The 140,268-nt window shown below is 46.6% G+C and overlaps 9 protein-coding genes across 29 annotated transcripts; 5 read left to right on the plus strand and 4 right to left on the minus strand.

The window, feature by feature from the left end:
* Window positions 1–1,590: 1,590 nt before the first annotated feature.
* NDRG2 (NDRG family member 2) lies at window positions 1,591–10,235 on the minus strand. Of its 6 annotated transcripts, none has more exons than XM_070378301.1 (17): window positions 10,152–10,235; window positions 8,454–8,520; window positions 7,657–7,737; window positions 7,274–7,315; window positions 6,783–6,888; window positions 6,404–6,524; window positions 6,160–6,222; window positions 5,229–5,289; window positions 4,949–5,035; window positions 4,712–4,768; window positions 4,443–4,546; window positions 3,932–3,976; window positions 3,593–3,644; window positions 3,160–3,207; window positions 2,869–2,904; window positions 2,664–2,715; window positions 1,593–2,421 (listed from the first exon to the last, which is right to left on the minus strand). In XM_070378301.1, exons 3-17 carry the CDS (start codon window positions 7,729–7,731, stop codon window positions 2,255–2,257), a joined length of 1,116 nt encoding a protein of 371 aa, XP_070234402.1. In that variant the 5' UTR covers window positions 7,732–7,737; window positions 8,454–8,520; window positions 10,152–10,235; the 3' UTR covers window positions 1,593–2,254. The 6 variants fall into 6 exon arrangements, with proteins under 6 accessions (XP_070234405.1, XP_005900632.2, XP_070234402.1 ...); XM_070378300.1 differs by lacking the exon at window positions 10,152–10,235 and adding an exon at window positions 9,496–9,581; XM_070378302.1 differs by lacking the exon at window positions 10,152–10,235 and adding an exon at window positions 8,656–8,680.
* Window positions 10,236–10,282: 47 nt separating this feature from the next.
* Window positions 10,283–18,216, plus strand: TPPP2 (tubulin polymerization promoting protein family member 2). Of its 3 annotated transcripts, XM_070378306.1 has the most exons (6): window positions 10,284–11,794; window positions 11,909–12,025; window positions 14,095–14,330; window positions 14,577–14,730; window positions 15,763–16,855; window positions 18,079–18,213. In XM_070378306.1, exons 2-5 carry the CDS (start codon window positions 11,990–11,992, stop codon window positions 15,949–15,951), a joined length of 615 nt encoding a protein of 204 aa, XP_070234407.1. In that variant the 5' UTR covers window positions 10,284–11,794; window positions 11,909–11,989; the 3' UTR covers window positions 15,952–16,855; window positions 18,079–18,213. The 3 variants fall into 3 exon arrangements, with proteins under 3 accessions (XP_070234408.1, XP_070234407.1, XP_070234406.1); XM_070378307.1 differs by having other exon boundaries at window positions 10,283–12,025; window positions 15,763–15,900; window positions 18,079–18,216; XM_070378305.1 differs by having other exon boundaries at window positions 10,284–12,025.
* Window positions 17,119–66,454, minus strand: RNASE13 (ribonuclease A family member 13 (inactive)). Of its 10 annotated transcripts, none has more exons than XR_011465719.1 (11): window positions 66,349–66,454; window positions 51,168–58,707; window positions 48,636–48,847; window positions 45,908–46,001; window positions 38,842–38,983; window positions 38,003–38,197; window positions 36,899–37,067; window positions 21,147–21,203; window positions 19,253–19,440; window positions 18,942–19,050; window positions 18,665–18,801 (listed from the first exon to the last, which is right to left on the minus strand). XR_011465719.1 is itself a non-coding variant. In XM_070378310.1 (3 exons), the coding sequence occupies exon 3, from the start codon at window positions 18,330–18,332 to the stop codon at window positions 17,871–17,873; it is 462 nt and encodes a 153-aa protein (XP_070234411.1). In that variant the 5' UTR covers window positions 18,333–18,340; window positions 18,616–18,759; window positions 18,942–19,002; the 3' UTR covers window positions 17,119–17,870. The 10 variants fall into 10 exon arrangements, 2 of the variants coding, with proteins under 2 accessions (XP_070234411.1, XP_005900624.1); XR_011465716.1 differs by lacking the exon at window positions 66,349–66,454 and adding an exon at window positions 65,287–66,217; XR_011465717.1 differs by lacking the exon at window positions 66,349–66,454 and adding an exon at window positions 65,287–66,217 and having other exon boundaries at window positions 51,168–58,711.
* Window positions 26,611–33,063, plus strand: LOC102282753 (ribonuclease 7). Its single transcript, XM_070378309.1, has 2 exons — window positions 26,611–29,371; window positions 29,887–33,063. The coding sequence occupies exon 2, from the start codon at window positions 29,927–29,929 to the stop codon at window positions 30,395–30,397; it is 471 nt and encodes a 156-aa protein (XP_070234410.1). The 5' UTR covers window positions 26,611–29,371; window positions 29,887–29,926; the 3' UTR covers window positions 30,398–33,063.
* Window positions 48,862–51,157, plus strand: LOC102269285 (ribonuclease 7). The gene is given in 3 exon segments (XM_070378308.1): window positions 48,862–49,898; window positions 49,901–50,134; window positions 50,137–51,157. Coding segments are annotated over 3 exon segments (546 nt in total). The 5' UTR covers window positions 48,862–49,738; the 3' UTR covers window positions 50,289–51,157.
* On the plus strand, window positions 64,544–86,857 carry ARHGEF40 (Rho guanine nucleotide exchange factor 40). Of its 4 annotated transcripts, none has more exons than XM_070378297.1 (24): window positions 64,544–64,944; window positions 67,680–67,877; window positions 68,497–69,748; window positions 69,896–70,063; window positions 70,212–70,332; window positions 70,896–70,992; window positions 71,103–71,183; window positions 71,313–71,429; window positions 75,945–76,040; window positions 76,148–76,263; window positions 76,638–76,764; window positions 78,804–78,926; window positions 79,003–79,146; window positions 79,633–80,243; window positions 80,357–80,591; window positions 80,950–81,036; window positions 81,876–82,091; window positions 82,802–82,972; window positions 83,775–83,952; window positions 84,663–84,767; window positions 84,993–85,136; window positions 85,630–85,772; window positions 86,155–86,200; window positions 86,320–86,857. In XM_070378297.1, the coding sequence occupies exons 1-23, from the start codon at window positions 64,942–64,944 to the stop codon at window positions 86,194–86,196; spliced, it is 4,575 nt and encodes a 1,524-aa protein (XP_070234398.1). In that variant the 5' UTR covers window positions 64,544–64,941; the 3' UTR covers window positions 86,197–86,200; window positions 86,320–86,857. The 4 variants fall into 4 exon arrangements, with proteins under 4 accessions (XP_070234398.1, XP_070234396.1, XP_070234397.1 ...); XM_070378294.1 differs by having other exon boundaries at window positions 64,693–64,944; window positions 85,642–85,772; XM_070378295.1 differs by lacking the exon at window positions 84,993–85,136 and having other exon boundaries at window positions 64,684–64,944.
* A 494-nt stretch (window positions 86,858–87,351) lies between these two features.
* ZNF219 (zinc finger protein 219) lies at window positions 87,352–96,168 on the minus strand. Of its 2 annotated transcripts, none has more exons than XM_070378299.1 (5): window positions 96,009–96,168; window positions 90,759–90,850; window positions 89,070–90,477; window positions 88,636–88,767; window positions 87,352–88,419 (listed from the first exon to the last, which is right to left on the minus strand). In XM_070378299.1, the coding sequence occupies exons 2-5, from the start codon at window positions 90,762–90,764 to the stop codon at window positions 87,815–87,817; spliced, it is 2,151 nt and encodes a 716-aa protein (XP_070234400.1). In that variant the 5' UTR covers window positions 90,765–90,850; window positions 96,009–96,168; the 3' UTR covers window positions 87,352–87,814. The 2 variants fall into 2 exon arrangements, with proteins under 2 accessions (XP_070234400.1, XP_070234399.1); XM_070378298.1 differs by lacking the exon at window positions 96,009–96,168 and adding an exon at window positions 95,506–95,896.
* A 1,933-nt stretch (window positions 96,169–98,101) lies between these two features.
* On the plus strand, window positions 98,102–101,476 carry TMEM253 (transmembrane protein 253). Its single transcript, XM_070378568.1, is given in 9 exon segments — window positions 98,102–98,357; window positions 98,745–98,855; window positions 98,940–98,996; window positions 99,287–99,403; window positions 99,513–99,659; window positions 100,213–100,293; window positions 100,895–100,986; window positions 101,114–101,251; window positions 101,323–101,476. Coding segments are annotated over 9 exon segments (1,077 nt in total). The 5' UTR covers window positions 98,102–98,177.
* A 35,465-nt stretch (window positions 101,477–136,941) lies between these two features.
* OR5AU1 (olfactory receptor family 5 subfamily AU member 1) lies at window positions 136,942–138,030 on the minus strand. Its single transcript, XM_070378542.1, has one exon. It carries the CDS (start codon window positions 137,875–137,877, stop codon window positions 136,942–136,944), a length of 936 nt encoding a protein of 311 aa, XP_070234643.1. The 5' UTR covers window positions 137,878–138,030.
* Between the last annotated feature and the right edge of the window lie 2,238 nt (window positions 138,031–140,268).

Consider the following 140,268-nt stretch of genomic DNA (forward strand, 5'->3'; position numbering starts at 1 on the left):
TTCTTTAGCATGGCATTTAAGCCCTGCTTGCTGTCTACCCTGTGTGTGGTTGGTCAACACCCTCACCATCCATAGCCAGCTCTGTAACTTCTGTATTTCTGTGTGTGTGCACGCGTGCTGTCACTTCCATCATGTCCAACTCTTTGCGACCCAATGGACTACAGCCTGCCAGGCTTCTCTGTCCATGGGATTCTCCAGGCAAGAATACTGGAGTGGGTTGCCATTCCTTTCTCCAGGGTCTGTATCTCTGCTAGTCACCTAATACTGCCCCCTTCTGATCCTGGCCTACTGCATTTAAGATACAGTTCATCCTGTGTTAGACAGTGAGGAAATGCTCAAGATTCAAGCATACATTCCACACTCCACTTTGATGCCAACGTGTCAGCACCAGATCTCAAGCTACATTAGTCCTTAGCTCAGTTCCAGAGGAAAGTGCAATTGCCTATGGCGTTTCTATTATATGAAGTAATCTAACAAATGACCTTGTAACAATCCATCTACAATCCTCTTGCCAGTAACACTATATGGTGCCTTCTCATTTTCACTTCTTGTGTCCCAAGAGCATAAGAATCAGCCTGCAACAGCCACAGACTATCTGAAGTCCTCTTGATCATTGTTCTTACTTGAAAAGCTTCTCAGAGAACCACACGCATAGTCTAATTAACTCCCTGATTCACAGAAGAGGAGAAATTCCTGAGAGGAAGTCCTCTCTTTTGCTGTAACTCTCCTGAAGGAGTCTTCAGATTGGGATCGACTATGAGCAATCCAACCTTTCTAGCAACTGCATGAGGCCTTGTCTACTGACTGTATCGATCAATCGAAAATGAAATCTACAGAACCTTAGGGAGGATCCCGCCAGAAAATGAGTCAAAAGATGTCCTTGGACACTTGCGTCAGTTTTCTATGCTTCCTTCTTTAAATCACGATCTTGGTGATGTCTCTAAAATCCTATGGCATTTCTCAGTGAGCCAGTCTCTTAAGATCTGAGTTCCTCCTCTGGTCCCCAACTGGGATACCCTATCAATATCAAGGGCAATACCATGCTATTGGAGTAGGGACCAGTGACCATGAGGTCACATTTTATAGTGTGTCTATGCTATACAGGGGCTTCCCTGGTGGCTTAGACAGTAAAGAATCTGCCTCAAGAGTCCGGGGTTCAATCCCTGTGTCAGGAAGATCCCCTGGAAGAGGACATGGCAACCCACTCCAGTATCCTTGCCTGGAGAATTTCATGGACAGAGGAGCCTGGCGGGCTACACACAGTCCATGAGGTCCACAAAGAGTTGAACACGACCGCGCGACTAACACTTTTGCTATACAAGCCCTGTCCTGTGGTTTTGTCACCTTGAGAAGGGAAATGTAAGGGCTGAGCAGGGAGAGGCAGAAAAGGGGCACAAGGCAGGCATATTCAGACCCAGAAGAATAATGGAGCTCAGATTCCTCTATAGTTTATTGTTACAGCAGAAGTTGTGGGAGACAGGAGGGCACCCCACATATAACACACAGTGGTCAGAGCCCCAAGGCAGCCCTTCCCACCCCCATGCCAAGCCCCAAGCAGCCATGCCCAGCTTGGCTCCCCCCCACCCCCCTCTAGACACACGCTGTCTAGATAGCTACCAAAGTTAGAGCAGCCGGTGGCCCCAGTCCCCTTCCTACTGCCCAGCTCCAGCCCTTCCGTCACATTTGTTCACCGCCCACCACCTCCCATTCCAACTTCCATTTCCACACTGAACGTTTCTGGCATGTCCTGAGGACCACTAACCCACCAGCAGCTCTCCCCTGTCACACGTTCATTGAGGCCCATGCCCTTCAGAGGCACGAAGGATTAATGCGACACCATGCCAGCTTTGGTGAGAGGAGCCCCAGCCCAAAGCCCCTTACCCTTGCAATCTGGGATAAGGAGGGAGAGTCTGGGGGAGTCACCACGGACAACTTCCACAACCTCTTGTCCCTTAGCTACAGACACCCAGATTAGGGAGCAGGGATACATGCCTTCTCCGCCTAACACCAAGATGAAGGAGAGGGATCATTTAGGGGTCTGGGTCCCTAAGAGATATTAGGACATCTCTCCCAGGAGCTGAGGGAAATCACAGGTTAGAGGTCAAGGTTAGGGTAGCAATCAAAGATCAAGGTCATCTCCCCACATGATCTGCCCAGCTTCCTGTGCTCACTTGGGCCCAGTGCCCTGGGCACCTCCCAGGTTAGTACTGGGGGAGGTGAGGGCTGGGTCCCACACCAGGACAACAAGGATCATTCAACAGGAGACCTCCATGGTGTGCCCCGGGGGCCCTGAAGAGAGAGTCCCAGACTCGCTGCTCTGGGACAGGGTGCGAGAGCGGGACCGGTTGCCATCAATGGATGCTGCGCTGGTCAGGGAGGCCGTGCGAGATCGGGACAGGCGAGTCATGCAGGATGAAGCCACTGTGGAGACGGAAGGGAAAGCCAGCAGTCAGAGCGGAGGTGGGGAGAGAAGCAGGCAACTCAGAGTGGGGTGCTTGGGTGGAGACGAGAGTTACAAATGGGGCCAGGGGTCAATGAGCTTGATTTGACAGACGGCGGTAAATCCAGGAACTAGCCTGAAGTGGTTCCTGCCCCCCGTGGCCCTCCCTCCTCCTATGCCACAACCTCTTGTCTTCATGACAGCCTCTGACCCCCATACTCACTATAGCCCATGCCCTGCAGGAAGTACTTGAAGGCCTCGGTCAGCTTGCCTGGCTGTGAAAGTAAAATGAGGAAAGGGAGACAGCAAAGTGAGGTTAGAAACTGAGCTGGAGCCCATAGCCATGGCAGGTTAGAGATGGGGTGTGTAGCAAAGGGTATAGTTCAGGGCCACTAATATCCCACCCCACGAATGGCAGGGGCGCTCACCTGAGTCAGCTGGGGCTGCCCCCCAGAGTCAGCCATCTGTTCAGGAGAGAGTCATCCAGAAAAAGTGATATACATATACACCAATGAGCCATGCCGAGAGGTACGAGAGGGCTCTCTTCCCTAGGCTTCCCACTCCAGGCCGTTGGGGTGTTTTCTGTTTCTTTTACTCCACCCACCCACTTGCTCCCATGTAGGACCCTGGAAGCCAGCCTAGCAGCTGAATCTGGAGAAGATCTATGGCTCTGGACCGGGGGCCAAGAGTCAGGCTGAATGTGGAATAGGGTTACTGACCTTGAGGAAAGAAGTCTGGGTGGGGTCCAGTTTTGAGTTACATTCCACCTGGAGTAGGGAGAAGGTTGAATGAATGAAGTCACACTCCCAGTGGCCCCTCCCAACCAAAGAACCCAGAGGCCCAGACCCAATTTTTTTTTTTTTTTTTTTTTAATTTTATTTTGCCCATACCCACAACATATGGAATCTTAGTTCCCGACCAGGGATCAAACCCATGCCCCCCGCATTGGGAGCATGCAGTCTTAACCACTGGACCACCAGAAGAGTCCTCCAAATTCCTTTCTTATCAAGCCTCTGCCCATTTCCTTCTTGTCAGGAATCAACCTCTTATGCCCCAAAGTTACTCTCCCCGTCCCCAAACAGAGCTTGCTTCTTGGCAAGATAGCCCTCTGACTGCCACCCTCCTTCACCCACCCCAAGACTCCCTACTGACCACTGCATCTTCATGGGGTGCTTGGTCTCCTACCACCAGCATCACAGGGCACCTAGAGGCATAGTGTTGGGGAGCAGGTGGTGAGCCCCTGGCACTCCCTCCTCCGCCTCCTCCCAGAAGAACAGTTGGCTCCAAAGAGAAAATAACCTTCTGAACCCTGCTGACCCCACCAACAGAGTTCAAAGGGGTAGGACCTAGAGGGTGGTGGTTTGCTAAACAGGATAGGGGAAGAGGTGACAAGAAAATTCCCTGGCAAAAGACTCTCCTTCTAAAGGGTATAAGCGTCTACTAGGGGAAGATCCAGGGAGAGAGGCAAAGCTTTATCCCTTAAAGTCTTACTTGAGGGTGGTATCGCCTCCACGCACAAAGTTCAGGTCTCGGCGACTAAACAGGGTTTAAAAGAAGAGTAGAAATTTTAGGCAAGCAGTGCTACCCACCCAGATGTAAGCCAGCTTCCCCATGAGGAAGCAATCTTCCTCCCCTAAATTAGAGTTGAATATTGGTGATTACAAGTGAGAACCGAAGGAGAAGGTGGCAGACAGGCCTCAAGCATGAGCCCTATGGTCACTTGTGCCCAAGTCCCTGGTCAGAGGGCAGTGAAGGGGATGAAGGGCATGAGGACCAGAGATCATCTTACTTCAGGGAATCCAAAAATCCAAGGAAGTAACAAGAGAGAGATGGCCGGCTTCTCACAATTCTACCCCCCAAACCCCCGTCTGTCCTGCAGCTGCCCCCTACTGCCCAACAATCCCTGCCCACCTCGCACAGCCTGCTTCCCCTCCCCTTGGCCCCTCTGTGCCTCCCATGACCCCCATTCCCGCTTCTACATTTCTCATCCATGCCCACTTACTTGTTGTAGCTGTTCCAGTACAGTTCAATGTTATCCAGGTTGGGGGCATGTGCAATGATATTTCTATACTTTTGTATCAACTCAGAATTTCCGGACAGCTCTTCCTGAAGGAAAATAGAGGGAGAATAAATAGGGCTGGGAAGAGAACTCAAAAACAGTTACTAGATGCAAACTTCCCTCCCCAAATCAGTCCCAAGTAAGGAAATCACCCCACACATTCCAGTCCTTGCTGGTTCCCTCTACTTCTTCCATCTTCCACAACCACTTACCTGGCTGAAAAGATGTCCAAGGATCATCTCCGAAATGGAAGAGGTGAGACCTGTTAGCTATGAGGACAGGGCAGGTGAAAAAGCTCAGGACATTATGAGGAGTAGAGACCCAAGTTTCTTTCCTGCTCCTTCCCCCCTCCCTGAAGCTCACAGGCCAGCCAGTTATGTTGTTAGAGCCTAAATGGACCCACACAAGGGGAAGCCCCCTAAGATCTCAGTGCACAGGCCCCCCCAAACCTTGTGGGCTGCCCAATCCATCCAGCCTTTGGCGTTGGGATCAATGTTGATGAGGACAAGACCCTCGACGGTATCAGGGTGGGTAAGCTGAGGGGCAGCAGAGGGAAGTTAGAGGCAGGCATGGACTTATCCCCTCCCCACTGAGCTCTGCCCACCCCAGGCTCCATGGGGCCTGCTTCCCACCCTCGTACGCACAGCCTCCCCCCAAGCACACACTGTTAACACTGCCTGGGCCTTGGACCCGCCTTTTGCTTATCTGGGTTTTTTTTTAATTTCTTACAGCATATCGCGACAGGACGTAGGCCCCAGCTCCAACACCAATTCCAATTATTGTGGAGAAACTGTGAAAGGTAAATGTAGGTCTAATGGGTCCGGGTATCCAAAACTTTGACTCTCCAAACTCCTCACCCTCCTTCCTAAGGCCATGGACATAAAGGACAGAAAGGGACCTTCCTTTGGGGGGATGCTGAAAAAGAAGGTGCTAAGGAGCTAAAAAATGGACACTGTAGTCTTTTCCCAGCTCCCTCCAGGGAGAGTGAGTGTCTTGAAACACCCACATGCCAACCAACCAGACACTGCTTCCTATGTAGCTCTTTGTCCATTCTCAATTTTCAGGAGCTAGTTCAACTAGTTCTGTTTTCCTTCCTGGTTCCTCTAGAGGAACTGGGAAGGGGGGCACTTAAAGCAAGATATTAAAAAAGATACAACTTTGGTGAACAACAGGAAGTATCAGGAGAAAGAGCCCAAGAGGTGAACCACAGCTGCCCAGGGCCCTGATGCCCAGGAAAAGCCAAGGCAAGGACAGAGCCCAGGTGTCATCAGCACTAAGTATGCACCGAAGAGGCCACACCCGGCTTTCTTTTCCTTCTCTCACCCACTCTGCCTCGGTCTGGAGGAGGCACAGGGAGTGGGAGGGAAAGACAGGCTTGTCAGGTTCCTCAGGGACTGTGTCGCCCACTCCTCTTCTTCTCTAGCTTCCAGATCAGAGCAGACCCTCCTCAGCCTGAGGCAAGGCTAGGCACACAGCTCCCTTTTCTTCTCCTCCTCCCTTAGGGCTACTCTGCTGACTCAAGTCAGCTTTCCAAAGCCACCCACTTCCTCTCAACTGGAATAGACAACATCTAGTCCAGACAGAACTCGCTCAGGAGTTCTACGGGCCGTCTTGTGCTGGAAAGAGAACTCTGGCTCAGAGGGGTCCCCAGGCCTCTCACTTTAAGTACTGCAGGATGCAAGGGATCATGTCCGCAAGCTGGTCCAGAGATGGGTACTGATACCTGGGGAAGAAAAGAACGTTAAGGAAAACACCAACCTGCCCCCATGGCCCCCACCTCCATGTCCTACTCATTCTCTCCCAGGGTCACCATTTGCCCTCCCCTTCCTCCTCCCTGATCCAATCTACTCCATACCTGCCATGTGCCTCACAGCCTGATGAGGAGGGAAGGAGCTAATTCTCACCCCAAAGGGAACACGGGAGCCCCCTCTTCCATGCCAGGGGCATCCACATGAACCCGCACGAAGTTCTGAATGATTTCCTGCATATCCGCAAATTGAAACAGCGGCTGGAAGCAGGATTTATCTAAAGAGAATCCCCATCACCCCAACAGTAGAGTCAGACGGGGAAAATGTCCCCAGGTCAGAATCCACCCTCTTTCTTTCATGCCACATTCAGACCAGGAGAGAACTTCCCCTTGACATGCCACATGGCTCCTTTCCCATACTGGCCCTTCCCCTCACACTGGAGTCTTGCCCTTCCCCTCACACTGGAGTCTTACCCTCCCCCTGCCCCACCAGCCTCTTCCCAGAAAGAAATGGGAGAGGAAGTGAAGGTCCTTACAGTTGAGTCCCACATCATGGTAGGTGAGTATCGCTGGCCGCTTGGGTTTGGGGGTGCCATAGACAGTAAAAGTGACAGAGCCATAAGGTGTCTCCACAGAGTGAGTCTGCAGGAAAACAGGTCACCATCAGGCAGGAGTCAGGCTGAGAGGAAAAGAGGCACGAGAGGAGCCTCCATGAAAGTCGGGGCGTTGAAGGGGTAGGGGCAAAAGAGAGGAAACTGGAGCCAAAAAGTAGAAGTAGGATCAGCAAGAATTTAGGTAAAAATGACACTGGAAGATGATTTAGGGGGTGGGAAAGAATAATGAAAGATCGAAGAGCATCAGGGAACTCAGAAAAGAGGGAGGAGAAGGCAGGAAAGCAGGGAGATGGGGACAGGAAAGGACTGGAATAGAAGGAGAAGAAGCAGAGAGAAGAAAACCAGGCAGGGGCCCCTCCTTCCTGGGGCGAGAAGAGCCCCTCCTCCCACCTGGGGCTGCCCCAAACTGTTACCTGTCCCTGGTCCAGGAGGATTCGGGCAGCTAACTCAGCCTCCTGGAGAGATACACACAGACAGATACACACAGAAACACACAGTAGAGTCACAGACAGAGAGACAGACACAGATAAAAGAAAGGTAGGCAAAGAGGCCAACGGAGACCAATGACAGAAAGAGATTGACGAAAAAGAGACATGGAGAGGATGAAGGTTAGCATAGTGACAGGAAAAAAGCCTGGACTCTGAGCCGTGGTGTTTGGGGAGAGATAACATGGGGAGACGTGGAGAGCGTAGTGGGGTGTGAGTGACAATGAGATCATGAGTCCAGGAGGGGAAGAAGTGAGGGCTATGCTTCGAGGTCTGGGATTCCGGACTGGGAGTCAGGGGTCTCTGATAACCTTGGCCACCTCGGGTGTCTGCCCTGGCAACAGCGGCTTCTCCTCCGTGATCTGCACTTCCCGCAGCTCTGCCATGGTGACCTGGCAGGGTGAGGAAACACAGAGACTGGGGAGGCTGCCCCTACACCGCACGCCTCCCCCAACCCCTGGCTTCCTCTCAACACTGGACACTGCTGAGTGCGGAGGGCCCCAGGAGCTGAAGACTACTCCAGGACACAGAGAGAGGTGGTCCGGCACCCCCAGCTGTAGGGCCAGGCCGCTAGGAAAGAGGGCTTGGGGAAGAGAACTCAGGACACCACTTCCTTTCAGCCTGGCCATCCAAACACCCCTCACAACCGACACCTTCCGTACCCCCTCCCGTATCCTGGATGGAAATATCAGGGTGGGGCAGCAGGGCAGCTCAGGTTTCCCAGGCTATATTTAGGGGCCACCCCACACTCCTAGTTAGGTAGGGGGTGAAACTCGTGGCTCAGCGACTGGGTGCTCTAAAGATACCAAGGGATGGGTATCGAGAGTTCACCACTGACTGTGACCTTCGACTAAAGCGCCAAGGTCAGCAGCGCAAAGAGAAAGGGGCTAAAAATGACCTGAGTAACATGACTAAGGGGGGGAGGGGGAAACCAGAAAAGAAGGACAAGGGACATCTGTGTCCAACAGACCCAATGCCTCCCTTCCTCCCAAGACTCCTGACTTGGAATAAAGTAGCATGTATTCAACCTTTGGGGCCAGTGAGGAGCAGAGCACCTGTGCAGACCAGCAGAGTAAAAGACCAGCAGCCCGGAGGTGGGGTCACTTACTTGGCTCCTATTGGCTGGATGAAGTAGGGTTAGGGGTCAGGGTTCTCACTCCTCCTGGCTCTGGGGTCTGAGAAAACAAGGCAATGAGGTCAATGACATGGGAGACAAATCCTGGATCTTTTAGAGACAAAAAACCTAAGCCAAGACCTGGACTATCTGGGTCACCAATCCCTGCCAGGTCACTAACCCTCCCAATCTGTACCCACGAGTCCAGTGAACAAGTCTTCTCCAGGCTTCAGCTAGAATCAATACAGGCTGCCGTGGTCTGCCGGGCAACACAGCAGGTATCAGTCCAGGCTTGGGAAGCGGGGCGGGGGGCCGGGGGCGGGGCGGGGAGAGGAGAGAAGGAAGTGCTGATGTGGAGGAAAGAGCGTGTCTTATGTCAGAACCTCTGGATTCTACCCCAGGCTCTGCTGCTCCCACTGTGACCTTGGCTCTGTCTGTCACTACTCTTGCGCTCAATTTCTTATTTGCAAATTAAAGTGGGGACTAAGGGATCCCCAAGATTTTTGACAGCTCTCGAGTGAGATGGGGTGGCAGAGCACGACTGTTTCTTTCCACCATTAAAAAAAATTTTTTTTAAGCCTCGTGCTTTCGCTTCTGTCCTCCACCCAGTTTCGGTGTGGGTCCCGAAAGTGGAGAAGGGGTGTGTAGGGGGCGTTTCCACAGTCTCTCCCCAGCGTGCCCCGACGACCCGCAAGGGCCGAGAGCCAGCTGGGAAGGGATGGGGAGGACAGATGGAACTGACTGGGCCCAGCCCCCGGAACCTGTCCCTCCGAGTCCCCTCGCTGCCATCCGCGTGGGGACTGACAATTCGCGCGGCTGGCGCGGAGAGCCCTGGACCCCGAACTCAACTTCGTGCACGCCCTAAACACGCCCTGCAGCCCGCGGAGCCTCCGCCTCTGTGCGCCGCGGCCTCGCGGCCCTGTGGGCCGGCTCCTGCCCACAAGCCGTACTCTCCGAGACGTTGGGATCCAAGCGCCTCCCGGCACCCCCAGGTGCCAGCCTGGCCCCGCGGCCCCACTCCCGCCCTTCCCCCTACCTGCTGCCGCCGCCGCCGCTTCCACCTTCACTTGCCTTTGACTCCCCGGCCCGCCCCGGCTCGGGCTCCCCACAGACCCGCCCCCGGCCCGCCCCAGCCCGCCCACCGGCCGCCAGCTCCCCGCAGATCCGCCCCAGACCCCTGGTAAACACGCCCCCCTTCACCCCGCCCGGAGCCTCCCACAGCTCCGGGAGGGGCAGCGCTGGGGGCCCGAGGGGAACTCTAAAGAAAGCCAACTGCTGGGTGCTTCCAGACTCCGGCCCGCGCTCCCCACAACATTCACTACCCGCCCCCGCCCCGACCCCGGCAACCGGGCGGCTGTGGGTGTGGGGGATCCCTTAGTCCCGTGGGGGATCCCCACGCCCGCTCTCAGCACCGCCCCCACCCGTGATCTGGCCCTGCCTGTAGCACTCAGGCTCCTTCCTGCGCCCCGACTCCGAGGTGGGAACGGGTAAAAGGGAGACGAAGCCAGGGTGCTGGCACCCCACGATTTTGACTCCACCCGCCTGGAAACAGAGGGCTAGGCCAAAGAAGGATCGCTGCTGAGGAGGCGAGGGTCTCGACCGCGGAGAGGGGAGGTGTGCCTGCACCGACTAGGGAGTGGGGGCGTCGAGGGCGCGGGAGTTACAATTTCTGGGCGCCCAGGGTCCTGGTACCTCCTCTCTCTGCAGTGTCCGGGCGACTGCTCTCCGGGTTGCTCCCTGAGAAGTTGGAAAACAAGGCGGGGAGGGAGGGGGGGGATGCGGGGGGCCGCTATAAATAGAGGGAGATCGCGGGAGGGTGGGGAAAGGATGGCCAACGGGGACTCCCGGGTCAAGGCCCCAAGGAGGGGCGGAGGAGGGGCCAGGACCCCCAGGGGTGCTGACTCTTGGGTAAACAGGCACAGAGGTGGAGTTAACTCTGTGGAAGTGGGGTGGGGGTTTAGGGAGGACGCAGTGTCCCGGGCTGGGACCCAAGAGACCCTGTGGCTTCAGTGCTAACCCCTTCTATTCTGGCCCAGAGAAGGAGGCCGGCTAGGGCCAGCCAAGGCAATGGTTTCTCAGGGACTGTGGCGTCTCTTAGGGCCTGGGTGGGTGTGACGGCCTGGATCCCTCACTCACCCTGCTCCCTCCCCACCTATATGCACCCTCCCTGTGCCCCTCGGGGAAAAGTCACCCAGAATGAGATAGTTATGAGGCTAAAGGGATTCAAAGTTGTCTTACACAAAAGGACACAGACTGGATTTCTCCCCACCTGCGCCCTTTCCAGGTTCCCTTCCCCCAGAGGTCCCCACCCCATCCTCCTTCAGCCTGGTTCCTGAGTTGCCATTTCGGGGGCTGGGCGCCAGGCCAGTTGGGAACAATGGCCAATGGAACTGGAGCTGCCAACTGCAACACCAGCTCAGACTGCCCCCCCAAGACCCCTAAATTGCTTTCCCCCTCCTGCCTGGGAACCACCCCCCACAACCACCCTCACCACCCCCTCCCATCCAAGGAACATCAATGCCCCTTTCATCCCCACTTGGCAGGGTCTATTGGAAAGGAGGGGCCAAGAGGGAGGAGGTGACCCAGAGTAGATCCCGACTAATCAAATCCAGCTTTTAACAACCCCAAACCTAAAGGATTCCCTCTAGACTCCCCAATTTGGGGCACCCAAGTTTTCCTCCATTCCCTTCCCCACTCCCTTCATAACCATTTACCCAGAAACTGACACAGAAGCTGGGCACCCCTGGCTCCTTGCCTAGTCCCCTCTCCCCTCTGGATGCCAGTTTAACACTCTCCTGGACAAGGAAAAGCCTGCTGGAATTGGGACTGTAGATAAAAATGCATAGGACAGAAGAGACCTCTCCCAGCCCAGCTGGAACTGGGGGAGAAAAGAGAGCCTACAGTGAGAAATTCTGCCTGCTGCCTCCTCTGATGTATCTAAAGTAGGTCTTACTTGGAGTGGGGGAGGGAAGGACCTGGAGGTTCCAGCATCTAAATCCGTCTCTGGGTCAGGATGACTCAGGGGGAACCTGATAAGGGGCCTACGCAGGGGCGTAGGGCAGGCAGGAGTCAGGAAATTTCCACTGGAATCTGTTTGCTTCCTAGGCTAGGGGTCTCAGCCTGCCACAGGCAGTAAGAGGCTGCTTCTGCTCTAAGATGGGGTCCCTCCTTATCAGGGCAGATCTCAGCCTGGTCCAGTGTCAGTGGCCCAACAAGAACAATTTCCCTAACTTCCTTCTCTTGGACCAAGAAGCAGCTTCAAACTATACCTTCCAGTTGGCAACAATAAGGACCTGCTCTGCGCAAGCCACTGTATAGATGGAATTCAAAGAAGTGTGAGTCTAGTCATACCTCTCTAGAGCTTAGGATCCAGTAGTTGAGAGAAGATACAAAGATAGAAAACGTTCAGAATGACGTAATAATATAAGATTAATTGTTTACACAATAAGTGCTATAGGAAGAGTTTCCCATCCTTTTCAAGTGGGAGATCAGAGACTTCCATTCCCAAATGATGATTTTAAAATCCCCTGATGGAGACCAACTGTGAATTCAGCAAATACTTTCAGGTAAGTTTGTTCAGTCTTCTGGTAATTGTAACATCTATGCATGTATGCACTTACATGTGCAAAGTTTATTATTTACTCAATGACCAGTCTTCTGTGTGTGTGTATATATATATATATAGGTTCCACAGGCCCTCAATAACTCAGAAACCCTTGCCCAAAGAGGCTTCAGCCCACAGGCTAAGAACCATTATCTTAGTATAATTCAGAGAAGGAAAGGGTTTTGTTCTTAGGGTAAAGCATCCTATGAGAAGTACAGTACAGTACTTGCGTGAGAAGGAGGGGCATTCTATTAAGGCAGAGAGATCATAAAGGAAAGTTTAGGGACAGAAATACACAAGTTAATTTGATGAACTGCATAGTAGCTACTACGTGGAAGATAATTCCTACATAGTATCCCCCCCCAATACTATAAGATAAATATTATTGTCCTCACTGTACAGATGAAGAAATTAAAGCTCAGAGGTGTTTAGTCTCTTGCTCAAGGCCACTCACTAGTAAATGATTTATCTAGGACTTAAATCCCTGGATTCAATCCTCTCCAAAGTTATTCTGTCTCTACCAGGCTTCAGGTAGCCTCTGCAGCATAGAGTGATTAGGTCATTATAGCCACAAATGCAGAGTAATACTGATGAAATGTGACATCTGGTAAGGTGGATTGGAGCCAAGTGTGAAGGTCCTTGAATGACAGGTGAAAAGGGTTGACTCTTCAAAAAATTTTGAAGATCCAGAGTGTTCTTGATCAGGAACAATGGATAAGTAATTGTTTTGTGAAAATAATCTGATTGGGAGCGGAGGGTTAAGAAGAGATGGATTATGGAGTGGTTGAGGGTAAGGCATTTGACTTAGGAAAGAGGTCATTTAGAAGCCAGAATAATCAACTAGATATGAGATGACAGGGACTTGAATAAAGAGTGGGAGTAACAGGAATGGAAAGGAAGGAGTGGATTTATAAGACAAGGGAATTACAGAAATTGGTGACTGATTAGATGGGATGGGGAGGGAAGTCACCGACCTAGTGGCTCTATTTTAGGAGCCATGAAGTTCATTGCTCTAGATGGTTTCCAGCAAGAGAAAAGGCCAAAGAGAAACTCCTTCTGAAAGAAGAAACAACACATGTAGTAAAAACTGAGTAAAATTACAGCATTACTTTAAAAAGAGAGGGGAGGGCATTCCCTAGTGGTCCAGTAGTTACTCAGAGCCTTCACTGCCGAGAGCCTAGGTTCAGTCCCTGGTCAGTGAACTAAGATTCCAGAAGCCATGTGGCATGGGAAGAAAAAAATATCCCTGACCTGCATAGAAAATTAAAATTATCTGGAAGATTTTGAGAGTCTGAGGCTCACCCTCACCCTAACCCAGCCAGGTGTGTGACCCTACAAGGCCCACACTCTTTCCGTGTGGGGCCCAAACTGGAAGCCATTTCAAGTTCCTATTGAGCCTGGTCTGCCAAAGCCAGTGGGATTCTCCATGTGGGTCATTAACCCGGCCAGGAGATGAAAAAGGGACAGTGCTAGACTGATGTCAACCTGTTTCCCTTAACTCCTTCCCTGAGCTCTCCTCAACTTTTGTTGAGGGACAGAGTATAAGACAGTTTAACTAGGACCAGAGGACTGGTTCAAGCAGGGCTGAACCAATGAGGGAAGCTTGGTCACTTGCAGAGATCAGGAGTTTGGTAACATGCTCAATGCAGCATGCAAGGTAGGGACCCAAGACCCCCTCCCCCAAGATTAGAGCTGTAACAGGGGCTGAAAATGATGTCACATAAACACTGCTGAGGTCACAGAAACTTCCCTCTCCTCCCTGTCTCCCTCCCCACTGCCCCCCAGTCTCCTCAGCCAGCCGGCTCCCACGGATCTGCACACACTTACCTACAGAGGCTGGTTAGGGTCAGACACCATCCAGGCACTCTCAGGTACACAGAAGTGGTGGGGAAGTGGTTGGCAGTGGTGATTATTCAGTATGTAGGATCCACACTAGTATCCCTCGTACTGGGAACAGTAGGTCGGACGGGTGTGTTTGTTGCTGTTGCTGATTCTGATTTTACTGTAACCTTCATCATTCTTACTCCTCAGTCCTCCCCCCTCCCTCACCCCCAAGCCTCCCCCCTTACTGTCCTCCCCTACCTCCCGTTGACCATGGCATCAGAAGCAGAAAGAACGTTCCAGCGGTTTGCTGTCTTTGGAGAATCGTCAAGCAGTGGCACTGAAATGAACAACAAGAACTTCTCCAAGCTGTGCAAAGACTGTGGCATCATGGATGGCAAGACGGTCACCTCCACTGACGTGGACATCGTTTTCAGCAAAGTCAAGTAAGGGACCACAGACGGGTGTGGGGGTGGTGAGTAAAACAAGCAAGGTCATGGGATGTGGCAGGGTTTCTGCAGTAGAACATTTGTAACAGGTCTCCTGAGCACCTACTGGGTGCCTGGCTCTGCTAGGCCCTGACCTCAAGACATTCAGTGTATAGAGGCCCCGTCTGAGTAAGAGGAGGGCTGGACCTTGGAAAGCAATGACTTCATGTTCCCCAGTTCCTGGATTTCTGTCTTACTGACCAGGGCCAAGAATGCCCGAACCATCACATTCCAACAGTTCCAGGAAGCAATGAAGGAACTGGGCCAGAAGCGATTCAAGGGTAAAAGCCCGGATGAAGCCCTGGAGAACATTTATAAGCTCATGGAGGGCAAGGACCCAGCTACCACTGGTGTTACTGTGAGTGACAGACTTCATTCCTAACCCTGACTCTGCTTCCCTGAGTCCCTGCTGCTCTCATCTCCCCTCCTCTGCACCAATGTCCCCAACCCTTTTCAATAGCAGAAGGGAGACGGGGCAGAAGGCCTTTGGGCACTTTTAGAGATCATCGAGTCATTTCAGAAGTGAGGAAACCGTGAGAAGTGACTTACCCAAGGTCCACAGCGATTTTATTTATTTACTTATTTTTCTTTTCACACCTATTTTAATAGTAAAACTTAGACTCATTCCCAAGTATCCAGGATCTGGGCCAAGCCACCAGGGCCAGGTGGCTTTGGGGAAACACTGAGCACAGAGCACATGCTACCTGCTCCCTACTCCTCTTTGCGCTCTTATGTAAGGTCTAATATCTGACCTCTTGCCTCGACCCACCTTTCTGTTCCCTATTTATCCCCTCTCTACTAAAAGCTCTTTCTACTGTGGGTTTCAAATAGGGCCTTCCCAGCAGGACAGAGGGGCTTCCCTGATGGCTCAGATGGTAAAGAATTTGCTTGCAATGCTGGAGACCTGGGTTTGATCCCTGGGTTGGAAAGATCCCATAGAGGAGGGCATGGCAACCCACTCCAGTATTCTTGCCTGGAGAATCCCCATGGATAGAGGAGCCTGGAGGGCTACAGTCCATGGGGTCACAAAGAGCTGGACAAGACTGAGCGACTAAGCACAGCACAGCAGGACAGAACTTGTGTTTTAGGTCTGCGATTGAAGTCCTCTGGCTGCAGCCTAGTCAAAATAGCTTCTCTGGAAGCAGAAAAATCCACACACACCTCCCTACTCATTCCCATGCCCCGGATTCCTTTCTCACGAGTGGATGGCTTTTATCATAGTTCCTCCTCTCGTCTGCACCTGAGCCCTAAGCAGGCAGCACCATGCCAGGGGTTGAACATGGGCTCAGACAACTAATAAAACTACTCGAAGGCCATTTCTAGAGAAGGGCTGTGACAGTGGAGGGGAAGGAAGGGAGAAGGCTCAGGCTCCTCACCCTCTGGCCCACAGAAAGCGACAACAGTGGGCGGGGTGAGCCGGCTGACGGACACCAGCAAGTACACCGGTACCCACAAGGAGCGCTTTGACGAGAGTGGCAAGGGGAAAGGCATCGCGGGACGGGAAGACGTGACTGACAACTCAGGCTACGTGAGTGGCTACAAGGGTGCTGGCACGTATGATAAGAAGGGCAGCAACTAGGGAGTAGCCTCATCTTCGCCTGTTGGCCCTTGACCCTGCATCTTGAACACCAGGGAGCTTGGAGGGGACAATAAACATCTGTGTGTGCAGCAGTTCATGAGCTCCGTCTTCCACCCGGGGAAGGATGAGGGACCCTTGGTGCAGAAACAGAGAGAAGAGCCGAGAAACCCAAGGGTAGGCCTTCCCAGAAGCATGTCCTTCGTTCTACTTGGCCTCCTCATCACTGGGTAGCATCCCCCTCAACAGCTCCTTCTAAGAACATGGCTGAGGAATATACTTGGAGATAAGCGATAAACTAGCTGTGGAGGCAAAAGTATTTGTTAGTTGTGCTCACACATTACCAGTATCCATCACCCCCAGCATCCCAAAGGGGAGTAGCAGTTCCCGATTTGACATAGCATGGCCCAAATACTAGCAATGAGACCGTTCCCTGTCCCTCCACCTTCCTCATCTGCTGCAGTCCATGTTCTGTTGGGGAAGAAATAGACACCAGAGATCTGGTGGCCAAGGATCAAGGATCTACTTAGCCTAACTCCTGTTATGAGCTTATTCTAGAGCTAAGGGTTTCCCTGGTGGCTCGAGAATGTGCCTGCATTGCTGGAGATGTGCAGGAGACATGGGTTCTATCCTTGGGTCAGGAAGATCCCCTGGAGTAGGAAATGACAATCCACTCCAATATACTTGCCTGGAAAATTCCATAGACAGAGGAGCCTGGTGGGCTACAGTCCATGGGGTCGCAAGAGTCAAATACGACTGAGCACACAACACAACAAGGGTAAGGAGACTTCATTTTCAACCCAGTCCAGAGCTGAGTCTTACCCCACCCACCTCCATCGTGGTAGATGTGGAACAGAAGATCCTACTGACCCTACTGCCAAAGGGTGGCCCAGGAAGATGGCCAGAGGTGGGTGACTTCCAGGACTCTGAGAGTAGGAGTTCTGATGCATTGCAGGAAAAGTAATGAAATCAGAACTAATTCAGATGTGCTTTTTATCTTTTTATTTTGCAATGATTAGACTCACAGGCAGATGTAAAAAAAATACAGAGAGATCCCATGTACCCTTCTCCCAATTTCATCCAATGGTTGTATCTTACATAATTCAAATATGGTTTTAAAACCTTCTGTGACCACAGCTGAGCCCACTTCATCCCTGCCTTGTCAGAGGCAGATCCTGGATTTGGGGGGATATCAGAAGGAGCTTCAGGAAGGAAAAGGATGCAGGAATCTCTGGGAGAACAGGTCAGAGAAGATAACTTAAAACTCCAGTGGTCCAAGGCGAGAAGGATGGAAGGAAAAGAGGTCAGAGAAAGAATACAGGATGACTAAAGAGGTTGGAGGAGTTGGGGAGAGACTGAGAGCTGAGGGGGATGGCCTGGAGAAATGAAGCTGATATGAGTCTAAGACTCTTAGGGAGGGTCCTACAGCTAGAGATAGCCACCATACGGGTGAGCGAGTGGAGGGAATCGTAAGGGACATGGGGAAGACCGAGAAGGGAAAGGTGGCAGGGAGAGGATTTGAGACTCGGAACCGGTGCCATGGTGTGAGCTGAGGCTCTGGGACTCCGGCCAGGATTCAGAATCTGGCCCAGTAGATGGACAGTCGCTGCCAACTGGACACAGTCAGCTTCTTGGGTGGGTAAAACGGTCTGTGGGAGAGCGAGAACGGTGGCGGGGGTGGTGGGGGGAGGGAAACAAGACGGAAAAGGCCTAAAAGACAGTACAATGTTGCATGGTGACCAAAAGTCTGGACATACTTCCTGCCTCCCTGGTCTCTTGGGAGGGGACTCTGCCTGCCTGTGAAGCCAGAAAGGAAGCCTTGTACCAGGAATCTGAGCTTCAGGAGTGGGGACAGGCTAGTGTGTAGCAGTGGCCATGCACGGGGAGTTGCGGGGGTGGTTTTAGACCAAAGGCTTCCCTTCCTAGTAGAGGCCAATGATATCTATGGGTTCACCATCATACTTTTCAGAGCAGAGCAGATAGAGCCTTTGGTTGGTCAGGGTGCTGTTGTAACGGCAGCTGGTCGGCGGCTGTCTGGGGTACAGGGAGCAAATTGTGAGCGGGATGGAGTCCTTGGTGAGCGTGCAGTATTCATTGTAATTCTCACAGAAGCTCTCACTGTATTTGCAGAACTTCCAGATGACTGTCCAAGGGGCATGTAAGACATAATGGATCCTTGGGCAATACCAGCTTTCTTGCCTGCCCCGAACATAGGACATCAGACCATTGCAGTAACCTTGGAAACCTTGGGCGTAGGTAACCTTGGGATAGTCAACGTGTAAGGTACGGAAGTTCTTGATGGCAAGCTGAGTCTTGATGTTTTCAAGCAAAGCTGTCCCTAGAACAACCTGGAGGAAGAGGAGCTGGGCCACAAGTGGTGCCATTCTTCCTGCTGGCAGAGTTAAGGTGGTTGGAGACAGAGGTGGCTGGCTGTCCCTGCCCAGAGCCTCCAGTGTGCCCCCAGCCTCCCCAGTGCGCCCTCCCCTATGCCCTCAAGGCCCAACTGTCCCTCAGAGATCATGCAGCCCAAGTCCTCATGCATCAGAGAGAGGAGACATTTGCCCAAGGTCACCCCGCTGGTCGGCCACCTCTAACCATTCCCCATGTCCCTGGGTCTACCTTAGAATCTCAGCTTCACCCCATCCATCTGGGAGCTGTGACACTTACGAAATAAGAGGTCCAACTGGTCCTTGGGTAAGAGGCTCTTCCTGGTTACCCTGGCCTGGTTAGTCCTTCTGGTAAAAATGCAGAGGGTCCAGAAGTGACAGGCTCAGCAGCACTTCCCTGACTGCAGCTTAGGAGGGATGGGAGCTGGAAGGCAGCAGGACAGAGGCGGAGTCTTCCTGCCTGAGGCTAAGGACAGCCAACAGGTGAGAGAAGAGGCTAGAAAGATTGGTGGATAAAGACTGGTGTGGGAGGAGGGCATGTCCCCTGGGATTGAGGAGCCCCTTGGGCTGAGGGGGCTGGATGAGGAGGAGGAAAGAGCCATTTACCTTCTGCTCTCCTCCTCTCTGGTGTCATCAGAACACTAAGTTCCAGTCTCCTTGCCAGAAATCCCCCGGTTCTTAGGCTTCCTTTGATGTCTTCTCTGGTTCACAGGCCCTGCTCCCGTGGAAAGGTGATAAGGAAAGCACTGTCATGTTTCTGAGAAACAAGGTGATGCTTATTCCTGACCCTCAGAGAACAGCGGGTCTCCCACTCTCTCATCCCACTCCTGGGGGCCCCGGGGCCACATATACAAGGGAGCCTCCCTGCCGCCTGAGTGCTGGGCTAAGAACCAAAGACCATTCTGTGGACCCCTCACCATCTCCGTCACCGACTGCACTCCAGTGGTGATCACGCTGACCTTGTAACCTCAGGCCCTTTAGCATCAGGGCACTCCTGGAAACTTATGAGTGCTGACCCGGAAGGCTCAAACTTGTCAGGTGGAAGTAGACAGCGTCGCCTGGGCTGGAGGCGGTGTGGGCCGGTGCCCAGTAGATCAGATTCTTGCTGTTTAAAAAAAAAAAAAAAAGGGCCAGGCTACTAAATGGTTTTCATCAACCCCTGCCCCTTCACAGTCCTGGACTTCCACGGGCTTCTCGGCCTTGCCTCCAGCACCTGTTGTCCAGGTTGTGTCTTAGGACAGCTTACCATTCTCTCCCTGGAGAGCAGGAAAGGGGAGTCAGAACAGAACCCTGAGTGTTCCAAAGCTGGTGTGTGATTCACAAGGGGTAGGGGGCATGGGGAGATCCACGGGTGTTCCTCATTCACAGCCCCCCTTAACCTTGCTCTTTGTTTTTTCTTTTAAGAAATTTTCTTTTTATTTATTTATTTATGGCTGTGCTGGGTCTTCATTGCTGTGCACAGGCTTTCCCTACTTGCAAAGAGCAGGGGTTACTCTCTGGTCATGACGCACAGGCTTCTCTTTGCAGTGGCTTCTCTCGTTGCAGAGCGTGGGCATACAGGCTTCAGTAGTTGCGAGACTTAGTTGCCCCAAGCCATGTGGAATCTTCCTGTGCCAGGGACCAAACCGGTCACTCCTGCATTGGCAGAGGATTCTTATTCACCGCGCCACCAGCAAAGTCCAAACTTGCTCTTTCCGACAACACAAGGCAGACTCCAAAACCAAACCCATCCTCCTCCAGCTTGCTTTCCCTCCTGCCTTGTCTGTTTCCTCAGTTACCTCTGCAAGAAATCTGAGAATGATCCTCCACCTTACCCTCTCCCGAATCCCATCCATTTGGAGGCAGTACTACAAGATGGTTAAGAGCAAAGCTTTTGAGCCAAACAGACCAGGAATTGAATCCTGGCTCTGATGCTTCCAGGCTGTGCACCATGGATCTTAGTTCACTAAACCAGTATAAGTTTCAGTTTCTTCATCTGTCAGTGAGGATAATATTCCATACCTCGAAGAAGTATTAGGATTCATGAAGATGTATATCAGGAGCTCTTAGCTCAGGGCCTGGCACTGGTATGAGCTCGAGTCCATCAGTCACGCAGCCCTGACAATCTCTTAACTAAAATTTTCCTCGAACCTGTCTCTTCCATTCCTATTCCTTCTCCTGCTCAGGATCTCCTTCTCTTGGACACGACACACTCTCCAACCACAAGAGGACTCTCCATCTCATAGGGCAGAAGACCTCCGTGACGTGGCCCCCACCATGTCTCCAACTGAATCTCCATCCCTGCCTGCTTCCACCACATCTTGTTCATCTTATCTCCTCTACCTAGAATGCTGCTCTCTCCTCCCACTCTCACCCCCACCCTCAGTTCTTCTGAACCAGTTCATGTGGAGATCAACCCAGAGGTCATGTTTAAGAAGCCTCTGTTTGGAGCATCTCCTTAGGGAAGTGTGCACAGCTAGGCAGGTGAGGGGAAAGCCCACACAGGCAGGTGGTTCATCTGTATCCTTCAGGCTGGTCTATCAGCCAACACCCTGTGGGAGCCCATGCAGGGTGGTGCCAGAGCCTGGCTGACTCAAGTCTTTGTTTTGAGGAAGCTAGCATTATGTGGCCCCAGTCTCAGAGCATGCCATCTCTTCCTTATTTGCTCAAGGCTGCAACTTCCCTTGGAAGAGAAAGGGGCTTTTTGTGCCTCTTTGTCTTCCACTTCCTTCATTTGCTACTCCCCCTTCATCACTGACCTCCACTTGCACAATTACAGAAATGGAACAACACATCATAAAAAGTTTAGGATATGATCTCAGGTTAACCTACTGAGCTTCTGTTTCCTCTTCTGGAGAACGGGATTGATGCCTTCCTTTCCTCATGAGGCTGTGAGAATAAAATGAGACAGTTAGTATGGAAATGCCTTTTAGTCATTCAGTTCAGTTCAGTTCAGTTGCTCAGTTATGTCCGACTCTTTGTGACCCCATGAATCACAGCACGCCAGGCCTCCCTGTCCATCACTAACTCCTGGAGTTCACTCAGACTCACGTCCATCGAGTCAGTGATGCCATCCAGCCATCTCATCCTCTGTCGTCCCCTTCTCCTCCTGCCCCCAATCCCTCCCAGCATCAGAGTCTTTTCCAATGAGTCAACTCTTCGCATGAGGTGGCCAAAGTACTGGAGTTTCAGCTTTAGCATCAGTCCTTCCAAAGAACACCCAGGACTGATCTTCAGAATGGACTGGTTGGATCTCCTTGCAGTCCAAGGGACTCTCAAGAGTCTTCTCCAACACCACAGTTTAAAAGCATCAATTCTTTGGCACTCAGCTTTCTTCACAGTCCAACTCTCACATCCATACATGACTACTGGAAAAACCATAGCCTTGACTAGACGGACCTTTGTTGGCAAAGTAATGTCTCTGCTTTTCAATACGCTATCTAGTTGGTCATAACTTTCCTTCCAAGGAGTAAGCGTCTTTTAGTCACTAAACAATATATAATTGGATATCTAGTTATGGTCCTATACCAACTTACTTTTTATTCCCAACTCACTCAACATTGGCAAGTCTTATATTCCCCAAATGAGCCAAGTGACCTCCCTACATCCCCACTGCCAATCTAGAGCCCTCTGTAATGCCTGACTTAAATTCATCTTCACCAAGCTTTCTATTAATCATGCCCCATGCTAATTGCTTGAAAATATTTTAAAATTGTTAAATACTACCTGAAAAGCACTACAACAAATATTGGGGGAAATAGAAAAGTAAATGAGACAGTTCCAGTCCAGATTAAATTTACAATTCAGTAGGAACAACACACGGATAAACATATGTTACAAAGTCATGATCATGGAACCGGAAAAAAGTGCTGAGTGTATGATTGGCCTTTGAGTTTCAATCTTCAATCCTTGTGGTTTGGTCTTTAAAATCCCATCCTGATCCATAGTATTGCTTCATCCATTCTGACATCCTTGTGATGGTTTCATCTGCACCTGAGGCCTGAGATTTGTTAAATTGTTACCCGGTTATACTGGACTTTACTTATACAACAATCATCCTAGAGATGAAGAAACTAACTTTTAGAGAGGGACAGCAGCTTGCTTGAGGCCACCTGTCTAATTCAGTGGTTCTCAAGGGGGAGCAGTTAATCATGTCTGGAGACTTTTTTGGTTGTCACAACTGGGAGGTGCTACTGGCATCTAATGGGTAGAGGCCAGAGATGCTGCTCAACGTCTTCCATTGCACAAGGACAGCTCCCACAACAAAGACGAACCCAGACCAAAGTGTAGCTTGTGCTGAGGTTGAAAACTTCTGGTCTAATGACAGAATCAGATTCCCTAACAAGAGCAAACTTACTTATACCTTACATATTGAAAAGGATTGGTAAATATCTAAGACTTAGAGATTTTTTGTTTGTTTGACTTTGCTTGTGATGGTGCTGGTTCTTCTGCCAGCCAAAGGAGTACTGACCATTCATCACTGGAGCACGCTTTTGTTATTTTTCCCCTGAAACTGACTCTCTGCACACAGCCATGTACACATTCTCTCCCTCCTCCCCTTCCCAATGGTAGGATTCTAGAACCACTGGCTAGACTGACAAGTGCAAAGATGATTCCCTATGATCAAGGGGGAGCCCTAAGTGAGCTCACTACAATCTTGGTGGCTTTACCTTTGCCCTTTCCAAATCAAATGGTTCCAATAGCAAACTGTCCTGGGTTGTCCTTGAACTCAAAGGATTGTTTCAGCCACTTCAACCTCCTTGTCATAATTTGACCTTCACCCCAGGGTTAGAGTTCAGCAGCTGCACTGTCAGTTCCTCAACTGGGACTGGGATCATTCAGGTGATACCACCTGGGAATGGGATCACCCAAGGCCAGGACAAATGCCTTCTAACATTGAATTTGAATCCTTTAGGGTCACTAACTGTGCTCTATCCTGTGGGAATAGTCTAACAGATGGTCCGTGTCTTCTGGGAATTGACAGTCAAAACTGGAGGAAAACAAATGTATATGAAGAAATAACCAATGATTCAAGGCAGAAAATTATACATTTTGAAGACAGTAAATGTAGGAATTTAAAGATGAGAGAGATCCCTCTGAATTAGGAAGGCCAAAGAAAGCTTTTTGGAGGGAAATTGAAACCTTTGGATGGATCTCAAGGAACAATTAGGTGGAGATAAAGAGAGTTATGAGCCTACTGTATAGCACATGGAACCCTGCTCAATGTTATGTAGACACCTGGATGCAAGGGGAGTTTGGGAGAGAATGGATATAAGTATATGTATGTCTGAGTCCCTTTGCTGTTCACCTGAAAGTATCACAATATTGTTAATTGGTTATATTCCAATACAAAATAAAAATTTTAAAAATATAAATAGCATGTATAACATATATTTTAGAAAATGTATGAATTTTTGCCCAAAAAATTTGTGACATTTTGATTCCACTTGTTTGACTTAGTATGAATAGAATACTAAATTTCTAATTAAAAGAAATAGATATGCATCAAGCAACAAAGTTTTACTGTATAGCACAGGGAACTATAGTCAGTATCTTGTAATAACCTATAATGGAAAATAATCTGAAAATAATGTATGTGTATATGTATAACTGAATCACCTTCCTGTGTACCTGAAACACTGTAAGTCAACTGTACTTCAATAAAATATACTGAAGGAGGAAGAAAAGCGAGATAGTTGCAGCCTCAAAGCTTGAAAAAAAAAAAAAGAGGGGGTGGGGAAAATTATGAAAGGCATGTTTGAGGAAAGAAAAAAAACCATCCTGGCTGAGACTGAGGCACTCAGTGGGAGAAAAGTCAGAGACAAAGTTAGAAAGGTAGGTTTGCCAGATTGTGGCAGACCTTGAGTATCAAGCTAAGGAATTTCTAACTTACTCCATAGACAAATGGGGAACAGGCAATGGCTTACGGGACAGAGTGACCTGGTGAGGCCTCTCAAGCCCACACCAGGTTCCCCACCCCTACATCCTGGCTGGTCTAAAGGCACTGGTCTAGGAGCCAAGGATTCCAAACTTCCGTCACTGCTGCCTCCTACAGATCCCAGCTGTTCCAAAAGAGGTCATGAGAATTCAAAGACCCAAAGTGAATCCCACATCTGACCCCAACTTGCTATTTGTTTCACTTTTTCCTCGTCTGCAAAAATGAGTCCATTACCTTTATATATCCTAGGAGCGACACAGAATAACAGAACTTGGATCTGCTCCTGCTTGGAGGGAAAGGCTCATGGACTTTCCATGGGTCTCCAGAGGCTGTGTAGAACTCCAGAAGAGAGAGAGCCTGGGCTCTGAAGGGTGGGCACCAATCCAAGTTCGGCCTCCTCTCTCCCAGCCCCCTTCAACCCCTCCCAGCGAGGGCTAGAGGAAGTAGCAGCTGTCGTCCTGAGGGGAAGACAGGCAGAGGTCCACCTGACACTGTTGGGATTTTTACAACACCCACCCCAACAACTTTAAACACACACACACATGCACCATGCACCACACACATGCACAGCAGTGGCCCAGGGAAAGGTTAGGCCCAGAGCAGACTGTGACACTGAAGGAGGAGGTGGCTACCTTACAGCCCTGCACAGAGGCTTGCTTCCCTCTCATCTTCTCTCCCACCATTCTGTCTTCTTCTCTCCCCTCTTTAATTTTTCTCTTCTCCCTTCTGCCAGCCTTCCCGACCAGTCCTTGGCCTGATGCCTGACTCCTTTTGTTCTCCCTAACCTTATTCCCCTTCCTCCATCCTTTCTCGCCCTGTGAATGCAGTGAAGGAAACATGGCAAAGTTATCCTACCGAGTGCAAAGTGAAGCAGATCTTGGAAACTGTATGGTTTCAGTGAATAAATAAATGAAATCACCTGGCTTATCCAAATAACGGAGGCAAAGTAAGGGTTTCAGCCTGAACTGTGTAAACAGTTTTCACAGTGCAAATCTAAACGTTGACTCCCTCTTCCCTTTGACCTGAGACAGCGTGGTTGTGTTTACTTTCACAGAGCACTAAGGTAGACTTTTTTTAGAACCCCACACGATGAAGTCGAAGAGCAAACTAGATAATTATGTTAACAGGAAAACACAAGAGCAGAGGGCAAGCTGTGGTTTGGAATCATCTCACTCTAGAATAATAAGAAGTGAGGAGGAGTCCGGCAGGCGAGGAATCCAAATGAGCTCTTGGCCTTTCCACCCCCTCTCTAACCCCAGCCTCCGGTCCAGGGCAGGACTGGCCTGGGCTGATCTGCATTCTGTCCACATTCTGCTTTAACCCTTGGATTCCTACAGCAGCAGAGGCATAATTCTCTACCCAGAAGTCCAAACTACAAAGAATCAGGCACCTGAACAAAGCAGTGAATGCTGTTACCACCGCCAAGGCCTCACCAAGGGGGAGCCAGGGGAGTCAGAGGCCTGTTAACCTGCTCCTGGTTCTCTGCTGCCATCTAGTGGTGTTTCTCACTCCAACACCATTGTTTCTTCCAAAGATTCTCCATTCTGACCCACAGCTGTGTTCTCGAGCTACTAAAATGACGTCCCCAACCTCAAAACAAACACCCCACCTCCCTGACTCAAAATCCTAACTTCTGGACCAGAACACAGACTGTATGGCTCAGGTTTGTACGACCTGGATGGTTCGTGTGGCTTCTCTGCAGCCACATACACACAACAGCCAGGGAATCTTTAAACAGATAGATCTTCTACTCCTCTGGGTTTTTGTTGTTTTTTTTTTTAACTACGCAGCTTGCAGGATCTGCTTCCTGACCAGGGATTGAACTCAGGCCATGGCAATGAAAGTCTGGACTCCTAGCCACTATGCCACCTGGAAACTCTCTTTATTCCTCTGCTTAGCAAAACTTGTGTGTGCATGCTCAGTTGCTCAGCCATGTTCGACTCTTTGCAACCCCATGGACTGTAATCTGCCAGGTTCTTCTGTTCATGGAAACTTCCAAGCAAGAATACTGGAGCAGGTTGCTATTTCCTATTCTAGGGGATCTTCCCAGCCCAGGAATCAAATCTGTGCTTCCTGTGTTTCCTGCATTGGCAGGCGACTCTTTACCACTGAGCCACCACAGTCCTTTCTTTTTTTTCTTTTTTCAGCCCTCCACCACAGTCCTTCTAATGGTCTCTGAGGCTTCCGTGATCTGGCCTCTGGACCGCTCTGACCCTATCACTCACCCGCTCCAGCCACACTGGACTCTTTACTGTTCCTCCAACCCCTCACCCACCCATCTGCTATAGGGCCTCTGCAGTGCTGTCCCCTCTGCTTTTTCATACTGGAGAGGGGACAATATCACTATGAACAAGGCTAGTGGAGGTGGTGGAATTCCAGTTGAGCTATTTCAAATCCTAAAAGATAATGCTATTAAAGGGCTGCGCTCAATATGCCAGCAAATTTGGAAAACTCAGCAGTGGCCACAGGACTGGAAAAGGTCAGTTTTCATTCCAATGCCAAAGAAAGGCAATGCCAAAGAATGTTCAAACTACCACACCATTGTACTCATCTTACATGCTAGCAAAGTAATGCTCAGAATTCTCCAAGCCAGGCTTCAACAGTACGTGAACCATGAACTTCCAGTTGTTAAAGCTGGTTTTAGAAAAGGCAGAGAAAACCAGAGATCATATTGCCAACATCCGCTGGATCATTGAAAAAGCAAGAGAGTTCCAGAAAAACATTTACTTCTGCTTTATTGATTACACCAAAGCCTTTGACTGTGTGGATCACAACAAGCTGTGGAAAATTCTACAGAGATGGGAATACCAGACCACCTGACCTGCCTCCTGAGAAATCTGTATTCACGTCAAGAAGCAACAGTTAGAACTGGACATGGAATAACAGACTGGTTCCAAACAGGAAAAGGAGTACGTCAAGGCTGTATATTGTCACCCTGCTTATTTAACTTATATGCAGAGTACATCATGAGAAACGCTGGTTGGAATCAAGATTGCTGGGAGAAATATCAGTAACCTCAGATATGCAGATAACACCATCCTTATGGCAGAAAGTGAAGAGGAACTAAAGAGCCTCTTGGTGAAAGTGAAAGAGGAGAGTGAAAAAGTTGGCTTAAAACTCAACATTCAAAAAACTAAGATCATGGCATCCAGTCTTATCACTTCATGGCAAATAGATGGAGAAACAGTGGAAACAGTGACAGACTTTATTTTCTTGGGCTCCAAAATTGCTGCAGCTGGTGACTGCAGCCATGAAATTAAAAGACGCTTGCTCCTTGGGAGAAAAGCTATGACCAACCTAGACAGCATATTAAAAAGCAGAGACATCATTTTGCCAACAAAGGTCCATCTAGTCAAAGCTATGGTTTTTCCAGTAGTCATGTATGGATGTGAGAGTTGGGCTATAAAGAAAGCTGAGCACAGAAGGATTGATGTTTTTGAACTGTGGTGTTGGAGAAGACTCTTGAGAGTCACTTGGACTGCAAGGAAATCCAACCAGTTAATCCTAAAGGAAATCAGTCCTGAATATTCATTGGAAGGACTGATGCTGAAGCTGAAACTCCAATACTTTGGCCACCTGATGCAAAGAACTGACTCATGGGGAAAGATCCTGATGCTGGGAAAAATTGAAGGCAGGAGAAGGGGACGACAGAGGATAAGATGGTTGGATGGCATCACCAACTCAATGGTCATGGGTTTCAGCAATGGACAGGGAAGCCTGGCCTGCTGTAGTCCATGGGATCGCAAAGAGTTGGACACGACTGAGTGACTGAATTGAACTGAATCCCTCAGCTTGGAGCCTTCTTCCCCAAACAAGCATAAGTTCACTTTCTCACCTTCAAGTGTTTTTCCAGTCACCTACTTCAATGACACTGTTTAAAAATCACTGCCTACCAATCTCCATTTGTTCTTTTTTCCTTAGCAATGATCACTTTGAGCAAAATATGTATTTTTTAACTGTCTTTCCTCCAATGTAATGTAAAGATTCTCTTCCCCAGTGAAACGTAAGCATTCCAAAGGTAGGGACTTTGACTCTTTTATTCACTGGTATATCCCAAGCTCCTTGGCCCATAGTAGATGCTCAATAAATACTGACTACGTGAACGAACCTGAATCCACTATTCTGAGATCACTTACTGCTTACAAGTAAATCCTGAGAAGAAGAACACTGTTCGTGTCCATTTTCTAGGCCTTCCCATCCACCTGCAGTGATGCTTCTCTGCCTTGGTATCTCGGTTCTTCTGAGTCTCATGTACCAAGCTCATTGGAGCCACAGGAGCAGCATTGACTCCAGCTCTCCGCACAGCTGTAACTGCCACGAGGAACAGGGAACACCAGTGGAGGAAGGTCTAGTTAGCTGTGGAGCAGCATCCCCACCAGCAGCATTCTCAAATTTGGACACTAAGTGCTGAAAATTTTAACAGAGCAGTAAGGGAAAGAGTGAAGGATGAGAGGTGTTGGGCATCATCTCCAGGTAAAGCCAGGTGACCTTGCTTGACCCTGGAACAGGAGGGACCCAGAAGGATGAATCACTGTAGAATGGTTGAGTTGGAATGGTGCTGGGAATAGGGGCTGTGATGATTGGTCCACTTCCCTGTCTCCTCCAAAAGATTAGCAAAAAGTCCTGATGACAGGAAGTCACGCAAAGTAACCACCTAGGCTATTCCATCTATATAGAAAAAAAGCAACCCTTACCACCACAGCCATGGGCTTTTCCCAGAATAAGAATCAGAGGTGTATATAGGAGAGGATAAATGACAGCTCTCATTTGGGGTAGACGCCTGGGTCAAGTGTTTTATCAGAGTCATGACAACCTTGTGGCTAGAGGCCAGATCTACTCTTTGAGTATGCCGATTCAGACTTCCTCATTGCTAAATATGTTTAGGCAGGTGTACTAGCCCTATTTACTACACTTGGAATATGTAAGTGGAAAGGCATGAACCTGATTCATTTCCTGATCCAGGGCTGCTCCCCAGCCCACACCCAAATAAAGGCACCACAGGCCAGGCCAGCTCTTAAGGAGTTCGTGGTGGGAAAGGAGGCCCTCAGACATCTGAAGACCAGCGGACGGAAGCTGTGTTCACTGAGCCAGCGTTGCAACAGGAAGACTCATTGACGAGGTGAGGCCACAGTAGAACGTGGGTGAGGAGAGAAGACAGGGAAGGGATGGGTTCTGGCCAGATAAGAGTACCCTCAGGTGAGTGACAAGGTGGACAAAGGAAGGACTCAATGTGGAGGGATGAGGACACAAAGGAGAGAGAGGAGAGAGATGCTAGGGGCTGGGGGCACAAACTGGGGCTTTGGAGGAGATGGGGATGGAGTCATGGAGGGTACAAAACACAGAGAAAAGGATATAAACAGGGACACAGAAGGATGGATGTGAGGGAGAAGAGACAAAGCAAGGAGTGGGAGACGTGTGGGACAGAATGAATGAAAGAAGATAGGGACACAAGATGAGGGGGACAGAGCCCTAGGATCATGGGAAGGGGTCATAGCAGCTGTGGGGACACCGAGAGGAGAGGAGGTGAAAGATATGGGCAGAGGGAAGAGGAGACAGATGGGGAGGGAGACGGTGATCAGCTGGAAGGAGCAGGTTCAGGAGGGCTAATTTCCACCTCCTGCTCTCCATCCCCAGAGACCCCACTCCTCCCTTCTAACTGTGCCCCCTAAGAGAGATGGCTCCAGCCAGAGCAGGATTCTGCCCTCTGCTGCTGCTCCTGCTGTTGGGGCTGTGGGTGGCCGAGGACGCAGTCAGTGCCAGGCCCGGGAACATGACCCCAGCTCAGTGGTTTGAAACTCAGCACGTGCAGCCCAGTCCTCAAGGCTGCAATGCTGCGATGCGCAAAATCAACAAGTTCTCCAAACACTGCAAAGACCTCAACACCTTCCTGCATGAGTCCTTCTCCAGTGTGGCCACCACTTGTCAGACTCCCAACATAACCTGCAAGAATCATGAGAATAACTGCCACCAAAGCCAGAAGCCTGTATCCCTGACCGAGTGTAAGCTCACCTCAAGGAGATACCCAGACTGCAAGTACAAGGAGAAGAAACAGATCACTTCTTACATCGTGGCCTGTAAGCCTCCCAAGAAAGGGGACTCTGGGAAATTCAAGCTGGTTCCAGTCCACTTGGAAAAAGTCCTTTAGTTTTCCAGCCTTCCTTGTGCTTGAGTTAATTCCCTCTCCAGGCCTCTGGACCACTCCTCCACCCAGAAGTTTCTCTTCTGACATCTCTTGGGACCCTTCCTGGCTCAAGCTCCTCTGAAAAGATAGGGGCCTGGAGGGTTGAGGTGATACCTTAGCAAGCTAAGCTCTAGAAGAGGTGGTGATCTCTCTACTTTTTATTGCTGTTTTTTCAGAAGTTTATCTGCAAAAAGTTTAGGGGTTTGGGTTCCTTGGTCTGTGCCTCATACATCTCTCCCGTGCCCCATCTTCTTATGGCAGCATGGCACGAGGAAGAAAGGACTGGAAAGAGAGTGTATGGGATTTAGGAAAGAGTTACTCCTGTTCCTAAACTGGGCCTCTTCCCCAGCCCTGATGTGGTAGTGAGGTGGCCTGTGTGCAGGGAGGCGGCCAGAAGGGAAGAGGAGGAGGCTCATCACAATGACATGGCATTTCAGGCTCTTCACGGCGTGTCCACGTGCATCCCTTGTGAGACAGACTTGACAGGGATTACTTCCTTCTTTAGGGATGAGGAAATTGAGGTTTCAGATGGCTTTATTAATTAAAGAGCTTGTCAGGGTGGTTAGTAGCAGCATTTGGACTTGAAACTGGGTCTCCTGACTCTGCATGCAGTGCACTTTCTATTTAATCACTGGGCCAGAAATGGAGACCTCTGCAGGGACCAGAGGGCCACTGGGTGAGAGTTCACCTGTGAGGCAATGTCGGAGAGCTCTGAAGAGCCAGTTACACCATGTTGGCTGCAATAAAGGTCATTACCTCTCTAGCCAAGGGACTGTTGATGAGGTGTTCCAAGGATTGTAATCCTCTCTCTTCTCTCCACCCCACCCCTACCCCGCCTCTCTGCCCTCCCCCTTCTCCAGCCCACTACTCTTTCGTCCTGGGCCCTGGGCCTGGCTCTGGCTGGCTTGATCGCTTAGCCCTGAAGGCACAGTGTCAGGGGAGTGTCCCAGCTTCATCCCGCTGTTCCAGGATCACATTTCCCTTGACCTCAAGGGACTTCCGTGGCCCAGTGCCTGCTTGTCACAAACAAGCTAGTGGGAGCTGCCAGAGCTTCCTTCCTCCTGATAATGATCTCTCCTGCCTTGGTGCTTCCCTGGCTCTCTGCTCTGGCTGTCCGCCCAGGCCAGAGGGGTTGAGATGTGGAAATGCCGCCTCCCTGTCCCCAAAGGGCTGCAGACACCAGTTCTCCCTTCCTGGTGAGCAGAACTGGAGAAACTATGGGTTTCCATCGGCTCAGTCCTCATAGCCTCCCACTCATAGCCCCCACCCAGCATTGCCTGCAGCCCTGACCATCACCAACCCCTTCTCTCTCCCTTAATCTCAGTCCCAAACTTCACTATGCCCATGCCTACCCTAGCTGAGCACCTAAAGACTACCTTGTTAGACCTTCCCTTCCCAGCTGCGGAGTCTACCACCTACCTGTCTCTCCCCAACACTCCAGTGTTCCTTTATGCCTTCCCAGAGTCAGGTAAGCTTTGGAGCCAGATACAATTGGGTATAAATCTTGGCTCAGTTCTTTGTGACTACATGTCCTCAAGAAAACCCACACCCCTTTGCAACTACATTTCCATATATATTGGAGTAATACCGCCTACCCAATAGGATTTCAGAAAGACTTAGAAATGACACTTTTGAAGCATCAGTCAACCCCAGGTACTGTTAGGCAGTCAATAATAATAGCTACTAGCAGGGAGTAGTAGCAGTAACCCTATTATATTCACCTTTGGTAGATAGACTGGGTGGTTTGAGATGGTGAGGGAAGGGATGACAAAAAGAATGGGGAGCAAAACATTGAACACTTCAAGCCAAGTGTGGGGCCAATACATTGATGAGCCTTAAAAGTAGAGGGGCAATAAGTCTACTTTATAGCCAAATGACTGAATGTAAAGTCTACATATCTATGGTCACTGTGCTACACATTCATCACTCTAAATAGATGATTTTCAACTGAGGCATATGGATAATCAAGACTGACGGGTAGCTGATCTTTTTCTTTTCACTTTTTTCTTTTTTAACAACTCTTTTTATACTCTTTATTGATGACTTTTCTTATGGATATTATGGTTTTGGAAGACATCCTCCTCACAAACTTCTTAAGTGGCTAAAATTAATGTAGTCTCTCAAAATAAAAAGAATTTCCAAATATAATTTTTTTCTTGAAGGACTCATAATCTCAATAGTAGCTAAAAATTAAACATAATTTTAAAGCAATCTATGATGATAGTGGTCAGAATAGTGCTAGCCTTAGGGAGTACTAACTGGGAAGGTGTGGGAAGTAAGCTGGAAATGTTTGATTCCTGCTCTGGATATGCTTGCTTTGTGAAAATTTACTGAGTTGCACACTTATGATGTGTGTACTTTACTGCATGGAAATTATACCTCAATTTTAAAATCTTCCAAAAAAGTACAGTTTTTAAAGATTAGTTTATTTAACATGAGAAATGCTAATATATCAATTCACAATTATTATAATAAAATCACAGAATCATGATCTAATCCATTTCTATTGTCCCACTTTGTACTATTTGTTAAATTAAATAGTAGTTGTACTATTTACCCACATCTGGGTATGGCATAAGCTCTCTTGGAGGAGGTCATCACTGACCCCATAGAGCCACCAGAACTTACACAGGACTGGAGAAACAGACTCTTGGAGGGCACAAACAAAATTCTGTGTGCACCAGGACCCAGGAGAAAGGAGAAGTAAACCCACAAGAGACTGACTCAGATTTGCCTGTGAATGTCCAGGAGTCTCCGGCAGCAGTGTGGGTCGGCCATGGCTGCTGCAGGGTCAGGGGCACTGAGTGTGGCAGTGCATGCACAGGACCTTTGAAGGAGGTTGCCATCATCCCCAGGTCAGTAGGTGCCCAACATGCTACTGGAGAAGAGTGGAGAAATAACTCCAGAAAGAATGAAGAGACAGAGCCAAAGCAAAAACAACGCCCAGATGTGGATGTGACTGGTGATGGAAGTAAAGTCCAATGCTGTAAAGAGCAATCCTGCATAGGAACCTGGAATGTTAGGTCCATGAATCAAGGCAAATGGAAGTGGTCAAACAGGATGGCAAGAGTGAACATCAACATTTTAGGAATCAGTGAACTAAAATGGACAGGAATGGGCAAATTTAACTCAGATGACCATTATATCTACTACTGTGGGCAAGAATCCCTTAGAAGAAATGGAGTAGCCCTCATAGTCAACAAAAGAGTCCAAAATGCAGTACTTGGGTGCAATCTCAAAAATGACAGAATGATCTCTGTTCATTTCCAAGGCAAACCATTCAATATCACAGTAATCCAAGTCTATGCCCCAACCAGTAACACTGAAGAAGCTGAAGTTAAACGGTTCTATGAAGACCTACAAGACCTTCTAGAACTAACACCCTTTTCATTAAAGGGGACTGGAATGCAAAAGTAGGAAGTCAAGAGTTACTTGGAGTAACAGGCAAGTTTGGTCTTGGAGTACAAAATGAAGCAGGGCAAAGGCTGACAGAGTTTTGCCAAGATAATGCACTTGGTCATAGTAAATACCCTCTTCCAACAACACAAGAGAAGACTCTACACGTGGACATCACCAGGTAGTCAATACCAAAATCAGATTGATTCTATTCTTTGCAGCCAAAGATGGCTAGAAGCTCTATACAGTCAGCAAAAACAAGACAGGGAGCTGACTGTGGCTCAGATCATGAACTCCTTATTGCCAAATTCAGACTGAAATTGAAGAAAGTAGGGAAAACCACTAGACCATTCATGTATGACCTAAATCAAATCCCTTACAATTATACAGTGGAAGTGACAAATAGACTCAAGGGATTAGATCTGAGAGAGTGCCTGAAGAACTATGGATGGAGGTTCATGACACTGTACAGGAAGCAGTGATCAAGACCATCCCCAAGAAAAAGAAATGCAAAAAGGCAAAATAGTTGTCTGAGGAAGCCTTCAAATAGCTGAGAATAGAAGATAAGCAAAAGGGAAAGGAGAAAAGGAAAGATATACCCATTTGAATGCAGAGTTCCAAAGAATAGCAAGGAGAGATAAGAAAGCCTTCCTCAAAGATCAATGCAAAGAAATAGAGAAAAATAGAATAGGAAAGACTAGAGATAGCTTCAAGAAAATTAGAGATACAAAAGGAACATTTCATGCAAAGACGGGCACAATAAAGGACAGAAATGGTATACACCTAACAGAAGCAGAAGATATTAAGAAGAGGTGGTAAGAATACACAGAACTGTACAAAAAATATCTTCACTACCCAGATAACCACAATGGTGTGATTACTCACCTAGAGTCAGACATTCTGGAATGCGAAGTCAAGTGGGCCTTAGGAAACATCGTTACAAACAAAGCAAGTGGAAGTGATGGAATTCCAGTTGAGCTATTTCAAATCCTAAAAGATAATGCTATTAAAGTGCTGCACTCAGTATGCCAGCAAATTTGGAAAACTCAGCAGTGGGCACAGGACTGGAAAAGGTCAGTTTTCATTTCAATGCTAAAGAAAGGCAATGCCAAAGAATGTTCAAACTACCGCACAATTGCATTCATCTCAAACGCTAGCAAAGTAATGCTTAAAATTATCCAAGCAGGCTTCAACAGTTCGTGAACTGTGATCTTCCAGATGTTCAAGCTGGATTTAGAAGAGCCAGAGGAACCAGGGATCAAACTGCCAACATCTGTTGGATCATCAAAAAAGCAAAAGAGTTCCAGAAAAACATTTACTTCCGCTTTATTGATTACACCAATGCCTTTGACTGGGTGGATCACAACAAACTGTTGAAAATTCTTGAAAAGATGGGAATACCAGACCACCTGACCTGCCTCCTGACAAATCTGTATGCAGGTCAAGAAGCAATAGTTAGAACTGGACATGGAACAACAAACTGATTCCAAATTGGGAAAGGAGTACATCAAGGCTGTATATTGTCACCCTGCTTATTTAACTCATATGCAGAGTACATCATGTGAAATACCAGGCTGGATGAAGCACAAACTGCAATCAAGATTGCCAGGAGAAATATCAATAACCTCAGATATGCAGATGACACCACCCTTATTGCATAAAATGAAGAACTAAAGAGCCCCTTGATGAAAGTGAAAGAGGAGAGTGGAAAAAGTAGGCTTAAAACTCAACATCCCCAAAACTAAGATCATGGCATCCTGTCCCATCACTTCATGGCAAATAGATGGGGAAACAATGGGAATAGTGACAGACTTTATTTTGGGGAGCTCCAAAATCACTGCAGATGGTCACTGCATCTATGAAATTAAAAGATACTCCTTGGAAGAAAAGCTATGACCAACCTAGACAGCATATTAAAAAGCAGAGACATTGCTTTGCCAACAAAGGTCCATCTAGTCAAAGCTATGGTTTTCCAGTAGTCATGTATGGATGTGAGAGTTGGACTACAAAGAAAGCTGAGCACCGAAGGATTGATGTTTTTGAACTGTGGTGTTGGAGAGGACTCTTGAGAGTCCCTTGAACTGCAAGGAGATCAAACCAGTCAATCTTAAAGGAAATCAGTCCTGAATGTTCATTGGATGGACTGATTCTGAAGCTGAAACTCCAATACTTTGGCCACCTGATGAGAACTGACTCATTTGAAAAGACCTTGATGCTGGGAAAGATTGAAGGTGGGAGGAGAAGGGGCCGACATAGGATGAGATGGTTGGATGGCATCACTGACTCAGTGGACATGAGTTTGAGCAAGCTCTGGGATTTGGTGATGAACAGGAAAGCCTGGCATGCTGCAGTCCATAGGATCACAAAGAGTTGGACACGACTGAGCGGCTGAACTGAACTGTACTATTTATTGAAATATTGTAAATATTTTTGGCTCAAAAAGTATATAAGGTTTTTTTCCAAAGTTATCCAGGTAATCCATTCTCTTCTACTACTTATCCAACTACTTATTACAACTAATGAAAATTAAAAAATAAAATGTAAATATAAATAAGAAACTATTTTTAACTGAAAATTCTTAATGAATTTTATATGTAGTATAAGCTTTTGTGCTTGTACAAAAGCTCATGCTCAGTTGCTCAATTGTGTTCAACTCTTTGTGATCCTTTGGACTGTAGCCCGCCAGGCTCCTCTGTGCGTAGGATTCTTCAGGCAAGAATGCTGGAGTGGGTTGTCTGCCTTCTCCACGGGGTCATCCCTACCCAGGGATCAAACCATCGTCTCCTGCATCTCCTGCATTGCAGGCATTCTTTACCTCTGAGCTATAGGGGAAGCCAAGTATAAGCTTTTACAATCAATTATTACATTTTTTTAAAAATAATAATCATGTATTTGTATTTCCACCGACTAACAGAATTTCAACTTTTAAAGTTCATAAGGAAAATTTCACTTCCAGTTACATTCAGAGTGCTCACCAATACTTGAAAGAGATTATTCTATTAACAATGAACCCAAATGACCTGACTTGTTTTCATACTAAAGCATTAACTGATTAGATTTGACAGTCACCCATTCCTTCACATGATCTTGATCACAGCCAAGTTCAGGGATGCCAGGAATTATGTTGAAATAAGCATTGGGCTATTCAGACTTTCAAAGGCCAAAGCTGAGGTCCAAAATGAATAATAGGTTTGCACCAATTACCAAGGCTGCATCTTGACACATTCTTACTTGAAGGCTGAAAAATGGGAAAAGAAGACTGATTAGTTGTGAAATTTCTGTTCCTGGGGGTGGCAGCATGGAGAGGGGAGGAGGGTGTCCAGGGAGGTATTGCCCAGCCTTGGGTAGATGGCTTTAAAGGAAATTGTTTTGCCCTGGATCTGTCTAAGGAGCAAAAATGGCATCCCATAAAGAACATAACCCAAGAACTGGAGCTAGTGTGAGCTAACTTTCTAGGAGTGAGACTATCTGAGGTAGACTAGGTAGGAGACTTTTTGACATGACTCTAGTTGCTCCAAAGGCACCATGCTCTGAAGAAAATGACCCACAGACACTATGAAGAGGGCCAGCTGAGTCAAAGCAGAGAGAAGGGTCCTGATCTCAAGGGCATGGTGTAGGAAGAGGAAATGCCCTTGAGACTGGAAACTTTTTCTGCACATCCATTCGGATGGCCTTCTTCATAGTGCCTATGGCCCTAAGGGGTGACCTTAGAGCTACAGCAGCAGAAAACAAACCAATAACAATACTCAGGGAAGAGCCTTCTTGGCAAGAACCTTGCCCAATTTCACCACATTTCTCCTGTGCTACTTCACAACTGGGCCTCCAAGAGAGCTTTGAAAACTTCAGATCCTCATTCTAAAGTCCTCTTTCTATCCCCTCTCCACCTGGAGAGAGATAAACAGCAATCACAGCTCTTACCAGGATGTTTTCCTGTGCAGGATTTCAAAGCCAGTAAGCATGGGAATATCCATGAAGCCACAGAGGCATGAGAAAACATTGCCGGAGAGGCTTCGAAGGAAGTTCACAAGAGGAGAGGCAAGGAAAGATGTCTACCCGTAATGGAAATATGCCCATGATGGAAAGTCCTCTTGACTTAGAGAAATTGGAATTTCCTCATCTGTGTGAAGGTCATCTACTTCAGAGTATTAACGCAGATTAAATGTGATAACATACACAAAGCACTTAGTACAGTGGCTGGTGTGCAGGAAAAGTTTGAGAGATGTAGTCATTTATATTTATTACTCTGATGTCAAATGTTGAGTGGCCAGATCTCTGATGGAACAGGCCCGACTTCCGTAACAGAAGAACAAAGGACTTAAACAAAGAAGGCCGAGCTCCTCCTCAGCCTCCTCTTGTCCAAAACAATTCCTAGCAAAGAGGAGATAAGGTAAGGTTCAAGATTAGACACAAAGGACAATATGCATTAATTTCTCTGCTCTCTCTGGAGTGAAGTGGGAGCAATGTTTTCAATTAGAGGGGACAGAAAGCTATTGAGCATTTCTATTAAGACTATGCAATGGGTTTTTCTCATCTCTACCATCCATGAATCCAAAGATGTGAAAACAAGGCAGAGGAAATAAGGTCACTCGCTTTTGAGAGTGTCCTCCTTACAGCTCCTCTCCAAAGGGTTCAATTATCACAGCAGTTGATGGAGAGAAGTTCCTAGTTACATTTCCGTTTCCCTTCCTGAGTCATTTAAACTAGTCCTTAGGTAAGCTTACTGTCCCTTCATTCCATCATGGAAGACGTCTTGTATTTTTCCCACCGTCTGATTCAGTTTCATTTGCTAGTCTGTCTCCCATTACACAAAACTACCACCAAGGGTGGTCCACTGCTTTCCGATGGATTGTTTACAATGGGAAAATATCAGCATTGTTATTTTCTGTGATCTTCACCTGGAAACTTAGTTGAAGTTACACATTTAAAACATAAACTGTACACCTGAAATTAATACAACATTGTAAACCAACCATATTTTCATTATAAATAAATAAACTAGCAAACAAACTGACCTGGTGTGAATCAGTACAAATTCCCGCTTGGGCCATGGCATTCACATCCACATAGCTTTAGGCTCTTTCAGTCGATATTCATAAAACGATGTCATAAGATGTTGTATCCAGTGACCTCAGAGATCATCTAGTACCGCCCTCCCTATTTTGCAAATGAGAAAAATGAGACCCAGGGAACCTAAGACCCTGTGATTAGTTTAAGTAAGAACTCATGTTTCTTGAACCAGTCCAATGACATTTCCAAAGTGTTATTCCAGTTAAGGCTCCCAAATGGATCTCAGACATCCTCCAAGGTCAAACTCATGATATATGACTGGCAAATCAATCAGCAAATGGGCAGGTTCCCAGACTGAGACAAAAGCATGTTCATCCAAAACAGAGCGTCCAGTGTCCATGATCCTGAGGCGTTTACCTTTCTGCTGCTCACCTGTGGACTACATCCCCTTCACCTGAATGCTTACATTGTATCAGTGAGATGGAAAAAACAAAATAGCACCCAAGAACTTGATGGTAAACTCGTCAAGCATATCCCTGGGCCATGCCTGTTGGAGACATAAATAAGGGCACACAGCAAGAACAAAGGTCTTTACTCTCCATCTGCTATTTGGGGCCAAGGTGAAAACATTGCAGAGATCCCTTTGGGTGATCTACAGATGGGCCTGAAACATCCAAAATATTTTATCTTTGGTAAGGGTTATCATTCTCTACCCTCAAGGTTGACACATCCAGGGCTGGGTTTTCATGGTCAACTAGAGCCCCCAGAGCAATGTTTCTCAGACTTTTCCCTGAAGTGCTAGTAATGGCAGAGGAGAATTAATTAAACACTAAGTCATATCCAGCAGGCATGAGCTTTCTCTAAAGCCTTTTTATTTCACTTAATTGATATTTATAAAATAGCCACATGCATAGATGTTTTATATCCTAGAATTTAATTTGTGATAATAATGAATCAATGTTAATTTCCTGGTTTTGATGCCTATGCTGTGGTTACGTAGGCAGGCATACTTGTAATTAGGAAATGTTCGTTTTGGTATGAAGGGGCAATGGAGCATTTGGTCTGTAACTTAGTCCCAAATAGTCCAGAAATGTTAATAAAAATTAGGAAATTTGGGTGAAGTACATAGGGGAGCTCGGTGTACTATTCCTAAAACATATATAAATTATGTCAGAGCAGAAACATTTGAAAATTATTTTTTAAATAATTGACTTCAATGTTTTAATAAACCCTATCATAGTTTTATTCTGTGTAAAGAACAGTGCTTCAAATTACTTCCTTTCCCCTCCAAAATAGTTTTGGTAAAACTGGGAAAGAAGACACTTATCTCATGGCTTTGCGTGCACTTTGTGCATATCTGCATTCAACCTAGACTAGGAATACACTCGCCCTAATGAGGTTTTCTTTAATTCGCTCTCTGTGGACTGTGCCTCTGACCGATACTTCTCTTAAAGAACTGTTTCATTTTGGCTTGTTCTTTAACTGCATAATGTAGTCCTGTATTATTTAGAGTATTATTAATTTATGCCCTTTTTTCCTTAATTTTGTAAATAGAATTGAAAAAGACAACTTGTGCTGCTATTTTAAAACTACAAGCCAAAATTCAGAACTTTTTTGAGCAATAGAGAGTGAATGCCCACCTTTCACTCATTCTCTAAAAATTTCACTTTAAAATTTTTAAATATAGCCCAAATATCATTTACCAATGTTTATTCATACTTTAAAAGGGAATCATATTTGGTTCTGATTTGCTTTGCATTCTTCCCCTCAAGGCTTACAATTTTTAGAAATTTCCTTATGTGTGAATCACTATGATAATAAAAAACAAAAGGCTTATCAGGGAAAAAATAAGAATTGGATGAGGAAGATATGATAACCACAGAGCCAGAGCAGTAGGAAGGTATTTCACACCTAAAAATGAGAAAATAAACGTGGAGCACTTGAAGCTGGGACCTAGACTCCCTCAGTACGTGTTCACTCTGACTGTTTTTACCGTTGTCATCATCACCCCTGGGAGGTCTGAATACGGAACACAGGCTTGAAGTAAGTCAAAAGCCACAAAACACATGCAAGGGGAGACACAGACCCCCAGGCTTGTTGGATTGAAGACCGCATCCTCTCCTGCTTGAGGACAGATCCAATAGAAAGGAACAAAGGGAGGCAGTCCACCTGCTGAAGCACGATCATGGTGGACTGGACGCCCTGAGAAGGCCCCAAAGAGCTTCACGGTACAGAAAAATGAAGCTGGTAAGAGAGAGGGTCAGTCACTGGGAACAAAGATTTCCTGTGATAGCACTCGGAGGCTCAAAGTTTAGAAACCAGAATCCAGGACATCTTATGCCATGGGTCTTCTCCTCCAGTTGTCTTGGAGGAGAATCCTTCTTGGAGAGATTCCTTGTCAAAGTTTCTGGCAAGCTCCTGCCTCCGCCTGAGACCAACCCAGCTCCTCTATCTAGCCTGGCTGTAGACTCAGTGCCAAGTCCATGAGTCCCAGCAAGCAGAGCAAGGAGAACATTCAGAGAATCATGGGCAAGGTAGCCCTATGGTCCTTCAGAGATACCCTGGAGCAGGGCGCTGCCCTTCGGGCTGCTCATCCTTCTAGCTTCCCTCTGGGTTTTTCCAGCCTGAGCTTGCATCTACCCGGCTTCCTGGACTTTCATTCTATTTGCATTTTTCTCTTTTCTCCCTCTTCCCTCTCTCTTGAGGATATCTTTATATATATTTACAAAGTAATTGAGGAGCTGAATATTCACAATCTCAGTCTCCTTTCTGAATTAGAAGTGCAATAGTGTTTCTATTTCTCTAGCCGGAGAAGGCAATGGCACCGCACTCCAGTACTCTTGCTTGAAAAATTCCATGGACGGAGGAGCCTGGTAGGCTGCCATGGGGTCGCTAACAGTTGGACACGACTGAGCGACTTTACTGTCATTTTTCACTTTCATGCATTGGAGAAGGAAATGGCAACCCACTCCAGTGTTCTTGCCTGGAGAATCCCAGGGACGGGGGAGCCTGGTGGGCTGCCGTCTATGGGGTCGCACAGAGTCGGACACGACTGAAGCGACTTAGCAGCAGCAGCAGTGTTTCACAGCAGAGCTGTGGGGCGTCAGGGCATCCATCTGCAGGGCATCCACGGTCAGGACTTCCGTCATTAGGAGTAAGTGCTGCAAACTCACCTGTCCTGGCCCCACGTGGTACTCATGGATGTGTGAGCTGTTTGGCAGAAAGTTAGCTGAGAATCTCTCATACTGAGCCCAGAGAACCTGAACACTATCAGCAGCCACCTGCCTCCTGAAGTTAACATTATACCTTCATTCAGCTTGCCTCTTGGTGAATTTTACCTCAAGGCATCTGCACCCCAGCCTGCCTCATCTTTAGCACCTACGGAAAACATAGTCAGCAATAGCTCCTCTCACGCATAGTCAGGAGTAACTTAGCCAAGCAAGTGAAGCTTCCCGCTGGCTACTCAAGCTGAAACTGTCCTCAGAGACCTCTATGAATAGATCCCACCAAGGCCCTCTACTGAGGTGCCAGGAATCGGTTCTGGGCAATTGCACACAAGATCCAAGCAGAGGATCAGAAAATGTACATACAGCCCCCTTTCCACTTAGCCACTTGTGGCCATTTGTAGTGGTCCCGGCCGCTCCTACACCAGTCCTGCTCTTCCAGAACCCCCTTCTTCCTGAAGAGGCTGCCCCTTGCCTCCAGGGTAAAGCCTGACAACCATACTGAAGGTGGCATTTGTAGCTCAAAGACTACCTCAGGCCAGCAACCCAGATAGACTTTTCTGGCCCCCTCACCCACATCTCCTCAGTTCAGTTTAGTTCAGTCGCTCAGTCATGTCCGACTCTTTGCAACCACATGGACTGCACGTGGACATCACCAGATGGTCAACACTGAAATCAGATTGATTATATTCTTTGTAGCCAAAGATGGAGAAGCTCTATACGGTCAGCAAAAACAAGACCAGGAGCTGACTGTGGGTCAGACCATGAACTCCTTATTGCCAAATTCAGACTGAAATTGAAGAAAGTAGGGAAAACCACTAGACCATTCAGGTATGACCTAAATCAAATCCCTTATGATTATACAGTGGAAGTGAGAAATAGATTTAAGGGCCTAGATCTGATAGAGTGCCAGATGAACTATGGACAGAGGTTCGTGACATTGTACAGGAGACAGGGATCAAGATCATTCCCATAGAAACGAAATGCAAAAAAGCAGAATGGCTGTCTGAGGAGGCCTTACAAATAGCCGTGAAAAGAAGAGAAGAGAAAAGCAAAGGAGAAAAGGAAAGATATAAACATCTGAATGCAGAGTTCCAAAGAATAGCAAAAAGAGATAAGAAAGCCTTCTTCAGCGATCAATGCAAAGAAATAGAGGAAAACAACAGAATGGGAAAGACTAGGGATCTCTTCAAGAAAATCAGAAATACCAAAGGAACATTTCATGCAAAGATGAGTTCGATAAAGGACAGAAATGGTATGGACCTAACAGAAGCAGAAGATATTACAAAGAGGTGGCAAGAATACACAGAAGAACTGTACAAAAAAGATCTTCATGACCCAGATAATCACGATGGTGTGATCACTGACCTAGAGCCAGACACCCTGGAATGGGAAGTCAAGTGGGCCTTAGAAAGCATCACTACAAACAAAGCAAGTGGAGGTGATAGAATTCCAGTTGAGCTATTCCAAATCCTGAAAGATGATGCTGTGAAAGTGCTGCACTCAATATGCCAGCAAATTTGGAAAACTCAGCAGTGGCCACAGGATCGGAAAAGGTCAGTTTTCATTCCAATCCCAAAGAAAGGCAATGCCAAAGAATGCTCAAACTACCGCACAATTGCACTCATCTCACACGCTAGTAAAGTAATGCTCAAAATTCTCCAAGCCAGGCTTCAGCAATATGTGAACTGTGAACCTCCTGATGTTCAAGCTGGTTTTGGAAAAGGCAGAGGAACCAGAGATCAAATTGCCAACATCCACTGGATCATAGAAAAAGCAAGAGAGTTCCAGAAAAACATCTATTTCTGCTTTACTGACTATGCCAAAGCCTTTGACTGTGTGGATCACAATAAACTGGAAAATTCTGAAAGAGATGGGAATACCAGACCACCTGATCTGCCTCTTGAGAAATTTGTATGCAGGTCAGGAAGCAACAGTTAGAACTGGACATGGAACAACAGACTGGTTCCAAATAGGAAAAGGAGTACGTCAAGGCTGTATATTGTCGCCCTGTTTATTTAACTTCTATGCAGAGTACATTATGAGAAACGCTGGACTGGAAGAAATACAAGCTGGAATCAAGATTGCCGGGAGAAATATCAATAACCTCAGATATGCAGATGACATCACCCTTATGGCAGAAAGTGAAGAGGAACTCAAAAGCCTCTTGATGAAAGTGAAAGTGGAGAGTGAAAAAGTTTGCCTAAAGCTCAACATTCAGAAAACGAAGATCATGGCAACTGGTCCCACCACTTCATGGGAAATAGATGGGGAAACAGTGGAAACAGTGTCAGACTTTATTTTTCTGGGCTCCAAAATCACTACAGATGGTGACTGCAGCCATGAAATTAAAAGACGCTTACTCCTTGGAAGGAAAGTTATGACCAACCTAGATAGCATATTCAAAAGCAGAGACATTACTTTGACAACAAAGGTTCGTCTAGTCAAGGCTATGGTTTTTCCTGTGGTCATGTATGGATGTGAGAGTTGGACTCTGAAGAAGGCTGAACGCCGAAGAATTGATGCTTTTGAACTGTGGTGTTGAAGAAGACTCTTGAGAGTCCCTTGGACTGCAAGGAGATCCAACCAGTCCATTCTGAAGGAGATCAGCCCTGGGATTTCTTTGGAAGGAATGATGCTAAAGCTGAAACTCCAGTACTTTGGCCACCTCATGCGAAGAGTTCATTCATTGGAAAAGACTCTGATGCTGGGAGGGATTGGGGGCAGGAGGAGAAGGGGACGACAGAGGATGAGATGGCTGGATGGCATCACTGCTTCGATGGATGTGAGTCTCAGTGAACTCCGGGAGTTGGTGATGGACAGGGAGGCCTGGCGTGCTGCGATTCATGGGGTCGCAAAGAGTCGGACACGACTGAGTGACTGATCTGATCTGATGCCAAGCCTCCCTGTCCATCACCAACTCCCAACTCCCGGAGCTTACTCAAACTCATGTCCATTGAGTCGGTGATGCCATCCAACCATCTTATCCTTTGTTGTCCCCTTCTCCTCCCACCTTCAATCAGTCCCAGCATCAGGGTCTTTTCAAATGAGTCAGTTCTTCACACCTCCTAGGCTATCCTGAGAAAACTGGTCTCTACAGGATCAGTGCTTATTCTCCACTCGCCCTCTTGGAGCTACCTTTGGGGTCTTCCTGCAGGATCTCTTTTCACATTCTAGTCTGGCCACTAGCACTTTGATGCTTCCTCTTGTTTCACAGAGTCTTTTAGAAATTTTTCTTTTTAGAAAATATTTAGAAATTATTATACTTTTTAGAAATTACTCAACTGAAACTCTTTAGGCTACAAATGATGAGGAGACTAAGAGGACAAGAGTGGCGATTCAGTTCAACACACAGTTACTGAGTATCCCTTTGAGCTATCCCGGCTTTATGGAGATTGAGAAGCATGAAATGAGCTGATTTCTGCCCACAAGTTCACCATTTAGTTGGGAAGCTTGGATACACACATCAGAGTCAAATAATAGAACAAGGTAGTACCTGACTGAGCATCCAAGTGAGTGGTACCAGGAGTTAATACTGAAGGAGGTATATTCAGAAAAGAGTCACCCCAGGTAGAGTTGTACAGGAAGGTTCAAGCACAAGCTCAGGGGACCAAGCTGAGCACTGAAGGATGGATAAGAGTTGAGGGAGAACTTTTAGGGAAGAGGGAAAAAAAAAGCAGAAATAAAGTTGAAGAAAACAGAACACGTCCAAGAGATGAAAAGAAGCCCAATCTATTAGTCACACAGTAACTGTCAGCCCATAAGGTAACTCTCAGAAAGCAGTGTGGGGACTTCCCACACTGGGCCAGGAATCTGCCTGCCAATGCAGGGGACAAGGGTTCCATACCTGGTCCAGGAAGATCCCACATGCCACAGAGAAACGAAGTCCGCGTGCCACACGTGCTGCAACTACTGAAGCCCGTGGGCCTGGAGCCTGTGCTCTGCAACGACAGAAGCACTGCAATGAGAAGCCCGTGCGCAGCAATGAAGACTCAATGCAACAAAAAATAAAATAAGGAAATAAGAGGAAATAAGTATCCCTCTGAGCTAGCCACATGCCCAGCTCTGTGGAGACTGAGAAGCATGAAAGGACCTGATTCCTGTCCCACAAGTTCATCAGCCAGCTGGGAAGACTGAATACACATGTAAGAGTCAAATAATAGAACAAGGTAGTACCTGACTGAGCATCCGAATGAGTGGTACCAGGAAATGCAGGAAATAATAAAATAGGGAAACAATAGATTCGAAAAGCACATTTATAAAACTTAAAAAGCAGTGTGGTGAGGAGGGAACAACACAACACTTGAGCCAGCCCTCCCTCCTTTTCTGTCCTAGGCCTGCCGCTTAACACATCTGTGAACTTAGCCTCTCCAAGCCTCAGTTTCCTTTTCTATAAAATGGAAAAAATAACATGGAACACACAATATTGTTTTGCAAATTGAATTGTACATAAAGCACAAGGCCTTGGCACACAGTGAGCATTTAAAAAAAAAAAAAAATTTGGCCATACACTGCAGCATGCAGAATCTTAGTTCCCCAACCAGGGATCAGACCACCTGCAGTGGAAGTACAGAGTCTTAACCACTGGACCACAGGGAAGTCCCCAAGCACTTTTAAACAATAGCTGTAATCCTTAGCAGAATACCTAGCACTGTGCCAAGCACGTGCTATATCTTCACTGAACGGTGGTTAGCGTACACTTTCCTCCTGTTGCTGCAGCACAGCCCTGGGCTGACTCAACTCTAAAGCAATGTAGTGCGTATCATCCAGGCTGCCTTTAGGAAAGCGGTAAACGATACACCCAAGGCAACTAGCTCTAGAATGTCAAGGGCTGTGTTTAATACCCCCATACCACACTAGGCATTTCAACATTTCGTCATGCCACATTGAATATATAAAATGTATGTTCCTCATTCAATATCATTCTTGCAGAAACGTATCTGAAATGATTTTTAAAGTTTTACTTCTGAAATCATTTGACTCCAAGTAATTTGGGATTGGCACTTCTCCTTCTCCAATCGTGGTATTGAGAATTCCAGTAAAAGGATGGGAAAAAAAAAAAAAAATCTAACCTAAGTCTGTTTTCCAAAGTAATAGACTTCTTATGGGTGCCAAATTCCAAAATAAGTGAAATCAACTTTATGTTACTGTGGTAGCAGGTAAGTAAATATTTTAAATTTGATTTTATAGTTGACTTTTCCTATATTGGAGCCAATATATTTTTTTCCTAGTCTCAAATATTGTAGGCCCTTGAAAACCTCCCAGACCCTAGGCACTGGGCTTTTAGTGCTTAATGGATAAAACAGCCCTGAGACTGTGACCACTGGGAAGACTTGTGATGAATAACTAGGATCAAACACACAATTAAAGGAACCCTTTCCTCAGACCTCCCTGAGTGGGACTGGCCAGTTGCACGGTCAGTACCTACTTGAGGAAAGCATGTTTGCAACTTAACTAGATTCAGAGCTTGCGAAGTCCATGGTCAGTCACTTGGTTGGCATGAAATGTTCCTGCCAATCCTTGGCTCCTGCTGCCATCCCTACCCTCTCACACAAAAAGCCCAGAGGCTTGGGTCTGCAACAGGTAATGAACAATCACATGGCAATCCAACCATCCCAATGGGAAAGGTTCAGCTGCTGCTGCTCCTGCTAAGTCACTTCAGTCGTGGCAGCTGACAGCCTGCAAAAGGGAAATATATATATTGGGTTGGCCAAAAAATTAGTTAGAGATCTTCTGTAACATCTGATGGAAAAAATGAATGAAATGAACTTTTTGAACAACTCAATATATTTTCTCTCTGAGGTCCAAATCAACTATTTGCTGGATAATGCTCTACTGGGATCAAAAAGCAGTGTTTCGTTAGCTTTGTGGGGAGAAGTGCAGGAGAAGGGTGAGCTTGGTTGATGAACCAGGCTCCACCTTGAAGATAGAAAGGAAAACATCTCCAAAGTTTCCCATCTGGAAATCCAGATCATAGGAGTCTAAGTGTTTTTTGCCACTTTGCAGAGCATTTTATCTCAAAGGCAGTGAAGTCACACAGAAGTCAAGGTAGGGCTCAACATGCCAGCACAGACCTGAGAGGCTATAGCTAAAGCAAGATCCCCCACTTCAGTCATTTGCTTCCTCCCTTGATAATTGCTGTAATACTGCCAGTATTATCATTTACTAAATTTATATTTATATGCATTTAGTTCAAAGAGTTCTTTGAATATGAAACTGTGTAACATCATATTTCAAAGAATACTAGAGTGTCACTGGATAAATAGAAGTAAAAATAAACAATGTCATCAAATTGTTTAAAATTCTGGTGATCTTCCCTGGTGGTCCAGTGGTTGAGAATCTGCCTTCCAAGCAGAGAATGTGGGTTTGATCCCTGGTCAGGGAATTAAGATCCCACATGCCATGGGGCAACTAAGCCCACTGCTCCACAAAAGAAGCCTGCATGCTGCAACAAACCCAGTGCAGCCAAAAGAAAAAAAAGATTTTAAAGTTCTATCCAGATACTGTTTTCAGTTGAAGGCTCAGCCTGAGATTTGTTGTCTGTACTGAAAAGTGGGTAGAAACAAAGGCTTTACCTTCTTGTCCTAATAGGAACTGCTGCTGCTGCTAAGTCGCTTCAGTCGTGTCCGACTCTGTGCGATCCCAAAGACGGCAACCCACCAGGCTCCCCCATCCCTGGGATTCTTCAGGCAAGAACACTGAAATGGGTTGCCATTTCCTTATCCAATGCATGAAAGTGAAAAGTGAAAGTGAAGTCGCTCAGTCGTGTCCAATAGGAGACTTTCTCCTAAAGTCATCAGAAGGATTAGAAGAGAATTATCAAAGGCAATGGTCATGTTTCACTTAAACCACAAACAGACACACTCACTAGGCCCTGTCTCTATGGGAAACACGTTCTCCTTCCCTTTTCAGCCTGGCACTAGACCAAAGGGATGGGTTGAAAGTCAGGAAGCTCCAGTCCCAGCTCTGACACTCAGTTGGTGGCCTTGGGAAGGGCACTTGCTCTTTCAGGCCCTCCAGCTCTTTCCTCTGTAAAGCAGAGTTGATTGAGATGATCTTAAAGAAACTCCTCTGCTCTGATTCTGTCATTCCAAAACTTTCTCCACTTAGGGTGATATGTCAGTCCCAGAAAGAACCCAATTCACAGAATCCTGCTTGGCTGGCTGGAACACTGAGAGTGACTGTTTTTCTAGCTTCAGTGAGAAACTCGACCACAGAGCAGAGAGGAATTAGCCTGACACCACAACCTTAATATTGATTTTCAGGAATGTCTGAGCTAGCCTGGAAGAGCAAGGTATGGACCCTTGACCTACTTTCTTTCAAGACTGGTTTCCTTTTGTGGTCTGATTTCTCAGAGTTTCAAACCAGAAACATGGGAATGTGGAAAGAATAGGGGCTTTGGAAGCTGAGAAGCATCGATTCAAAGCCTGTAACACTCCCTAGCTGTATGATGATGGGCAATTTCCTTAACTTTTCTGAGCTTCAGTTTGCTTGCCTATTAAAAAAAAGAGTTCATACCTCATAAAACTCTTATGAAGGAAAAACTGTATACGTATTTATTGGGGGACATAAAATGTATCATTAAATAAAATGTATCTGCTGGGACCGAACAATTAAATGCCAGTAGTGTTTTTAAATATCTGAGGCTGTAGGAACCCTGCAATACTTGATTTACAGTATGAAATTTTTAGAAGGGCTAGCAGGGCACCCCCATGGTGACCTAGTCACCCACCTCCCACTTCTTCTGTGCCCCCTGTGCCCCCTGGGAGCAATGGCGCCAGCCAGAGCAGGATTCTGCGCTCTGTGGCTGCTCCTGTTGCTGGGGCTGTGGGTGGCCAAGGACCAGTCAGCGCCAAGCCTGGGAACATGACCCCAGCTCAGTGGTTTGAAACTCAGCATGTGCAGCCCAGACCTCAAGGATGCAACACAGCGATACACAAAATCAACAAGTTCTCTAAGCACTGCAAAGACTTCAACACCTTTCTGCATGAATCCATCTACTGCATGGTCACCACTTGTCAGACCCCCAACTTAGCCTGCAAGAATGGTCATAAAAACTGCCACCAGAGCCAAAGCCTATATCCCTGACTACATGTGAGCTCATCTCAGGAAGGTGTCCAGACTGCAGAAACAAGGAGAAGCAACTGGAGGCATTCTTCATCGTAGCCTGTGACCTGCCACAACAGAAGGATGACCTGAGGTACCACTGGTCCTGTACTTTTGGATAATGTTGTCTAAGGCCAAGTGTTCCCCTCACCCCAAGCCGTGCAGACTCCTGACACTGCGGCTGCCTTTTCCTCCCTTGAGTTCTTCACTAATCCTCACCCTTTTTGCAAATACCACTTCTCTCCCACGCAGCCAACTCCACATACTCTTAATTCCTTACGGGGTTTTGTGGATGCTCCAAATGATGAGGGAAGAGAGGTGATTCTCCTTAACCCTTCACTGCTGCTTACATTGTTTTCTGAGTGTGGATGCCCTGTGGCTCTTCAGGCACTAAGGCTCTTGGCATGGGTGGATCCAGGTTTTGTGGGGCTTATGGCACATGCAATTTTAGAGACCATCTTAAAGAAGAAGAACACAAAACTACAAATGCAAAGTAAAGTCAGGACCTTGGTAGAGCTGTGGTTGGACCATTCAGAGGGAACCCTAGGGGAGATCATTCAAGGAAGGAGGCCAGAAGCGTCTGTGCCCTGTTCACTGTACTGGACAAAGGAATGTGTCTGACTTTGCTACAATGAAAAACCTTTCTTTTCCTGATTGAGCGTGTGCGCTACTGACCAGGGGAAGCATGGAGGTTTGGAAGCCCCTCTTTATCTCTGTGAAGCTTCAGCATCGTGTACCCTGCAGGCAGAAGAGACGGCAGCACCCTGAGCAGGCTCAGGCTGGAAGGCGCAGTTACTCTAGGGGGCTCTGCCTTCCACCCCCTTAAAAATTGCCTGGTGGGCCCACGTCACATGAAGGGGAGGATGGCAGGGAAGGGCAGGCTGAGCCCCAGGATGGTAGTCAGACCTAAGGTGGAACCCCTTGTTTATGTTCAAGACCTGACCTCATGCCTCACTGTTATGACCCAGAGCAGGAATCTCGGATTTTTGAAGTGAACTTACCTCCCTTGGAAATTTCAGAACCAGGACCTTCTAAAAATCTTGATCTGGTTCTAATTAGTGCTTCTCCAACTAACTGCAGTGAAGGATCAGTTTTGTATGCAAAATCTGCCACAGATCAGCACTTTCATAAAATACAATAAAATGAATTACTGGAAAAATGAAATAGAATATACAGATATAGAAAACACAAGGTCGAATTTTTTTATAATCAAATTCAGTGAACATAAAAGTGGTGTATCAGATTGGGATAAAAGTTTCTCGATGCTGCCTTTGATTTATGCTGCTTATGCTGCAAATTATGCTGCCCATAATTTCTATACTTATGATAGATACACAGAGGAAAATACTATATACATATACACCCATAAATTAAACACCAGCATAAGACATACACACCCATACATATATACATATAATGGGCACGTACTCACACATGTGCACGTGTGCACACAACACACACACTCAACAGTAAGGCGACACCGTCCTTCCCTCTGCTGATTCTGCCTCGCCCATACTGCTCCCTTTCCATACTTAGAAAGAGACTTTTCTACATCGACTAGAGTTCATAATAAGGAAAGCATGATTGGTGAAACATGAAGTGGCAAGAAAAGCAGAAAATCCAAAAATTCTGACTCCCAGCCCCCATCCCTGCTACCTAGAAAGAGATCTAAAGCAGAGCTCCTTGCTACCTATCACACCCACACTATCCTACCCAAATATAGCTTTCCCCACAGCGCCCAGCCTTCCCACATCACACTCTGCCCATCACTACCACTACTGTACCCACCCTGTGCTTCTGACCAAGGAAGATATACTGGAAATGAGAGGAAAACAACATCCTTCTACTCCTCTCTTTGCCCGGGTGTTGTGGGCAGGCTTCACTTCCTCTGTCTGCACCTTAAATGATGGTGTTTCTCAGGCTCCTATTCTTAGCTCTCTTTTCCTCTCACACTGAACTCTCTTGAATGACTTGATACAGTCCCATAGCTTCAACTTCCACTTATTTGCTCCCAAAAGCATCTCTCCGGCCCTGTCTCCCAAGTTCCAGGCACATATACTCATCTCAGCATCTTGCAGACATTAAAAAAAAAAAAAAAAAACACTCAGAACTGGGCTCAGATCTGCCTGGCTGCCAAACTTGCCCCTTCTCCTGGCATCTCTCAGTCTTGGTGAGGGGAAACATCAGAGCCAGTCATTCAAAGTCTTAATCTAAGAGACACCTATGTCTACACATTCTTTTTCTGTTTGCTGGCATTGCCAGTAACTCCCCATCTACCCCATGCTTACCTGCTAACTTGTTTCAGTTATGTCTCTTTGCGACCCCAGTGGACTGTAGCCCTCCAGGTTCCTCTGTCCAGGGGATTTCCCAGGCAAGAATACTGGAGTGAGTTGCCATTTCCTTCTCCAGAATATCTTCCCCACCTAGGGATCCAACCCACATCTCTCTCTTACATCTCCTGTTTGGCAATTGGGTTCTTTACCACTAGCGCCACCTGAGACCACCCAGGTAATCCCAGGTATTACCTTAAGAGGGCGCACAAGTTCTTGGATTTTCTTTTTTCCAACTATCACTAAGTTCCTAACATTGGTTCAACAGACATAATGATTTTGGAGGCGGCTGTGATTTGAAGCTAAGCAAATACACCTAAGTGGTTGCAATCAAGGATTTACTGTCTAGCTACAGAGGGAAGAAAAAATAATACCTTTAGAACTTTATCGAACAGTAACAGAGTAGGAACTTCCCTGGTGGTCCAGTAGTTAAGACTCCACCTCCCAATGCAGGAGGTGCAGGTTCAGTCTCTGGTGGTGGAACCCTACATGCCGAGGGGTGGGGCCAAAAAGTTAAGGAAAAAAAAGGCAGCAGTAGAAGAGTATAATGAATCAAGTGGATTCTGTAACATTTCTCTCCCACCTCCCCCAAGGTTTCATTCATCCTAACCTATAGGTTAGGTTCTCTGTTCTCTGTTAAATGCTAATATTCCTGATACATGTCTCTGACATAATATTAGGTCTGTAATTAGAGTCAGGCAACACCAGGAGAAATCAAACCACTGAATATATGTAAGAGTTATGGCTCCAGAAGCTGGCAAGAGTGTGGAACGAGTTCAGAATAGAATGGATCTTTAAATAGACTAATTATATCCAAACAAGTAATGTAGCAGCTTGGGTGGGAGTTTCTGACTTCCGTGTGTAGGTTGAAGAATTAAATGCAGTGTAACTTGAATCCAGGGGCCATGCATCATGAACCTGGCCCATTCAGAGACTAATGACACAGAATACAGGGCCCACTGGGGCAGTTGGGGGCCTGAGAAGAGCCACGCAAAAGCCTTGGGACCAAATCTCTGCTGGTTATATTCTCTGAGAACGGATTTCCAAAAAGTCAACTCGGAAAGGCACTCCCCAGATATTTAGGATGACATAATTATTTCCTGGTCGGTAAGTTTGCTTTACTAGCCATAAAATTGTAAGAATAGAAATATTTACGCAAATCAAGTACTTGGCATTAGTGTGTTTGTGTTAAAGACTTCCTGTGTATTTTGTATTTTAAGTATTTACAGTGTTTAAGAGAATCTAGCCTGTTACAGTAACAAATTGGTCTTGCTATTTTAAATGTGTAATTAGTTTAGATGTGTGGTTTGAAATAGAGTTTTCCTTTATTTTTTTCTTCAAGTTAAAAAACCAATTTTTATATTTATTTATTTATTTGGTTACATTGGGTCTTTAGTTGTGGTGTGCAGGGTCTTTGTTCCAGTGTGAAGGCTCCTCTAGGTGTGCAAGCTCCAGAGAGCACAGGCTCAGTCGTTGTGGCACACGGGCTTCTGCATTGGAAAGTGAATTTTTAACCACTGGTCCACCAGAGAAGTCCCCAATTTTTTTTTTACTAAAGTGTAGTTGATTTACAATGTTGTGCTGATCTCCACTGTACAGCAAAGTAACTCAGTTTATATATATATATATATATATGTACACATCCTTTTTATGTATAGAATTTCCCTTTAAAACTAGTTTGGGGACATTTTAAAAACTTAGGAATTTAATCACTATATTCATAAATTGTCAGATTTCTAAGAATTTTTTTAGGTATTCAGGAATGTGTGGTTGGTTAGCTCAGGTAACCAAATTACTTTGTAAGGACATGGAATATGTTAAACTTATAAAGTATACTTTTAAGTGTTTAAAGGAGTCATTAACTACATTTATAAGTGGTACCAAACAGTTCATCAAGTACAATCATTTAAAGTGATTATTAAAATATACTTGTTTGCAAGTTGAACATAAACTTAAGGAAGAACTGAGCTTCTGATTTGCATCTTTAACATAGGGAACACAAATTTCAAAAAGCCAAAGTAGACCCTACTCAGCCATATAGTCTTTGAGTTTTACTTTTTCTTGGAGCGTATTTAGCTGAATTCATCTGCCACCACCGCAGTGGCCTTTATAGCCTTCTTTTCTGGCACAAAAAGGACATTTAAAAAATTCACACCAACACTGCAAGACTGGTCCATTTTCTGGACTGCTTTCATCTACCCAGTACAGAGCAGATTGGGTGGTTATATTTCCTGCTCTTGCCATGTTTGCTGGTTTTACTACTAAGCCTTCAGAAGGGAGAATGGCTCTGCTGATGAAATAGCAGAGGCCGGGCTCAAGGCACAGAGCTGGCAGGGACTGACTCCGAAATTGTCTCTCCTCAGCGCCCTCCTTTCTCTCCATTGTTCCACCTCCAGATGGGTCATTCTGCATTCTGGAGGAACTGAGAAAGGGGAGTAGGGCTTCCCTGAGGCCACTGCGGTGGTGGCAGACGAATTCAGCTAAATACGCTCCAAGAAAAAGTAAAACTCTGAGACTATATAGCTGAGTCTCCATCCTCAATAGGGACTTTTCCTCCCTGGCCAAATTTGGAATTTTGAGACTACATATTTCCAAGTAAGATGGCTTTTTAAAAACAACAGATTGTTAAGCAACTGTTTCCTTCAATAAATCAGGCTGCTTGCCTGGAAATGTGTGTGTGTGTGTGTAAACACATGTGTTCATGGTGAGGAGGAGAAGTTATGTTAGTGGGATTAGGACTGCTGTATTTTACCAGTTACAGATTCTCTGGGGACCAGAATGCCTCGTGTGAAATACAAATATTTTTTAGTAGAAATAAAAAACAAGATAATGTTGGGAGTTCCCTGGTGGTCCAGTGGTTAAGAGTTCACCTTGCAATGCAGGGTACACAGGTTCTATCCTTAGTCTGGGAACTAAGATCCCACATGCCATGGAGTAACTAAGCCTGCTGCAAGCTGCAACTACGGAGCCCATGCACCACAACTGGAGAGCCCGTGTGCTGCATCTAAGACCTGATGCAGCCTATGCTATGCTATGTTAAGTCGCTTCAGTCATGTCTGACTCTGTGCAACCCCAAAGACGGCAGCCCACCAGGCTCCCCCGCCCCTGGGATTCTCCAGGCAAGAACACTGGAGTGGGTTGCCATTAACTGAAAACAACAATATAATGTAACAATTACTTGGAATCAGTCACTTGGGTACTGGGTGCATTTGGCTTGGGCTTTTTGTTTGTTTATTTTTTAAATTTTATTGGAGTATAGTTGATTTACAACATTGTGTTAGTTTCAGGTGTACAGCAGAGTGATTCAGTAATACATATACATATATTCATTCTTTTCCAGATTCTTTTCCCATATAAGTTATTACAGAGTATTGAGTAGAGTTACCTGTGCTGTTAAGTAGGTCCTTGTTGGTTATTTATTTTATTGATATGTATAGCAGTGCATGTGTGCGTTAGTCCCATGGCTTGGGAGCTGTTGGATGTATGTCATAGTGTATTGAAAGGTTTGTAACAAAGATCTTAAGAATAGGTGGAATAGAGGCAGAGACGTGGAAGGAGAAGATGAGCATAGAAAACGAGATGTCAAGGAACTGGAGACAAATTTGTGCCCGCTAGCTTAGCAGTTCTGAAGACTAAGGGGTTGGGAGGTATGATTTCAAGGTGCTATAATTCCCAGGTTGCCTGCCCCTGGAGGCTCAGCTGGGAGCCTGCCAATGAGTGCTCCAGCTGCCACTGGGCATACCTGGCACATTGAAGTCTTAATAAATGTTCACTGAACACAATTTGTTTTCAGAGCAAAGGAATGGGGCTAGGGAAATATACAAATCACAACTCTGGAAAGCTTATAAAACAATTTATTTTAAAACTCTCCAGAGAGGGGGAATTTACTACCTATCGAGACAGCCTGTCCCATTTTCTGGCAGCTCTAAATATTAAAAATTCTCCTATAGAGAACCTAATCTATTTCTCTGTCACTGCAGCAATTTGCTGATGCCCTATCACTTTGAGCCATTCAGAGTAAATCCAATTCCTCATCACACCCAACTTTGTAAATATTTTCAGTGTTTCATGCCCCCTTCCCTCCAAAATTGCCTCAACAGACAATAACACGAGCTATAAAATGGCTTCTAAAGTTTGACCCAATAATTTTCAGTTGGTAAAATATGCTAAATGGAAATCAGTCAAAGTGATAAGGAGTAAATTTGTGCAACCTGTCTATATTTGTCTTTGTGTGGCAAAAAAAAAAATATAGAAATTGTAGAAATAATACAAATTTCCCCAAACTGAGAATGACTAAACAAATGATGGGGCAGCTATTTATAATGCATTAACTGAAGCATCAAGTCATCACTTTAGCTGAAGACAAATATACAAAAATTATATTGATGCATAGAAATTTGTGTGGGGAATGATAAATGAAGAAAAGAGAACATTAGGACCTCCCTGCTGGTCCAGTGTTTAAGAATCTGCTTTCCAATGCAGGCGGCACGGGTTTGATCCTTGGGTCACTAAGAGTCGGACAGAACTGAGAGACTTCACTTTCACTTTTCACTTTCATGCATTGGAGAAGGAAATGGCAACCCAGTCCAGTGTTCTTGCCTGGAGAATCCCAGGGGGGAGCCTGGTGGGCTGCCGTCTATGGGGTCACACAGAGTCGGACACGACTGAAGCGACTTAGCAGCAGCAGCAAAGTCCATAAGTGAATTTGGAGCCTTTCCAGAACTCTGTCTCCAAACCAGTGCTTCCTTCAAATTCATCTAGCCCAGTGAACTATGCCTGACACAGAAGACATTCCACATGTGTTGTTTTTTTAAAGTATAATTGAATATAACATCATACCAGCTTCAGGTATAGGACACAATAGTTCAATATTTGTATGTGCTGCAAAATGATTACCAGAATAAGTCTACATCTGTCACCGTACATAGTTACACAAAATTTTTTTCTTGTGATGAGAACTTTTAAGAACTACTCTCTAGGCAACTTTCAAATATGTAATACAGTGTTATAAATTATTGTCATCAGTAATTACAATATATGTTCAGTTCAGTCACTCAGTCATGTCCGACTCTCTGCGACCCCATGAACTGCAGCACGCCAGGCCTCCCCCTCCATCACCAACTCCCAGAGTCTACCCAAACTCATGTCCACTGAGTCAGTGATGCCATCCAACCATCTCATCCTCTGTTGTCCACTTCTCCTCCTGCCCTCAATCTTTCCCAGTATCAGGGTCTTTTCAAATGAGTCAGCTCTCTGCATCAGGTGGCCAAAGTACCGGAGTTTCAGCTTCAACATCAGTCCTTCCAAGGAACACCCAAGACTGATCTCCTTTAGGATGGACTGGTTGGATCTCCTTGCAGTCCAAGGGACTCTCAAGAGTCTTCTCCAACACCACAGTTCAAAAGCATCAATTCTTCTGCACTCAGCTTGCTTTATAGTGCAACTCACATCCATACATGACAATTGGAAAAACCATAGCCTTGACTAGACGGACCTTTGTTGGCAAAGTAATGTCTCTGCTTTTTAATATGCTGTCTAGGTTGGTCATAACTTTCCTTCCAAGGAGTAAGCGTCTTTTAATTTCATGGCTGCAATCACCATCTGCAGTGATTTTACAGCCCCCAAAAATAAAGTCTGATATTGTTTCCCCATCTATTTGCCATGAAGTGATGGGACTGGATGCCATGATCTTAGTTTTCTGAATGTTGAGCTTTAAGGCAGCTTTTTCACTCTCCTCTTTCACTTTCATCAAGACGCTCTTTAATTCTTCTTCACTTTCTGCCATAAGGGTGGTGTCATCTGCATATCTGAGGTTATTGATATTTCTCCCGGCAATCTTGATTCCAGCCTGTGCTTCCTCCAGCCAAGCATTTCTCATGATGTATTCTGCATATAAGTTAAATAAGCAGGGTGACAATATACAGCCTTGATGTACTTCTTTTCCTATTTGGAACCAGTCTGTTGTTCCATGTCCAGTTCTAACTGTTGCTTCCGAACCTGCATACAGGTTTCTCAAGAGGCAGGTCAGGTGGTCTGGTATTCCCATCTCTGTCAGAATTTTCCACAGTTTGTTGTGATCCACACAGTCAAAGGCTTTGGCATTGCTTTTTTGATGATCCAGTGGATGTTGGCAATTTGATCTCTGGTTCCTCTGCCTTTTCTAAAACCAGCTTGAATATCTGGAAGTTCACGGTTCACATATTGCTGAAGCCTGGCTTGAGAATTTTGAGCATTACTTTATTAGCATGTGAGATGATGTCACCAATAATGTACATTGCATACTCATGACTTATTGTGTAAGTTTGTATCTTTTGATTCGCTTCATCCACTTCACCCACCTACCCACCCACCTCTTGCAAGGCAACCAGCAATCTGTACTCCGTATCTACAAGATTTTTTTTAAAGTGAGATCACATGACGTCTTTCTCATACTTATTTTACTTAGCATAATGCCTCCCCTGGTGGCTCAGAGGGTAAAGAATTCACCTGCAATGTGGGAAACCTGGTTCAATCCCTGGGTTGGGAAGATCCCCTGGAGAAGGGCATGGCAACCCACTCCAGTATTCTTCCCTGGATAATCCCCATGGACAAAGAAGCCTGGCAGACTACAGTCCATGGGGTTGCAAAGAGATGGACACAACTGAGCAACTAAGTACACACACTCACACACTCACACACACATATATACCATATTTCCTTTGTCCATCTATCAACAGATAGTTGGGCAGTTTCTGTGTCTTGGCTATTGTAAGTAATTCAGCAATGAACATAGACATTCACATATCTTTTCTCCAGGAAGAAATGAAAGCTAAGCAGTGGACTCCACGCCTTGGCCTACTCACTTGTTCCTGGTTTCTATCTCTCACCTGTTCCCACCACCATTCCTATTATGTGGGGATTTCTGCTCTCTTTACAGTCTTCAGAGCTTCCCTGGTAGCACAGCTGGTAAAGAATCTGCCTGCAATTCAGGAGACCCTGGTTCAATTCCTGAGTTGGGAAGATCTGTTGGAGAAGGGCTAGGCTACCCACTCCAGTATTCTTGGATTTCCCTGGTGGCTCAGCTGGTAAAGAATCTGCCTGCAATGCAAGACCTGGGTTCAATCCTTGGGTTGGGAAGATCCCCTGGAGAAGGGAACAGCTACCCACTCCAGTATTCTGGCCTGGAGAATTCCATAGACTGTATAGTCCATGGGGTTGCAAAGAGTCAGACACGACCGAGTGACTTTCACTTTACAGTCTTCACCTAGTTTGGTGACATCTTTTGGACACTAGCTGGGATACAGCAGTGATAAAAGAGACAAGATCCTTGACTTTTTATGAAGCTTAATTTCAAATGATATGTGGTGGTAGAGGTGAGTCTATTGAGAAACAGGAAATAATCAAAGAAATAATCAGATAGAGACAAATGCTGGAAGGAAAACAAGACAGAAAACATACATTATTTGGAGGGACAACAGATGAGAGACCAGTTTAGCCCACTTTAGTTGAGGGAAGACATTTGAGAATGCAACATTTTAGTTATGATCGAAAGATGAGAGCCAGACCCTAGAACTGTGAAAAGAAGCCTCCAGGGAGAAGGAATATTCCAAATTAGGAATAAGCAAGGCCTGTGTGAAGAACTGAAAGGCCGCATGACTGGAGGCTCACTAGTGGCTTCCCACATCAGTGGAGTGGTAAGAGGTGAGGCTGGAGAGAGGAGAAAAGCAGTCATGATACAAAGGGGAGGCCATTAGAAGAGGCTGATGGGATCTGATTGGAGTATTTTTTTTTTAACTGAAAGATAATTGCTTTACAATGTTGTGTTGATTTCTGCTGTACATCAATGAGGATCAGCCATAGTTATATATGTATATCCCCTCCTTTTTGAGCCTCTCTCCCTCCATCTTCCCATCCCACCTCTCTAGGTCACTACAGAGCACCTGGCTAGGCTCCTTGTGTTATACATCAGCTTCCCACCAACTATCTATTTTACACATGATAGTGCATATATGTCAGGGCTACTTTCTCAACTCGTCCTTCCCCAGCTTTGTCCACAAGTCCATTGTCTACATGTGCATCCTCATTTCATCCACACAAACGGGTTCATCGGTATTATTTTTCTAGATTCCATACATATGAATTAATATACAATATGTGTTTTTCTCTTTCTGACTTACTTCACTCCGTATAACAGGTTCTAGGTTCATCCACCTCTCTACAACTGACTCAAATTTGTTCTTTTATGACTTAGTAATATTCCATTATATATGTGTACCACAACTTCTTTGATCCATGGGGGTGGCAGTTTAGTCGCTAAGTCGTGTCCAATTCTCGTGACCCTATGGACTGTAGCCTTCCAATTGCCTCTCTCCATAGGATTTCCCAGGCAAGAATACTGGAGTGGGTTGTCATTTCCTTCTCCAGGGGATCTTCCTGACCCAGGGATCAAACCCAGGTCTCCTGCATTGCAGGCAGTCTCCTGCATTGCAAGTGGATTCTTTACCAGCTGAGCTACCAGGGAAGATTCTTTATCCATATACCTTGAGAAAACCACAATTTAAAAAGACACATGTGCCCCAATGTTCATTGCAGCATTATTCACCATAGCCAGGACATGGAAGCAACTTAGATGTCCAATGACAGATGAATGGATAATGATCAGGGTTTTTAGAAGATCACTCTGGTGAGGGTGCAGAGAACAGCTTCTTAGGTGGCAAGAGTGGAGCAGGTAGGCCAGTACGGAAATGAATGCATTAGTATAGGCAAGATGGTGGTGGTGTGGGCTTTGGTGTCACCTCGTTCAAAGCAGACAAGCTATAAATGTTTAAAGGAATATTACCAATAAAATAAAACCAAACCTGAGGGGAAATTAAACAAAAAATAGAATCAGCACATATATACTACACAGATTTCTTATCCTGAAATACCTAAGGTTTGGCCCCCAGTTTCCTTGGAAAGCACGAGTAACAAGAATATGTTCTCTCAAACCAATACAATATTGTAATTAGCCTCCAATTAACACAAATTAATTTATATTTTAAAAAAAAGAATCTGTTCTCTCCAGTCTGTCCCTTCCTGTCCCCCAAATTCCCCTTTGTGGTCCTTCACTAATTCCCCCTTACCTTGAGGCATGCAGCTCAAGCAGAGCCCTAGTCCCTTCTAGTCTCCAAGTAGACAAATACTGAGCAGCCTAAAGTCCCAACCCTATGTAGAACGGCCATTACATCTCTTGGTGCACACAAGCCAGGTAATAAACATTACAGACACAAATGTTTCTTTCACCATCTCTCATGTTTGCATAACAGTACTTCCCAAAAGAACCATACTGGAAATTTCCTGGCAATTATTGTAACTATTATTTATTCTAGAACAAGACTAGTGGGGGAAATGGTTTCAATGCCTGACCACAGTGATATATTTATCACTTTTAGAAACTCTTTCCAGCACTGGTTACTACAAAAATAAAGTTAACACTTTTTAATAATCCTTTTTTAAAAATGTATCTGTCTGTACCAGGTCTTAGTTGCAGCACATGGGATCTAGTTCCCTGATCAGGGTTCAAACTTCATTCGAAGTGTGGAGTCTTAACTACTGGACCACCAGAGAAGTCCCAAAGTTAACCCTTTTTAACATGATGGTTCAGTTCAGTTGCTCAGTCGTGTCTGACTCTGCAACCTCATGGACTACAGCATGCCACGCTTCCCTGTCCTAACCTAACATGTTAACCTAACATGATGGTTACGTGGTGGAAAAGGTGATGTAGTTTTCAAAGGACTTCCTGTATGGACTCTCGCTTGACAGCTTGGATGAAACCCTATGACAGTGGTTGAGAATGAAGGCTCTGTTGTCAGGCTGCTGGGGTTCAAATTCTGGCTTCTCCACTTACTGTATAGCTTACAGCTTGTTTTTTATTTTCAAATAAGCCAGAATCTCATCTGTAAAATGCGAGTTTGTTAAACTCCAAAGAATCTGAAATTGGTGAAATATAGTGAGAACTTTTAGTGAATGCTGGAGAGAGTTTTTAGGTCTGGTCTATTGCCAGTCTCTATTTCCTCCATTTTAATCTTTCTACTTCACAATCTCCCCAAAACGTTCACATCAACACACACACTATCGCACAGACGCACAGGTATTAGGTAAGAGCCTGCATCCCTGGAGAAAGTGGCATTTAACCACTATATGCATATCTGTCTCCTTATTTACTTAAATAAACCTTTCTAATTTAGCACAGATTAAAACTCCTGGAAAGGAATAACTTGATTTCAGAGCCTGCATCCAAACCCCTCACCCGTAGGCTCAGAAACTTTCAATAACTCCCTTTTTCCCATGGGGGGAAAAATATCCACTCGTTTTTTTCCCCCAGGAGCTCACAGATTATAAAAGCCAGCTTTGTGGGAAACTCGGATTCTACCAACTGTTCCCCAAACAATTTGTTTGAGTATAAAGAATGTTAAGATCTAATGAGGAAAAGTTCAGACTCTGTCAACACTGGGAATGGGTGAGCTGGGTTTGAAACAAGTGAATAAGGTTCATAATAAACCCCCTAAGAAAATCTCCTAAATTCTGGCCTCTATAACCAGCCACTGGGTCCCATTTACAGAGTGGACACCAGGGGGTAGCAAAATCTCACTCTCCCAGTTCTCAGCACTGATTATAAGGAGGCTCGGGGAGGCTGGATGTCTAGCGAGCTCATAACCCATTGATGGACAAGAGCTCCAGCTCCCTGCCTCTGACTGTGCTGGAAAGATGGGCACTGAGGTTTGCTGCCCTAGATTTTTTTTTTTTTTTTTTTTTTTTTTGACGCTATGTAGCAGAGGGATCTTCTTGCCTCCAAAAGAATGAATATTTTCTCTCCTGTTTTCCAGATCCGGCGGAGAGGAGAAAAGGGCGGAGATTAGCGTTCAGAGGAGGTGAGAGAAGAGCCCATCACCTAGGCGACGCCCCCTCCATCCCCACCCTTCCGCCAGCCTCCGTTCCAAAGACTGCTCTCAGGCTCCAGTCTCCTGGCTTCGTCGGAGCTGCATCCCAGGCAGGACGTTTTCCAAACGTCACCCTCTCCCCAGTCGCAGTGGTACCTGCATTCACGTCCGTCTCTGGGGTCTATTTGGCTCTCCTATCTTCTCAAATGCCCACTCTTTAGAAGTGCCCCTGCCCACCCCTGCACGGCTTCCAGGTGCCTGCTCAGAGGAGGAGCAAAGCATCTCCTCGCCATGCCTAAGCCTCCTCTGACCCTCCTGGGGGACCCTCGCCAGGGCTTCATTTGCCATCCAGACGAGGTGGAGGATGGGTGAGACTAGAACTTTCTTAACTAGCCTACCCCCTTTGTCTACTGCGTCAGATTGCCATCCCCGCCACCAAGAGCTCTAGCGGCCCCAGGAGACTGTCTTTCGCCACCCCCACAGAAGGAAGGGTCTGGAATCCGGAGGTGGGGCTGCTGAACGGGGTCTGGTGCGTTCCCTCCGCTAGCTAAGGGAGAGGATGAGAGATTCAGAGGGGAAGGGGCAGCGAGGAAAGAACTCAGAAAACGTCCGCCTAGGCAGGAGGATCCTGATCCCGGGACTCTGCGCGCATTCAGCCTCGACGTCCAATCCCCCTCCCCAAGCCTTCTCCGCTGCCTAATTCCCCCACGCCCCCGCCCTCCCCAGGCCGCACAGAGGAGCCCATTGTCGGAGCCCGAAGGCTCGAGGCCGGAGGAGATGGGAGGGGAAGGAGGAGGGCAGGCAAGCCCCTGGAGAGGGGGAGGAATCCCCCGATTTTCCTGCCCCCAGCTCCGAGGGAAGCTAGCAGGGGCTCTGTGTGTGTGTGTGTGTGTGTGTGTGTGTGTGTGTTGTGGGCGGGGGCGAGGGGGGGGGTTCTCTTCTGAGCTCCAGGTGCTGCCAGTGCTGCCAAAGTCTGGCAACCGAGGGGAGAAGAGGTTCCCAGGCGAGTTAGACTCAGGAGGCTTCCGGCCATCAAATGACTCCAATCCTAGGCTGGGGACCCCAGGGAATTCACGCACGCCCCAGTCTCTGGACAGTCCCTTGCGGAGACTAAACTGATCGCCTAGAGAGCTAGGCGGAGGCGGGAAAAGAGGGGCATCTTCGGCGGGACGGGCCTCCGAGGGTCAGGGTCGGGGAGACGGGCTGGAGGGCGGGGCGGAGGTGGAAGAGGGTTGCGGGAGAGCCGGGGAGATCCTCTGGGGGCGTCGGGGGGAGCGGCCAGAGGCCCCGCGCGGGAGAGGGCGTCCCGGCAGGGGGTCGGACGCGGAGGCGGAGGCGGGCACTGCAGGGCGGGGCGAGGAGGGGCGGCCGTCTCGACCCTCCCTGGTGGGGCCCCGCGGCCTGGGAGCCCGAGCGGGCCGAGCCGCCACCGCGGCCGGAGCTGTCCCCTAGCCAGACCCGGCGAGACGCGAGCGGCGGGAGGGAGGCGGCGGCGCGCTCGGCCCCGCCCGCCGGCCCGAGCGTCGGACGCGGCCGCGAGCCGAGCCATGGTGAGTCCCGCGTCGCCACCCGGTGTCCCCTCCGCTTTCGCGCCGTCCTCTGCGGATCGCCAGCCCCAAGCTGGGTGCCTCCTGCTCCAGCTTGGAACTCTTGAGCGCTCCTGAGACTCTCCTTCCTCCCATCCCCCTCTTCTTTTCTTTGATCTGCCTGTCTGCCCCACTGACCCCACTGGGCATTGCCCTCACTCCTTTCTTCCCCTTTTCTTCGCGCCCTCCCCCAACCTCCCTTAGGTCTCTCCCCCTAATCCACATACCTCCCCTCGCCCTCCTCTGTCCTGACTTGTGCTTTCCTTTGCAGGATCTTCCCTCCCCCTCCCAGTCCCAACTCCTTACCCGCGGGAGACCCCTGCGGGTTCGTGCTGCAGCGGCCCTGGAGGGGGGCCCGGCTTTGGGTCATGAGAAATGACCTGCCTGGAACCACCATTTTCCATCCCGGGCCCCACCCCGGGCCCACCCATCCGGCCCTGGGGGACCGGCCACAGCTGCGGCTGGGTTGGGGCCAAGGACCTCGTCAAAAAGGGAAATTCCCGTGGAGAAAGAGATGCTGCCTCAGAGTAGTGGACAGAGTGGGGAGGGGGCCCACAGTGCCAGGGGGCGTAACGATGCCGGAGCCGACCCGAGATGCGATGGGGGGAGGAGTGCCCCGGAGCTCCCGCTGCAGGGAAGCGAAGCACTGTCTCGGAGCATTCCCGCTGCAGCGGGTTGGGGACCCTGGCAGCAGCAACTCGAGGGCACAGGAAGCAGGAGAGCGCTGCTAGAGGATGGCAGTGCCTATAGGAATGGACATGGTCCTGTGAACTTTCACTCCAAAAGAACTCTCTAAAGAGTCATTGCAGGTGTGGGCACTGCCAGGGAGAGCGCCCACTGCGGAGGGAAGGGGGGGGGGCACGGCCATGGGGGCGCTCACAGCACGGAGTGGAGGAGGGGGGAGAGGCCCTGCCAGGGGGCGCTCACAGCAGGGAGTGGAGGAGGGGTAGGAGCACCACCGGGGTTGTTCCTCTACAGAAGGAAGGGCAGCCCCTGGCAGGGAGACTGGAACAAGAAGAAAGAGGAACTGGGCCAGGGAGAGCTGACTCAGTCTCTCTGCTCTTCTCTTTGGTCCGGGCCGGCTGGAGGCCGGGTCGCTGAGCTCCTGCCCGCCCTTTCCCACCCCAGACCCCTCCTCCCCTCCTGCCGCTGCCGTTTCCTGTGGCTGAGACTCTCACTCAGCCATGAGCTCACCGCCCCTAATGGGTTGCAGCTGCCTCGCCGCTCCAGCTCTAGCTCCCCCTTCCAGGCCTCCGACGGGACAGCCCACTCTGCCTCACCCCGCCCATCCCCACCCTCCCCCACCCACGCTCCCGGAGCTGGCCGGGTCCCCGGAACACTGGGGGGTCTGTCTGCTCGCCCACACACCTTGGGGCCGGGTCTCGGTGCTGACGCACTGACTGTCGCTCTCTGGAGTGGCTGCCTCGCTTCTCTGACTGTCGGGATAGGCTTGTAACACTCAGGCTGGAAGGACTCAAAGTAAAGTATGCGGTTTTATCCTCAGGGCAGAGCCGGCGGAGTAGGGGGTGGGGAGGGCAATGCAGAGTAGAGAACTAAGTAAACACTTCAATTCGAACATCACCCTTGCCCAGTTACAGCAAAGAAATCTGATAAAAGGAATTTCAAAGCCACCTTGAAAGAGAAGTAAGTTTGTAAAGGAATAGCCTAAGGGGTGGCTGTTTAGGCTCTGAGATGGAGAAAGATATCCAACTGATTCACTTAGGGAGGTGAGTCTAGAGGAAACAGGGCTGAGAACTTTTGAGTGGCCCAGGATGGAGGTTGTTAGGCCTTACAGAAATCAGAAAATATTTCAGCTCCAATACATACCAGCAAAGCCTCCTCCTCCCTTCCCTACGTGTTCCTTTTGTGACTTTTCCTTCTTTCAGCTGTCCCCACCCAAGTCTTTGTAACCTAATCCAGCACACTCAGGGAATGAGTGATTCCTTGAGAGCCACTGGAGAGGATGAGGGGTGCTAGAAAGACTCAAGACAGATAGCCCTTCAGTCCTTCTTCCCACCCAATGACCATTAGCATATGATTGCTCATGGGTGGTGGCACCTCTACTTAAGAAGGGGGTCTCTGGTTGGTAGTGATTCCCTGGTAGCTCAGACGGCAAAGCGTCTGCCCGCAATGCAAGAGACTTGGTTCAATCCCTGGGTCGGGAAGATCCCCTGGAGAAGGAAATGGCAACCCACTCCAGTACTCTTGCCTAGAAAATTCCATGGATGGAGGAGCCTGGTGGGCTACAGTCCATGGGGTCACAAAAAGTCGGACACGACTGAGTGACTTCACGACAACATGACTCTGGTTGGCAGGCCCTGTGAGGAGGGACTAGTAGAATGGCTGTGTCAAAAGGCTTCACCCTGCAGAACTCTCAGCCACCTGTGACTTCCCTGATGGCCCAGGGGCCCATCTCTTCTTGAGAAAGAGGGCCTATGCAATTATCCCAATGTACAAGAACCAAGTTCAGCCCTGATAAAAGACATTCACAGAAAAGTCTCCCCGGATCTCCAAAACCAAGGTCTCAGAGTGCACTCTGATTGGCCCAGCCCCACTCCCATCTCATTCAGCCAGCATTTCCTGAATGTTGCCTCTCTACACACACTTTGTACGTGATGGGGCCCCTGGGGGACAACGCCAGCCTTTAAGGAACCATGCTTGGGTGCTAGGGATCCACTGTCTGATCTTGTCTCTTCCAGGAGCCTGAGCCAGTAGAGGACTGTGTGCAGAGTACTCTAGCGGCCCTTTACCCACCTTTCGAGGCAACAGCCCCCACACTGTTGGGCCAAGTGTTCCAGGTGGTGGAGAGGACTTATCGGGAGGATGCGCTGAGATACACACTGGACTTCCTGGTGCCTGCCAAGCACCTGCTTGCCAAGATCCAGCAGGAAGCCTGTGTAAGTGAACACGTTCCTGTTTTGTCTCCCCTAAGATCCACTGCCTCACCCCAGGCACCAGTCAGACTAATTTCCCCCCACCTGGAGACACTGCCTGCCCAATACTGATGCCCCCAGAGACACTTACCACTCAGATACTAACACATAGACACTCATCTTCCTAAATAGTGATCCCTGAGAAACATCAACTCCCAAAGATGTTGACCCTCCAGACCAAATTCCAGACATTTCCCTCCTCATATCAATTTTTTCAAGATACTGACTCCCCCAAGAATGACTCAACAAAGTCACTTCTACAGCTCTAAAGACCTCCTAAGAGTCTCCAACTCCTCCAAAACAGTAGCATCTGCTGACCATATCTTTATAATGACTCAGTTCTGCCCCTCCTACTCGTGGAACCAGCTTCCTAGAGAAGCTTCCTACCACCAGAAAACCGATCAGTTCCAATCCTTCCCTCTGTCACATGCACACAGCAAGATATCTCCTCCTGCACCCCTGGAGTCTTAACCCACCAGGCATAAGGCCACTCCTGCCTAGGCTAGTCCCATTCTAACTAGCCTCTCCTGCTGGCTTCATCAGCAGAGGAAGCCTGAGCACAGCCTGCCCTCTATCTCCCCAGGCCCAGTACAGCGGTTTCCTCTTCTTCCACGAGGGCTGGCCCCTCTGCCTGCACGAGCAGGTAGTGGTGCAGCTGGCCGCCCTCCCCTGGCAGCTGCTGCGCCCGGGAGACTTCTACCTGCAAGTGGTACCCTCAGCAGCCCAAGCACCCCGCCTAGCACTCAAGTGCCTGGCCCCAGGGGGTGGGCGAGTGCAGGAGCTGCCTGTGCCTAATGAGGCTTGTGCATACCTGTTCACACCTGAGTGGCTACAAGGCATCAATAAGGACAGGCCAACAGGTCGCCTCAGCACCTGCCTTCTGTCTGCGCCCTCTGGGATTCAGCGACTGCCCTGGGCTGAGCTCATCTGCCCTCGATTTGTGCACAAAGGAGGCCTCATGGTTGGACATCGGCCAAGCACACTACCCCCAGAACTGCCCTCGGGGCCCCCGGGGCTCCCCAGCCCTCCACTCCCCGAGGAAGCCTTGGGCACCCGGAGTCCCGGGGATGGGCACAATGCCCCGGCTGAAGGACCTGAGGGCGAGTATGTGGAGCTGCTGGAGGTGACACTGCCTGTGAGGGGGAGCCCCATGGATGCTGAAGGCTCCTCTGGCCTCTCCCGGACCCGGACAGTACCCACACGCAAGGGTGCTGGAGGGAAGGGCCGGCATCGGAGACACCGGGCATGGATGCACCAGAAGGGTCTGGGGCCTCGGGACCAGGATGGAGCCCGGCCACCTGGTGAAGGGAGCAGCACTGGAGCCTCCCCTGGGTCTCCCCCGGGAGCTGAGGTTGAGGCTTTCCCAGAGGCAGCGGCCCTGGAGGTATCTGAGCCCCTGGCAGAGGCACTGGGAGAAGCCTCAGAGTCTTGCCCTCTGAGGCCAGGCGAGGTTGGAGCAGGACCAGGCCAAGGGGCTGAAGGGCTGCCTGGTACCCCTCGGAGAACAGGCAAAGGAAACAGGAGAAAGAAGCGAGCTGCAGGCAGAGGGGCTCTTAACCGAGGAGGGGACAGTGCCCCACTGAGCCCTGGGGACAAGGAAGAGACCAGCCACCAGGAAGCCCTTGTCAGCCTGCCCCCACCAAACGAACACGAGCTTCCAGGATGCAGCCCAGTTAAGGAGGAACATGAAGGCTCGGGGAAGCCAGAACCTGAGCCAAGAGAGGAGCTCAAACCACCAGATGAAAAAGAGCCTCGGTCCCAAGAAGTCTGCGGGCCTGTAGAAGAAAGGTCCAGAGAAAGAGAACAGGAGGGGCTGAGCCTGGTGTGCATGGCAGGTGAGACAACATTGAGGCCAGTAGGGCAAGGGCCGGGCTAGGTGGAGTCTAGGGAAGGGGGCTAGAGGAAAAGCAGAAGTGAGGCTGGGAGTGGAACAGCCAGACCTGTCCTCACTTCAGGCCCATAGCTCTGCCCTGTGTCTGCAGTGCCCAACGATCCAGAAGGGCTCCTCTCCGACCCCCTAAAACCACCCCCAGAGACTGTGCAAGAAGTGAAAGGGGAGAGCATTCCGGAAGAAGGGCCCCCAGTCTCCATCTCTGATGACCCTGGTGTAGCTTGGGACTTAATGGCATCTGGATTCCTCATCCTGACTGGTCAGTGGGCAGCAGTGGCTGAAGGGAAGGGGTTGAAAAAGCCTCTAAGGAAAAGCCTCCAAGGTGGGCTGCAGAGGGAGGCGGGGTAGATGGGAGGTAGCCAAGGCCTGCCCCCAGCCAGGACAGCCTGGCCATTTTGTGTCCTCAGGAGGGGTGGACCAGAGTGGGCGAGCTCTGCTGACCATTACCCCACCGTGCCCTCCCGAGGAGCCCCCACCCTCCCAAGACGTGCTGAGCACTGCTCTTCATTACCTTCACTCACTGCTCAGGTAACTGAGGCCCAGGCTGCCACCCTGCACAGTAACCTCCTGGGTCATAAGGACCCTGCCCTCTTCTCTCCACAGGACACTGACCTCTAGGACACCTACTTCTACAACCCTCAGATTGTTCAAGTCATTGATGTCTGACCTTCCTGACCCCTGACTTGCAGAATGTCTTCATCAATCCTCAAAATCAACCCTGCTGACTTTCAGTCTCCTAAGATACTACCTAGATTATAAAAATGTTGATTTATTCATCCAACAACTATTTCTTGAGACCCAGAATCTATTAGGCTAGGTGCTGGCATTGAATTCATATCCTTCTGGAGCACAGAATTCGTAACTTTTTAAACTCTGATCCCATGACCCAGTAGTTGTATGAATATAGACTCCTAATTGCTAGTCATCACTATCGCTTGGACACACATCCCAGGCTTTGTTTGATCATTTGCCCATTGCTAGGATCTAACTTCTCCTGAGGATGAGTGACACTCACACACACACACACACACACACACACACACTCTCTCTCTCTCTCTCTCTCTCTTTCCTTGGCTCTTCTGCCCCCACAGACCTGATCTACAGATATTGGGGCTATCTGTCCTGCTGGATCTTCGCAAGGCACCCCCACTGCCTCCAGCTCTCATTCCTGTCCTGAGTCAACTTCAGGTAACCAATCCCTTGAGATGATTACTTCTTCTGGGCCCTAACTCTTCCCTAGTGGTCATTCCAGGCCACCTAGTCACCTGTAGTTTAGGGTTATTCTTCTCTGCCTTCAGGACTCGGGAGACCCTCCCCTCATTCAACGGCTCTTGCTTCTCACTCTTGATGAGCCTCCAGCTGAACTCCATGGACTTCAGGTTTGAGCTCCTCATTCCCACCTAGTTCCCATCAGTGATGGAGAGAGAAGAGGCTAGTTGGAGCCCCTGGTCAATCCCTGAATCCCTAGGTGCCCAGGCCCAAAACCCCCTGTCTTCATGTATCTACAGGGTGCTGAGTTGCTATCAGAGGGCGATCTGAAAAGAGTGGCCAAGCCAGAGGAGCTGCAGTGGGACTTGGGAGGTCACAGGGAGCCCTCTCCTAGTCACTGGGTAGAGACACACCAGGTAAGCTTCCTCTCCCACACCCAGGACACTGGGAGCCAGGAGTGACCCAGCAGAGGACATTTCTAGGAAAAAATGGCAAATGAGACTTGACCAAGGGGCTGGGAAAGAGTGGTTTCCCTTCCATTTAGTTCAATAAGTAGTTATGGTTCACAATTCAACACCTGTTTATTAGCAAATTTAATAAGTATTTATGAGCAGAAGATTGTGCGTGTACCCTGGGCTGCTGGGAAGATGGGAGGAATATATTAAATAAATTCTTTTTTTCCTTCTAGTTTTGAGATATAGTTGACATACAGCACTGAACAAGTTTGAGGTGTACAACACAGTGATTTACATACAATCATGAAGTGATTACCACACTAGTGAATATTCATCATCTCATACAGATACAAAATTAAAGAAATAGGAAAATTGTTTTCCTTGTGATGAAAACTGTTAGGATTTACTCTTAACAACTTCCATATTTAACATACAGCAGTGTTAATTATATTGTGTTGTACATCACTTCCCTAGTACACAGCACATTTTGTAACTGGAAGTTTTAACTTTTGATTGAGTGAGTGAGTGAAAATCGCTCAGTTGTCCAACTCTTTGCAACCCCATGGACTATACAATCCTTGGAGTTCTCCAGGCCAGAATGCTGGAATGGGTAGCCTTTCCCTTCTCCAGGTGATCTTCCCAACCCAGGGATAGAACCCAGGTCTCCCACATGGCAGGAGGATTCTTTACCAGCTGAGCCACCAGGGAAGCCCAAGAATACTGGAGTGAGTAGCCTAGCCCTTCTCCAGGGGATCTTCCTGACCCAGGAATTGAACCAGGGTCTCTTGCCTTGCAGGCAGATTCTTTACCAGCTGAGCTATCAGGGTAGCCCTGATCATCTTTGTCCAATTCCCCCTCCCCCTCATCTACACCCTTTAAAAAAAACAAAAACCTGATCTCTTTTTCCATGAGTTTTTTGTTTATTTGTTTTTGAAGTATAATTGACCAACAACACTATTTTAGTTCCTGGTATACAAGAGTAGATTCAATATTTCCATACATTTCAAAATGATCACCATGATGTCTAATTAACATCTGTCACCATACAAAGGTATTACATAATTATTGACTATATTCCCCACACTGTACATTTCATACCTGTGGCTGATTTACTTTGCAACTGAAAGTTTGTACTTCTTAATCTCCCCCACCTATTTCTTTTCTCTCCCCACCCCCTCCCCTTTGGCAACCACCTGTTTTTTCTCTGTATCTATAACTTTGTTTCTGTTTTGTTATGTTTGTTCGTTTGTTTTTTAGATTCCACATATAAGTGAAATCCTTCAGTACTTGTATTTTTCTGTCTGACTTATTTCATTTAGCATAATACCCTCTAGGCCCATCCATGTTGTCACAAATGGCAAGATTTCATCCTTTTTACGGTTGAGTAATATTCGTGTGTGTGTGTGTGTGTGTGTACACCACATCTTCTTTAGCCATTCATCTACTGATGGGAACTTAAATTGGTTCCTTATCTTGGCTATTGTAATAATGCCACAATTAACATGCTGCTGCTACTGCTGCTAAGTCACTTCAGTCGTGTCCGACTCTGTGCGACCCCATAGACAGCAGCCCACCAGGCTCCCCTGTCCCTGGGATTCTCCAGGCAAGAATACTGGAGTAGGTTGCCATTTCCTTCTCCAACACATGAAAGTGAAAAGTGAAAGTGAAGCCGCTCAGTCGTGTCTGACTCTTAGCGACCCCATGGACTGCAGCCCACCAGGCTCCTCCGTCCATGGGATTTTCCAGGCAGAAGTACTGGAGTGGGTTGCCATTGCCTTCTCCGACAATTAACATAGAGGTGCATATATATTTTCTAATTGCTGTTTTCACTTTCTTTGTATTAAATACTCAGGAGTGGAATTGCTGGATCGTATGAGGATTATCCATACTGTTGTCCATAGTGCCTACACACCAGTTTACATTCCCACCAATAGTGCATGAGGGTTCCCTTTTCTGCACATCCTCACCTATACTTATTCTGACAGATGTGAGGTGGTATCTCATGGTGGTTTTGATTTGCACATTCCTGTTTATTGATAATGTTGAGCATTGTTTTCGGTGCCCATTGGCCATGAAACAATGTCTGTATGTCTTCTTTGGAAAAATGTTTATTCAGATCCTCTGCCCATTTTTTAATTGGGTTGCTTGCTTATTTGATATTGAGTTGTATGAGTTCTTCATATAATTTGGATATTAACCCCTTATAGGATATATTGTTTGCAAATATCCTCTCCCCTTCAGTAGGGAGTTTTTTCATTTTGTTGATGGTTTCCTTCACTGCACAAAGGTGATGTAGTTTGATGTAATCCCATTTGTTTATTTTTGCTTTTGTTTCCCTTCCCTAGAGATGTATCCAAAAAAATAATACTAAGATGTCAAGAAGCATATTGCTTATATTTTTCTTCTAGAAGTTTTGTTATTTCAAGATTTACATTCAAGTGTTTAATCGATTTAGAATTTATCTTTGTGCATGGTGTGAAAAAGTAGTCCAGTTTGATGCTTTTGCAGGTAGCTATCCAGTACTCCCAACACCATTTATTGCAGAGATGGTCTTTTTCCATTGTACATTCTTGCCTCCTTTGTCACAGGTTAATTGGCCATATGTGTGTAGATTCATTTCTGGGTTCTCCATTCTGTTCCATTGATCTGTGTGTCTATTTCTGAGCCAGTATCACACTGTTTTGATTACTGTAACTTTGTAGTTACAGTTTGAAATCAGGGAGCATGATACCTCCAACTTTGGTCTTCTTTCTCAAGATTGTTTTGGCTATCCAGAGTCTTTTGTATTTTCATATAAATTTTAAAATTATTTGTTCTGGTTCTGTGAAAAATGCCATTGATATTTTGATAGGGATTGCCTTGAATCTGTAGATTGTCTTGGGAAGTATGGACATTTTAACAATATTAATACCACCAATCCATGAGCATGGTATATCTTTCAATCTGTTTGTGTCATCTTCAGTTTCTTTCATCAATGTGTTATACCAAGTACAAATCTTTTACCCCCTTAGTTAGGTTTATTCCTAGGCATTTTATTTGTTTTGATATTATTATAAATGGAACTGTTTTCATTTCTCTTTCTGATAGTTCATTGTTAGTGTATAAAAATGCAACCAATTTCAATATGTTAATTCAGTATCCAGTAATTTTATTGAACTCATTGGTGAGTTACAGTAGTTTTTTGGTGGCTTCTCTAGAATTTTCTATGTATAGTATCATATCATCTTCAAACAGTGACCATTTTACTTCTTCCTTTTCAGTTTGGATGCCTTTTTATTTCTTTTTCTTCTCTGATTGCTGTGTCTAGGACTTTCAAAACTATGTTGAATAAAACTGGTGTGAATGCATGTCCCTGTCTTGTTCCTCATCTTAGAAGAAATGCTTTCAGCTTTTCATTATTAAGTATGATGTTAGTTGTGGGTTTGTCATAATTGGGCTTTATGATGTTGAGGTGTTTCCCTCTTTACCCATTTTATTGAGAGTTTTTTTTTTTTAAATCATAAGTGGATATTGAATTTTGTGAAAAGTTTTTCCACATCTATCAAGATGATCATGTGATATTTAGCCTTCATTTTGTTACTGTGGTGTTTCATGCTGATTAATTTGCAGGTGTTGAACCATCCTTGCATATCTGGAATAAATCCCACTTAATCATGATGCATGGTCCTTTTAATGTATTGTTGGATTGGTTTACTAATGTTGTGTTGAGTGTTTTTGCATCTGTGTTCATTAGTGATATTGGCCTGTAATCTTCTCTTTTTGTGATTCTTAACATGACATTAAATAACATACCATTTTTGGTGGAAGATAAGTTAGAAACAACAGGAGAAGCATGCAGAATGTCACTGGGGTTCTAGAAAGAGCTGGCTCAGAGGGGCTGATTCTGGTTCCATATGACCTGTAACAAGTTACTTACTTTTGGAGATGGTGCCTTCCTATACCTGCTCCCTGCACCAACATTCCAGCCTCAAGATTTTTGCCCACAAAGTACACCAATTGGGACATCTCTGATTTTATGAAATCTGAATGCTGTCTTCAAGAAAAGAGGTCTGAACATGATCTGAGCTGAGTATTAAAGGGGGTCTGTAACATGGTCTCTAAGCTGTGGATCAAAGGGGAAGCGCATCTGAATAGGCAGAGAGGTGGGTCTTATAGTGTAAAGAGGCAGTGCAGATGAGGGAAAGGAGATTCATGTTTACTAAGCTGTAAAATGTGTCAGCCCTATGCTAACTGCTTATGTAGGGTCATCTATTTAAACCTTTAAATCTGGTACGTCTTTACAGTTGAGAACACTGAGGTTCAGCGAATTTTCTGGACCTGCCTAAAGTCATATAGTTAGTAAGCAATAACCTACTTTCTAACTGAATCCAGCATTGCCTCATAAAAGTCTCTAGGGTTGCCCCACCTCCACTCTTGGGCTTAGGCCCCTTATCCTAGACTCTGTCCCTGGACTCCATCCCCGTGTATTTGTTTCAGCAAGTGGCAAGGCTGTGCCACCTGTGCCGAGGTGTGCTGGGCTCTATACGGCAAGCCATTGACGAACTAGAGAGAGCAGCAGAGCCAGAAGCAGAGGTATGAAATAAGATGGGACCAAAGGGCATGAGGTGGAGGTGGGGATGGGGCTGAGCTGAGCTGAGGACCTTCTGGTGGAATCCTGTCAATTTCTCCCTGCCCGCCAGGAGGTGGTAGGAATGCCTGAGCCCCTGCAGAAGGTACTGGCAGATCCCCGGCTGACAGAGCTGCAGAGGGACGGAGGAGCCATCCTGATGAAGCTGCGATCCACCCACAGCAGCAAGTACGAGGGATGGGTGCACGGGGGCAGGTGGACATGCATGATGGAGACACAGCAGAGAACTGCCAGTTCACCTTAGCTGCCAGAAAATTCTTAACTGAGCATGTTATCTGGACAGGATATCATGCTTCTCCATGTACAACCCTCATAACATCCCCAGATGCTAGTCATGATTATAAATGGAGATTTGGAGGATCAGAAATGTTTAATGTCTTGGCCAAGGTCAGTCAGTAAATGGAAGAGTCAGGATTCAGATACAGGCCCATCTGCTGACCTAGAATGCTGTGTCACCCCTCACGTTGGAATGCAAGGATGCGATGGGTTTGGAGGAGAGCTTGACAAGGGCTGTGGTTAATTCTGCCCCTCTTCCTCCCCAGGCTGGAAGGTCCAGGTCCAGCTGCACTGTATCAAGAGGTAGATGAAGCCATTCACCAGCTCGTGCGCCTCTCCAATCTGCACGTGCAGCAGCAGGAGCAGCGGCAACGCTTGCACCGACTGCAGCAGGTGAGCCAACACCCCCTCCCCCATGCCTCTTTCCACCTGAGGGCCTGGCCTCCAGCAACGCTTTTCCCACTGATACTTACAATTGATGGTGTTCTCCTAACCTGGCTTGAACAACCCTCCCTCCCTCCTCATCTCCTTGGAAGTTGATCATGGTCAGTGTGAGATTCAGCAAGAGGGAGATGGCATTTCAGCACCAGCAAGAAAGAGAAGACAGATCTCCCCTTCCCACTGTTGATATTTGATCAAGGATCCTTAGAAATTGTGAGATGCTCGGGTGCCCTCGGGGACTGTAGGAAGAGTCTATTGATTCTGAGAGCCTACCTCCTTAGCTCAGAAATAACAAATGTCCATTGACACCAGCTCTGTCCACCCCTTAGGCAATAATCATCCCCAAACCTGAGGCTGGAAAGGTCCCACCTCCCTCCGCCTTAGAAGGAGAGGATGATGGAAGCTGCTAAATGCCTTGGAAACTGAAGTCTCTTTATGAGAAAGATTCGGGGATAAGGCTTGCTTTTTTGAACCTTAATTCTTTTCTCCTGGGGTTAAGAGCTCCATAGAGATTTGCTCTCCACCCTATCTTGTAGGGTAAACGGAGCTTTGAAATCTGATTGCTCTTCCATAACTCCTGTGTGTGCTTAGTGATCACCTCATGGACTGCATGTAGCCTCAGGGGAAGGGTCATCTCAGGGTCAATGACAAAGGAGGGTAGGGGCAGGGCTGTCTTTTCTGAGATTTCTGCATATTTAGCTTCCTCCATTGCAGCATCTGTGTTTCCCTGGTGGCTCAGACAGTGAAGAATCTGTCTGCAATGCAGGAGACTTGGGTTCGAGACCTGGGTTGGAAAGATCTCCTGGAGGGCATGGCAACCCACTCCAGTATTCTTGAGTGACTAAGTGCACACACACATTCCAGCATCCAGGTCTGTGAACCAGTGAAGTTTCTCAGTTGTGTCCAACTCTTTGCAATCCCATGGATTGTAACCTACCAGGCTTCTCCATCCATGGAATTTTCCAGGCAAGAGTACTGGAGTGGGTTGCCATTTCCTTCTCCAGGGGGGATCTTCCCGACATAGGGATTGAACCCAGGTCTCCCGCGTTGCAGGCAGACGCTTTACTGCAGGCAGAACCACCAGGGTATCTGGTGGAGCCCTCTTCCAGGCACTCTGCTTCACATAAAACCTAACCCCCTACTTCTACTGTTTGTTTGCTTGCTAATTAGCTGTTTTCCTCCTGTTTAAAAACTGTTAGCACACAGGATTTGAAGTCTAAGGTGCTCAGTTTGAGTTGTGCTCTGCTAAGAGTGAGATGTTGGAGAAGCCTTGAAACATCTCTGACTTCCCACGTTCTCGTCTGCAGAATGGGGGTGACAGTAAGGCCTGCCTCACGAGGGCATTAGAGTGATCAAATGATTTCAGCAGAGGACTGCAGAAGTGTTTATTGTTGGCACAGGTTATTGGGAACATTCTCAGACTTCTTGTCCTCAGGCTGTCTTGCCCCAGCTTCCAGCCTTTCTTCAGAGGAAGGAATTACCATCCCTTTTTGGTCAAACATCCCAGAACCAACATGAGAGTTCTTAGAGCCCCATAATAGGCAACCAGAGCTACACACACACACACACACACACACACACACAAACCTGAGTTGTCTCTCCAGGCCCAGTCCCTGGAACTACTGCCCCCCTATCACTAGGCTCTGTAAATGTGAAATTTCTTCTGGCCCCTTTGCCTCCAGTTCACACTAGTTTTATCTATTTCACCTCCAGGCATAGTCCTGGAACCCAAGCACAGGTCTCAGTGCTTCCTAACAGCCCAGCCTCCCCTTCACCTCGTGTTTTACAAAGATCTCTTACTCACTTTCTCGCTTGACCCTTGTGGAAATTATCACCACTCACTGTTATTTCCACTTGACAGCTGAGATGACGTGGTTTCCCCCAACTTCTACAAGTTAGGGCAGTCAGGTGGGAGCTGGACCTCAGCTCTCCTTCGCCCTGCCTGCCCCATTCTCCCTCATGGCCCTGCTCTCCCACCCTGTCTGCCCCAGGCACTGCAGTGGCTCTCAGGCCCCGGAGAGGAGCAGCTGGCGAGCTTTGCTGTGCCTGGGGACTCCCTGCCTGCCCTGCAGGAGACAGAGCTACGATTCCGGGCTTTCAGTGCTGAGGTTCAGGTGAGAAGGGGGAGCGGGGAGGAAGGGGAGACTGCAGGACTGAGGGCCAGGCCTCAGAGCAGCCTCGCTTCTCCAGGAGCGCCTGGCCCAAGCGAGGGAGACCCTGGCCCTGGAAGAGGACGCTGCCTCCCAGAAGCTTCTGGATGTCTTTGAACAGCGCCTGGAGCAGGTGGAGAGTGGCCTCCATCGGGCTCTGCGGCTACAGCGCTTCTTCCAGCAGGTATGTGCCGAGCCTTTTCTTCCAGTGCCCACCGCCACCTTTCTTCTGCCTGGAGAAGCTGATTGGGGAGCTGTTAGAAGCCAGGACTTAGGAGGCCTCCCCTGGGCTTTGACTATTGGCTCTAACCTGATGAATGACCTGGGATAGGAGACTAAACCTGAGTGTGCCTCGTGGCACCTACCTCACAGGGCTGCGTGAGGCTTATCATAAGCAGTATGTAACAAGCACTCAGTACAGAGCCTGCCACTTGTAAATTCTGTGTCTTGGCCATCTTCATCTAGGCCCCTCTGTCTCCCTACCAGCTCAGAGTAACACATTAGGCAGGGATGCAGGACAGTGAGCGGAGGTGTTCTGAGGGGGTTGGTGGTGCTGGGCCTTGGGAAGCCATTGGTGAAGAAGAACAGGAGCTGCCATGGGGCAGCTCGTGGGAGTGGCCCGGGACCTCACCCTTTCCTGGCCCCATTCCCCTTCCCTTTGGCCTTGCAGGCACACGAATGGGTGGATGAAGGTTCTGCGAGGCTGGCAGGAGCGGGACCAGGGCGGGAGGCGGTGCTGGCAGCCTTGGCCCTGCGGCGTGCTCCGGAGCCCAGCGCTGGCACCTTCCAGGAGATGCGGGCCCTGGCCCTGGACCTGGGCAGCCCAGCAGCCCTGCGAGAATGGGGCCGCTGCCGGGCCCGCTGCCAAGAGCTGGAGAGGAGGATTCAACAACAGCTGGGGGAGGAAGCGAGTCCCCGGGGCCACCGGCGACGACGGGCAGACAGTGCCAGCAGCGGAGGGGCCCCACGGGGCCCCCACAGCCCCTCACCCAGCCTCAGCTCCCTGCTGCTCCCCAGTAGCCCCGGGCCACGGGCAGCCCCGTCCCACTGCTCCCTGGCCCCCTGTGGGGAGGACTATGAGGAGGAGGGTGCCGAGCTGGGTCCAGAAGCAGAAGGCAGACCACCAAGGACTGTGCTGATCCGAGGTCTGGAAGTCACCAGTACGGAGGTGGTAGACAGGACGTGCTCACCCCGGGAACACGTGCTGCTGGGCCGGGCTGGGGGACCAGAAGGGCCCTGGGGAGTGGGCACCCCCCGGATGGAGCGCAAGCGGAGCATCAGGTGAGAACCCAAGCAGCAGACCCAGCTGCCCTGCAGGAAAAGAACGTGACATTGTCGGGGTGGTGACTGCCTCCCATGCCACAGCCTCCTGTCTCTCCCTGTGGTACCTGCAGCGCCCAGCAGCGTCTGGTGTCTGAGCTGATTACCTGTGAGCAAGAATATGTGGCTGCCTTAAGTGAGCCGGTGCCACCCCCAGGGCCTGAGCTGACCCCAGAATTGCGGGGCACCTGGGCTGCTGCCCTGAGCGCCCGGGAGAGGCTCCGCAGTTTCCACCGGACACACTTTCTGCGGGAACTTCAGGGCTGCGCCACCCACCCCCTGCGCATCGGGGCCTGCTTCCTTCGCCATGTGAGTCAGCCTCTAAAATGTCTTCCAGGGCTTCTCCCTTCACATGTCTCAGCCCCATCCACGGTCCCTCCTTCTCAGTACCTCTCTCCTCCCCACTCCCCCCACCGGAATGTGCAGTTCCAGATACTGGGGCCTAGTGCTGTTTGCTGGGCTCCTGGATCTACTCCACCTCTGTGTCCCCAACATCAGGGCTGCCTGGCCTTTGCTCTCTCCACCGGAGCCTGTCATTCCCCAGGCAGACTGAGTGCTCCCCCGGGGCCGGTCCCTCCTTCCGGCCGCACAGGATGTGGAGGAGGAGAGGGAGAGGCTGGTCTGCAGGGCCTCATGGAGATGACTTACTGCTTCCCTACTGGCACAGGGGGACCAATTCAGCCTTTATGCCCAGTACGTGAAGCACCGGCACAAACTGGAGACCGGTCTGACAGCCCTCAGCCCCCCAACCAAGGTAACTTTTTCTCCTACTCTCATGAGAAGGGGAGACGCCAGGAAGACATAAAATTCAGCCAACCTCAAAATCTCTCAGGGAAAAAAAAAGCTTTCCTAGACGTGCCGTGGAGCATTAGCTACCAGTAATCTCCCAGAATTGCTGAGGGTGGGGCACGCATTGGTCTGGGAGCCAGGTGAAGCTGGGATCATATCCGGTCCACCTGAGGATTTTGGGCAAGGGTCTTGATTCCTCCAGGCTGCTGTTTCTGTATCCAGGAAAAGTGGGCAGTGTTCACTACATCTAACTAATGGACTGCTCATAGGCTCAAAAGACCTCACATCAAAAGATGTGAAAGTGACTTCAAAAGTTAAAAGCCGAAAAAAAAAAAAAAAGTTAAAAGCCGGAGAATTCAAGGGATTATTTGTATTCCTCTTCCATTCTCCTTTAAGATATAGAGGATGTCTGAGTCTCATGCAGGCCTCCTACCTCCTTTCTTTCTGCGGAAAGGTTTTTCACCTTACCTTTGGGTGTATCTGGGCTTGTGGGTGCGTGCTAAGTTGCTTCAGTCATGTCCAACTCTGTGACCCTATGGACTGTAGCCTGCCACGCACCTCTGTCCATGGGATTCTCAAGGCAAGAATACTGGAGCTGGTTACCATGCCCTCCTCCAGGGGATCTTCCTGACCTGGGGATCAAACTTGAGTCTTTTAAGTCTCCTGTATTGGCAGGTGGGTTCTAGTACCACCTGGGAAGACCATCTGGACTTGATCTACCCCTAAAAACCCAGAGTACTGCCCATCTTCTCCAAAGGCCTTTAGCACCTTCCCTCATTCCTATCTGTTTCCTCCCCATACTAGGGCACCTTGGAGGGGGGCCCTCACCTGCCCCGGGCCTTGCAGCAGCCCCTGGAGCAGCTGGCCAGGTATGGGCGGCTCTTAGAGGAGCTCCTAAGGGAAGCTGGGTCTGAACCAAGTTCTGAGCGCCAGGCCCTTGGGGCTGCTGTGCAGCTGCTCCGGGAACAAGAGATCCGTGGCAGAGACCTGCTGGCTGTAGAGGCGGTGCGTGGCTGTGAGGTAAGAGCATGTTCCAGACATACCAGCCCAGGCCGCCCTGTGACCTCAGAAGCAGTGTGGGCTGGTGACCAGGGAAATAGACTCAATATCAGAGGGCCCCAGGCTGTCATTTCTAACAAACATGGATAGCTTTGGTCAAGTCACTGAACTTCACTGGCCCTCAATTTCCTCATTACTAATAAAGCTATGTCCTGCCCAACATCCCATGACCCTGTATCTGCCTCTGCTTTCCTATTCCTTTCCTAATTCTTATCTACATCTACCCTGCAGTTCATTCTGTATCTCAACACTCAACACATACCTATTCTCCTCTCCTTAGTCTCTTTCCAGCCCTAAGGTTCCAGAACAACTTGGAAACCTACCTCCACTGGGTTAGACCTCTTTTCCCTTCAGGTCTTTGCTGATTTGATTCTCTTCCTGGGGCAAAATGGTGCTTTGGTCCCCAACATGCAAAGGCTTACCCACTGGAGGCTCTAAACCCTACTGTGTGATCCATCTTCTGTCTTCAGAGGCAGGGCTGTGCTGCCACGCCAGGTGTGCTGTGCATGGTGACCAGTAGATGGATTCTAGGCCAGGGGCTTTCCTGATTTCCTCACTCTGCCTGAGAACCAGTGCACTAGGCCCCTTGCCCTATAAATCCCATTTTTACGCTCCATAAAATATATATAAAGGGCTCCAGGGCCAATGACTTTTCCTTTTGCTTTCCCCAGATAGATCTGAAGGAGCAGGGCCAACTCCTGCACCGGGACCCTTTCACAGTCATCTGTGGCCGAAAAAAGTGCTTTCGCCATGTCTTTCTCTTTGAGCATCTCCTCCTGTTCAGCAAGCTCAAGGGCCCTGAGGGGGGGTCAGAGACCTTCGTTTATAAGCAGGCCTTTAAGGTACAATGCCTGGGGGCAGGGTGGTGGTGGGAAACCACAGGGACAGGACAGGAAATCATGCTCTACTTGAGAACTCAGGATGTTCTGGAAAACTCAATCCCAACCCAGCTTCAGAATCTGTATCATGTTGAACAGGCTTTGGCCTGTAATCAAACATCAGGTTAGGGTGTCGAGGTGACAGAAGTCCTTGTCATTGGCCTACTGCATGGCGTTCTTATTCACACAGGAGATTCATGGGGCATTCCAAACCAGAAGGGAAGAGGAACTTTCCCATTAAGAACACACATGCTTTCTGAGTTAGGGATGGTCCCTGGGGGATGAAGAGAGGACACTATAAATATAGCTTAACTTATAGAACTGAAGAAACCAAGAGGAGGGAGGCCTTGCTTTAGGGAAACAGCCTTGATATCCAGATAAACATCAATAGCAGCCTAGTCCCAGATCAGGCAATGTAGCATGATTCTAAGAGTTTCTCTGACGTAGTCCTCTTATACTAGTTCCAACAGAGTCCAATATAGAGAAAAAAGCTTGGGTTTGGAATAACACAGCCATGGGCTTGAACTTTCTCTAATAAGCTATGATAAGCCTTTGGACAAGATGCTCTGGGTATTATACAGCACCCCCTTCTGTAAATCGTGGTTGTTGTGAAGGCTAAATGTAGAGCACTTGGCACAGGGTAGGTGTTGAGCAAACATTTACTGAGCATCTCCCAGATGCCAAGCTAAGTGTAGTGCTTTTCCACATGGTACCATCTAGTCAGGACGCACTTCATCTTCACCCACACTCCTCTGCTCTTTCTCAGACTGCCGACATGGGGCTAACAGAAAACATCGGGGACAGTGGGCTCTGCTTTGAACTGTGGTTTCGGCGGCGGCGCGCACGAGAGGCATACACCCTGCAGGCAGCCTCACCAGAGATCAAACTCAAGTGGACAAGTTCTATTGCCCAGTTGCTGTGGAGACAGGCAGCCCACAACAAGGGTACCGGGCAGAACCAGGAGCGGGTGTGCTTGGGATCAAGGTTATGGCAGGAGGTTAGCTGGAGAGAGCCTGGGGAAAAGAGGGTATAAGATGGAGAATGGTGTATGAGAAGATTCGACATGAGAGAGACTGCTGAGATAGAAATTAGTCTAAGGTGTACCAAAAGAAAAGAGGAAGCCGCTAAGCTTCAGGAAGGTGAGCACAAATGGCTGGGCAAAAGAGAGTCAGAGGGTGTTCCATGCACGTGCCTTGCCTTTCAGAATTTAATTTCTGTGTTAGCAGACCTAGTTTGTTTGTTTTGAGCAGTCTTTTGCTAGTTTTTGTTTTTCATTTTTAATTCTCTTTAATTCTCATTCCACTCATCTGAAAAGTGGAAAGTAACATCTACATCTTGGTATGATAGGAAGGATTAAATAAGGTGATATATATGGAAACACTTGATAAACTGTAAAGGTATGTAAAAATGGGAATTTTGCTCTTAATACCCAAGATAAAAGAAGAGGTGAGTATTAGAAGAGAAGTTGAGTAGCAGGAATGCCAAATGGGCAGGATGCAACAGGTAGAAGAGACAGCTGTCTAAGGGGGAAGTCAAGGATCATCATCATCCATGTCGTAACAGGAGAGTAACAAGAGACGCCAAGGGAATGAGAATGAGGAATGAAGAGTTGGGAAGGAGCAAAGAAGTTGGTAACATGGTCTCTGTTCCCTAGAGCTCCGAGTGCAGCAGATGGTCTCCATGGGCATTGGGAATAAACCCTTCCTGGACATCAAAGCACTTGGGGAGCGGACACTGAGTGCCCTGCTCACTGGAAGAGGTGAGGGCCGGAGTGCAGGGGGGTGGCCCCCAGGAGTCAAAGACCTTGAGAGTGAATGCACAGTGAGGAGGTGTGGTGGAAAGAGAGGAAGGGTCGCAGTGGATATATCTTCTCAGAAACTGTGGGACTGACTGGGAGGCCCTCTAGTAGATGAGGATCATTTCAGGGAGCCAGGAGGGCTTTCCCACACCAGCACCCCACCCCCCACCCCCCCACTCTCTGCAGCCGCCCGCACCCGGGCCTCGGTGGCCGTGTCATCCTTTGAGCATGCCGGCCCCTCCCTTCCCGGTCTCTCCCCGGGAGCGTGTTCCCTGCCTGCCCGCGTCGAGGAGGAGGCCTGGGATCTGGACGTCAAGCAAATTGCCCTGGGTGAGGCACCTCTCAAGGGGTGGCTCCCAACAGCTGGGTCATCATGGTGATGTTCAGGCTGCTTGCTGCTGAGCAATTCCTTTCTCTAGCCAAGTGGCCCAGTTGCCATGACAACTATGTACAGCTTCCCCATTGCTAAAAGAGCCTTCCATCTGGTTGCTAGGGTAATGCTTACAGCAGCCTGTTGCTAAGAAGCACTTCCTCTGTACCTCTCTCTCTAGCTCTCCTTGGGTTTCTATGGAAACTGCTTCAGCTTCCTGTTGTACCCTCCTGGTTCACCACGGCAATCCTTATAGTTTCCTGTCGCTTCTTCCCTGGTTGCTCTAATGATGCCGCTGACAATTTCCTGCCTCTTGGTAGGGGGGTTCTCTTGCAACTGGATTGCTATGGTGACTTACAGCTTCCTGTTGCTATGGAGCTTTTTCTTCCCTGATGGAGCAGCTTGGTTGCTTAAGGTAATCTAGAGGGGTTCTGTACTCTGCTCTCACCCTAGCTTCCCCTCCAGCCCCAGAAACACTTGACTCTTCTGGAGATGTGTCCCCAGGACCGAGAAACAGCCCCAACCTGCAAGCCCCACACCCTGGGAGCAGCACTCCCATTCTGTCCAGTGGAGGGATCTTAGGGCTATCCCGGCAGGTAAGTCCTTGCAGTAGTGCTGAGAATGGGGTGGGCTCTTCTGGTCGTTCAACTCATGAGGGGCAGAGGAACCAGTGAGCCTGTGCTCCCGCAAGGCTATTTGTCCAGTCTGCGTTTCTCCTCTCCTCCAGGCCTGGCTAAGAGGGATGAAGGTCAGAAGTGAAAAAGAATCTTTAATAAGGAATGTAGTGCAAGAGTGAGAGAAAGGGGAGAATTCTAACAGACTGGTTTGAACTTGGATTCAATCCACAAAATTCAGGAATGATGAGGAAAAAAGGGTGAACTAATTGACAGGCTTGGGAGAGAGGGAGGGTTATATAATCTCTCTATACAAGAGATGATTTCTTATGCTTTAAACTCACTGTGGTTTCTCTTCCTTCAGAGTCATACCCGGGCCCTGAGCGACCCCACCACGCCTCTGTGACTGGGTAAGTTGGTGCCCCCTTTCTACCATATCCTACATCCTTTCCCTTCCCTTCCCCAGCTGCCTGGGAGTCAGCTTCTTCCCTCTCCCAACCCATCTTCCCTCTTCTCTCCTGGCTTCCAGAGAAGATCCGGAGCTTGCCCACCGCCCCTCCTCTCAGCACACTTTGGGCTGGGATGCTGAGGGCACAGAGTGGAGGACTGGAAGAGCACGGAAGTCCTTCCCTCTGCTTCCTGGACAGAGAGGAGGTCAAAGGACTAGTATGTCTCCCTGCTACCACTGTCTCTAGCTCTTCCCAGCCAGGTGCCTTCCTACAAGAACCAGAGTGTCCACACTTGCTTGCCTTTATACCCTGGAGGTGGGGAAATTTTCCTCCGTCCAGTCCTTCCCCATCCGGGGCCAGTGCATACTCCCAGGACACAGCTCCGTGTCAGCCCTGCCTCCATAGCCTGTGTTCTCCCCTCATGCCGCCCCCTGACTCATCCTGAGAAGACTCATCTCTGCCAATTCCTGGCAACTCCGTTTTCGAGGGTGGGGGGCAGGTGTCATAGGACACGGAGCTATGCAAACCATTACAGAAGAGTGGGGCAGGGAACTGCAAACTTTGTATATGTAATTACTGTTATTATAATACTATTGTTATATTAAATATATTTACTCACACTTTGTCTCCAAACAGCTAGAGCAGACCTCAGGGTTGAAGTGATACCACTAACTTGAGCACTTCTGCTAACCCGATCGTTAACTAGAACACAGAAAATAAAGCCAAGGCTGCAAGGTACACTGTACCCCCTTACTGGCACAAAGCTGGGCCTGGGTGAACGTGCACCCTCCCAGAGGAGAGGCCTCCAGAGGCCTGAAGTTCCTCCTCTCATTCTGCATGCACTTCCTGAGGCTGAGCTGCTCACAGTCAAGCTGGGGTCTTCTAGCACCATCCAGCAGTTTCTCAAGATGAGTCTCAGATCACAGTACAGGAGAACAATGGGCTACTTGTTAAAATACTAATTCATGGGCCCCACCCCAGAGCTACTGAAGCCAAAGCCTGAGGGTAAAGCCCAAGCTTCTTACCAAGCTCTTTGGGTGGTAAAAAGTGCCTGAAGAAAGGACTCTTTTCTGGATGCAGTGGCCCAAGGACAGGACATAGGCAGGCAGACACAGTGCCCTGTGTCTCAAGACACCTGTTTATTGGGGACACAACTCTGCGACAGGGATGACAGGAATCGTACCAAAAATAGCGACGTCTACAGGGCCCCTTAAGGGGCTAGAAGGGTGCAGTGCCCCCCACCCCCACCCATTGTACAAAAATAAACTCTCACGCCTATGGACCAGCAAAGACCGGCAGAGCTGCCCCTCAGCAGGAACACTCCTCTCTGCCAGCCCTGGGACCCCGTTCTTTGATCCTCACCCCTGCCACTGCTAAGGCACTGTGACTCTCCCGTGGGCTGGGTGGGTGTCGCCCGCCCACCCTCCTCACGCTCTCTGCCCCTCCACCTCTGGTCCGCCCGGGGCTGGGATATGGGTCCCATGCTGCCCCCTGCTGGCTGCTCTACCCAACTACCTCTACCGCTGCCCCGCTCCGGCGGGGTAAACTAAGCTAACGGCCCCCTAAGAGGGCTCCCTACCTTTCTTGGCCCCCTAGCCCAGCCTCTCCGGATCTCAACAGCCCGGGGCCCTCCTCCCCTTCCTGCGGAGGAGTGGGAGGGGTCTCTCCTGACGGTGCTCGGGCATAGGGCGGGGATGCATCGGCCTGGGGCGGCCTGCGGCCCCGAGCCCTGCGGCTGTGGTGCACTTGTAGGTGCAAGGCCATGAGCTCGGGGGCTCCCGTGGCGAAGGGACAGAAGAGGCATCGGTGGAGGGCACCCCCTGGCCCAGCCTCGCCTCCTGGCCCTGCCCGCAGGGACAGGTCCAGGGGCTCGGCCTCACCGCCTCGCCCGTTGCGCAGGGTCCTCCCGGGGCTGGCGGGCTTCCGACGGGACCCCGGCGCGCCGCCACTCGCGGGAGGCCGGGGGCTCGCTCTGCCCTCTACCCAGGTCGCAGGCTGCGGAGCCGCCTTGGCTCCGGACGACTGGCCCGAACCCCGCTGGGAAGGGGGCGGCGGCTCCGGGGGTGGCCCGGGGCCGGCTCCGCTCTTCTGCTCCCGGTGGTGGCGCTGCAGGTGATACTTGAGCGAGCCGGACTGGGTGCCCGCGTAGTCGCAGTGCGGACACTTGTAGGGGCGCTCGCCTGGAAAGGAGGGGTGCGATAACGCCAGAGTCACGATCACTGCCCGCCCCTGCCCGCATTTCACTCCATGTACAAGCTTTGGGCAAGGAAAAAAAACCACTGCCGAACCCACCCTTCTGATTTTAATTAAGAGGTGTTTCTCGAGCTCTCACCCGCACCCCGCACCCCGCTTCCTGACCTCAGCCCCCCCCCCCATCCCGGAGGTTGCCCCCTCACCTGTGTGCACGCGCAGGTGCACTTTGAGGTGGTGCGCTGAGCGGAAGGATTTTCCACAAAAGGGGCAATCCTTGCCGGTGGCCCCCCGGCCCCCTTCAGGCCGGGCCCCTCCAACTAACAGACCATTCTCTTCTGCAATACACGCATTAAAAGAAGTCAGAAGGACCCGTTGCCCTAACTCTATTAGGTCCATGTGCCCCCATACCACCCACAGAACTGCTTCCCCTCCCAGCCCAGGAGGAAACAAAACGTTTGCGGGAACCTGAGAGGTTCGACTTGCTCTGAGTTGGACTGTGCCCTCAAAGAGTAGTAAAGCCTCTAAGGGAGGAAAACCGAGAAGAGGCAGGTCCTTTTTAAAAGGAGCGGGCAGGAGGGCAGTGGTGGCGTCAGAGTGGGCCACAATGTGGAACACCTTAGAGGAGATCCTTACGTACCCTGCGTGGCGGTGGACCTCGCCTGGGCCCCCGCGGCAGGCGCAGAGTGCCCTGGGGCCTCGCCTGGGCGCGAGGGCAGGGAAGCCAGAGGGCCCACCGCCCTGCTCCGGGCCCAGGTCTCTTCCTCTGCCTCCACCACCTCCTCTTCCTCGTCTGGCTCCTCAGCGCGGTGCCGGCGAGCCCGGGCTGGGAGAGCAGAGGGCAGCGGGCGGAAGCTTCCAAAGCTGCGGCCAGCCCCAGGCTCAGCGCCCTCACCATTGGGCCGCGCCTCGCCAGCTCGTAGGCTCAGGTAGCCCAGGAGGCTCGGAGGCTCACGGCGCTCAGCGGGGGTGGGCGCTGGGGCCAAGAGGAGCGCAGGGCCCAGAGGCTCATAGGCAAGTAGGCCCAGGTCAGGAGGCTGGGGGGCCCGGGCAGGCCCGGAACCAGGCCCCGGAGCACGCAGTGGGCCCAGCTTGCTGGCGTGCACTTTCATGTGGTTCTTTAGGAACCAGGGCTCCTTGAAGCAGCGGCCACAAACAGGACATGCATGATCGAAGGAGGCCTTGTGCTTGCGCATGTGACCCTTGAGAAACCAGGACTGCGTAAAGCTCTGGCCACACACTTGACAGCGGAACTCTGGAGGCGCTGGGGGCTCCTCGGGAGCAGCAGGAGCGGGGGCGGGGGTTGCCTCACTTTCAGGCTCTGGCTCTGGCTCGGGGACCGATCTAGGTTCAGGCTGGGGTGGAGGTTGAGGCTGGGGCGCAGCCGAGGTGGCCGCCAGGGGGCGCTCGGCAGCTCCGTGGGCCGTCAGGCTGTGGTGCAGCAGCTCCTCCTCCTGGCTGGAGCCGAAACTGCACAGGCCGCACTTCCAGGGCCTGTGCAGAATGTGCAGGTGGCGTTCGCGCTCCGCCGCGGTGCGAAATTTGCCTTTGCAGAACGGGCAACGGAAGGCGGACGACGAAGAAGCCTGGGGCCGCGGCAGGCCCTCGGTGGCAGGGGTGGCCTGCAGGCCTCCTGAACTTCGAGGTCTCCCCAGCCGGGCCTCCCGCAGTAGAGCTCGCTCCTCTAACTCCAGCAACAGGCGCGCTGCGGGGCTTCGCGGGCGCTCGGGCTGATGCGTGCGCAGGTGTGAGCGCAGCAGCGCCCGCTGCGCAGCACGGTGGCCACAGTGCGGGCACTGGAAGGCCTGGGCGCCTGGGTGCGCCCGCAGGTGCAAAGCCAGGATAGAGTTGAAGCGGAAGCGCTTCCCGCATACAGGGCAGGGGAAGCGCCGTTCGCCTGCGCGACTCTCAGACCAGCCCACTGCTCCCATCCCTGGAGACCCGGCGCTCACGCCTGGCCCGTTGGAGTAGCGCTGCAGATCCAGTTCGCCGTCGAAAGCCGGGGGCGACGGCGCTAGGTGGCCGACCGGGGCGCGGGGACGTGAGCCCTGTGGAGAAAGATGTGAACAGAGCGAAGGGTGGAGAAGGGAGAGCTGTGGGGGAGACATGGACACGGAGAGCCAGAGGAACCCAAGAGAGGGTGGGTCGGGGCCTGAACCAAGAACACCGGGGGCCCCTCCCACTCACCTCGAGGAAGTTGGGGGATGAATGGGAACTGAGCTTTGGGGACCACGGAAATAATGGGAGGCCAGAGAGACAGAAAGAGAGGTAGGGAGGGGAGGAAGTATAGTTGCAGGTACTTGTAGGTTCAGGCCAGAGCCTCACTCACCTCCATGGACCCCCTTCACATTCTTTGGTTCTGAGGAGTGTACGGAAGAGGAGGGGGAAAAGCTGCTAGTGAAGGCAACAGGTGCTGAAGAGCTAAAGCAAGAAAGACAGATTTGGAGCAAAGGATGAGCCCTGATTTTCAGCAGTGGAAAAAGTCACCCCAACCCGAGTCTCTTCCGGAGAGCCCCAAACTCTTAGCACCCTGGAATCTATCCCTTCTCCTTCCTGCCTTACATCCTGAGACAGGAGGAGGCTACTGTCTTCAAAACTTGTACTACTTTATTTGTCCACAAGGCTCCCTGATAACCCAGATTTCTTCCCCCCAAATTTTTCATTTTAAATGCCTTATGCAGAACCACCATCACCACCAACACCACCACGCCCCCCACCCACGTCTCCGCCACCCTGCTGGTGGAAGAGACCATCACAGTATACTCTTCTCTCATTTAGACTGGGCTGTGCAGTGGGAAAAGCAAACGGGGTCGGCTTGCCATGCTCCTCAGCTATCCAAGTGGGACCAGTTGCTCTCAGACCCCTAACTGACCAGCCAGCCAAACATTCTTCCAGGCTCCATAGTTCTTCCTTCTGCCTTTACCCTGTCTTTCTGTCTTTCCCCCTCATTCTTCCTCCCTCCGCCTGGATTCCTGATCCATTCATTTCCATTCATTACAGAGACTCATTCATGCATGGGAGAGAAACACCTCCCAGCAGCAGAGTCTGGAGACAGACAGAGGGGGAGGGGCATGAAGGGGGAGAGAGCCAGAGGGAAAGGGAATGAAGAGAGAGTTGGGGGAGGAGTGGAAGTTAAGGGGCGCTGCTGGCCTTGGGAAGGGGTTAAAAACTGCAAATACCAGATAGAATTCATCCCCTCATTTCAAACCTTGGAGCCTGCAGTTTGATGGGGCATCTCAGCCCCTTTGTCCAGGGCTGTTCCGAGGCAGGCTTTCCTCCTCTCTGCAGGGGAGAGGCTCCCTCACACAAGAGGAGGATTACACTGGCTCTGAGCTCAAGAGGCTGGAGTGAGGGACGGGGGGCGGGGCTGGGCCATCTGCACAGATAGGGGCTCAGCACATGCTCTGAGCTGAAAAGGGTTAAAATTCTCCAGGCTAAAATTCCCTGAGCCTGGGATGTGCAAAGCTCCAGTTCTGAGGAAGGAGAAGAGCATTGAGAGGAAGAGGACTTGGGGGTGGGGGTGGGGGGTGAGGATCTCCTGATTCTAAGCTGCAGAGGAGGTTAGCAGGACTTAGAAGCAACCCCAGAATTAAGATTCATGGAAATAGACCTAGGAGAATGACCAGAAGTCATCTAGTCTATCTTTCTTGCTTCCATATACAACTGTATGTGGTCAAAGCTAGACAAATGTGGACCTTACCTGATTTTTTTTTTTTTTTTTTTTGGCCTGAGACAGAAAGAATGTTTGAGGTATAAAGAACCTGCTTACAATAGGTATTGTGAAACTGAAATAGGTTACTGAGAAAGAAAAGGATTCAGCATTATTTTGCTTAAGGAATTTTAACAGAAGAGAACTGAGCTAGGGTCAGCCCTGCAAAGAAAAAAGGCTCTGGAGACCTAACGGTGCTTTAATTTTTGACGTTTAGTAGATGGGACAAGACTCTGTGAAGGGTCAGGTACCTGTTACATGTGGAATCTGGGTGATGGGAATTTTGTTAACAGGAAATTAATTAACAAAATGTCTTTGTCCAAGGTCACTAAACAACCTCAACCACAACTTTTAATATCTTTATTTCTGCAGCTCCAAATTAAGGCATCCACTCTCATCTTCTGGATCCTCCAAATAAGCCCCTTTCCTGAGACCAAGAGCCTTGTTGAGTTCACTAAGTAATATAATGAAAGATGAATTAGTGTAGGACTGAAAGTACAAGACTATTGTGGGCCCAGTCAGATCATTAATAGCCCTGCAACTTTCAGTAAATCACTTAACTTCCCAGTTTACTCATCTGTAAAATAAGGGGATTAGACTAATTTATACTGATGGTCCCCTCCAGTTCAAAAGTTTTGTGGTTCTGAGTCATAGGACTCTTCTGGACCCCAGAGAGATGTTGAAACAAATGGTCATTCCTTCAGTACCATGGAGAGTGCAGTGGGCTACCAGAGGAGCCTCTTTGGCCACCTCCATACCATAGAGCAATGAAGTGCTAGAGGGGCCACATTTGCCATTTTAGCACCTCACATAAGGCAATGAGAAAAGCCAGAGGATTTTTTAAAATTCTTATCTGGAAACCATAGAGGGGGGAAAAACCAGTGGTACCAGAGGGATTATTTTGGCCTTTTGGATGTCACTGAAAATAGACAGATGTAACAGAAAATAGATGTAACTAGAAGAATTTTAATTAGCTATAAGCAGTGTTCTGACAGTTACAGTTTGTACATCCTGGAATGAGTTACTGAGGCATCATATTTGGGTCCATCACATTCTGTTGCTCTCCTGGGGATTCCCGGAACATCCTGGTGTACAGCCAATCTGGTATATTCAGAGGAAGCAGATGGTGGGGGAGGAGGGGGAGGAGGCTGGGAATACTGCATGGTCATAGCTGACTAACCTATGGGCACATACTCTGATTCTGAGAAGATTCTAGGGCCCTTAAAAGTGCCTATAGGATAGTAAACAAAATACCTCCTGGGAGACTGATCTCATACCAAGGCAAGTAGAGTAGGAATTGGGCAAAGCTTCCTCCCCAAAACAAAACAAAAACACTGCTTTCCACATAGCAGTTTTCCAGGACGGAAATGCAGTGATATACAAGAAGGCTCAAAGTGAAGCTGAATTCCCAGCAGGGAAAGTTTCCCCAGAGGGTAGCCTCAAATCAACAAAACCCACTGAGAGACCCTCCTAGGCTCAGGCAAGATCTCCAGAATCATCTCCTCACCAAAGAGGTCCCAAGAACCTGATCCCACAAGTTTTTCTCAGTAGGAGAAAGCACTGACAGAGCCCCAGAGCCCCAGATTTTATGAAATGACCTGGAACCCAGATCATGCATGCATTGCCCGTGGGCAATAATCAGAGTTTTCTATAGTCAGGCCCTAAACACCAACCACGAGACTTAGCCAGGCAGTAGCACTGACCTACTTCCCACCCTCAGTGGGAATCAAGGGTTATTTTGCCCTTATTTGGGTTCTACAAGGATGTAGGGCCAGGGATAGGGATCCAAAATCTTTCCAAAGCAATAGGCCAATTCCTTTTATGTGCTAGGAGACCTGGTGGGAAAGGGGGTGTGGACCATCAAGGGTTGGTGAGAAGACTCTTAGAAACAACAGGGACAAGTACATAGATGCATCTGCTGTCTGGAGGACCATCAAGATTCTCTCTCAAACTTTGTGTTTCAAAAGCTTTTAGGGTCAAAGTGTAAGGGGCAATGGTCAGGACTTGAAGTATAGGGCCTGAAGGACAGTGACTAGATCTCTGTCTCTGGTCATCTCTAATACTTGATGTTTTCCCCCTCTGAGAATTTTTACGCCTTCCAAGTCCTCTAACATTATGATTAATGCTGTACTAGATGGAGTTGAAAGGGAACTCCTTAGGTGGTCTAGAGTCAAGACCACCTTTAACACATGGACACGCCACTAGTTCACTTTTATGGCCTCCTTTCCATGGTCCTCTGAACTGCACTGCTCAGGTGGCTCCCCCAAAACTGACCTAATAGCACAGCCTGCCCACCTTTTAAATTGAGTTCTTGGTAAAGCCTCCTTCCTTCCATCCTCACTACCCTGAGTGGGGGTTATAGTCCGCAAATGGACAGCAAGAGGTGAGAGGGAAGTACACCTGCTCACCTACAGCCACCCCACCATGGTGAATCTTATCCCAGAGGCATGTCCCAAGTTGACCCCTCTTCTGAAAGTTCCGAAGAACCTGGATCTGGGGGAGCGGCATGCAGCCAGCCCTAAGCCCCCTTAGCTGGAGCTGACCCTAGAAAGGTCAGAGTCTCAGCATCCATATGAACCTCAGTTCTCAGATTAGGGGGTAGGGAGTGGGTAGGAAAGCCTCTGGGAAAATCTCCTTCCCAGAAGTAGGTTGGCAAGTACGGCAAGACCTTTGATCTTGCACAAGAGGTTCTTCTAGCAGCACCCCTGGCCCCTCCCGGGGAAGATAAACCAGAAGGATGATGGGGGACAGGGTTGGGAGACTGGGAGGCCAAGGCTCAGCTACCCGGGCCCGGAGAACAAAAGCTGAGTTGCAGCCGCCTCCGCCGCTGCCGCCGGCCGAGCTCTTTGTGACACTTTGTTTGGGACGCAGAGAGGGAAGCACCCCCCCATCCTCTCCCCTCCCCCATCCCCCGCTCCCGGAGAGTTTGGGTCCCTTCCCCCTCCTCCTCCATCAGCCCTACCTGGGCGGGGGGCACTCATCCACTCTGGTTCCCAGTTCGGCCGCCCGGCACCCCCAGGCCCCTCGCGCCCTGCCTTCGGGCCCCTACAAAGACGACCGCCCCCCCCCACCCCCGCTGGCCTTTCCCCTTTGGTGTCCGCTTTCCCGACTCCCCCACCTACCCCCCCTCCTTCGAGGCCCCCCTAGCTCTCAGGCTTCCGTGGCCGCCGCCCCCACCCCGCCCCCCCAGGAGCTCTGGGCGAAGTTTGCTTGGGGCCGAGCCGGCGCCCCTCCCCCGCCCCCGCCCCCTGCACCTGCTCCGAGCCGGGCGCGCGTAGCGGGGCCCCCTCCGGGAGGGGGGGCGGGGGCCGGGGGCGGGGGCCGGGTGGCGGAGGGGGGGCCGGGAGTGGGGGGAGCGGCTACTCACGAGCCCCGGGCGGGCGGCGGCGGAGCGGGCGGCGGCGGCGGCGGCGGCGGCGGCGGCGGGCCGGCGGCGCGGGCGTCAGCGTTACGTGGGGCCGGGGGAGATGCGCCGGGCCCCGGCCCCCCCGCCCCCGGCCCGGCCCCCGCCCCCTCCCCGGTCCCCCGCCCCCGGCCCCGGCCCGCATTGTGTGCGGCGGGAGGCGGCCCGGCCATTAGCATGCGGGGGGCGGCGCGGCGGGGCTGGGAGCCGCACGGGAGCGGGAGCGGGAGCGGGGCTCTGGCTCCGGGGACAGGGAGCAGGGGACCCCGGGAGCCGCGAGAGGCGGCCGCCAGGGGCGGGGTGCGGGCCGTTTGGAGACTGGGGGCGCTGTCGGAGGAGGGGGGGGGAACGGGGGTGGGGCGCACGGATGATTCCAACAGGAGACTGGAAGAGATTTTGAAAGGTCATCTCGTCCTTCCCCCAGCCTCCAAGCAGGACTGCCCCTCCCACCCTAAACCCGGACATACCAGGGAAGGAGCTGGCTCTGCCGCTCTTTCTGCCCCAACATGCACAGACTCGGGAAGTTCTTCCTGGGGTTTTATCTCAAAGCCTCTCCCTTACAATTTCTGTCTCTCTTTTGGGGGAGGAGGAGGGGCGATTATAGAGATAGTTAATGTCGGCCGTGTAAGAAACATTAAAGTTACTCTTCGGTCCTTTCTGTTCTTGATAAACAATTCCTGCTCCTTCCTCTCGAATTCTATTTTTCCATTCCTTAAGTTACTTTAATGGCTCTTCAATACAACAAATATTTACTGAGTGCTTACTGAGTACCAAGCACTACGCTCAGGGCCGTGGGGGATGAACACAGCAGGGGAATGTGGTACTCTCCCTCGAGGAGATTGTAATCTAGACAGGGACTACAAATTTGTAAATTGGACACTTAGATTTGATCAATATTTCACTGAACGCCTGATCACATATTTAATAGTATACAATCCTTCCAATAACACTTCTATAATTAGTCTGCATTTACAGGTAAGGAAAACAAGGCTAGTAGTCTCTTTTCACTGGCCTACCAGTTAAGGGAAACTCAGTGCAAGCCTAACATCTCACATTCTGTCAGGCCATCGCCACAAAATAAAATTAATATACGTAAGGATAGAGGAGAGAGTAGACACAGCAGTTCTCAGGATTCCTTTAAATGTGATTCTCACTGCCCAGGAAAGAAGAGGGGGCACAGTGCTCCAGTGAGTTGGCACAGCACTGAGCAGGGCAGAAGTGGCTCACATAGAAGGCCACTTGCCCCCCAGGACCCTGCCTCCTAGTTCTAACTCCTGGGGTCTTCTGGCTCAGTCTTCTGTCATCAATTAATAATAGCGACTCACATTTATTGAGTGTGTATGAGCCAGGTGCTGAACTGAATTGGTTCATATGCATTTTCTCTTTTAATACTTAAGGCAACCCCTTGAGATTGGTATTAATTTGCCTTTAATGATAAGAAAACAGAGATTAAGTAACTTGCCCAAGGTCACCTGGATTGCTCTGGGATTTGAACATAGATCTGGTTACCTCCAGAAGTCAGGCTTGCACCAAGGTGGGCTTTTCCTATTTTTGATCTACAGAATATATATTTGGGCCTAGGTGATGCTGCTTCTTTATTGCTGTTCAGTAGCTAAGTCGTGTGTGACTCTTTGCAACCCAAGTGCTGTAATATATGGGCATCAGGTATATCAGTATAAATTAATCAGCATCATTAATGGTTATTATGTACCCACCCTGAGTCAACAACCCTTCCCAGTCATATTACTGTCCCCCTTTTAATCACTCAGTTTCAACAAACTGAGGTTCAAATTGGTAGAATAATGTATCCAGGGCCACACAGCTGGGAAAGTGTCAGAGCTTGCCTGGCTTCAAGGCAACTTCTGTCCCTCAAAAATATTAATTGTTGCAATAGTGTCCTTTCCAAGACTGACCATTTAAGGACCATCTTCTAACATGTCTAACTACAGGTTATCACTGAGTCAAAAACAATCCCTACTATAAATAGAGCTCTCCATCCACTTAGTCAGTGCCCAATCCAGAGTAAATCCTTCAAGAAAGGAATGAGAGAGGAGAAATTGTCCAGAAAGTGAGAGATAAGAAGCCAGGTCTTGGCTGGTCTTGGGACAAATCTTCAAGTGGTAATGATGGGACTAATCCAGAGAGTGAGGTGGGATTTCCCTATGGAATGGCAAGTAAGTTAAGGAGGAAGCCCCCTAAAAAAAGGAAAAAAATTAGGTGGAAATGGGACATTGGAGCCCAGGGTGATAGTATCCATGTGGATAAGGTGAGTGATCAGAAGAGGCACAAAGGATGGGCAGAGACGGGGTCAACAGGAAATGGGAACAGAATGAGATAGGGCGAGGTGTCTTGTAGAGTGAACTGAGGCTGGTGTCTACCCACCGCCACTCCCTGGATCCATAAGCCCTCATAGGGACCTTTGCCCCACCACACCTCAGCCTTGATAGCCTGTCTCTGCCAGGACAAGTTTGTCATCTGCTCTGAGCTACCAGGGGCCCTGCCAGGAGCTCCAGGCCCGATTGGGACCCATCCCTTTGGAGCAGCTGCTTCAAGACTAGGTAGGTGTAAGGACTCTAAACCTCAACTTCCTGGATATTGAAAGTGGGCAGAGGGGCAGCTGAAAGAGATGTTGCTGTATGTCCTGTCTTCTGATGGGTGTCATAATGCATTTTTCCCAGGCTAGAAATCACGGAGCTCTAGTGGTCAAGGGAGCCATGGAGGACAGAGCTGGTCAGCAAGAGAGACCTAGCCTTCGTTTGGAAAAGCTACAGCACTGGGCCAGGCACAGGCAGAGTGGGCGCCTCCTGGTGCTGGCGGTGAGGCCAAGCTGCCCCACCCCGACCTTCAGCATGTTAACTTGTACCCCCAATTCAGTTCTACACATGTTTTGTAAGCACCTATCACGTGCCTGAAACTGTGCTAGGTTCTGAGTGGGAGGAGGGTGGAGGAAATATAGAATAAACAAGGGAAGACCCTTAATCTCCAAGTAGATTCTCCATATGGGGAAAACACACAGGTAAGTAACTGAACTACAACATGAGGCAGAAAAAAATTAAATGATATCTCCTTCTCCTTATGACCCTTGGTTGACTACTCTCTGGCACTATGATTCCTCCCAATCGCTGATCTCTGGAAGAGGCAAGGATTGGGAGGAAGGGAATTCCTGACAGTTTCCCTTCAACTACACTGCATCTGGCCTCCAGGTGAGCCAGCTATGGCTGGCAGTGGCTGTGGTGCCCTTTGCTGTCTCAGTAGCCTGCCTGAACTCTGCTTGTCACATGACCACAGCACTGCCACTTGGGCCTGGCATACTGGTAAGAACTACCACGTGGGAGGGTAGAAGGAAGGGCCCCTCCCTAACAAGCCAAACCTCACCACTTGCCTTTCTCATCATTCAGGGTCTCCTCACCGGGATTGTTACTCTTGAGCTGCGCAGAGCACCCCGTCTCTGGAAGGTGAGAGGGGAAAAGAATGTAGTACTATTATCCCACCCCCTGAAACACATACACACATGCACATCTCAGTCTAGGAAGTGAATTTCTCACTGTTGACTAATTGTGTCAGCTCTCTGCCCATGACTGGCCTAAAACCCTGAGGGGATAAAATAAGAAAGTTTAAAGGGCTGATGGTCTTGTTTGGAGGTGGAGGAATAGGAGCTGAGTTTTGTTTTCAGCTAGGCTACAGGTGGGGCTTGAGGTTCCAATGAGTCCCCTAGGCTGGCAGGACTCAACTGGCTCACTGGCAGGTGCGCGCCATGATGATATTCAACACCTTTAATCTGATCTCGGGCTTCATCGCATTGGTGGTCGAGGTGATGAAGACAGCCTTGATGTCTGCCCCAACTGTCCCCTCCGAGGTACAAGTAAATAAAGGAGAATGTGGGAGGATGTGGAGGCAAGAGGAGGGGAAAGGACAAGGGCAGATAGGTGCAGGGTCCCCTGCAGCATACCCTCAGCCCCATCTACCTACAGCTAGCCGGCTTGCTGGTGCTGGAGCTCAGCGCTGAGGCCTTCACCCTAGGGGGAGTGCTGGTCTCAGCATATTCCCTGTTCCTGCTGAGCCAGAGGAAGCCAAGATGCTGCAGAAGCCAGAGTCTGCGCTACCAGGAGCTACAGGAGGTATTGAGGGTGGGGAGGAAGCAGAGAGCTAGAAACTTTTTTCACTGGCTCTTCTGGTCAATGGTACTTAAGGGAAAACAATGGGGCAGGGCAGGAGAGGTTGTTAAACTGAAACTTATTCGTTTTCTGGCTTTGGACATGTCTCTCCTAGTGATGGCTAGGAGACTCAGACGGTAAAGCAGTGCGGGAGACCAGGGTTTGATCCCTGGGTTGGGAAGATCCCTTGGAGAAGGAAATGGCAACCCATTCCAGTACTCTTGCCTGGAAAATTCCATGGACTGAGGAGCCTGGTAGGCTACAGTCCATGGGGTCTGCAAAGAGTCGCACTGGACTGCAACTTCACTTTCCCTTTCTCCTAGTGATGGGCAACAGGAAACTGAGTATCTAAATGGTTGGGGCTAGAAATGTGGGAGAGCATTAGGAATGTGACTAAATATTGGAAGGACTGTGCGAACATGAGGGAAAAAATCGGAGAGGAGGAAACTGCGTCTCTCTGGGATTCCTCCTTTCTCACCCTTGATGTTTGCTCACCTCACAACTGTCTGGTTTTCAGGGCCTCTCAGAGTTGGAGGAAGTTCCTGAGTTGGAGACTGGTCCCACAGTGGCTAGCACAGCAAAGAGAACAAATCAGTGAGCTGGCAAGTGGAAGCAGACATGTGCTGCTCTCCTACCCCACGGGAACATTCTCCAGACTCTCCTGCACAGCATCCCCCTGAACTCAAACTAGATGGAGTCCCCTGAGACATACATGAAGTCTGGTGGAGTGCCTTCAATTCTCCCTCTGAGTAGGCCCCTTGCTTTACCCTTCCCTGCTGGGGAAAGCAATACCTAGAGTGAGTCTGCCATCACCTCACAGCCCTGAGAATCTGACTGCCTGCAAGATAAGATATCCGTAAACTAACTTTCAGCTAGATCCATTTCCTCCCTTCCATTCTTACCCACTGCCTCCCCAGCTTCACATCTGCCTCATCTCACTGTTTCCAAGATTTCCACCTTTCACAATCCCATTCACTCCAAACCCGGGTTTCTGTACACGCCCACTCTCTGAAATCAATTCACCACTGGTGCTTCCGTTCTCTCACTTCGCTCTGGTGCCTTTCTAGTCTAGCGGAAACTACAAATCCCAGGATGCCTCGCCGCCCTGTGGCCTGCTGGGAAATAAAGAGCCTTCCCTTCTGTGGTGGGGGCGCTGTGCATCTGCTGAGTGACGCGAGGCGCTGGAAATCTGGGCCTAGACGAGCGTTTCCTCGGACGTGACCACTGGCCCCGCGTGCAGGGAGGAGCTGGGCGGGCAGTGCTACGCGGGGGCGCCACCACCCCAACCTCGGTAACTGAGAACTGACTGGGGTTCTATATTCCTCCATCTGGTAGCTTCGGAGACCGGCTGGGGTTGAGGGCTGCCCCTCGGCAGAGCTGGGGTTTCCCAGATGCTGTTGCCGTGCCCCCTCCCACAGTGCCCAGGTCCAAAGTCCTGAGACTTGGAGCGCGCGCGAGAAAGGGGTTGGAGATGATGAGTCAGAAGCCCAGGGCCCTTCTCATCCCCCTCCCCCGGGGCCTAGGCGCCTGAGGAGGACGGACTGGCTGGGCAGACGGTGTGGACAGGGCAGGAAGAGGGAGGGACACGGCGACCCAACCTAAGATTTTCCCGCCTCTTGTGAGCTAGCCGGTGTAAAGATCCCGCGTTGCAGCCACCCTTTCTCTCCAAGGCGAGAGCGGGACTGCGCAGGCTCAGCCTCTCGGCAGCCCTGCCGACCTTTGATCCCAGTTGCGGCGCGCTTGCAGAAGCTCTGGTTGTGCTCAACCCCCACCGTTTATGACCTTTGCAAGTGTGCAAAAATGGCAAGTTCAGGTGGGCTTGAGAAAAGCCCAGGAAAACGAGGGCACCCAGTAGCACCAACCAGACAGCTTGCTAGCCGCTAGAGAAACTAGAACTGACCAGACCTGCAATACTAAAAACTCACCCCAAATTCACATAGTGCCGGGATGGGTGTGCGCCTCACACTCATTTTTGTTCCCACTTGAGAAGGCTGCTTCTCCAGGCTTAACCAAGCTCAGGCACCAGTGAGGAAAGAGCGCAGCCTGGCTGCATTGCCCTTACATTGCAGTGGTGCCAGCTGTTTGTGACACCTTGGGAGTGGTAATAGTTGCCCTATGACAAGATTGTGTGAGTATTAGTGGGTGGGAACAGTTCTGGGATTAGGCTCTGGAATGAGAAAACAAAATCTCCCCCAACCCCCTCCCCGTCTAAATACCAGAATAATGGAGAGCTCATCTGTGAAGTACTCAAAATAATTTTCCTCAAAATCAGAAGGTGGTGGTAGCTGAAGAAGCTAGGAATGAAAGTCAACAATTCATTCTTAACTGTCTTCCACATAGGAGCAACAAGTTTTAGTCATATGATCAGATATCTAAGAATTGCATTTTAATTCTTGGAAAAGTTCAGTTACCATGCAGATGAACCTTGTATCAGGTTAGGCTAGGTTATGCTGTGATAACAATGCCAAAATCTCAATGGCCTAAAACCACAAAGGTTTACTCTCTGGCAGGGTGCTCTGCTCCTTGTAAATTATTCAGGTACCCAAGTCCATGGACCACCACCATTTGGAGATCCTACCACGTCAGTTCAATTCAGTTCAGTCGCTTAATCGTGTCGGACTCTTCGCAACCCCATGAATCGCAGCATGCCGGGCCTCCCTGTCCATCACCAACTCCCGGAGTTTACCCAAACTCATGTCCATCGAGTCAGTGATGCCATCCAGCCATCTCATCCTCTGTCGTCCCCTTCTCCTCCTGCCCCCAATCGTTCCCAGCATCAGGGTCTTTTCCAATGAGTCAACTCTTCTCATGAGGCCAAAGTATTGGAGTTTCAGCTTTAGCATGAGTCCTTCCAAAGAACACCCAGGACTGATCTCTTTTAGGATGGACTGGTTGGATTTCCTTGCAGTCCAAGGGACTCTCAAGAGTCTTTTCCAACACCGAAGTTGAGAAGCATCAATTCTTCGGTCCTCAGCTTTCTTCACAGTCCAACTCTCACATTCATACATGACCACTGGAAAAACCATAGCCTTGACTAGACAGACCTTTGTTGGCAAAGTAATGTCTCTGCTTTTGAATATGCTATCTAGGTTGGTCATAACTTTCCTTCCAAAGAGTAAGCGTCTTTTAATTTCATGGCTGCAGTCACCATCTGCAGTGATTTTGGAGCCCCCAAAAATGAAGTCTGACACTGTTTCCACTGTTTCCCCATCTATTTCCCATGAAGTGATGGGACCGGATGCCATGATCTTCGTTTTCTGAATGTTGAGCTTTCAGCCAACTTTTTCACTCTCCTCTTTCACTTTCATCAAGAGGCTTTTTAGTTCCTCTTCACTTTCTGCCATAAGGGTGGTGTCATCTGCATATCTGAGGTTATTGATATTTCTCCCAGCAATCTTGATTCCAGCTTGTGTTTCTTCCAGCCCAGCGTTTCTCATGATGTACTCTGCATAGAAGTTAAATAAGCAGGGTGACAATATACAGCCTTGACGTACTCCTTTTCCTATTTGGAACCAGTCTGTTGTTCCATGACCAGTTCTGACTGTTGCTTCCTGTCCTGCATACAGGTTTCTCAAGAGGCAGGTCAAGTGGTCTGGTATTCCCATCTCTTTCAGAATTTTCCACAGTTTATTGTGATCCACACAATCAAAGGCTTTGGCATAGTCAATAAAGCAGAAATAGATGTTTTTCTGGAACTCTCTTGCTTTTTTGGTGATCCAGCAGATGTTGGCAATTTGATCTCTGGTTCCTCTGCCTTTTCTAAAACCAGCTTGAACATCTGGAAGTTCATGGTTCACGTGTTGCTGAAGCCTGGCTTGGAGAATTTTGAGCATTACTTTACTAGCGTGTGAGATGAGTGCAATTGTGTGGTAGTTTGAGCATTCTTTGGCATTGCCTTTCTTTGGGATTGGAATGAAAACTGACCTTTTCCAGTCCTGTGGCCACTGCTGAGTTTTCCAAATTTGCTGGCATATTGAGTGCAGCACTATCACAGAATCATCCTTCAGGATTTGAAATAGCTCCACTGAAATTCCATCACCTCCACTAGCTTTGTTCATCATGATGCTTTCTAAGGCCCACTTGACTTCACATTCCAGGATATTTGGCTCTAGGTGCGTGATCACACCATCATGATTACCTGGGTCATGAAGATCTTTTTGTACAGTTCTTCTGTGTATTCTTGCCATCTCTTAATATCTTCTGCTTCTGTTAGGTCCATACTATTTCTGTCCTTTATCGAGCCCATCTTTGCATGAAGTGTTCCCTTGGTAGCTCTAATTTTCTTGAAGAGATCTCTAGTTTTTCCCATTCTGTTGTTTTCCTCTATTTCTTTGCATTGATCACTGAGGAAGGCTTTCTTATCTCTCCCTGCTATTCTTTGGAACTCTGCATTCAGATGTTTATATCTTTCCTTTTCTCCTTTGCTTTTCGCTTCTCTTCTTTTCACAGCTATTTGTAAGGTCTCCTCAGACAGCCATTTTGCTTTTTTGCATTTCTTTTCCATGGGGATGTTCTTGATCCCTGTCTCCTGTACAGTGTCACGAACCTCCGTCCATAGTTCATCAGGCACTCTGTCTATCAGATCTAGTCCCTTAAATCTATTTCTCACTTCCACTGTATAATCATAAAGGATTTGATTTAGGTCATACCTGAATGGTCTAGTGGTTTTCCCCACTTTCTTCAATTTCAGTCTGAATTTGGCGATAAGGAGTTCATGATCTGAGCCACAGTCAGCTCCCGGTCTTGTTTTTGCTGACTGTATAGAGCTTCTCCATCTTTGGCTGCAAAGAATACAATCAATCTGATTTCGGTGTTGACCATCTGGTGATGTCCATGTGTAGAGTCTTCTCTTGTGTTGTTGGAAGAGGGTGTTTGTTATGACCAGTGCGTTCTCTTGGCAAAACTCTATTAGCCTTTGCCCTGCTTCATTCTGTATGCCAAGGCCAAATTTGCCTGTTACTCCAGGTGTTTCTTTACTTCCTACTTTTGCATTCCAATCCCCTATAGTGAAAAGGACATCTTTTTGGGGTGTTAGTTCTAAAAGGTCTTGTAGGTTTTCATAGAACCGTTCAGCTTCTTCAGTGTTACTGGTTGAGGCATAGGCTTGGATTACCGTGATATTGAATGGTTTGCCTTGGAAACGAACAGAGATCATTCTGTCGTTTTTGAGATTGCATCCAAGTACTGCATTTCAGACTCTTTTGTTGACCATGATGTCTACTCCATTTCTTCTGAGGGATTCCTGCCCACAGTAGTAGATATAGTGGTCATCTGAGTTAAATTCACCCATTCCAGTCCATTTTAGTTCGCTGATTCCTAGAATGTCAACGTTCACTTTTGCCATCTCCTGTTTGACCACTTCCAATTTGCCTTGATTCATGGACCTAACATTCCAGGTTCCTATGCAATATTGCTCTATACAGCATCGGACCTTGCTTCTATCACAGGTCACATCCATGACTGGTTATTGTTTTTGCTTTGGCTCCGTCCCTTCATTCTTTCTGGAGTTATTTCTCCACTGATCTCTAGTAGCATATTGGGCACTTACCAACTTGGGGAGTTCCTCTTTCAGTATCCTATCATTTTGCCTTTTCATACTGTTCATGGGGTTCCCAAGGCAAGAATACTGAAGTGGTTTGCCATTCCCTTCTCCAGTGGACCAGATTCTGTCAGACTCTCCACCATGACCCGTCCATCTTGGGTGGCCCCACAGGGCATGACTTAGTTTCACTGAGTTAGACAAGGCTGTGGTCTGTGTGATCAGACTGACCAGTTTTCTGTGATTATGGTTTCAGTGTGTCTGCCCTCTGATGCCCTCTTGCAACACCTACTGTCTCACTTGGGTTTCTCTTACCTTGGACGTTGGGTATCTCTTCACGGCTGCTCCAGCAAAGCGCAGCTGCTGCTCCTTACCTTGGATGAGGTCGCCCCTCCTGACCTTGAACATGGAGTAGCTCCTCTCGGCCTTCCTGCGCCTGTGCAGCTGCTGCTCCTTGGACGTGTGGTTGCTCCTCTCGGCCGCCACCCCTGACCTCGGATGTGGGGTAGCTCCTCTCGGCCACTCCTGCACCATCGCAGCCTGGTGCTCTCTACCATGTCACCATGAGACTAATCCCCCCACCCCCGATCTCCAGCCCCTTCCCAAGTTGTGAAGTAAACATGAAGAATTGTTCAGGTTCTTAAATGCATCTGCCTCAAAGGGATACATATCACTTTCACACACACTTCATTGAGGAAAACAAGTCATATAGCCGCACCCAACTTCAGAATGGTTAGAAAGGCAATCTTCATATGCCTGAAAGGGGAGTGGACATAGTTCACTGAAAGAAGAGGAGGTAATCATTTGCAAGGATTCTTGAACAACTAAACAGTGGGAATTCATCCATTCCAACAGTTATACCTGTATCTACTTCTCTGGTTTTGATACATGAACCACTAAAATGTAGTTCTTTTTTTTTCTTTGTCCATGTCACATGCCTCGCAGGATCTTAGTTCCCTGACCAGGGATGGAACCCATGCCCCCTACAGTTGGAGACATGAAGGGGACACGCCAGGCCTCCCTGTACATCACCAACTCCCGGAGTTCACTCAGACTCACGTCCATCGAGTCAGTGATGCCATCCAGCCATCTCATCTTCTGTCGTCCCCTTCTCCTGCCCCCAATCCCTCCCAGCATCAGGGTCTTTTCCAATGAGTCAACTTTTTGCATGAGGTGACCAAAGTACTGGAGTTTCAGCTTTAGCCTCATTTCTTCCAAAGAAATCCCAGGACTGGTCTCATTTAAGATGGACTGGTTGGATCTCCTTGAAGTCCAAGGGACTCTCAAGAGTCTTTTCCAACACCACAGTTCAAAAGCATCAATTCTTTGGCACTCAGCTTTCTTCACAGTCCAACTCTCACATCCATACATGACTACTGGAAAAACCATAGCCTTGATTAGACAGACCTTTGTTGGCAAAGTAATGTCTCTGCTTTTGAATATACTATCTAGGTCGGTCATAACTTTCCTTCTAAGGAGTAAGCATCTTTTCATTTCATGGCTGCAATCACCATCTGCAGTGATTTTGGAGCCCCAAAAAATAAAGTGTGACACTGTTTCCACTGTTTCCCCATCTATTTCCCATGAAGTGATGGGACCAGATGCCATGATCTTCATTTTCTGAATGTTGAGCTTTTTCACTCTCCTCTTTCACTTTCATCAAGAGGCTTTTTAGTTCCTCTTCACTTTCTGCCATAAGGGTGGTGTCATCTGCATATCTGAGGTTATTAATATTTCTCCCGGCAATGTTGAAGTTCTTAATAGAAACTTAATAGTTCCCCCTGCCAAGAATAATAAGATTGGGACTCAGAAAATCTAGACTTTGGTTTTGATGTGGAAGTTTGGGCAAATCAGACCTCTCTGAAATGCATTTTGCTTAAATGGAGATTATAATATTTACTCTCGCTACCTTACTGGAGGAGTAATGCTCAAAATTCTCCAAGCCAGGCTTCAGCAACACGTGAACCATGAACTTCCAGATGTTCAAGCTGGTTTTGGAAAAGGCAGAGGAACCAGAGATCAAATTGCCAACATCCGCTGGATCATCGAAAAAGCAAGAGAGTTCCAGAGAAACATCTATTTCTGCTTTATTGACTATGCCAAAGCCTTTGATTGTGTGGATCACAATAAACTGTGGAAAATTCTGAAAGAGATGGGAATACCAGACCACCTGACCTGCCTCTTGAGAAACCTGTATGCAGGTCAGGAAGTAACAGTTAGAACTGGTCATGGAACAACAGACTGGTTCCAAATAGGAAAAGGAGTACGTCAAGGTTGTATATTGTCACCCTGCTTATTTAACTTCTATGCAGAGTACATCATGAGAAACGCTGGGCTGGAAGAAACACAAGCTGGAATCAAGATTGCTGGGAGAAATATCAATAACCTCCGATATGCAGATGACACCAGCCTTATGGCAGAAAGTGAAAAGGAACTAAAAAGCCTCTTGATGAAAGTGAAAGAGGAGAGTGAAAAAGCTCAACATTCAGAAAATGAAGATCATGGCATCTGGTCCCATCACTTCATGGGAAATAGATGGGGAAACAGTGGAAACAGTGTCACACTTTATTTTTGGGGGCTCCAAAATCACTGCAGATGGTGACTGCAGCCATGAAATTAAAAGGTGCTTACTCTTTGGAAGGAAAGTTATGACCAACCTAGATAGCATATTCAAAAGCAGAGACATTACTTTGCCAACAAAGGTCCGTCTAGTCAAGGCTTTGGTTTTTCCAGTAGTCATGTATGGATGTGAGAGTTGGACTGTGAAGAAAGCTGAGCGCTGAAGAATTGATGCTTTTGAACTGTGGTGTTGGAGAAGACTCTTGAGAGTCCCTTGGACTGTAAGGAAATCCAACCAGTCCATTCTGAAGGAGACCAGTCCTGGGATTTCTTTGGAAAGAATGATGCTAAAGCTGAAACTCCAGTACTTTGGCCACCTTATGTGAATAGTTGACTCATTGGAAAAGACTCTGATGTTGGGAGGGATTGGGGGCAGGAGGAGAAGGGGACGACAGAGGATGAGATGGATGGATGGCATCATGGAGTCAATGGACGTCAGTCTGAGTGAACGGGAGTTGGTGATGGACAGGGAGGCCTGGTGTGCTGCAATTCATGGGGTCTCAAAGAGTCGGACATGACTGAGCAACTGAACTGAACTGACTGAAGGCTCAAATAAATCACACATGAGAAAACAAAAAAAACTTTAAAACTATAAAGCACTTCAGAGATTGAAAATAAATTGCCTATAGAAATGAGAAATGGTGTAAATAAGTGAAGCAGATTAGGCATGAGTTAATAGGGAGTGATGGGAACTATGGCAAACTAGAAAGCCCACATTTTGTTTAAAGACTAACCCTACTCAACTCTACCCAATTATTGGCATGTGGGACTGTGGGCTTAGTATTGCCATTGTTCCAATTTTTCTATAATAGTCAAAAATTCTGACTTTTAAAATGTAAAATCTTCTGATTTTAAAATATTAACAACTGATTTTCTTAAAACTGAGTACCAGATTTGGTCCATAGTCCTTCAATTATTATCTCTCCTTTATATACACATATGGTAGAAATTTAGAGTTTAGATGTACAATATGGTTCTTGTAGGCCATCAAAGCCTTTTATAAAATTCAAGAGTCCTGTAGAGATTTAACATTAGGTTCTCAAAACCATTTTTTAAGAATCATATCCCTCTCATATTGATTTTCAGGGAAGGGTATTTTGCCCCACAGGGATTACTTGGCAATTTTTGGTAGTGACAGCTTTTGGTAGTGACAGTGGGGGTGGGGTGGGGAAGACTATGTAGGCAAAAGAGTATTAAGAGGATAAATTGGAAGATCAGAGATTTAGTCCCAGTGCTACTGTTGCCCCTTTCCTGTGCATTGTCCTCTGCAAGCTGCAAGTAAAGACTGTGAGACTTGTCCTGTGGTCCTCATTATCCCCCCACCCTTCCCGGCATACTGCCTACTGCCAGAGTTACTAGCTGCTCCATGAAAGCATTCTGCTTTGCTCAATGCTTCCCAGCAACCATTGTATCTGTCCCTTCATCAGTTTGGCAGCCGCTATAGAAGTCACTCATGTTTTACTTGAATTGCTGCCCATTGGAACTTCACAGAAAGAAGTGACTGTGACAAGGTTCCTGCTGACGTCAGTTTTAAAGGCCTTGACCCCATCCCCTGCTTTAAGCATTTGAGAAATATGTGGCTTCATATGCGACTGAATTCTGAGGTGGTTGGGAAATTCTCCGTGTTGATGAATTTTACCCTGATTTTTTTGAAATTCAGTCATTTATTCTGACCTCAAATACATGATTGTAGACAACAGACATTTCCCAAATGAAGTATCAGCTTTTGCAGACGGTTCGGGTTTTGTGTCCTGGGCTTTGTCCTCTGCTGCCATCTTGTGGCCTCTTTGCTGCCGGGGTTGAGGTCTCACAAAGGGCCTTGCCTCCAGGTAATGGCGTGTGTCAGTGGCTTATGGCTTAGTTGGAGAAGGACTCTCTGCTCACTGTTGGGTAGGCGCCAAATCCCTCCCCTGCTATGAGTCCACCTGGGCCATGACGCACGCCAAGCGCGTAGCAAGTAGGCTGGAGGCACAGGGCCCTTCTGGGTCATTCCCAGCCCTTGGGCCTCCATGTGTTATGCAATCCTGGACTCAAGCCAGAAAATCAGTAAACTCAACTACCCAGGAGTAATCGGAGCTGACCTCGCTTGCTTGGCCCAGTGAATGCCCTGCAGCCTCTCTCTACTCACCGTCAGGGCTGAGTTATTCTTTATCTTAGTGAGAAGAGATGATTACCTCATCAGGATTTTGTTTTACTGTCTAGGCCCATTTTGGTTTGCTCTGTGTACACACCGTTGCTTCTTGGCTTGTCCAGCCAGTACTGCTACAAGTTCAATGTTTAATTGCTGGATTGAGCAGGACAGTGGCAGTGTGTGTCACTGTTAAGCAGTGTTTCCTATAAGGATGACAGGATCTGAGCACTGTAGTGATCAGAGGTCCATGCCCAAGGCACAGGGAATCTAGGAGACTGCCCTTGTAGCTGGGCTGTTGGTGACTGAGCAGCAAGTGACTCGTTCTGGAGGAAAGGCAGGAAAACTTCTAGTTGGTGCTATTTTTCTTTCATTATAATAATGTATTTAAAACCTTCCAAGCGTTAAAGTATTAATAAATGTATAGAACTGTCTCCTAGCTGTTTGCCCTTCCTGTATATTTTACACATGTTTGGCTTTTTATGGAGAGCCCAGACTCTACCAGGCCCTCCTTATCCCTAATTGCAGAATTGGAGGAGGAGACAATGGAGGAGGGGGAGGAAAAACAGTTGCCTGTAGTTTGTTTTAATATGCTTTCCCATGTGTAAAAATTTAGGGGAGTCTGGTGCTCTGTGATGACCTGGAGGAATAGGATGGGGGAAGGCGAAGAAGGCTGGGGAGGGAAGGGCTATATCTATAATTACAGCTGATTTGCATTGCTGTATGGCAGAAACTAACACAACACTGTAAAAAAATTTTTTTAATTAAATTTAAAAATAGAAAAAAAAGACAAAAATTCAGGGAAAGGGCCTCCTTGTACAATTTCCTAGGCTATTAAACTGGTATGTGTTGCTTTATAACTCAGATGCTGTTTATTTAATAGGAGTTGTCTTCTGTTTCTTTTGTTTTTCCTTCTTTGCTTATATTTTTTCAGCTTTATTTTAATTATATTTTGTGGTTCATGTTATTCCTTTTTATTTTTATAAATTTTTTAAAAAACTTATTTATTTTTGGCTGCTCTGGGTCTTCATTGGTGCACATGGACTTTCTCTAGTGTGGCTAGCAGAGGCTACTCTTTAGTTATGTTGTGCAGGCTTCTCATTGCCATGGCTTCTCTTGTTGGTGAGCATGGGCTCTAAGGTATGCAGGCTTCAGTCGTTGTGGTGCATGGGCTTAGTTGCCCCGTGGGATGTGGGATCTTCTCGGACCAGAGATTGAACAGTGTCCCCAGGATTGGCAGGGAGATTCTTAAGCACTGGACCATCTGGTAAGTCCTATATGTTATTCTTGATTCTACTTATGATCTGAATCTCTGGTTTATTTTTCTTATCAGAAACTTTTCCTGTGTTCAATCCAGAGTGAGTGAGTTGTTTTTGTTGACTCTTATCTATTTTTCCTTGCCTTTTAAAGTTTCTTGTTTATAAAGTATTTTTCTACAAGTCCAAGCTCCTCAGATAGAGGAGCTTTGCTTCTTTATAATTCTATGCTCACTTTATGTATGAGGAAACTACTCTGTATCCACTCTTGTGCTTTAGATAAAATGAGAGGACTCAACGTCATGGCATAAGAGGAACAGGACTGATGTCTTTGTAAATCTCACAGATAATTATGAGGAAGAGAAACTATTGTTAGTGAGCCCAAGATGTGAAGCTGGGTCCAATGGTGTTCGTATTATAGAGAGGCAGAGAGGCTGGTTTTCAACCAAAAAAGAGAAATGGAACACCTTTCTAAAGATGAGTTGCTTTGAAGTTAATCTCTCAACCTCTGGGTAATATTTGAGGTGTTTTGTGCAATGCACTTCTGTACAGTTAAGTTGTTGAAGTGAGTTTTCAAGTATCAACCAAACAGTTGGAATGTTGTTGTTCAGTTTCTGAGTCATGTCCAACTCTTTGAGACACCATGGACTGTAGCACACGAGGCTTCTCTGTCCTTCACCATCTCTGGGAGCTTGCTCAAACTAATGTCCATTGAGTCAGTGATGCCATCCAACCTTCTCATCCTCTGTCATCCCCTTCTCTTCCTGCCTTCAATCTTTCCCAGCATCAGGGTCTATTCTAATGAGTCTGCTCTTTGCATCAGATAGCCAAAGTACTGGAGCTTCAGCTTCAGCATGAATCTTTCCAATGAATGTTCAGGACTGATTTCCTTTAGAATTGACTGGTTGGATTTCCTTGCTGTCCAAGGGACTGTCAACAGGCTTTTCCAACATCACAATATTGGACTTTATATTCACCATCAGACACATCCACAACTGGGCATTTTTTCCGCTTTGGCTCAATCTCTTCATTCCTTCTAGAGCTATTTCTCTGCTCTTCTCCAGTAGCATATTGGGCACTTAACAACCTGGGGAATTCATCTTTCAGTGTCATATCTTTTTGCATTTTTGTACTGTTCATGGGGTTCTCAAGGCAAGAATGCTGAAGTGGTTTGCCATTCTCTTCTCCAGTAATGGTTGGAATAGATGACCTTTAATTTATTCTCCAACATTAAGATTTGGTTTCTCAGCAGTGAAGGTTTTGTTCTTTGACTGCTCTGGGTCTTCGTTGCTGCACATGGGCTTTCTCTGCTTGCGGAGAGTGGGGGCTACTCTGTAGTTATGGTGCGTGGGCTTCTCATTGAGATGGCTTCTCTTGTTGTGAAACACAGGCCCTAGGGTGCTCAGGCTTCAGTAGTTGCAGCTTGCAAGCTCCAGAGCACAGTCTCAATAGTTGTGGCACACAGGCTTAGTTGCCCCATGGCATGTGGGATCTTCCTGGACCAAGGATTGAATAATGTTCCCTATATTGCAAGACAGATTCTTAATCACTGGACTAGCAGGGAAACCCCAGTGATGGTTTTTTAAATGGACCCACCCATAAGCTGGTGTCTTAGGCAGTAAAGAATCTGCCTGCAATGTAGGAGACGCAGGTTCAATCCCTGGGTTGGGAAGATCCCCTGGAAAGGGGAAAGGCTACCCACTCCAGTATTCTGGCCTGGAGAATTCCCTGGACTGTGTAGACCATGGTGGGGTCTCAAAGAGTCGGACATGACTGAGTGACTTTCACTTTCAAGGATGATGATGATGACAGCAGTGACTCAGTGATGGGCAAGGTGGGAGTCAGGACTGTTTTTTGCACACATTAGTGAAAAGTCAGAACAATCAAAACTCCAGTGAGAAGTTAAAGCCATGTCATGTCAAAATAGCTAAGTCAAAACATCTCACTTTGGCACATATGTTTCTTACTTTTATGCCTTATTCAAGCAGTGGTAAGTCCTAGCCCCAAATTGCTAACTGGTACTGATTCTTCAAGACTCAGTTTAGTCTTCACCTACTTTGGGAAGCTTCCCTGACTTCTCTCCTCACTAAGGTGCTTTTACAGTGCTCTACACATAATTCCATACTTACTATGAAGGGGATCAGAAGACTTCACCCCAAAATGTGTCACATTGGCATGGAGATTGTCTTGATTAGAAGGTAAATAAGCAGCGCACTCAGAAAGAGCTCTTTGCCCTCCCTCTAATAAAAGTGGAATATAAATTTCCCTTTGTAAATGTCATCCCCCTCCTATCTCTCATAGTGGGAGGAAGAAAAGCAACCATTACACGTCAGAGTCAGCACCATCATGAATGTACACAAACAACCATACTAAAATCACCATTATCTTTTATCAGTTTTCCCCGTATATTTAGTTTCCTGAAATCTATCACTCCTAGAGGCCTAAAATGCTTTTCCTTTGTCTTGTTACTTCTCCACAGTTTATCACCCTTTGTTAAAATAGTATATAATCCCCTGTGTCTAAGCACCTCTTTGATCCATCATTTCTTTTCTATGAAGAGCCTCTGTATATATAAAAATTGAAATATTAACAAGTGAAGTGTATATGCCTTTTTTCCTGTTAATTTGACTTTTATCAATTTAATTTGCAAGCTCCAGCTACTAAACCAAGAAGGTAGAGAAGTTTTTTCTTCCCCCCAAAATTAAATTATCATTTATGTGCCCACCTTTGAAGCAGGAACTGTTTTATTCATCTTTATAAGCCCAGAACCTAGCTAAGGGAATGGCATATAGGAGACATTCAATACACGTTGACTGACTGAATGAATAAATACACTAAGTCTGAAGGAACTTCAACATAGTAACTCCCATGCAACATTCTGACAGTCATTCAGTCTCTGCTAAAACATTAACAGTAACAGTCACTGGAGAAAATCACTCAATCACGGCAGCTGGTTCCACAACAAATTCCTGATCTCAAACTGCAGCTATATCCTAAAAGCAGCCCCGTAATATTAATACTACTATTGGCAGTTCTCAGTTTCCACAGCTGCTACTTCAAGTTTTTTGTCTTGTTTTATTTTCAATAGTTATTCTAAAGTGCATCTAGAAGAATAAACAAATGATAATGAAGGAACGAGAAGGCAGGAAAGAAGAAAAAGAAAGAAGAGAGAAAGGGTTTCTAACAAGAGTAATAAGGTGAGACTTGGTCTATCAGCTATTAATGTATAAGATGAAAAATTAAAACACTATGGTATTGACATCAGAATAGATAGATAGATGAATGGAATAGAATAGAGTCAAAAGAAGAGCTCAAGTATATATAAGATTTAATAAATTTTAGTAGTACTATTTCTTATCAGTTAATCATGAACTAAAATCCGTTTATGATATTGGAATAACTGCATAACTGTACCAAATTATACTTCTATCATATACCATACACCAAAATAAATTCTAGACATAAATGGAAAAAATCAAAATCATAAAAATATGAGAAGAAATATAGGTAATTATTTATATAACCCAGGTCAAATGAGAGCTTTTAGATATAACATTAATAACAGAAACTGCAAATAAAGCTAGTGGAGGTGATGAACAAAGCTAGTGGAAGTGATGGCATTCCAGCAGAGCTATTTCAAATCCTAAAAGATGATGCTGTTATAGCGCTGCACTAAATATGCCAGCAAATTTGGAAAATTCATCAGTGGCCACAGGATTGGAAAAGGTCAGTTTTCATTCCAATCCTAAAGAAGGGCAGTGCCAAAGAATGTTCAAACTACCACACAACTGCATTCATTTCACATGCTAGCGAAGTAGTGCTCAAAATCCTTCAAACTAGGCTTCAACACTATGTGAACCGAGAACTTCCAGATGTACAACTTGCATACAGAAAAGGCAGAGGAACCTGAAATCAAATTGCCAACATCCTTTGGATCATAGAAAATACTAGAGAATTCCAGAAGAACATATATTTCCACTTCATTGACTACGTGCTAAAGCCTTTGACTGTGTGGATCACAACAAACTGTGGAAAATTCTTAAAGAGATGGGAATACCAGACCACCTTACCTGCCTTCTGAAAAACCTGTATGCAGGTTAAGAAGCAACAGTTAGAACCGGACATGGAAAAATGGACTGGTTCAAAATTGGAAAATGAGTATATCAAGGCTGTATATTGTCACCCTGCTTATTTAACTTATATGCAGAGTACATCATGCAAAATGCCGGGCTGGATGAAGCACAGCTGGAATCAAGATTGTGAGGAGAAATATCCATAGCCTCAGATATGCAGATGATACCACCCTTATGGCAGAAGAGGAACTAAAGAGCTTCTTGATGAAGGTGAAAGAGGAGAGTGAAAAAGCTGACTTAAAACTCAACATTTAAAAAACTAAGATCATGGCATCTGATCCCATCACTTCATGGCAAATAGATGGGGAAACAATGGAAACAGTAAGGGACTTTATTTTGGGGGGCTCCAAAATCACTGCAGATGGTGACTGCAGCCATGAAATTAAAAGACGCTTGCTCCTTGGAAGAAAACCAATGACAAACCTGGACAGTTTAAAAAGCAGGGATTATTAAAAAGCAGGGATATTACTTTGCCTACAAAGGTCTGTATAATCAAAGCTGTGGTTCTTCCAGTGGTCATGTACAGATATGAGAGCTAGACAATAAAACAGGCTGAGTGCAGAAGAATCGATGCCTTCAGATTGTGGTGTTGGAGAAGACTCTTGAGAGTCTCTTGAACAGCAAGGAAATCAAACCAGTCAATCCTAAAGGAAATTAACCTTGAATATTCACTGGAAGGACTGATGTTGAACCTGAAGCTCCAATACTTTGGCCACCTGATGCAAAGAGCTGACTCACTGGAAAAGACCCTGATACTGGGCAAGATTGAAGGCAGGAGGAGAAGGGGACAACAGAGGATGAGATGGTTGGATGGCATCACCAATTCAATGGACATGAGTTTGTGCAAACTCCCGGAGATGGTGAAGGACAGGGAAGCCTGGCATGTTGCTGCCCATGGGGTCATAAAGAGTTGGACACTACTGAGCGACTGAACAACAAAGTAGAAACTGAAAGGAAAAAGATTGATTTCACATTAAAAATTTTAAGCTTTCTATCAAAAAAATTGCAATAAATAAAGGTAAAGTTCAAATGTAAAGTTAAAAGATGACAGAATAACATAAAACTAAAAGATGGTTAGTATCAGTACTGAATCTTTTCTTTTTTAATATTTATTTTTCTTTATTATTTGGCTGCTCTGGGTCTTAGTTGTGACATGTGGGATCTAGCTCCCTCACCAGGGTTCAAACCCCGGCCCCCTGCATTGTGAGTGTGGAGTCTTAGCCACTGGGCCATCAGGGAAGTCCCTGAATCTTTTCTTACAGAGAAACTGAGCCAATTTACCAAACAAAGAAATACAGTAAAGAAACTTACATGGCGAATAAATTCAATTTATTTATTTATCTATTTTTTGGCTGCACTGCTCAGCATGTGAGATCTTAGTTCCCCAACCAGGGATGGAACCTGTGCCCCCTGCAATGGAAGCAAAGAATCTTAACCACTGGACTGCCAGCTGCTGCTGCTGCTAAGTCGCTTCAGTCGTGTCCGACTCTGTGTGACCCCATAGACGGCAGCCCACCAGGCCCCGCCGTCCCTGGGATTCTCCAGGCAAGAACACTGGAGTGGGTTGCCATTTCCTCCTCCAATGCATGAAAGTGAAAAGTGAAAGTGAAGTCGCTCAGTCGTGTCTGACTCTTAGCGACCCCATGGACCGCAGCCTACCAGGCTCCTCTGTCCATGGGATTTTCCAGGCAAGAGTACTGGAGTGGGGTGCCATTGCCAGGGAAGTCCCTAAATAGATGCAATTTAAAACAATAAGATGCTATTTTGTGTCAATCATATTGTTACTTTTAAATGCATAAAACCCATCATTGATGAGTGTGTAAGGAAATAGGCATTCTCTTATTTCTCTGATAGGACTGTAAATTGGTAAGCTGTAATGGAAAGCAACTTAACATCTTGTACATACAGATTAAAAATTGCCTATCCTTGGGAATTCTCTGGTGGTCCAGTGGTTAGGGCTCTGCACTTTTACTGCAGGAAGCACAGGTTTGATACCTGGTCAAGAAGCTAAAATCCTGCATGCTGCATGGCTTGGCCAAAAAAAAAAAAATTGGCTACCCTTAACCCAGCAATTCCGTGTCTAGGAATTTTTTACAGGAATACTTTTGGACATATGTAAGGAGTTACCTACTGAAATGTTCAGTACATCATTAATTTTTAAAGTGCAAGCAGTTTTAAATATCTAACAATTTGGTGTGTGTGTTAGTTGCTCAGTTGTGTGTGACTCTTTGCAACCCCAGGGACTGTAGCCCGCCAGGCTCCTCCATCCCTGGGATTTCCCAGGTAAGAACGCTGGAGTGGGTTGCCATTTCCTTCTCCAGGGGATCTTCCCAACCCAGGGATTGAACCCAGGTCTCCAACATCGTAAGCAGACTCTTTACCATCTGAGCCACCAGAGAAACAATACAGTTGTTGATTTTTATTTTATTATTATTATTTTAAAATTTTACTCCACACCCATGCCCCCTGCAGTGGAAGCACAAAGTCCTAACCATCAGACTGCCAGGGACGTCCTAGTTGATTTTTAAAGTATAATAAACCTAGAGATTGAAATGTTATACTATATTACACTGGTATAAAAAGAGTAAAAGATGCCCATGGTATATTCCTAAGTAAAAAAATTTTTTCATCATTACATCCAATTAAAAAATGGCAAAAAGACTTGAATAAAAAAGTCTTTTGCCATTTTTCTCCAAAAAATTTGCAAATGGCCAATAATCACATGAAAATTATGTCAAGCATCATTAGTCATTAGGGAAATACAATTCAAAACCACAATGAGAGCTATAAGAACAACAACAACAAACGGAAAATAACAAGTGTTGGCACAGATGTGGAGGAATTGGATCTCTCATGTATTGCTGGTAGGAGCATAAATGCTGCTTTGGAAAATAGGTTGGCATTTCCTCAATAGGTGGGCATTTCCTCAATAGGTGAGACATAGAATTACTATACGAGCCAGCAATTCTTATCTTATGCATTTACTAAACAGGTGTTCAAACAAAGATTTAGATAAAAATATTCATAGAGAAAGGATGGAAACAACTCAAATGACCATCAACTAATAAATGAATACATACGATGTGGTATATCCATATAATGGAACACTTCTTATTCCACTATACAACATGGATGAACCCTGCAAATACTGTACTAAATGCAAGAAGCCAGGCACAAAAGGCCACATATTGTGTGATTCCATTTATCTGAAATATCTAGAATAGGCAAATCCATGGAAACAAAAGGCATATTAATGGTTGCCATGGGCTAGGAAGAAAGAATGGGGCAAGACTGCAAAATGGCTATGGGGTCTCCTTTTGTGATGCTGAAAGTGTTCTGGAACTAGATAGTGGTAATGATTGCAGAACACTATGAATGTATTAAATGCTGCTGAATTGTATACTTTAAAATAGTTAAAATAGTGAAATGTATGTTATGTGAATTTTACCACAATAAAAAAAGCACATTACAAAACAGTAGGTATAGTTGGTTTTGTTTTTCTGAAGTATATGCATAGGAAAAAGTGTGTAGAAGGATAGGGACTCCTCTGGTGGTCCAGTGGTTAAGAATTGCCTTCCAGTGCAGGGGATGCAGGTCTGATCCCTAAACAGTTTCTGATCAGTCTCTCTCAGTCTTGCCTAACTCTTTGCGACTCCATGGAGCCTGCCAGGCTCCTCTGTCCTTCACTATCTCCCTGAGATTGCTCAAACCTATGTCCATTGAGTCGGTGATGCCATCCAACCATCTCATCCTTTGTCACCCCCTTCCCCTCCTGCCCTCAGTCTTTCCCAGCATCAAGGTCTTTTTGAATGAGTCAGCTCTTCACATTAGATGGCCAAAGTATTGGAGCTTCAGCTTCAGCATCAGTCCTCTCAAGGAATATTCAGGGTTGATTTCCCTTAGGATCGGCTGGTTTGATCTCCTTGTAGTTCAAGGGACTCTCAAGAGTCTTCTCCAGCCCTACGGTTCAAAAACATCAATTCTTCAGCACTCAGCCTTCCTTATTATCTGGCTCTCATATCCATACATGACTACTGGAAAAACTGTAGCTTATACACACACACACACACATAATCTGGATTTTAAATATTATTTTAAAGTTTTCCTGGAGGATACATGAGCATCGTGTAGTGTGAGAAGCTCCCTTTGTCTCACACCTTCAATTTACAACTAGTAAAACATCCCTAACTCAAGAAAAGCTCCCTGGATGCTAGAGAGATCCATACATCTGTACATGTGAAGGTGGGTGTGGATTGGAACACAGAGGAGGTGGAAGGTGGGGAAACAGCAGAGACAGTGCCCAGGATCCCAGCCCCTTGGTCACAGCAGCGGAGCCCAGCAAACAGCGGAGCAGGAGGAGGGGCAGCAGACACAACTTCAACATCTCTGCTGCACAGGAAACAGGTCAGCGGCACTGGCGGGGCCGAGACAGTCCCTTCAACTGTGGTGACGCCTACAACTCTGTGCTCCCCTGCCCTTGCCTACTGCAGCAGTTACTGCAAACCAGACAACCCGACATGGTGGAGGTGTCCCTGACCCTGGCTCCCCCAGCTCTTCCCCTCCTCTCATCATGGTGGCAATGCTTGCAACCCAGACAACTTCGGACAAAACAAAGGTTCCCGCCGTCCCAGTGCCCCTGGTGGTGACACCAGCAACACCAGTGTTACTAGCAGCAGCAAGGCACTAGGAACCCCAGAGGCACAGGCAGCTACGATAAGGGCAGCAGTGACACCTTTGGCAAAAGTAATGGAAGATGGAAAGTGCTAATTCTCATATCTGGGCAGCAGCTCTGGTAAGAGAAACCAAAAACTTGTGCTATAGCACCACCTACCGATAAGCAAAAGAAAGGCCTTCTAGTGACCAGTTTGTTAAATTGTTAAAAGTAAACAAAACTACTTAAATAAGAAAAGTGTTCACTATTTCAAATGTGCTGGCAGAGGATCGGTTCATCAAGCATCATAAACAAACATGATAACATAGTATCAAAAAAAGATAATGATAAGTCCATAGAACTGAAACAAAATTACAGAAGACTTCTAATCCAACTGTTAAAGAATTCAAAAATAGCTGTCATGAAGAAATTAAATGAGCTACAAGAAAATACAGAAAACAGCTCAATGAGCTCAGGAATAGAATCAATGAACAGAAGGAATATTTTACCGAAGAGAATGAAACTCTAAAAAAGAACCAAAGTAGAAATTGTGGAGATGAAGGGCTCAATAAATGAGATGAAGAATGCATTAGAAAGCATTGAAAACAGAGCAGGCCATATAGAAGAGATAATTCAGACTCAAAGATGGAAATCTAGAAATGATTCATGTAGAAGAGGAGATAATAAAACTAAGTTTTGTTTTGTTTTATTTTCAATGAAGAAACTATGAGAACTATCTACATTAGGAAAGGCAACATAAAGATAATGGATATCCCAGAAGAAAGGAGGAAGAGGGAGCAATTTAAAGAAATAATAACTATTATTTAAAGAAATAATAACTGAGAATTTTCCAAACCTGGGGAAGGAAATGGATGTATACATTCATGAAGCTAGTACAACATCTAATTATATCAGTGCAGAAAGACCTTTTCCAAGACATATTAAAACTGTCAAAAGTCAGTGACAAAGAAAGAATTTAAAAGACATTGAGGGAAAAAAGAGTAACCTACAAAGGTACCACAATAGGCTATCAGCATATTTCTCACTAAAACCTCTACAGGCCGGAAGACAGCAAAATGACATACTCAAAAATACTGAAAGATAGAAACTTTCAGCCAATAATACTCTATCCAGCAAAGTTATTATTCAGATATGAAGGAGGAATAAAGGCTTTCCCAGACCAACAAAAGCTGAGAGAGTTCATCAACACTAGATCTATTTACAAGAAATGTTGAAGGGAGCTTTTAAACCTGAAACAAAAAGGCAAAAGTACACAAAACTTTGAGTAAGGTGATGAATAGACAGAATCAGAAAAATGAAAACTCTGTATCAGAATACTGTTAAACAATATAGTCTAAAGTTTAAAGGGAGAAAAGTATTTAAAATAACTATAGCTTCTTCAATTTGGTAATGAACTCATGATATAAAGAAGGATAATTTGTGACAATAAGAACATGGAAGGGAAGAAGAAAAGGACAAACCTATATAGACACATGAAGACAAGATGCTATCAGCAGAAAAAGAAACTATAGTCCTAAAAAGGACTATTTTATCTTTGAGATATTTTATACAAACCTCATGGTAACCACACACACACACACACAATTGGAGCAGAGACATGAAACATGAACAAGAGGAAACAGTAAAACATCATAGAAAACCAAACCACACCAAAATAACAGACAGAAACACAAGGGAAAAGAAACAATGGAGATAAAGAGGAACTAGAAAACAGAAGATTAAATGGCAGGACTAAGTCCTCCTCTATCAATACTCACCTTAAATGCAAATGGATTGAATTCACTAAGTAAAGGATACAGAGTGGCTGGATGGATTAAAAAACAAGACCCAACTATATGCTGCCTTTGGGAGACTTAGCTCTAAAGACCAACATAGGCTCAAAGTGAAGGGATGGAAGATGATACCCCAATCAAATGGCAGCCAAAATAAAGCAGGTACAACCACTACTCATATCAGATAAAACAGACTTTAAGAAAATAAAGTAACAAGAGACAAAGATGTACCTAATGACAAAGGGGACAATCCTTCAAGAAGATATAACATTTCTTGATATAGATGGAACTAGTATATACAAATCAATTATTAATAGACCTATAAAGAGAAATTGACAGCAGCACAATAATAGTTGGGAACTTTAACATCCCACTACATCAATGGATAGATTATCCAGACAGAAATTCAATGAGAAAAACATCAGACTTAAATCAGGTGAACTTAATAGATTTATGCAGAAGACCCCGTTCAAAAGCAATAGAATACACATTCTTCTCAAGTGAACATAGAATATTTTCAAGGATATAGACTAGATGCTGGGACATAATACAGCTTTCAGTAAATTTAAGAAGCCTGAAATCACATCAAACATTTTTTCCATACATAACACTGTGAAACTAGAAATAAGTTACGAGAAAAAAGCTGGGAAAAATATGTGGAAACTGAACAACATGTTACTGAGAAACGATTGAGTCAATGAAGAAATAAAAGGAGAAATATAAAAAACACCTGAAGACAAAAATAATGACATACCAAAATCTATGGGATGCAGCAAAAGCAGTACTAGAAGGAAAATTTATGGCAACATAAGCCTACCTCAAGAAACAAGAAAAATCTCAAATAAACAACTTAACCTTATATTTAAAGGAACTAGAAAAGAACAAATGAAGCCCCAAAAAGGAAATAATAAAAATCAGAGTGGAATTAAATTAAATAGAGACTAAAAAGATATCAGAAAAGATCAATGAAGCTAAGAGTTGGTTCTTCGAAAAAATAAAAAAAATAAAGACAAAATCAGAAATGAAAGAAGAGGAATTATAACAGAAACAACAGAAATACAAAGGATTATAAGAGAATGCTATGAACAGCTATACAACAACAAATTGGACAACCTAAAAAATAGGTAAATTCTTTGAGTATAGAACCATACAACCAAGACTGAATCATCAAGAAATAGAAAATCTGAATAGACTGATCTCTAGTAATGAGATTGAAACAGTAATAAAAACCTCCCAAAAAACAAAAGTCCAAGACAAGATGGCTTCTCTGGTGAATTCTACCAAACATTCAAAGGATATTTAATACCAATCCTCAAGCTATTCCAAAAAAATTGAAGAGGAGGCAATGCTTCCTAACTCGTTTTACAAAATGATTATGCCGATACCAAAACCAAACAAGAGCACCACAAAAAAAGGAAATTACAGGTCAATATCACTGATGAATATAGATGCAAAAATCCTCAACAAAATATTAGCTAACCAAGTACAATAGTACATTTAAGTTATCGCACACCATGATCATGCTTCCCTGGTGGATCAGCTGGTAAAAAATCCTCCTGCAATGCAGGAGACCTTGGTTCAATCCCTGGGTCAGGAAGATCCCTTGGAGAAGGGGTAGGCTACCCACTCCAGTATTCTTGGGCTTCCCTGGTGGCTCAGATGGTAAAGAATCTGTCCGCAATGTGGGAGACCTGGCTTTGTTCCCTGGGTTGGGACAATCCCGTGGAGGAGGGCATGGCAACCCACTCCAGTATTCTTGTCTGGAGAATCCCCATGGACAGAGGAGCCTGACCGACTGCAGTCCATGGGGTCACAAAGAGTTGGACATGACAGCGACTAAGCACAGCACAGCACATCGTGATCAAGTGAGATATATTCCAGGTATGCAAGGATGGTTCAACATCTGCAAGTCAATCAGCATGATACACCACATTAGAAATGAAGGATAAAAATCATATGATTATTTCAATAGAGTAGAAAAAGCATTTAACAAGATCCAACATCTACTTATCTGGGTAATGAAAATCTTTTTTGTACAGTTCTTCTGTATATTCTTGCCACTTCTTAATATCTTCTGCTTCTGTTAGGTCCATACCATTTCTGTCCTTTATTGGGCTCATCTTTGAATGAAATGTTCCCTTAGTATCTCACATTTTCTTGAAGAGATTGCTAATCTTTCCCATTCTATTATTTTCCTCTATTTCTTTGCATTGATCATTGAGGAAGGCTTTCTTCTCTCTCCTTGCTATTCTTTGGAACTCTGAATTCAAATGGGTATATCTTTCCTTTTCTCCTTTGCCTTTTACTTCTCTTCATTTCTCAACTATTTATAACTTGTCAGACAACCATTTTGCCTTTTTGCATTTCTTTTTATTGAGGATGATCTTGATTACTGCCTCCTGTACAATGTCACGAACCTCTATTTATAGTTCTTCAGGCATTTTGTCTATCAGATCTAATCCCTTGAATCTATTTGTCACTTCCACTGTTTAATTGTAAGGGATTTGATTTAGGTCATACCTGAATCGTTTACTGGTTTTCCCTACTTTCTTCAATTTAAGTCTGAATTTGGCAATAAGGAATTCATGATCTGAGCCACAATCAGCTCCCAGTCTTGTTTTTGCTGACTGTATAGAGCTTCTCCATCTTTGGCTGCCAAGAATATAATCAATCTGATTTTGGTATTGACCATCTGGTGATGTCCACGTGTAGAGTTTTCTCTCGTGTTGTTGGAAGAGGGTGTTTGCTATGACCAGCACGTTCTCTTGGCAAAACTATGTTAGCCTTTGACTTGCTTTGTTTTGTACTCCAAGGCCAAATTTGCCTGTTACTCCAGGTAGCTCTTGACTTCCTACTTTTGCATTCCAGTCCCCTATAATGAAGAAGACATCTTTTTGGGGTGTTAGTTCCAGAAGGTCTTGTAGGTCTTCATAGAACTGTTCAACTTCAGCTTCTTCAGCATTACTGGTCGGGGCATGGACTTAGATTACTGTGATATTGAATGGTTTGCCTTGGAAACGAACAGAGATCATTTTGGCATTTTTGAGATTTCATCCAAGTACTGCATTTTGGACTTTTTTGTTGACCATGATGGCTACTCCATTTCTTCTTAGGGATTCTTGCCCACAGTAGTAGATATAATGGTCGTCTGAGTTAAATTCATCCATCCCAGTCCATTTTAGTTCACTGATTCCCAAAATGTCACTCACCTAAGTGAGCCTTATGAATCATCACTATGAACAAAGCTAGTGGAGGTGATGGAATTCTATTTCAAATCCTAAAAGATGATACTGTGAAAGTGCTGCACTCAATAGCCAGGAAATCTGGAAAACTCAGCAGTGGCCACAGGACTGGAAAAGGTCAGTTTGCATTCCAATCCCAAAGAAAGGCAATGCCAAAGAATCTTCAAACTACCACACAATTGCACTCATCTCACACGCTAGCAAAATAATTCTCAAAATTCTCCAAGCCAGGCTTCAACAGTACATGAACTGTGAACTTCCATTGTTCAAGTTGGATTTAGAAAAGGCAGAGGAATCAGAAATCAAATTGACAACATCTGCTGGATCATTGAAAAAGCAAGAGAGTTCCAGAAAAACATCTACTTTTGCTTTATTGACTACACCAAAGCTTTTGACTGTGTGGATCACAACAAACTGTGGAAAATTCTTAAAGAAATGGGAACACCAGACTACCTGACCTGCCTCCTGACAAATCTGTATGCAGGTCAAGAAGTGACAGTTAGAAATGGACATGGAACAACAGACTGGTTCCAAATCAGGAAAGGAGTATGTCAAGGCTGTATATTGTCACCCTGCTTATTTAACTTATGCAGAGTATATCAAGCGAAATGCTAGGCTGGATGAAGTACAAACTGGAATCAAGATTGCCAGGAGAAATATCAATAACCTCAGATATGCAGATGACACCACCCTTATGGCAGAAAGCGAAGAACTAAAGAGCCTCTTGATGAAAGTGAAAGAGGAGAGTGAAAAAGTTGGCTTAAAACTCAACATTCAGAAAACAAAGATCATGGCATCCGGTCCCATCACTTCATGGGAAATAGATGGGGAAACAGTGGGAACAGTGAAAGACTTAATTTTGGGGGGCTCCAAAATCACTGTAAATGGTGACTACAGCCATGAAATTAAAAGACGCTTGCTCCCTGGAAGAAAACCTTTGACCAACCTAGACAGCATATTAAAAAGCAGGGACATTATTTTACCAACAAAGGCCCATCTAGTCAAAGCTATGATTTTTCCAGTAGTCATGTATGGATGTGAGAGATGGACCATAAAGAAAGCTGAGTAGCGAAGAATTGATGCTTTTGAACTGTGGTGTTGGAGAAGACTCCTGAGAGTCCCTGCAAGGAGGACTGCAAGGAGATCCAACCAGTCCATCCTAAAGGAAATCATTCCTGAATATTCGTTGGAAGGACTGATGCTGAAGCTGAAACTCCAATACTTTGGCCACCTGATGTGAAGAACTGACTCATTGGAAAAGACCCTGATGCTGGAAAAGATTGAAGGCAGGAAGAGAAGGGGACAACAGAGGATGAGATGGTTGGATGGCATTACTGACGTGATGGATATGAGTTTGAGTAGGAGGCTCCAGGAGTTGGTGATGGACAGGGAAGCCTGGCACGTTGCAGTCCATGGGGTCGCAAAGAGTCATACACGACTGAACTGAACTAAATGTCCACTTATGATAAAAACTCTAAATAAAGTGGATACAGAGGGAACAAACCTCAACATGATAAAGGCCATTTATCACAAGCCCACAACTAATATCATACTCAGGGTAAAAAACTGAAAACTATCGGCCTAAGATCAGGAACAAGATAGGGATGCCCACTCACACCATTTTTATTCAATGTAGCATTGGCAGCCCTAGTCAGAGAAACTATACAAGAAATAGAAATAAAAATTTAAAAAAATAGAAATAAAAATAAACTATAAAAAAGTTTAGTTTTATCAAGATATAAAACTGTCACTATTTGCAGATGACAATATCTTATGTATAGAAAACCCTAAAGATTCCACTAACGATTATTATAAACAATAAATGAATACAGAAAAGTTGCAGCATATAAAATCAACATACAAAAATCAGTTCCATTTCTATATACTAACAATAAACTATCAGAAAGAAATTAAGAAAGCAATCATGTTTACAATTGCAATGAAAAGAACAATATACACAGGAATAAATTAAACCAAGGAGGTGAAAACCCTATACACTGAAAACTACTAGGACATTGTTGAAAGAAATTGCAAAAGACACAAAGAAATGGAAAGGTATTTTGTACTTATGAATTGAAGAACTAACATTGTGTAAATATTCATATTACCTAAAGTTATCTACAGATTCAATGTAATTCCTTTCAAAATCCCAATGAAATTTTTCACAGAAATAGAAAAGAAAAATCTAAAATTTATATGGAACTACCAAAAAACTCAAAAAGCCAAGGCAAACTTGAGTAAAAAAGGACAAAGCTCGAGGTATCACACTCCCTGATTCAAAATTATACTACAATGCTAGAGTAATCAAAACAGCATGGTTTTGGCAGAAAATCAGACATACAGATCAACGGAATAGAATTGAGAGCCCAGACACAAACCCACATATTTATGGATTACTTCAATTTGTGACAAATTAGTCAAGACCATACAATGGAGAACAGCAAATCTCTTCAATGGTGTTGATAAAACTGTACAGTCACATAAAAAAGAATGAAGCTAGACCACCATCTTACACCATACACAAAATCAACTCAAAATGGATTTAAAAAAAAAGAAAAACTTGAAGACCTGAAATCATAAAATTCCTGGAAGAAAACAAGCAATATGTTCTTTAATATTGCTCTTAGTAATATCTTTTTGCATATGTTTTCTCAGGCAAGGGAAATAACCTTGAAAATAAACAAATGGGTGGGAATTCCCTGGTAGTCTAGTGGTTAGGACTCTGTGCTTTCATTGTCAAAGATTTGACTTCAGTCTCTGGTCAGGGCATTAAGATCCCACAAACAACATGGCGTGACCAAAAAATAAATAGATAAATAAGTGGGACTACATCAAACTAAAAGGTTTTGCCCAGCAAAGGAAACCACCAACAAAACAAATGGAAGAAGACATTTGCAAATCTTATACACAATTAGGGGTTAACATTCAAAATATATAAAGAACACATACAACTGAACAAAAACAAACAAAAAAATGCAATTGAAAAATGGGCTGCTGCTACGTCACTTCAGTCGTGTCCGACTCTGTGTGACCCCATAGACGGCAGCCCACCAGGCTCCCCCGTCCCTGGGATTCTCCAGGCAAGAACACTGGAGTGGGTTGCCATTTCCTTCTCCAATGCAGGAAAGTGAAAAGTGAAAGTGAAGTCGCTCAGTCGTGTCCGACTCTTAGCGACCCCATGGACTGCAGCCCTCCAGGCTCCTCCGTCCATGGGATTTTCCAGGCAAGAGGACTGGAGTGGGGTGCCATTGCCTTCTCCAGAAAAATGGGCAGAGGCTATGAATAGACATTTTCCCAAAGAAGACATGGAGATGGCCAACAGACAAATGAAAATATGTTCAACACCACTAATTATTAGGGAAATACAAATCAAAACAGCAGTAAGTTATCACCTCACACTTATTAGAATGCCTATTATCAAAAATATAATAAATAGCAAATGTTGGAGAGGATGTAGAGAAAAGGGAATTCTCATACACTGTTGGTGGGATTGTAAATTTGTGTACCCATAATGAAGATGCCTCAAAAAATTAAGAATAGATCTACTATACAATTCAGGTATTCCACTCCTGAGTATTCAAAGAAGACAAAAACACTAATTTGAAAAGATATACACACCTCTATGTTCATTGCAACGTTATTTACAATAACCAAGATATGGAAACAACCTATGATCTTATCAGTGGATGAATGGATCAAGATGTGACACACACACACACATATATATATATATATATATATATATATATATATACACACACACAGTATATAATCCATATATAATTATACAGTATATAATCCATATATATATATTCACAGTATATAATCCATATATATATAGTATATAATACATATATATATATACAGTATATAATCCATATATATATATGTACCGTATATATATATACACCATTCAGTCATAAAAAGGTGAAATCTTGCCATTTGTGACAGCCTGGATGGCTCTTGAGGGTATTATGTTAAGTGAAATAAGACAGGTGGAGAAAGACAAATATCATATGATTTCACTCATGTGGAATGTAAAATATAAATAAATAAATGAACAAACAAAACACATAGACATGGAAAACAGATTGGTTCTAGACAGGAAGGAGGTTGAGAGGGAAGGTGAAATAAGTAAAGGAGATCAATTGTATAGTGATGGATGGAAGCTAGACTTTTGGTGGAAAGCACACTCGTGTTGTGAATTCGCTCAGTCGTGTCCGACTCTTTGTGACCCCATGGACTGTAGCCCACCAGGCTCCTCCATCCATGGAATTTTCTAGGCAAGAGTACTGGAGTGGGTTGCACACTATTGTGTATTTAAAAGCGAAATTATACTGTTGTACACATGAAACTAATATGTTACAAATCAATGTTGCCTCAATTTAAAAAATAAAATTTAAAAAAGTATGCCATTTCCCAATCAACTGAAAAGAGAAAGTTAAATCAACTTGAAGTGGGAAAAAAGAGTTTTTCTTGTATTGAGCCAAAAACTCTTTTTACTTGTTAAATTAAACCTTTAGTTGGGAAAAAATTGATAGGGTTTTAAAGGTAAATAGCACCAAGGAATCTGGAAACTACTAAAATGATGGTGGAACAGAACATTCAGAGAAACAAGTAAACATGTACTTAGAAAGAAAAAAATCTCTTTCATAGCTAACTGAGTCAAAGATGTTACTGTAGGGGAGATCAGATCAGATCAGATCAGTCGCTCAGTCATGTCCAACTCTTTGCGACCCCATGAATCGCAGCATGCCAGGCCTCTCTGTCCATCACCAACTCCTGGAGTTCACTCAGACTCACGTCCATCCAGTCAGTGATGCCATCCAGCCATCTCATCCTCTGTTGTCCCCTTCTCCTCCTGCCCCCAATCCCTCCCAGCATCAGAGTCTTTTCCAATGAGTCAACTCTTCGCATGAGGTGGCCAAAGTACTGGAGTTTCAGCTTTAGCATCATTCCTTCCAAAGAAATCCCAGGGCTCATCTCCTTCAGATGGACTGGTTGGATCTCCTTGCAGTCCAAGGGACTCTCAAGAGTCTTCTCCAACACCACAGTTCAAAAGCATCAATTCTTCGGCGCTCAGCTTTCTTCACAGTCCAACTCTCACATCCATACATGACCACAGGAAAAACCATAGCCTTGACTAGATGGACCTTTGTTGGCAAAGTAATGTCTCTGCTTTTGAATATGCTGTCTAGGTTGGTCATAACTTTCCTTCCAAGGAGTAAGCGTCTTTTAATTTCATGGCTGCAGTCACCATCTGCAGTGATTTTGGAGCCCCCCAAAATAAAGTCTGACACTGTTTCCACTGTTTCCCCATCTATTTCCCATGAAGTGATGGGACCGGATGCCATGATCTTCGTTTTCTGAATGTTGAGCTTTCAGCCAACTTTTTCACTCTCCACTTTCACTTTCATCAAGAGGCTTTTTAGTTCCTCTTCACTTTCTGCCATAAGGGTGATGTCATCTGCATATCTGAGGTTATTGATATTTCTCCTGGCAATCTTGATTCCAGCTTGTGCTTCTTCCAGCCCAGCGTTTCTCATGATGTACTCTGCATAGAAGTTAAATAAGCAGGGTGACAATGTACAGCCTTGACGTACTCCTTTTCCTATTTGGAACCAGTCTGTTGTTCCATGACCAGTTCTAACTGTTGCTTCCTGACCTGCATACAGATTTCTCAAGAGGCAGGACAGGTGGTCTGGTATTCCCATCTCTTCCAGAATTTTCCACAGTTTATTGTGATCCACACAGTCAAAGGCTTTGGCATAGTCAATAAAGCAGAAATAGATGTTTTGCTGGAACTCTCTTAAGGCAAGCAAATAAAAGGGAATAAGGATGCAACAGAATCATATTAAGAGGTACAGACTAGATGTTCCTTTTGGAATTGACTGTAACAAATAGTGCTAGGGAATTAAAAAATAACTCAGGGAAAAAATTAGAAAACTATTTTCCAAATCTGTTATCTTTGACTACAGCTGCCAACTGGGTTGTAAGGACATATGGGCTGTAAATGTGGTTTGTGTTCATGAAAAAACCTTCAGAAGGGACCAGAGAAAATAACAGATATGTGCAGTCATGTAGCATTTATAATAATGATGATGATATCTTCATTTCTAATAATAGTACTTACATGTACCTTTGTCATGCTTACTCTGTGCTTCACCCTATCTTAAGCACTTCTAGTGTCTTAATTCAATTAATCCTTACAATATCCCTAAAAAGCAGGCGCTAACATCCTTGTTTTACAGTTAAGGAAAATAAAGTCCAGGAAAGTTACTGTCACACAGCAGTTAGTCAGTAAAGAGTTGACTCATATCCAGGAGTCCTTGCTCTAGAGTACCTGCACTTAACCCCAGTAACACGTCCTCTATGGCCAAAACAGTCCCTCCAGCTGTGATTCCCAAAGGGTAGTCCTTTTGGGAAGTCCAGGGGGTCAAAACTATTTTCAAAATAATACTAAGATTTTTTTTTTCTTTTTTCATTCTCATGTGTTTAAAGGTACACAGAGGAAATCTCCAGAGGCTACAGGAAGTATAAGGACATCATCACTTTAATGGCTAATAGACAATGGGTCTGTATAGTCTTGTGTTTTCTGGGGTTTTCTTTTTATGAACTTTTATTGGCATATAAATTGCTTTACAATGTTGTGTTAGGTTTCTACTGTGCAGCAAAGTGAATCAGGTATACATATATCCAGTCTTCTAAAGATTTCCTTCCCTTTTAGGTCACCACAGAGCACTGAGTAGAGTTCCCCGTGCTATACAGTAGGTTCTCATCTATTTTATACATAGTAGGGTATATATCTGGGATTTTCTAAGGTTAAACTGTTTGGGATCCTGAAACCAAAAAGTTTGAGAACCATTGCCCTAACGTAAACTGTTCTCTGGTTTCTGAAGGAATAATCATGACTGATTGCCATAATTTATTCATTCTTTCATTCAATAATTACTGAATTATTATGCCAGGTGTACAGATTACATTGGTGGATAAGAGTGGCATGGTACCTTGAGTTTGGTGTGATGGTTCTAAAACATTAGGGTGCACGGGAGTCCCTTGGTAAGTTAACTAAAAGTACAAATTAAAATGCAGATTACTTTTTTAAGGGGTGGGGCTCAGGAATTTTTATATATATCCACTAACTATACATTGGAAAACGCTGGTTTAGTAGTTGTTTAGCATGAAGAGAAAAATTGGAGAAATGAAAGTGATCACCACAGACTTTGAGTCTGCTAAACAGCCATACCATAAACATTGTCAGAAAAACTCTTACATTCTTGACCTGCGTACAGATTTGTCAGGAGGCAGGTCAGGTAGTCTGTTGTTCTCATCTCTTTAAGAATTTTCCACAGTTTGTTGTGATCCACACAGTCAAAGGCTTTGGTGTGGTCAATAAAGCAAAAGTAGATGTTTTTCTGGAACTTTCTTGCTTTTTCAATGATCCAGCAGATGTTGGTAATTTGATCTCTGGTTCCTCTGAGATGAAAGATACTATAACATATTTGTATAGTGTAAGAAATAGATGATGCAGAAGAGAGAGGGTGTAACTGTAGGAGCAAAGCCTGTGAATAAGGAAAAGGGATTGGAATTTATCACACAGATGAGGGGATTGGCCTTAAATGTTAATGAGAATAGTTCATCCATTGTCACAAGAGAGAAGGCAGACAGGTATAGACATAGGTGTTTCATAGCTTGGTGAAAGTTTTTGGTAGCAAGATGATGGAGTAGAAAGACGTGCGCTCATCTTCTCCTGCAAGAATTCCAAAATTACAACTCACTGCTGAACAACCATCGACAGGAGAATGTTGCTGCTGCTGCTGCTAAGTTGCTTCAGTCGTGTCCGACTCTGTGCGACCCCACAGACGGCAGCCCACCAGGCTCCCCTGTCCCTGGGATTCTCCAGGCAAGAGTACTGGAGTGGGGTGCCATCGCCTTCTCTGAGAAGGAGAATATTGGATCCCACCAAAAAAGATACCCCACGTCCAGGGGCAAAGGAGAAGCCCCAGCAAGATGGTAGGAGGGGTAAAATCACATTTAGAATCAAACCCCACACCTACCAGAGACCCTCGTAGGACTCAAACAAACCTTGTGCACACCAGGATCCAGAGACCCCACAGAGACTGAGCCAGAGATTTCAGTACTGTACAGCAAACCTAGCCATGTCCTGTATACTGTACGTGGCCTACTCTTAAAAGCAAACACTATTATCCCCATTTTAGAGATGAACTAGAATTAATTTTATAACTCACTTCATATTTCACTGAGAAAATAGAGAAATGCAATTGAAAACTTAACTTTTTCACCAAGCTACTGAACTACCTAGGCCTATACCTGTCTGCCTTCTCTCCTGTGACAATGGATGAACTATTCTCATTAACATTTAAGGCCAATGCCCTCATCTGTGTGCTAGATTCCAATCCCTTTTCCTTACTCACAAGCTTTGCTCCTATAACTATATCCTCTCTCTTCTACACCATCAATTTTTTCCTCTATAAAATATGTTATAGTATCTTCCATCTTTGGAGAAAAACAAAATTTTGTTTCTCTCATGACATTGCCTATTTTCTCTGCTCTCCTATGTCAATGGCAGTGTAAATTATGCTTAGTCACATATAACATAAAATCCAAAATCTATGAGACAGGGTCTGTTTTCTTTTATATAAAGGAAGCTCAGAGGTAGAGATTATGGGTTCCTACTGTCCCCAGGGACCCAAACTCCTCTGTCTTCCTGCTTGGCCATCCTTTGCATAGAAGTTCCATGCTCAAGGTCACCTTCTGACCCAATATACCTCCTGTACTCCAGATATCTTATCTATGTTCCAGTTTTCAGCATACCAAAATCTAAAAAAGATATGACTTATGACTAAGCACTTCCTGGAGGGTAAAGCAAGAACAATTTCTAGTGGATTAGTAATATTGCCTCTTTAGCTGGATAGTGAGTGATTGCATTTTATTTTTAATCACTATATAATAAATAAACATGAATAACCAAATAGGAAAAGGAGTACGTCAAGGCTGTATATTGTCACCCTGCTTATTTAATTTCTATGCAGAGTACATCATGAGAAACGCTGGGCTGGAAGAAGCACAAGCTGGAATCAAGATTGCCAGGAGAAATATCAATAACCTCAGATATGCAGTTGACACCACCCTTATGGCAGAAAGTGAAGAGGAACTAAAAAGCCTCTTGATGAAAGTGAAAGTGGAGAGTGAAAAAGTTGGCTTAAAGCTCAACATTCAGAAAACGAAGATCATGGCATCCGGTCCCATCACTTCATGGGAAATAGATGGGGAAACAGTGGAAACAGTGTCAGACTTTATTTTGGGGGGCTCCAAAATCACTGCAGATGGTGACTGCAGCCATGAAATTAAAAGACGCTTACTCCTTGGAAGGAAAGTTATGACCAACCTAGATAGCATATTCAAAAGCAGAGACATTACTTTGCCAACAAAGGTCCGTCTAGTCAAGGCTATGGTGTTTCCTGTGGTCATGTATGGATGTGAGAGTTGGACTGTGAAGAAAGCTGAGCGCTGAAGAATTGATGCTTTTGAACCATGGTGTTGGAGAAGAGTCCCTTGGACTGCAAGGAGATCCAACCAGTCCATCTGAAGGAGATGAGCCCTGGGATTTCTTTGGAAGGAATGATGCTAAAGCTGAAACTCCAGTACTTTGGCCACTTCATGCGAACAGTTGACTCATTGGAAAAGACTCTAATGCTGGGAGGGATTGGGGGCAGGAGGAGAAGGGGACGACAGAGGATGAGATGGCTGGATGGCATCACTGACTCGATGGAAATGAGTCTGAGTGAACTCTGGGAGTTGGTGATGGACAGGGAGGCCTGGCGTGCTGCGATTCATGGAGTCGCAAAGAGTCAGACATGATTGAGTGACTGATCTGATCTGATCTGATGTTTAAAATACTCTCTTGTAGATTTTCAGTGTTTAAAACAATCACTTGACAAAAGAAAAACAAAATAAATGAAGAGAAAGAAGGAATTAATAAAGAACAATCTGACATTAATAAAATGAGAAATTGATACATTGTAGAAATAAGAAAAATCACAAAACAGAATGTTTTCAAAGGTTGATAAAAATCCTCTGCCAAGTGTTATTAAGGAAAATAAAACAAATATATGAAGAATGTGTAAGGTAATGAAACCACAGAAACACACAAAAGAAATGAGTAGCTAATACAAATTTATGACAGAGTTACTAAGGGTCAGATACTGTTTTAGATATTGTATCATTTAAATTTCACAAGTGTAAATATTATGTAATTTAATTTTCACAACAGTTTTATACATAAAATAGATTTTACTGTTATCCCTATTTCCCAAATGAGACAAACTTAGCAGAGAGAGGTAAAGAATTTCCCCAAATTTACATTGCTAGTAAGTGACAGAGCTAGATTAGAATTAGGCAGTATATGTCTTTAATCCTTCCTCAACATTGCCTTTCTTCAAATGTTTATCTCATGGAGGGTTGTTGTCCGGAAGATCCTTACAGACCACTTAATCCTTTTCTTATTTTATGGTAGAGGATCTTTTTTTGGATTGTCCTAAAAAATGGCACAAACTCTTTGGAGAGATTTAGAAGAGTAAGTGGAGATGCTGTTGACCTAAAGAACAAATACAAAATTTATAAGAAAATATTATGTACAACTCATGGCAATAAATTTGAAAATTTGGAAGAAGGAAATAATTTTTGAGCAAAATATAAATGATGAAATTGACTTAATAAGCAGAGAAAAACCTAAAATGAAATTAATAACTGTATAAGAAATTGGAAGTATAATTAAAGGTCTACCTTTTAAAGACACACCAGTCTCAGGTGGTTTTACAGCACAGCATGTATCATTTTTAAAGAACAAATATTCCTATCTTATTTAAAGTATTCCACATCACTGGGGAAAAAAGGGGCTTCCCTGCTGACTCAGTGGTAAAGAATTCACCTGCCAATTCAGGACCTGTAGGTTCCATCCTTGGGTGGGGAAGACCCCCTAGAGGAGGACATGGTAATCCACTCCGGCATTCCTGCTGGGAAAATCCCATGGGCAGAGGAGTCTAGCAGGCTACAGTCCATGGAATCGCAAGGAATCAGATACAGCTGAAGCAACTGAGCATGCACAGGGGCCGATAGAAAGGAAAAGGTGGGGCATGAGACACGCAGGGTCTTAGTTTCTCGACCAGGGATCAAACTTGTGCACCCTGCAGTGGAAGCATGGAGACTTAACCACTGGGCCACCAGGGAAGTCCAGGAATGTCTACCATGTACTGAATGATTTACCTGTAATATCTAACTGAACACTTAAAACTCACACCAGTTAAAAGATGAGATATCTGTGACTCAGAAAAACTAAGTAACTTGCCTAAGTTCATTCAGTTTGGAAGCAACTAAGTAGTTACTTGTCCAGGAAAAAAGTCAATAAAGATAATAGAATATAATCTGAGCTTCTGAAATTGTTACAGTATTATTCAAATAATTAGACAATTAAAAAATGTTAAAGTCAAGGAGTCAGTTTTTACAAAGAGGTGATTGTAAATAAGGAAGGATTTCCCCCAAGCAGTGAAGGTCTTCAAGTTATTTAAGGGGAGAACTTCATTGTGAAGAATATAAATGTCAGTTTGTAATAAAAAATATTCACACACGTGGAAACATGAAAGAAACATCTGAATAAAGGCATGCCTAAATATTTCCAGTGGGTCCAATTATGCAACTAGCAGACATTCCTTACTTCTTTTTAGTCTCTATGACACGATCTGTTCTTTCTGTAGCAGTAGATGCAGAGGCCCCTGCAGACCAGAGAGTGCCTCCTATGAATAGAGCTGAGCATGGGATAAAGTTCCCTCAGCTTTCTAAAGATATGTGGTGATGAATTAAGAAGATCATTCCATTATTTTTCTTTCCCAAACCTTTCTTAAAGCTTCTTTCACATCCTTGTTTCTCAAAGAGTAGATAAGGGGGTTGAGCAGTGGGATCACCACTGTGTAGATCACAGCCACTGTGCGGTCTTGGGTCAGGGAGTAGCTGGACCTGGGGCGCAGGTACATGAAAAGTGTTGTGCCATAGAAGAGGCACACAGCAGTGAAGTGGGAAGCACAGGTGGAAAAGGCCTTGAATCTGCCCTGGGCTGAGTTCATTCTCAGGATGGTGATGAGAATTAAGAGGTAGGAGACCAAGATGGTGAGGGTACAGCTCAAAAGGTTGAAACCAGCAAAAATGAAGAGCAAGATTTCACACAGTGAGGTGTCCACACAAGACAGAGACAGGATGGGTGGTCCATCACAGAAGAAGTGAGTGACCACGTGAGTACCACAGAATTTCAGACTAAAAATACAGCTTGTGTGGATCAGAGAATTAAGAAATCCTGCACCATAGGATCCCACAATCAGAGAGGCACAGACCGTAGGAGACATGGCAATTGGGTAGAGCAGGGGGTTACAAACAGCCGCATAGCGGTCATAGGCCATGGCAGCAATGAGATAGCATTCACTGGTGGCAAAACCCGCATAGAAAAACATCTGAACCACACAGCCAAGATAGGTGATCACCTTCCTCTTGGCCAAGAAGTTCACCAGAGTCTGGGGGACAACCGTGGAGGAGTAACAGAAATCCAAGAAGGAGAGGCTCTTCAGGAGGGAGTACATGGGTGTGTGCAGCATGCTACTTACATGGATCAGAAGAAACATGATTAGATTCCCCAGCAGTGTGATAGTGTACATGCCCAGGAACACCACGAAGAGCAGCTTCTGGAGCCAGGGGTCACTGGTGAGCCCCAAAAGCTCAAACTCAGTCCCTTGACTCAGGTTGGCCCCTTCCATATTTCTTCAATGCTCTGTGACGTGGAAAGAGAGGACCACCAGAAAGAAGTGAAACCCCCAGGGGCTCTCGCTGGCTTAATTCTGCCCTAAGGACAGCCTTCTGAAGATTGCTCTCACTGAGGAAGTCTGGCTTTGTCAGTGGAGTTCTGTCATAGAGAAGTTCTCCTCAACTTGGCTGATTAGTCACTTAGGAAGTATTACTTGAACAGCAATGGAAAATAGAAAAGAAATATATGCAATTTGGTCTTTTAGGGATCTTAAAAAATTCTAAATAATGAAACAATTACTTACCAAAAATTTATTGACCATCTTCTATAAACTTAGCTCTATGTTCTTCCTGTCAGGAATTCAAGTATGTCTGACTTCAAGAAGCCTATATTCGAGACTATATATACTGTGTTTAAGCACACAAGCTGTGGCATCAGACTGGCAAGGTTCCAGACTGAGACCTCACCATTAGCCAGCTATGTAACCTTGGGAATGTTACTTAACCTTCCTTCTGATTTTCAGTTTTCTGTAAAATAGGGATAAAAACACTAATCTCAAAAGTTTATTGTAAAAATTCAATGAGTTAATTCATGTAAAGCACTTGAACAAAGCCCGGCACTTTGAGAAAGAATGTTAGCTTTGATTATTCTTGTTGGAGAGAGAGATCTAACACAAAACTAAACAACAATAAAAATAAATACATGAAACAGCGATGAGATTTAGCAAACAACCTACCACCAAACAAAATAGAAGGGAAACGTGTACTAAGTGAGAGTGACTAAACAAGCCTTCAGAGGATCTGGAGAATTCTAGAGGAGTGGAAGGTGGTTCGTTGGCTCAGCTATAAAATTGCTTCTCAGAACTTGGCACAAGTCAAGCGCTATTGTGGACTCTAAAGGTGATGGGGGTTGGGATGTGGAGAAATAGGTGTGGTATAAGGCTGCAGAGTGTACACTGAGACCTGGCACTCCAGAGCATCAGCCAAGGGTAAAACGTCACCCATCCTTCATGAAGGCACCATCATTTCCAGTGAATATAATCACCTTGTTCTCAAGGGATGTTGGGGCCAGCAGGGAAGGAATAGCCCCTCCCCAGGACTAGGGCTTTGTAAAAATGCCTTTTACATGCAGAGAATGAATAAAGTCATGATGAATAAAGTCATGATATACTCTTGAGAGTTCCTGGGACTGCAAGGAGATCCAATCCGTCCATCCTAAAGGAAATCATTCCTGAATATTCATTGGAAGGACTGATGCTGAAGCTGAAACTCCAATACTTTGGCCACTTGCTGCGAAGAACTGATTCATATGAAAAGACCTTGATGCTGGGAAAGATTGAAAGCAGGAGGAGAATGGGACAACAGAAGATAAGATGGTTGGATGGCATCACCGACTCAATGGACATAAGTTTGAGTAAACTATGGGAGTTGAAGATGGACATGGAGGCCTGGCGTGCTGCAGTCCATAGGGTCACAAAGAGTCGGACACAACTGGGCAACTGAACTGAACTGAACTGTACCACCTGAGCACCACACTCTCCTGCTCCACTGGCTGCCTGTTCCTGAATTACCTTGGGCTCAGGAGTCAGCTAAGTATCCTGTGCTCTTTGGTGAGGATCCTCAGTTGTGAAGACGTTGAAACCAGCAGATGTGATAGAGGAGGCTAGAAAGGGAAAAAATTGAGCCCCCTCCTCCTGCCCTGAGGAGTAAATGAATAATGGAGCTGTGAAAGATGTTGGGAAGATTCCAGAGAGGAAAGCTGCCATGAACAGGCGAAAGATTCTAGTTTGTCCCATTGGCGAACTTTCCAGAATCACCAAACTGCCAGAACAGGGGAAGACTCTGGAATATGGATAACTAAATTTATCCATAAATTTGTTGAGGGACTTCCCTGGTAGTCCAGTGGTTAACATCTTGTGGTTAAGACTCTGTGCTCCCAATGCAGGGGACCTGGGTTTGATCTCTAGGCAAGGAACTGGATCCCACATACTGTAACTAATAGCTCACAAGCTGAACTAAAGATCCTACATGCCACAACTAAGACTTGGCACAGCCAAATCAATAAATAAAAATTAAAAAAAATTTTAGCTATCAAGTAGATACTGAAGACACTATGGCTATTGATGGAACACTGTGAGTGGTGACTGGAAGAAATCATTGTAATGCCCAAAGAGATAACATCTCCTAATAAAGTTGCAATACAAAACCCAAGAGGGCAAATTTGAACACAGGGTACTAGTAACATCTTTTAGAGCACACGGAGCATAACTGACTTATTTGGTGTCACTGATATGTAAAATTTCAGCCATTCTGAACCCAACAGTTGCTAGTTTATAATAAACCCTATTATTGTAGGATTGCAGACAGCCCCAGATTTGGGTTGCAAACGTCATTGGCCCTATTGG

This window comes from Bos mutus, chromosome 10 (genome assembly GCF_027580195.1).
Source record: "Bos mutus isolate GX-2022 chromosome 10, NWIPB_WYAK_1.1, whole genome shotgun sequence".
NCBI classification, from domain to species: Eukaryota; Metazoa; Chordata; class Mammalia; order Artiodactyla; family Bovidae; genus Bos; species Bos mutus.

Excerpts from the sequence above, each read along its gene's own strand:
- NDRG2 (XM_070378301.1), bottom strand. The coding sequence starts at position 7,731 with ATGGCAGAGCTGCGGGAAGTGCAGATCACGGAGGAGAAGCCGCTGTTG. Across the intron at positions 7,316-7,656 it reads AGACACCCGAGGTGGCCAAG|GAGGCTGAGTTAGCTGCCCG; the intron begins GTTATCAGAGAC and ends GTATCTCTCCAG. Across the intron at positions 5,290-6,159 it reads TGCATCCTGCAGTACTTAAA|TTTCTCCACAATAATTGGAA; the intron begins GTGAGAGGCCTG and ends TACCTTTCACAG.
- TPPP2 (XM_070378305.1), top strand. The coding sequence starts at position 11,990 with ATGGAGACCAACTGTGAATTCAGCAAATACTTTCAG. Across the intron at positions 12,026-14,094 it reads AATTCAGCAAATACTTTCAG|TCCTCCCCCCTCCCTCACCC; the intron begins GTAAGTTTGTTC and ends CTTACTCCTCAG. Across the intron at positions 14,731-15,762 it reads CAGCTACCACTGGTGTTACT|AAAGCGACAACAGTGGGCGG; the intron begins GTGAGTGACAGA and ends TCTGGCCCACAG.
- RNASE13 (XM_070378310.1), bottom strand. The coding sequence starts at position 18,332 with ATGGCACCACTTGTGGCCCAGCTCCTCTTCCTCCAGGTTGTTCTAGGG.
- LOC102282753 (XM_070378309.1), top strand. The coding sequence starts at position 29,927 with ATGGCTCCAGCCAGAGCAGGATTCTGCCCTCTGCTGCTGCTCCTGCTG.
- ARHGEF40 (XM_070378297.1), top strand. Across the intron at positions 76,264-76,637 it reads CGATCCACCCACAGCAGCAA|GCTGGAAGGTCCAGGTCCAG; the intron begins GTACGAGGGATG and ends CTTCCTCCCCAG. Across the intron at positions 85,773-86,154 it reads TCTTAGGGCTATCCCGGCAG|AGTCATACCCGGGCCCTGAG; the intron begins GTAAGTCCTTGC and ends CTCTTCCTTCAG.
- ZNF219 (XM_070378299.1), bottom strand. Across the intron at positions 88,768-89,069 it reads GAGGTCCACCGCCACGCAGG|AAGAGAATGGTCTGTTAGTT; the intron begins GTACGTAAGGAT and ends CGTGTATTGCAG. Across the intron at positions 88,420-88,635 it reads GCACCTGCGCGTGCACACAG|GCGAGCGCCCCTACAAGTGT; the intron begins GTGAGGGGGCAA and ends CCTCCTTTCCAG.
- OR5AU1 (XM_070378542.1), bottom strand. The coding sequence starts at position 137,877 with ATGGAAGGGGCCAACCTGAGTCAAGGGACTGAGTTTGAGCTTTTGGGG.